Source organism: Lygodium microphyllum, chromosome 2 (assembly GCF_053477565.2).
Source record: "Lygodium microphyllum isolate KBCC chromosome 2, Lygodium_microphyllum_v1.1.10, whole genome shotgun sequence".
NCBI lineage: Eukaryota > Viridiplantae > Streptophyta > Polypodiopsida > Schizaeales > Lygodiaceae > Lygodium > Lygodium microphyllum.
Window position 1 is genome coordinate 98,110,305 of NC_141136.1, and position 144,179 is coordinate 98,254,483.

At 41.7% G+C, this 144,179-nt stretch overlaps 1 protein-coding gene across 3 annotated transcripts; it reads left to right on the forward strand.

Moving 5' to 3' along the window:
• Positions 1 to 15,967: 15,967 nt before the first annotated feature.
• LOC148040066 (uncharacterized) lies at positions 15,968 to 107,933 on the forward strand. Of its 3 annotated transcripts, XM_087696566.1 has the most exons (9): positions 15,968 to 16,432; positions 17,267 to 17,326; positions 76,480 to 76,618; positions 76,735 to 76,773; positions 102,354 to 102,547; positions 103,557 to 103,600; positions 103,707 to 103,743; positions 107,257 to 107,331; positions 107,481 to 107,933. In XM_087696566.1, the coding sequence occupies exons 1-9, from the start codon at positions 16,236 to 16,238 to the stop codon at positions 107,716 to 107,718; spliced, it is 1,023 nt and encodes a 340-aa protein (XP_087552692.1). In that variant the 5' UTR covers positions 15,968 to 16,235; the 3' UTR covers positions 107,719 to 107,933. The 3 variants fall into 3 exon arrangements, with proteins under 3 accessions (XP_087552692.1, XP_087552693.1, XP_087552694.1); XM_087696567.1 differs by lacking the exon at positions 107,257 to 107,331; XM_087696568.1 differs by lacking the exons at positions 107,257 to 107,331; positions 107,481 to 107,933 and adding an exon at positions 103,873 to 106,737.
• The last annotated feature ends 36,246 nt before the right edge of the window (positions 107,934 to 144,179 follow it).

Here is a 144,179-nt window from a genome sequence, read left to right on the forward strand (position 1 = left end):
TAAAAACTACAATTCCAAGCTTCAAAGATAAGTGGAGAGCTCTAGGGATTAGGAAACCCTAAGACAGAAAGACCGATGCTTTTGTACTTGTTGGGAAGAAGTCTAGGTTATCGATCAATGTAAGTGATTAATAGAACTTATGTCTTGTAGAGTGTTTGAAACCTTAACATATGCCTTAGCCGAAAGAAGGGTGTGTTAAGTAAAACTTACATAGAACCACTCCTGATCCCAAGGGAGAGAGCAAATACATGACAGGAAGGTTATCATGACTATTCCTACAATGCTGGAAAACGATATCATTGTTTTGTTGATTGATCTAACATCGTCCTAAATGCTTTTTGCATTAAACTGATTGTTGGGATGTGGTTTGGATGATTATTCCATGTGCTTGTGATTGATGGTAAATTCATGGCAAGGGTCTATGATGACAAGTTGCCATGGAAATAAAGGAATGTTTTCTTGGAAAATGATATTGGATTGAATGCCTTGTTTGTGCTTGATTCTTAAATGAATTAATTAAGGAAAGGATATTTTGCATGGGTGGATCATCACCAAGATTGCACCACGGATTAACCTGAGAGGTGAAAAGGCCAACCACAGAAATTTTGTTTCACTCTTAGGCCACTTGGGGTCAGGTGGAGCTCTAGACACCCCTTGCCAAGTCTAGAACAGAGGTGAAGACTACCATGAGCCCAACGTTTGAGGCATTGAAAGATCCTATTCTAGATAAACGATAGAAATTATGGTGCCATGTAATTTGGACCGGGTACTTATGTTGGACACAGAAGAGATACATAATTTCTCATGTATGGGCAAGAGACAAAGATTAACATGAAGATAAGTTAAGGAATTTGTTTGAACTTGTTTGTCAAAGGATTGCTTGCTCTGTATTCGTGTCCGTGCCATAAATTACATGAACAAATTATGTTCCCTAAAAGGCTTATTTTTGTGTTTATTTTAAATGTCACACATAAATGTGATAGGACCTAATTAGATAACTAAAGAATGCCTACTAAGGGAAGTGGGTGGGCGGAACCCTCGATGGGTCTGTCCTATAGTAGGGTGGTCCCACAGAATTGGGAGGCTTCTCACAAGGTTCTACAGTCGTACGACCTATAGGTACTGTTAGGTTGGAGTTTCGATTTATGCTATTTTAGGGGACCGGAATGGGACTATGCCTTACGAGAAGAGAGGTTGAGTGGCGCATCCCTCTGGTTTCCCATTCGCTTTGAACCAAGTGCGGCATGGGTTTGCTTTGGCTTGGGTATCTCTGCGTAGAGTAGGATGTCCAGGACCCGCCGCTGATGCTAGAATGCTATTAGGAGACCTTGGCCACTAGAAACCCAGATTTCAGGTCGATCCTAGTGGGTTCGGCCACGAACGTTCCATTGCGAGGTGGACTTGGGAAACCCTAGGGGACAAACCCGGGAACATTCTGTGGGAGAGCCAGGCAGTGACACTTAGATTCGTTTCTCGATGGACCGCTAAAACGTGCTTGGATAGCCAATAGGCAGGCATGTTACAGTTGGTATCAGAGAAAGACTTCATAATGCTACATGATTGATTAATGTATGATTCATAGACATATCCTAAATAGAATTACTTGAGCGGTATGACTTGATTTTCAGGCACCTTCTACACCCACGAATGCTGACATGCAAGAGAAGAAATTCCTTCTCAAGCAAATTAAGGCACCCGAGTTTGATGGAGAAGGAATAGACGTCATAGCGGAGGCAGAGATATGGATTGAGTTGATGGATGATTATTTCTCTACTTCAGAAATTGCCTCTACCAATCAAGCAATGATAGCCAAACTGAAGCTAGTTGGCCTAGCTAGAATATGGTGGAAGCAATGGTGCAAAGGCCAAGGTGTTTCTGAAGCCGTTGTCACTTGGGTTTAGTTGAAAGATGTTGTACACGGATGATACCTTTCGCCAACTACCACATTTTGAGGATAAATGAATTCTTCAAGCTCAAGTAGCTAGGATTAACCTTGGAAGCTTACTACTCAAAGTTTGTAGCCCTACTAAAATACGCACCCCCTATGGATATTGCACAACAAGTATCCGAGTTTTCCTATTGCCTGAACACTCCTCTAAACCACTGTCTTGAAGTAATGCATCCAACAGACTTGCAAGATGCGCTACTTCGAGTGACTCCAATCATCCACAAACTTAAATTAACACCATATTGGAGAATATGGTAATTTTCCATAAGTTTGGGACACCTAGTCAAATCTTTGGATTTGTCATAACTTGAACACTATAACTCCAAATCAAGTGCTTTATAGCTCAATAGATTCTATTTTTCAAGTGCTTTCCAATGATAGGTCACATCATATAGTTTTGAGAAACTTATGGGCATGTTATTTGGTTGCCACCTTTTAGAATTCAAAAAATGAAAATTGGGAGATTCCCAAACTCAATATTGAGTTAATCGGGCAATTGTAGCAAAGATGATTCTTGAGATCATGACAAGAGATACCACATGTGCAGAGAGATAGGGCACATCCATAGGAGATCTCCCAACTGCCGAGCAATGAAGCCTTGGGTGAGGGCATCATTGCCAATCCAACTGCGGTACTGTTTGGAAGTAATGTATTCCCAATTTGATAGATGCTTGCTTAATTTCCCGCATATAATACTACGTTAGGTTCCAAACTTTATCACATGAGAATAGTTCATTGAAAAATGTAAACTTTGTCTCGACTATTCGAAGGATTGAGTTTACCAAATGCTTGTTTCAAGAGAAGTTAATTTCATTTAGATGCTATGGGATAAATTCATAAACAACATATAAAGCTTCAAGCATCCTCACAATAATAGGGGCGTTTTCATCGCCTTTAAGGTATTTGCTACAACTTGCACACTTGACGGATGGCATGGCCAGCGATCTAGCCTAAAGGAAATTTATCCCAGAAACTCTAGGCTTTGCCTAAGCTCTTGCTAACAACACGAACTAATAGCTCATGTTTGGTAGATTGGAATCTTGATGTTATGCATAGTTAGCGCAAACAACAATCATAAGGGATAAAACTAAGATTCCTTGGGATCCGTCTAGCAACGACTACCTTCATCAACCCAACTCAGAGATTGGGCTAGGTACAAACTACAATCCCAAGCTTCAAAGGTAAGTGGAGAGCTTTAGGGATTAGGAAACCCTAAGCCAAAGGAAAGACCAACGCTTTTGTACTTATTGGGAAGAAGGCTAGGTTATCGATCAATGTAAGTGATTGATAGACATTATGTCTTGTACAGTGTTTGACACCTTACTTTATGCCTTAGTCGAAAGAAGGGTGCGCTAAGTAAAATTTACATAGAACTGCTCCTGATCCCAAGGGGGAGAGCAAATATGTGACGGAAAGGTTATCGTGACTATTCTTGCAACGTTGGAAAATTATATCATTGTTTTGTTAGTTGATCTAGCATCGTCCTAAATGCTTTTTGCATTGAAGTGATTGTTGGAATGTGGTTTGGATGATTATTCCAAGTGCTTGTGATTGATGGTAAATTCATGGCAGGGGTCTATGATGACAAATTGCCATGGGAATAAGGAATGTTTTCTTGGAAAATGATATTGGGTTGAATGCCTTGTTTGTGCTTGATTCTTAAATGAATTAATTAAGGAAAGGATGTTTTGCACGGGTGGATCATCTCTAAGATTGCATCGCGGATTAACCCGAGAGGGCACTGCTCGATTCACGGGCCGAAGCTTGAGTGGTGAAAAGGCCAACCACGGAAATTTTGTTTCACTCCTAGGCCGCTTGGGATCAGGTGGAGCTCTAGACACCCCTTGCCTAGTCCAGAATGGAGGTGAAGACATTTGAGGCATTGGAAGATCCTATTCTAGATAAACGATGGAAATTATGGTGCCATGTGATTTGGATCGGGTACTTCTGTTGAACACAGAAGGGATACATAATTTCTCATGTATGGGCAGGAGACAAAGATTAACATGAATATAAGTTATTGATTTTTTTTAAACTTGTTTGTCAAAGGATTGCTTGCTCTGTGCCATAAATTACATGAACAAATCATGTTCCCTAAAAGGCTTAATTAATGAAGTTGGTTTTAAATGTCACACATGAATGTGATATGATCTAATTAGAAAACTAAAGAATGCCTACTGAGGGAAGTGGGTGGACAAAACCCCCGACGGGACCTTTAGGCATTGCTAGGTTAGAACTCAATTAATGTTGTTTTAGGGGATCGGAATGGGACCATGCCCTACGGGCAGAGAGTTTGAGAGGCGCATCCCTCCTATTTCCCATTCTCTTTGAACTAAGTGCGGCATGGGTCTACTTTGACTTGGGTATCTTTGCGTAAAGTAGGATGTCTAGGACCCGATGCTAGAATGCTATGAAGAGACCTTGGCCACTAAGAATGCAGATTTTAGGTCGATGTTAGTGGGTTCTTGGCCGTGAATGTTCCATTGCGAGGCAGACTCGAAAAACCCTAGGCGACAAACTCCGGAACATTCCATGGGAGTCTTGGGGACAGCAATGCTTAGATTCATTTCTCGATGGACCACTTCAATTTACCTATGTATGATTCAACCCATTGGGCAAGAGGACACGAAGCAGCCCAAACATCATAGCAATAGCACAGAAGTGGCAGAGATACTTGAGGAATTCAAAGATGTAATGCCAACAGAGCTACCCAAGGGTCTACCACCTAGAAGGAATGTGGATCATAAAATCAAACTAATTCCAGGTTTTGCCCCATCGACCCAAGCACCCTATCGCATGAATCACACCAAAGTCATGGAATTGAAGAAGCAACTACATGAATTAGAGGAACAAGGTTTCATCTGCCCTAGCAAATCCCCCTTTGGTGCCCTAGTGTTGTTTGTTAAGAAGAAGGATGGGGGACTTAGACTGCGTGTAGATTATAGGGCTCTTAACAAAATCACCATAAAAAACAAATACCCCATTCCCCTAGTGGAGGATCTCTTAGATAGACTACAGGGAGCCAAGTACTTTAGCCTCATAGACCTTAGGTCAGGTTACCATCATGTCTGCATAGCAGAAGAAGATATCCCTAAAACAATTTTCTGCGCCCGATATGGTAGCTTTGAATGGTTAGTCTTAGGATTCGGCTTAAGTAATGGGCCAGGCACATTTTGTGGCCTCATGGATGGAGTCTTTATACTCAAAATAGATGTCTTTATCATTATCTACATTGATGATCTACTAGTCTATAGCAAGACCCTAGAAGAACACGAGCAACACTTACGCTTAGTCTTTGAGAAACTGTGGCAACATAAGCTATATGCCAAACTAGAAAAATGTGAGTTTGCAATCAAGGAGTTAGAATTTCTAGGTTTTATTGTAGGAGTAGCTGGTATCAAAGTGAACCCTAAGAAAGTGGAAGCTGTCCAAAAATGGCGTGTATTGAAGATTGTGAGGGAGGTGCGCGAGTTCCTCAGCTTCACAATATTTTGTAGAAGGTTCATCAAGGATCATAGCCTCATCACTGCCCCCCTCTCCCACCTCACCAAAGAAGATAACACTTTTACATGGGGTAGCGCACAATAGGAAGCTTTTGAGCAGATGAAGAAATGCATGAGCCAAACCCCCGTCTTGAAGGTAACTTCACCAAACCTTTTGAGATCTCCATAGATGCATTTGATAATGGTATCGGGGGTATATTGGTGCAAGAAGGCCACCCCATAGCTTATGAATCCAAGAAGTTCATAGATGCTACAACTAGGTGGAGCGCACATGAGAAGGAAATCCTTGCAGTCATCCACTGCCTCAAAAAATGGAAACATTATGTTCAAGACAAGCACACAGTAGTCGTCACCGACAACATTTCCCTCAAATACTTCCAATCCCAACCCAAGCTATTGGCAAAACAGGCTCGCTAGCTAGACTTCCTAGCTGAATTTGACTTGGAGATAAAACACAAGCTCGGCTCCACCAACAAGATAGCAGATGCCTTAAGCCGTAAAGTTGACCTGAAAGCCGTCAGTGTGGTCAATAGCAACTTCATGGAGTTAATGAAGGAGACCTTGGAACAGGACCAAGATATGCATAAAATTATACAAGATGTGGAGGCTGACAAGACCCCGCATGGAATGTACACCCTCAAGGAGGGAATCCTATTTGTAAGAAAGAGATTGTATATCCCCAACAATGTGGAATCGAAGAAACTCATCCTCCATGAAATACATGATGGAAAACTAGGACACAAAGGACAGAGAAAAACCCTAGAGACATTTAGAAAGTAGTTCTTTTGGCCCAACATGAAAGAAGAAGTCATTGACTACATCAAAACATGTCCTACTTGCCAACTTGTAAAAGCATCACACTCAAAGCCAGCAGGATTCCGTACCAAGCCGCCCATGGGATGTAATCAGTATGGATTTCATTGTGGAGCTCCTTGAATCCCATGGTTACACCATCATTTTTGTAGTGGTGGACTATTTCTCTAAGCAAGTCCACTTTATCCCTACCAAACCACCATTGAAAGCCAAGGAGGTAGCCCGCCTCTTCTTCACTCGTGTGTTCAAACTACATGGCCTACCCTTAGCTATAGTGTCAGATAGAGATGGACGATTCATGAGTGGCATGTGGAAGGAACTCTTCAAGACTATGAAAACACAGTTGAGATTCTCATCAACATTCCACCCTGAAACACATGGACAAACAGAACGAATCAACCAAGGCATTGAGGATTACCTCAAGAGAAAAGAAAGATAGTACACATAAATGACATCATCTTTCGTGAAGATCTTATGAATAAGCAACCCAAGAAGACTGAGGAAGTCAAGAGGGTTGTTTTTAGGGAGGATGTACCTTTTAGACAGCCATTTGTGCCTAGTGGACAATAGTGTATACCTACTCTAAATGACCCTCAAAATGTAGGAAATGGTGTTGGAAATGACTAGCAAGGTATTTCCCATGATACACCACAGTTTCAGCTTGAAAACAAGCAGTTAGGACAGCCTGAACTATCAAGACAGCATGCTAGAATTTCAGGACAACAACTTGTACATGTAGAACCGTAGGCCTGTATTTTAGGATAGCAATCTGTACATGTAGAATTACAGGCCTGTATTTAAGAAATATGAGCCCCAAGTTCAATCACCACTACTATGGACTCTACCACATCACCTAAGTGCTGAATGAAGTCACCTACAAACTCGACCTGCCAGGAAACACCATATTAGGGAATATGAAAATTTCCCATAAGTTTGGGACACATGGTCAAATCTTTGGATTTATCATAACTTGAACACTATAACTCCAAATTGAGCACTCTATAGCTCAATAGATTCCATTTTTTCAAGCGCTTTCCAATGAAAACACAGTTGAGATTCTCATCAACATTCCACCCTGAAACACATGGACAAACAGAACGAATCAACCAAGGCATTGAGGATTACCTCAAGAGAAAAGAAAGATAGTACACATAAATGACATCATCTTTCGTGAAGATCTTATGAATAAGCAACCCAAGAAGACTGAGGAAGTCAAGAGGGTTGTTTTTAGGGAGGATGTACCTTTTAGACAGCCATTTGTGCCTAGTGGACAATAGTGTATACCTACTCTAAATGACCCTCAAAATGTAGGAAATGGTGTTGGAAATGACTAGCAAGGTATTTCCCATGATACACCACAGTTTCAGCTTGAAAACAAGCAGTTAGGACAGCCTGAACTATCAAGACAGCATGCTAGAATTTCAGGACAACAACTTGTACATGTAGAACCGTAGGCCTGTATTTTAGGATAGCAATCTGTACATGTAGAATTACAGGCCTGTATTTAAGAAATATGAGCCCCAAGTTCAATCACCACTACTATGGACTCTACCACATCACCTAAGTGCTGAATGAAGTCACCTACAAACTCGACCTGCCAGGAAACACCATATTAGGGAATATGAAAATTTCCCATAAGTTTGGGACACATGGTCAAATCTTTGGATTTATCATAACTTGAACACTATAACTCCAAATTGAGCACTCTATAGCTCAATAGATTCCATTTTTCAAGCGCTTTCCAATGATAGGTCATATCATATGGTTCGGGTGCCATCTTTTTAGTATTCAAAAAATGGGAATTGGGAGATTTCCAAATTCACTAATATTGTGTTAGAATGTGTATGTGTGCATAATTCTTTTCATGCTCGTCTTTTGCACAGGTTCTATTCAGACAACCGATAGGGACAGCACATACCAATGCTCCATTCCAACGGTCCCTTCGAAGTAGAAGCAATCCTCTGACGTCGGGAACAAAAAGGATACCCTAAGTATCTCATCAAGTAGCGTAGGCATCCCCTCAAGAAAGCCACTTGGATTTCGGAAGCAGAGGCATGTGAGCGCGGCAAAGATGCTTTTTCCATCTGGCTTGAGGAGAACCCCACTACTCCTTCCAATGCCCCTTGAACCTCTCCAAATGAATGGTTGATCTCAATCATAGGCCCAGTAACGCCTCCACTCCTCAAATGTACTTGAGTCAAGGGTGGACTCTCATGGTAACCCCAACAACAATAAACTCAAAAAGAGCCCTACCAAGTCTAGATGGGTAGACACTGACCAACTTGCTAGAAAAAACTGTGTTAAGACCCCCAAGTCCTAGTGCGGCAGACACTAACCAGTTTGATAGTATAGACTGTGTTAAGACCTCGCGATTGTCTAAGAGTCCTAAACTGGCCATCTTGTTAGAAAAAGTTGTGTTAAGACCATGGATGAATCAAATAAACACTACCTTTAGATTGCTAAGGATAGCAATCTAGTAAGTGGGGGTGAGTGTAAGGGCTTTATAGCTATACCATGGTGTTATTACCAAAAACACCTATATAGGGAATAGTAGTGACTCTAAGCCCTGCTTGGTTTCCACTCTATGTGTGATTGTCTATACCACTACAAGATATAGACCTTATTGTGATGTTTAAAGCGAGGAAAATACAAACAACAAAATTTGCCCCCATCGTCTCAAAAAGCGTTGTTATTGACGACGCCATAGAATCGTCGCTATATGCGTCGCATTTGCGACACATATAGCGACGGTTACAGAGAATTTGCGACGCTCATTGCGACGCCAATAGCGACGCGAGCAGTAAATTTGCGACGCAAATAGCGACGGTAACAGAGAAAAAAAAATTGTGGAGCACTGTGTGCTGTATGAGAGCCATACAAAATAGTTTATGCACTGTTGCATACAAAACGCTTGCAAACAAAAAGAATGTATACTGAAATCATAAAACTGATACATGAAATAAATACATGATCGCATAAAATGTGATTGGTACAATCATGAAACGATATCACTAATACATAGAAAATGTCTACATAGATCAGGCGACTAAAAACTAAAGGTGTGTGAGCTCTAAGGATCCAAGGGCGAGCTACAAATCCTCGTCTCTCGAAAGCTCTTCCCGCCGCAAATGAGCATCAAAGGGATTTTGCAAAAAAAGAAACAACATATAAATTCACCATACAATAATGCATTCAAATATCTTATAGTAACTATGGACAAGAAAGATGAGTGACTTGCACAGCCGCCGCGTCTATACAATCGGTCGATCAATGCCCTGAGACCGTGCCTCTCTGCATATCGAGTCTCAAGGCCTTGCGGATCGCGATTTGTAATGGAGTGCTGCAAAGAAAACAAAATGCTAACTGTTAGAAACATGATTGTCAGTACAAAGAATATCTCAAAAAAACAAATAAGCAAAACAAAAGAGAAACTTACAAAGTCCTCCAAATATGTCCTGTGGCCGCCACTCCCAAGATGATGCACTGATCCGGCCTCGATTCGTGCCCTCGCCACCTCCCGCTGCCGACTCCAACGTCCTGGCGAATTTGTAGCCTCCTCCCTCAGTCGGCGCCAGTCGTCTGCATCTAACCACTCGGGCTTTGGAGCCCCACTCTTGATTGCCTTGCGTGCGTCGGATCGTCTATGTGACATGTATGCACGCATGCAATCCATCATCCAGCCCGTAGAGAATCTATCTACTGCGGCTAGCACCGTGAACTCCTCGTGCAAGGATGCTACTATGTAGTCCTTGCTCCCCTCCGGTATGTTCCTCCAATGATCCAGGACGTTGTGCTGAAAAACTTGTTGGCACAACTCCCTCATGCAAGCCATCACCCTCCTCCCCTCATTATTCATGATGATGGCTCCTGACCTACTATCCACTAGGTATCCATAATCCCTAGGAGTCTGCCTAAGATGGGCCCTGTCCCATCTCCGTCCACGCTCCTGGGAATATCCAGGAGACCCCTGTACATCCGGTGTACCGACGGGGGTACCCTCTCCCGGAGTGCCACTCAAAGGGGTGCCACCAAAAGGAGTGCCACCAAAAGGCGTGCCATCTGCCGACGACTGCGCAAAAGCCGGAGTAACTGGAGTCGACATCCCCACATGTGTGACAAATCCTGGAGGTGACGCAGCTCCAGCTGAATGACGAGACGGAGACACCGCGTCTGTGTCTCCACAGCAGCACCCCCTGATCCTCCTGCAGTCGCAGTCCCTTCCTCTGGCCCAAGTCGTGAGCGTCGAGATCGTCTGCTCGAAGCTGAAGCAGATCTAGTAGAGCGCCCTAACGAAGAACGAGACAGCACCTGGTCTGCCATCTCTCTGAATCTCGCAAGCTGATCTGGAGACATGCGTGCCATCATGTCCTGAAACTCCTCATCACTCATCCCTCGACTCATCCTGAAAATGTCGATACCTGCACAAATAAAAAATGATGTTAGAATAATCAATTTAAACTATACAAAGCACATTAATATAAATCATTTTTGAAAAATCCCTCTTAAAATGCATATCTTATCTATCTTTATAAGAGATCTAAACAACGAATTGAGTAATACAATTCTCGAAGAATGAAGTATTCTATGGTCCCATGTTAATCTCCTGACACAACTTTGCATATACTGGAAGGTCGATAGACATGTCACCACAAAAGAACGAGTCTGCCTCGTTCTCAAAAAATTCTACGACTTTTGTATTTCCATCATTGTTAGCCGATGCGGGCTCCAAGCTTGCGGTGGCCTCCACCCATTGTAATATCGACCCCTCTATTTGCATATTTTCTTCATCTATGCCTGGAACATCGCTTTGATCATATACTCTCGCACCTCGAGGAGTTGAATGTATAACATACCACCATCGAGGTTGTCGGGGGTTTGAATAGAAGATTACCTATTCACAAACACTTACAAAGCGAGTTCAAACCATTGTGACATAAACCATGTCGTATTACAATTAGCAAGCAAATGACTATTTGCACCTGTTCACAATGGGCCGGCAACACGAAGGTGTCGCGCAAATCCGTCCATTTTTTATCGGAATCTATTTCGAGAAATCCAGATGGACCTCGTCGAACTGTTGCTCCAGCTCCTCCAAGTACCACTTTGAACCACTGCACTTCGAATAGTATCATCGAGAAGCTATGGTAATCCATCATAATAATACTTTGCAAGTTCCCAAAATACTCCATCTCATCCACAACCGTGTTCAGATCCGTTGCTCGTCGCTGGCTCTCTTGCACAAACCTTGCCATGACACCACAGTCCATTGTGAAGCGCATTTTGTCAATACGCTCCACGCGAAAATGCCGTCCGCGCGACCACGCTGCACTATATATTTTGTACTGCACATTTAAAACACTATATATTTTGTACTGCACTATATATTTTGAAACACTATATATTTTGTACTACACATTTTATACGCTCCACGCGAAAATGTCGTCCACGCGAAAATGTTGGCTGGCCGCCGACCATCGCGCTTGCTCATATCTTGCACCGTGACCCCCTCCTCCCACAAAATCTTAAGCTCATCGACTAATGGACGAAGATACACGTCCATATTTTTTACTTTGTAGCGGCCCGGGACGAGCAAGCTAAGGATGAGATGTCCTTTCTTCGTAGAAAGCCATGGAGGGATGTTGTAGTTGACAAGCACTATAGGCCACACACTGTAAGAAGTCGAGTGCAGACCGAATGGGTTCACACCATCCATGGAGAGACTGAGCCAAAGATTCCTTGGCTCTCGCGCAAAGCTTGGGAAGGTAGAGTCAATGTGGCTCCATGCGCGTGAGTTCGCTGATATTCGTTGAACTCCATCCGTGGACCTATTCTGCACATGCCACGTTGTCAAGCTTGCCATGGCAGACGTGCGACTGTGAGCATCACACTTTGGACATGTCTCCATAGTCTCGTATTCATCTCGAAACAATATGCAGTCGTTGATACATACATGGATGTTATTGTAGTCCATGCCAAGCTTCCATAAAACATGTCGTGCATCATCACGAGACTTAGGCATGGTATTTGCAGGTAGCAATATATGATATTTCAATAACTTGAAAAAAATCATAAAACACCTTGAAAAAACACAAATGTTTGCAATAATACTGTTTAAAAAAAATTCAATGAAGCCTGTGTGTAAGGTACCTGAATAACTTAGTCACACTCGTATCGCTCCAACCGTATTTTGCTTGCACACTTAAGAGTGTAAGCAATGTCTTCAACCGAGATACTCGGCACCCATCATATAATGGTATGGATGCTTCCTCTCTAAGCGGGTCAAATGTCTCAACATCCATGGGAATCAATGCATCGATCATTGCCTCCATCTCAAGCTCCAAGATTGTAGGCAGGTCGGGAAGGTTGTCTGTCTCCTCTGGCATTGACGGTATAGATGGGCCTTGCGAGTGGTCGATTGGCTCCTGCAATCCATCCATCGCACGTCCACGAACTTTTCTAATTGGCCGCAAAGGGTGCACTCCCCCTTGGGTCGAGACATCACCCCCCTGGATAGAAAATTTGCCAACAAGACCCAATCTTATTGTGTATGGTTTTCAATTAGCTTGAGAGTACAATGCATGATTAATATTAACTTCAAATTACCGTTTGCTGAAAATCCGCAATCGCCTGATCAATGATCTCAAATTGAAACTCGCCAAATCGTCGTACGTGTTCTATAGACAATCGGCATTTTCGTCTAATTGCCAACTTGCATTGAGAGCAAGGACATGGGACACGCTGATTAAGATACGTCTCGCGGTCTTGAACAATAAAACCTTCTTCGTTTTCCATCTTATCTACATTACAACAAACGAGGCTTAAATGGATAGCTTTATGGAGATGTACGTCAAGTTGCAAGTTGACCATAAATCTTGCATTGTATATAGTAGTTGAGAGATTTTCCGATGTTATATCTCGGCCTTGTATCATGCTCAAGGATTTGTTTGTCCCGGTAGATAATTATTTGTTATATCTCGGCTTTGAGTATAAGTAATCCATTTTAAAATTAATGCATGCCATCTATGAAATTTAATAACTATAGTAATAAAATTTATTTCAATCAATTCTACTCATAGTCATAAGACCTGAGAGAAATTATCCTATACTCAATTTAAGGGTTTCTTTTTCTATAACAATACTTTTGGGTTCATTTTGATGAAGTACCTTAATGACCATTAGCTAGGGTATCATTTTCTTTTAGTCCTTCCGTTGACTAGTTAGCATGATTTCTAATTTGGCATGCCTATAAAGTTAATACAAAAACAATGAATTATGCATATCACAATTAGATCCCCTACTTGGACATTATGAAGGAATTGACCATATTTAAGCCATCTTAAAGAGTTACCAATGTACGTGGCCCATGGCAAAGCACATTGCATACCATTATCAATAAGTCTATTATCTTAAATTTCCTTTCCCTCCCTCTCCCTCTCTTTCTCTCCCTCTCTCTCCCTCTCCCTCTCTTTCTCTCTTTCTCTCACCCTCACCCTCTCCCTCTCGTTCTCTTTCTCTCCCTCTCTCATTTCCTTCCCCTCCCTCTCCCTCTCCCTCTCCCTCTCCTTCTCTTTTTCTTCCTCTCCCTCTCTATCCCTCTTTCTCTCTCATTTCCTAACCAAGCAAAAAATAAAGTGATTTAAACATCCTCCAAGCAAAAGGGAGAGGGAGAGATACAATGCACACACTCTCTCTTTCTCTTTCTATCCCTCTCTCATTTCCTTCCCCTCCCTCTCCCCCTCACTCTCTTTCTCTCTCATTTCCTCTCCTAAACAAGCAAAAAATAAAGTGATTTAAACATTAAACAAGCAAAAGGGAGAGGGAGAGAGAAAATGCACTCTCCCTCCTTCTCCCTCTCTTTCTCTTTCTCTCCCTCTCTCATTTCCTCCCCCTCCCTCTCCCTCTCTTTCTCTTTCTTTCCCTCTCCCTCTCCCTCTCTTTCTCTCTTACTCTCTCATTTCCTTCCCCTCCCTCTCTCTCTCTCCTAAACAAGCAAAAAAGAAAGTGATTCAAACAACAAACAACCAAACCCGTCGTGAGAGAGAGAATGCACACACACACACTCTCTCTCTCCCTCTCCCTCTCGTTCTCTTTCTCTCCCTCTCTCATTTCCTTCCCCTCCCTCTCCCTCTCCCTCTCTCTCTTTTTCTCCCTCTCCCTCTCTTTCTCTCTCATTTCCTAAACAAGCAAAAAAAAAAGTGATTTAAACATCCTCCAAGCAAAAGGGAGAGGGAGAGATACAATGCACTCTCCCTCTCTTTCTCTTTCTATCCCTCTCTCATTTCCTTCCCCTCCCTCTCCCTCTCGCTCTCTTTCTCTCTCATTTCCTCTCCTAAACAAGCAAAAAATAAAGTGATTTAAACATTAAACAAGCAAAAGGGAGAGGGAGAGAGAGAATGCACTCTCCCTCCTTCTCCCTCTCTTTCTCTTTCTCTCCCTCTCTCATTTCCTCCCCCTCCCCCTCCCTCTCTTTCTCTTTTTCTTTCTCTTTCTCTTTCTCTCCCTCTCCCTCTCCCTCTCCCTCTCTTTCTCTCTCGTTTCCTCTCCTAAACAAGCAAAAAGAAAGTGATTTAAACATTAAACAAGCAAAAGGGAGAGAGAGAGAGAATGCACTCTCCCTCTCTCCCTCTCCCTCTCCCTCTCCCTCTCTCTCCCTCTCCCTTTCCTTCTCTTTCATTTCCTCTTCTAAACAAGCAAAAGAGAACGATTTAAACCTTCAACAAGCAAAAGAAAGAGAGAGGGAGACTCACCAATGAGATATGGCGAGTGTGGGACGGCTTCTCTTTGCAATGAGGGCTCCTCCTCTCCTTCGCGAACAACGGCGGCGGCGGCGGTAGCAAGTCTTCTTCCTCTTCTTCTCTCACAAAGCCTTCGCTCTCTCCCTCGCTCTCGCTCTCAAAAGTCGAAGCAAAAGAAATGAAAACGGCGCTCGGGTTTCAGCCACGTTTTTTTCCTGTGGCGTCGCTATATGCGTCGCTATTTGCGTCGCAAGCAAATAGTGACGCCAATAGCGACGCATATAGCGACGCTAATAGCGACGCCGATATCCGCCGTCGCTAATTGCCCAATTCCTTGTAGTGTACCCAGTGGTGAACCCTCTTATGTGTGGCGTCATAAGGGTGTAGTCCTAGGATATGCCTATGTTGTAACATTTCTTTGATTGAATAATACAAGAATATACCTTGCTCTCACATATCATGTTACCTTTCTGTGCCGTGTTGACTGAGTAATGAGTGCAGGTACATCACAAAGGGAGAGGGGAGGTGAAGAAGAAGATTTGTTTTTCAAAAATATTCATAGTAAATTAAAAAGGTTTTTTGGGGATATGCATGGGGGAGATATAGAGGGTTCTTTACACATGGGAAAGAGAGAAAAGGCACACTCCATCAGCCTCCTTGTCTATTGTGACTAGGCTTATACAAAAGAGAGAGAGAGCAAAGCAAACATTTCTTGATTGATTTTGAGAGAGAGAGAGAGAATATCATGATTGAAATACCAAACCTTTCTCTTTTGCCATGTAGGCTCGAGGGCCTTGTCATCGATATAGTATCCCAAAACCAAATCTTTAAATAATATATAGAATAGGTGTGAAGAACCAATGAAAACCTTGCTTATTGACTACCGATGTGGCATTAGTGGGGCTCATGTAATATACCAAAAAGAAAACCTTGCATGGCTTCGTCACGTCAAAGAGTCGTAGGAACAACGAAGTACACCAGTCGATATTCTGATGGAGACGAAGGCTCACACTGTAGCATGAATGGTTCACAGCATCTTACCAGGCACACCCTCTCTGACATCTCATAAATATGTTATTCAGAAGGTGATGGAGACTGGGGAATATCTAAGAGACGGCCCTGTCTCATGACGCCAGCACAGGCTGGCCAGCACCAATATCAGAGAAAGATAAAGCAGAAGACCCATGGCTTGTGCGATGCTTCAGAAGAATACCTCTGTCTCAGCGTCTGGTGTTGATGACGACGAAGATGAAAGACGGCATGAATCAGGCTGCCTTGAAAACCCTGGACTCGTGGCTGGCAAGGGGTTGGAGAGAGGAGGAGCGGCGGTGGCGCGCTCAGAAGGTCCAATGGAGGACTGCGGAGATGGATTTTCGGGCCGAAGAGCGCAGGGTGCATGATCTAGAGAGACAGTTCCTTCTCTCGGAACGAAGGTGTGTTATTTTTGGAGTTGTCCCAACCCCCCCGAAACCATCTTGTAGATCTCTATCCCAGGCCTCGCCACATGGTTATGAGTGGTGATGTCATGTCTCGACCATGGACTGGGGCTTCGCTGTCAGGCTGACCACACAGGCCCTGCACAGTAGACTTCTTTACTACACGAGATTTTAGAGCAATTTCCATGATAATTCCTACATAGTGAATTATGATAAGATCATGAGCTCCTATGAAGGAATGCATACCTGGCTAGGTGCAGTTTAGGGGGCCCAGGGTTGCCGGCCTTGGATGGGGGCTCCTCCCACCACACCTAGCTAGGTATACCATGCCTCCTGAGCAGAAGCTCACGATGTGAAACGCTGTAGGAAAATCAAGAGAAAAGAACTCCTTTTCCCACATGGAAAAATGCTGAAAACGTCTTGTGCTAGTGCCTTGCTGTTGCCATGGGACCACCAAGGGTCGACCTTGTCACAAATTGCATGGCATTAATTGCTGGGATATGCTTGTCTTATCCCAACCAAACACCTCACATTAGGAGCTGGTGACTGCATTTAGTTTCTCTGATTTGGCACAAAATGTTTCTGATTTTTGTGCTTGCATCGTCTTATGGGGCAACTTGATACATTGACCTTTGTTGAAAGAAAAGGAAACACAGGAGGAGCAACCTAGTATCTTGGTCTGCCCATGATGCCCTAAACAGTGAAACTTTTGATCCAATGGGCATTCCTTTATGATTTGGGTCCCAATGTGATCCAACATAATGGGGAGCCAGCTTATGCTTGCAGCCATCGTGCAAATAGTGATGAATGCATATTTTAAACTCTCTGCAGGTATCGACAGGGTTACATGCGACAGCGGAGGCTTGAAAACTCTCGTTACCTTTGGTGCAGGTAAGTTCTCATAAATTTGACATGTTGCTTTTATCATGTTGCATACACCTTGTGATTCTAGCATTGTTGATAAGCAAAATATTTGAAAATGTTTCAAAGCTTGAAACAGTGTCAAAACAGTCTGGATAAAGATATGTTACCTCCAAGGCATCTTATACATGAGCATGGGATATGGCAGTTATATGTCAAATGTCTTGAGGGGTTATACAAGGCAGATATCAGTGTATGTCTAAGATAATATAATGTAATATCACACCCCACCCATTGCCAAAACTTTGAAGACCCCTCATGTCAATTTTTACTAGCACTTTCTCATGCAAACGTTTTCTGTTGATGTTTTTGTAATACCATTTTTCTATACTGTGATTCTGCATTCTTAAATGCTAGTGGCTTTTCATAAATACTAAAAATAATGAAAAAACAAACTATTCGATGTTGATCTAGTTGCTCTAGTTTAATGCGGTCATGAAGAGATTGGCACACATGTATGACCACTTGTATAGAAGGAACAGGGTAACCTGATCATTAGAGGACTTAGGAGCCCTAATGGTTGAAAACTCAGCGAGGAGGCACTGATACTCAGCCAACTTGACTTCCAAGTCATCCTCGTCTGTGATTGTAAAGTTTTGGAGCTCGTGATCCAAATTGATGTGATAGGTCCTATCTCGAGCCACATAGCGGTAAGTCAAGTGTGCCCAACGCTTGGATGCTAAGTCAAAATGCTGAAGTTGAGAGTGAAACTCAGGCAATAAGCTCTGTATAAGCTCGACAATAGCAGAGGTATTACAAGCCTTCCATGAGTAGGTGACCTTGTATGGAACAAGTGAGGGATCAGGTTGGGGTTCCAACCCTTGCACTAAATCCCATGGGTTCTGAGAGTCTAAGGTATGCCTCATTAAGTTTCATCAAGTGGTGTAGTTTGACCCATTGAAACAAGTCTTTTCATTAAAAGCATGCTTGGTGGATGAGGAGCTAGAACCAACAGGTATCTATGAAGGTGGATAGGTGGGGTAGGGTGGAGGATAAGATGGTGGTGGATAAGAAGGAGGAGGGGGTAGTGATGGATAGGTAGAAATAGGTTGCTAATGTCCAATGAGTGCTGATTGATGCGGAGGTATCAAAATTGTTATAGTTCCATATGGTACCGTAGGTGGAGATCAAGGCACTAGCACAATAGCCCTATCCAAATGTTAGCTAGGGCAAAACATAATGATTGGATGGTCCACTAGGTAATGCAAACTATAGTTTTAAATGATCCACAGGCAAGTACGTTTGGAATGCATCCCTAGAGGGATCACTTGAAAGTGTGTGTGTGGGAGGTCGAGCCTTCGTCACACGTACACCTCTCAGAAATGGATATGTAGAGGTCCTAAAGGCTGTGCCTAAATGTGTAGAACCCCCCGATGTGGTGAGTGGTGTTAAATGTGGTGTACTTAATGAAAGAGGAAAGAAAGGTGCAAGAAAATGAGGGAGGGATGGGTGGAAGCCCAAATGGATTAGTGATAGATGTTGTTGTGGGAAACATGGTTGATTTCTTTTGTCCATTAAATGCATTAGATGAAGATGTACCTACTTGAAATTGACCATGAGAAATAAAATGATTTGAAAGAAAAGGAAGGGAAGGAATACTTACAAGTTCTTCTTTCAGCTTCTTATCTAGTTTTGAGTTCATAAAGAAATACATATCTTCCTCATTACTTAGAAACCAAAGGTTATTTTGAAGAGTCCCTTCTTGATGAGTATCCCTCGATCCAATAGAAAATACAGAATCAGTTGGCATAGAATTTGACATAATAGGGTTCATACGTGGCATTGGAGAAAAGAAATACTATGGAAGTGTAGTGTAATCCGAGCTAGGTTCCACTTGTGGATGGCTAGTTCATAGTGGAGATTTCAAAGATCCTGCAAGATCTTTAGTTTTGTGCACTGGATCTAAAGGAGACAACTCAGGCTTACCTTCAATCTCCTGTTGAGCCCTATGCATAAGGATGAGATTATACTCAGTGGTAGAAATTTGATATGGTCTGTGGAATCCATGGTAGTTCGATGATTCTGTGCTCATGTCAGATTGGGTAGTAGCAAGCTGAGAGGCCCACTTCTAATCGTTTCTGTCCATGTTTAGTTGTGGAGACTGAAGCAGTGGCGTGAATGGCTTCAAAGTCATTTGACCCTTCTGTTGTTCCTATATCTTGTGGATGAGCTTTCCAATCAAAGGCCAAGGTTTCTCAAAGAGTACCTAGCTCTAATACCATGTGAAGAAATACTCTAAACACAGAAAACACAAAACCAATCGTACGACAAAGCATAAATTGATAATACAGAACACAGTTACAGTTAGGGTAACTTAGAGAGACAGTAAACACAATGAATAATGAAGTGAATGACTATTGAATATACAATGCTCATGCAACAAACACACTATGTAGTAAATACTAAACCTCGAACTCTTGTATCTTTGGGATTAAGGTAGAGGTTATGAGTTGGAGAGTGTGTCGTACTCCAAATGGATTTCGAAACGCAGCAAGATAGCCTCCGTGTATGGAACACTAGTAAACGGAGCCACACAAGATTGGATCTGATGCTGATAAGCAAAAGGAGAGAGAATATGCAGCAAATGCAAATTTGTAGAGGAGAGAGAGAACCCGACAATAGTTGTAGGAAGCAAACGCAAATAGTCTAATGCGGGCGATAGGGTGCAGAGTGTAGGCAATGGTGAGGATGACCCCATAGATGAGAGAGAAGACCAAAATGCAGACAGTCTGGTCAAGATGAGCACTTGGATGATGGCGATAGCTCTAGAAAGCCACCTTAAACTTGGAAACAATCTCATCCCCAATAAGGGGAAAGGAATACATCAATAGAAATTTAGTGAAGCGAGGGAGGAAAGTGTGTACATCCTCCCCTTGTTTCTACCTAAAGGACTCCCGCTCCTTCCATTGTTGCAATTTGTAGTCTATTAGAGTTAAGTGTTGAAGAATGGTTGGTCACATTGGGGCCCAACTACTCGCTGCATGTGATCTGAGAGGTACAACTTCCACCATAGAGCCACTTGTGGAGAAATACCCTAACACATGAACTCAAACACAGTTGTATGACAATAGCACAAACTAATAAAAGAACATAGTTAGGGTTAGGGTAACTTGGAGACAATGAACAAATTTATTACAGCTAGGTGTCAAGAGCAGTTGGCTTTGATACCATGTGAGTATTTGAACTCCAGAACCATGAGTGAGAACCCTAAAGCTAAAAGGGAGTATATAGATTGTTGAGAAACCCTTGACCCTTCACTTGCAGTTTACTTTTTTGCGTTTCTGCATTTTTCATTTAGGGTTTGCAACCCCTAAAAGGGGCGCCACCCTAGACTGACTGTGGCTATTTACAGGCCACTCTCTCATTCATTCCCTACGACTGATCCTTCAGTCCGTCACTCCCACTCTCTTCGTTAGTCTTCTGACACTCTCTCCTCTCCTATCACTATCTTCACACTCTTCGGGCGCTAGCCTTCATCTCCAGTTGACTGCGTTTATGGTGGTAGTGTGCTCCTCTTCAACGTCCATCCTCCACTGTTGGTGATAGCATCTGTGTGCTTCTACACCTTGCATTTGGAGTCCACACTCTCTTGGCGTCAGCATCCACCTTATCTTGCATCATCTTCCACTCTCTAGGGGCTCCATCTTCTTGCGTTTGGCTGCCAGGGAGATTCTTTACCATCTGGCATCTCTCTCCAGTAGTAGGCGTCCCCTTCATCAGAGGCAGTTGCACCTTGCGTTTGGTTCTTGGCTGCTTCCCACCCTTTTGACGTCACTCTAGTAGTTGGTGTCACCTCATTAGGCTTGTGTTTGCAGACGGAGGCTTCATCGGTTATCTCCCTACTCTAGGCGACACCTCCTCATCCTATGTTTGCAGACTCAGAGGCTTCTTCGGCAGTCTTCTTGCACTCTAGGGCTTCCTTTGTGCTACGAGACACTTGTATCAGATTCACTTCATCAGCATGATTCATCTTTCATAATCTTCAGTGTTTCTTTTCTCGCTTAGTATTTGCCGTACACACACAGTGTTTTCTCTCGCAAACCCTACTGTCTCTTTGGTCACTTAGTCATTTTGACATGGTATCAGAGCCGGAGGTGCTCAGAGAGCCACAAAAATCCTCCTCATTAGAGAAGACAAAGACTGGTGGTGGGTTCGGCATCGACATTTGATTTCTCTATTTTTTCCGCTGCGCATTGGGAGATATTCTTTTTCTCCCTCCCACCCTCCCTTCTCTAGTTTGCCACCCCGGTACCATGGCGTCTCCACCGACAGATTACCCTTATACTGGGTGCTACTACTGCGGCACAAACGGTCATCCCACCGAAGACTGTTGACTTTGACTTTTGCTCCCTACCCCCTCGGAGTATATGCATCTCCCACCTGGCACTTCCTGTACCATCTCTCCTTTTTGGGCCACAGAGATCATTCTACATCGGCTATCGGAGTATTATGCTCAAGGCAATAAGCCATAACCGACGCGCACTAAGTCCTTTCGAGCACACGGAGGCTCTAAGACCTTACGAGGTAATAAGCCCTCCTGGAGACCACTCCATTGTACGGAGGTTTCCCCCATCCACTTCTGGGTACAGTGGCTTCCACGGCCCACATCTCCTCCACAGTCTACTCTCCTAAGAACCTGTGACTGTTCCCCACCCTTGGCTCATCCTGAGCCTCCTTCTTCCACACCCTCTTCCACTCAGGTTCGAGAGGCCACTTCTGGGTGCTTTCTGGCTTCTTCTTCTGAGCCCCAAATACCTTCTTTGGCACGACCAGAGGCACTTCCTTCGTCATCAGATGCTTCGCAGTCTGTGAGTCATGAGTGGTTGGATTTCCTTTCTATCACAGACTGGGCTTCAGAGAGGGATTTTCTTACTTCGCCCTCAAAGGGGGCTTCCAGTTCTTCTTCGACTTTAGAGGGGGACTCCTACTTCTACTCCTTCCGATTCAGAGAGGGATTCTATGTGCCATGAAGGTCTTTACAAACCACCACCTTTCACTTTCGTGGAGTGGCTCTCCTTTGAGCAGTCATTTTCTCTACTCATACCCAGGATCTAGAGTCTCTACATTGATCGGGGCCCTTGGGTCTTTAGCAACAACTTGGTGGCTGGGCCTTCGTATTCCTTCCAGCATGGAGTCACGGAGCTAGTGGCTTCTCTCCCGAGGTTGAGTTTTGGGTTCTACAGCTCATCCAGTCTCCTGACTATCTTCAAAGGTCTCCTTTCAAGTGGTATTCTCAGATTACAGGGTGGATCCCCTTTGTCCCTTGGTCAGCATGTAGCCTACTCTCGAGATGGAGTACGGACATATCCTTATGGTTCTCGGCACTACACAAAGTCTGACATTCCTCCTATGCATTGCATGATTTCATCATCTTTGTACTATGGCACTTGGGCAAGTGAACAATTTCCCCACGAGGAACACTATCCAAGTGGCACTTGCTACATGAGCATTCTTCATCATGTAGCATTGCATCTCCACCTTACTCTTCTCCTGTTCCCCTTTTTGGGCCTGAGAAGGGGTGTTGAGAAACCCTTCACCCTTCACCCCCAGTTTGCATTTTGGGTTTGCAGCCCCAAAAAGGGGCGCCCCCCTAGACTGATTGTGCCTATTTACAGGCCACTCTCATTCATTCCTTACGGCTGATCCTTCAGTCCGTCACTTCCACTCTCTTTGTCAGTCTTTTAATACACTCTCTCTTCTATCATCTCTCTCTCTCCTTAGTGCCTAATTTTAATGCACTTTTTAGTAATCACAAAGGGAACAAATGCAATAAATAATTACATACACAAAATAATCAAAAGGATACAAATTCATTTTTTGTTGTGTTGTGATAAAAAAGAGAGATGACGTAAGATGTATCTTGTGGAATAATGATGTGGCAAACATGTTTTTTTAAAAAGAAAAGAAATTTCTATTAACAACATCTCGGCAAAAAGCCCGAGATAAAATACAAAGTACAAGGAACTCTGTGGAGAGTAACTAAGTACATTACAAATACAATGGTTGTGTGAACAATTGTAATACCAAACTATATGAGTGGCAATATGGTAGATATGCTTGATGATGAGAATTAGAGTGACCTAGCAAAATGCAAGTCGTCTAGTAGTTGTGGTAGCAGTACAAGGGGCTGCATTTGTAGCACGATAGGTCTAGATGTGGTAGTGATGATAAATCAGAAGCATGATAGTTGATACAGAGGTGGAGATAGGGCCAAATCCAAGGAACGGGAATGGGGGGTGGGATCACATATAAAGAATTATAAAATAAAACACAAGTTTATAACTATTAATATATTTTAAGATATTATATAAGAAAGATGTTAATTGTCAGTGGCAAAAAGAGAAGCAGAATTTAAGTGCCTATTTCGAAGTTTCTACTTCCATATGTATTCCAACCTTCTCTTTCTTGCCTTATTCTCTTGCAATGGCAGTGCAAGTTGGAGAAGGCTTCAGAGTGTCTACTCCTAGCTATATTCCAACCTTCTCCTTCTTGTGTCATTCTCTTGCAATGGCAGTGGAAGCTTGGAGGAGACTTAAGGTTTAGATTAAGAGCTTGGATCTTGAGTCAATGACACAAGGATCGTGAGGTCACCTTTGACTATAGATCAAGACTATGGTGGATGAGATTGAGATTTATCTACTATAATCTTGGAGCTATTGGTTTCTTTTGCTTGACAGAGAGAGTAACTAATGGTTTAGGGAAGGAAAGTGAGTAGTTTCTTAAGGAGTTAAAGTTGTTAGGGATAGCAAGAATTGGGACAAGATTGTCTTCACTATTGAGCATCAACAATTATTTGATCTCTGATCAGAGTTTTGGAATGTTGGAGAATTGAAATTTTGCCTCTTGAGCAATCTAGACAAAGTCATAGAGAGTAATAGTATGACCAAAGGGAGTGGAAAATATAGACTTGCTATCTATGTCAAGGCTATGAGCGGGCCAACCCACATGTTATGTTATTTAATCTTCATCTAAAATTTCAAAGTGGAGACCAAAACTAATATTGTTAGCTTTATAGAAGGTGATGAGAAGAAATATTGTCTGGTAGCCCTTATACCCTAGCTAGTTTAGTAGGCCTTGGGCTTAAAGTGTGGGAAGAGAAATATGAACCAAGAAAGAAAACAATAATGGTGTCAAACATGCAACATGACAAGGTAGAACCGAATAATGATGGGCTACTTTTAGTGAAATCTCAAATGAAGAGTTGAAGGTCATGGCTTAAGTCTTTTGCATTGCGTTAACCTAGAAGCTCAACTAATTAGCGAGTAGAATCCCGGAGGGTCTCATGGAGAATATAATATCAAGGGATATCACAAAGTAGAATTTGAATGATATGTGGATTGAAACTATCATGAAGTTGATTACAAGGGCCAAAGCATACTTTGTAGACGATCAAGAAAGCTTACAAACATAGAGGAAAGAGCTAGTGTGATATTGTATGGCTCTACTCTCATCTGAGTCATGTGTTGCCTTGAAAACATCACTTGCTACGTTCTTCACCGCTAGGTACTCAGCAATTGTAAAGTCTAGCATGCTTGAGAATTGTTATTTCTACCATTGCAGCATCTGTTGCTGAGAAAGTATAACAAACCTTTTGTATATCAATTATTACCAAGACATATTGGCTCAATGATTCCTAATCAATTTGATGCTTATGTATTTTGAAAGGCGATCTGTATTATTTAAGTATTTCAATATATGATTAAATGTTCATATTTCTAGTTAAGGGTAGCCAATGGCTAAAACACCCTATGATTATACTTGGGTTGTTATTGACGAGATGTCCAAGAGAAATTAAAAGTTTTAGTTGGGCGGTTAGATTGACCAGAAAGCTCAAATTACTAAGACTTTTACACTCAGATAGTCACATTGACTAGAAGCCTATATAATAAGTGGTTTCAAAAAGTAAAACTAGATGCTCATGTTTGAAGAAACAAACTATGAACTAGTAAACCTATATAACAAAGCTTTTCAAAAGCTAAATTTGGAAACTCCTAAAATTTAGGAGGTTACTATTTTTGAAAGTTGCTCAAATGGAAATTTTGTTTACGTTAAAGGTTGCACAATCTTGCAAGGAACTCTTTTGTTGTCAATAGCTATCTCAAAATTTTAACCATTTGAGAGATTTTTAGAGTAGAAGGTTTGGAAGCTTCTTTATCTAGAAAAGTGACATATGGCATTTAGAAAAGAACATGTGTCATTTTGAAGAGACGAGTGTCCCTACACTTGTCATTTTCAGCAAACACTTGTCATTTGTAGCCTTTACTTTTCACTTTTGAGCATCCAAGCCCCACACCTATATATTGGAGGTCTCTCTCTTCATTTGAAACAAGCTCTCATGGTGAAATTTTAGCTGCATGCTTTGTACTCTCCTATCGATCTCTAATCCAAGAAACACTTTCTACTTAGCTTGATCTAATTCAAGCACTAAAGAAGAGAATCAACTTGTTGCTTGGAGTTTGTAGAAATTAGGATTTCAAAACCCTAGTTTTTAGAATTGCAACAAATCAATCCTTTTGTATATGATTCAGGCACTTGGTGCTCGTGGTTTTGTTTCAACAAATTCTTGAAAAGATGAAGGGGCTGGTTCCCCTCTCCACGTGGTGTCGACTTCTCTCTTTCTCTCTCTCTCTCTCTCTCTCTTCTAATTTTTCATGGTGATAATTTATCAAGTTGGTTAAGTTCAAAGTATTGTCATTCTCACGTTCTTCCCCGCACTTACATTGGTATTAGAGCAAGGACTTCTTCCTTGCAATAACTTTTTTAGGTGACAAGACCTTTGGATCCAATTTTCTCAGCATGTCAATAGGCGAAGAGGAGAATTTTGGTGAACAACTAGAAGGCTCTCAGGACTCTGTATTTGTATGCTTCTCTGATTATGAGACGATACAAAGATACAAGGAGCTGGAAACTGATCTGGAAATTCAAGCTTTGATGGAGAGAAGGGCTAAAGCACGGGCTGAAGCGAAGGTATTTGAAGATTTCCTTACTGAGAAGGCTCTTGAGACAGATGGTATCATGGTTGCAAAGGCATACCTTAGCAGGTATCAATGTTATTGATGCAACTAAGTCTATGAAAGGTAACATATCACCTATCGTTCAAGTATCCACCCAAGTAGTGACTTCAAAGTCTCATCATACACAAGCTGCCTCCTCTTGATCCAAGAATCCCTCCATGGAGAAGAGCATGGAGAAAGTCAAAGAACCGACTATTTCCATGGTAGCTGAATTTCCAAAGATGCTTTTAGCAAAGGAAAACGATGCTAAAAGAGACTTCAAGACTGGAGAGAAGAGTGTCAAGTTTGATGTTTTCTATGGTAAGAGAGATTCTTAGAAAGCTGTCTCTTACTAGACAGTTTGATGTTGCTTTTGGTGGTGAAGATTATACAAAAAAAAAAAAAAGAATGGTTAAAATGCATCTAAATGATGCCGCTTTGAATTGGTGGCTCAAAGTTGTTTAAGAGAAAAAGAAACCCAAGTCTTGGAAATAGATTAAGGAGATGTTCAACATGAAGTTTTTGCCTTTATCCTTTGAAGTTGATGTGCAACAAGAATGGGATGAGCTAAAATAAAGCCATGGAGACAATGTTGAAATATATATCAATAGGTTTGCAGTTGTTTCTCTGAAGTTTATATCTCTTAATGAAGTTCCTTCCAATATAGAGATGAGAAAGTTTATCCATGGATTATATCCGACGGTACGGCGAGCTATCAAGATGACAAAGCCTGATACTTTAAAAGTAGCCTAAGATCTAGCCTTAGAAGGTGAAGGACTGCATATGCCATGGATGCTTGGTGAAGCCCCAAAAGAAGAACCACAAAGGAAGAAGATCAAGATGTTTGACCAAAATAAGGCAGATAAACATGAACCAAAGCATAAGGATGGAGGTAGACCACCTTTGCCATTAAAAAAGAAGCAATGTATCAGCAGTTAGCAAAATATATAAGAGAAGGACGATGTTTCTCTTGTGGAGAAAAAGAACGCATGGCTGGTCAATGCCCTAATAAGGCAAAGAAGAAAAATGAGTCCCAAAAGATACCTCAATCAAATGCTGTACCTAAGGAATCCTTGCAACAGGATGAAACTCCATCAGAGAAAAGGAAGCTTTTTATGGCTTGGGTAAGATTGCTAATCAACTTGTTCTCATTCATTTTGATACAAGGGCTACATATCATTATATCCATCCTCCGATTGTTGAAGCTCTACATCTACCAAAGGAGAGGTTTGGAACACCAGAAATGTTAGGTGCTGCTTTTCAAGGAATGGAGTCTGAAGTTACTCCCATTCTTGGGAAACTACGAATTGAGATAGGAGATTATGTAGATCATGAGAGCTTTGTCATGGGAGATCTTGGTCATTGTGATGTTGTATTAGAAATACCTTGGCGTAGAAGAATAGATCCAACCATTGATTGGAATCAAAATAAGTTTAGATTCCCTTTGAGGGTAAAAATGTATCTTTTAATGTGGGAGTGGAAGAAAACTCTATTCCCATCTTATCCCATGTACAAATTTGTAAAGCAATGAAAAAGTCTTTTTGGTTTTATTTGATTTTTCTTAAAGATCCTAACAAAGAGTCTAAAATTGAAGAATCCATCTCAAATATGAATGAGGACCAAATGAGTTTCTTAAAGGAGTATGAAGATTGTTTTGCAGACACTTTACTTGACTAGTTACCACCAGAGAGGCTAGAAGATCATTACATTGATCTCATTCTTGGGAGCTCACCTCTAAATAGGCCACCCTATCGTGCGAGTCCAACAAAACAGGAGGAGATCATGAAGCAAGTGAATGAGCTCTTGGAGAAGGGTCTAATAAGACCCAGTTCCTCACCTTTTTGCTCTCCAGACCTCTTAGTGCAGAGGAAAGATGAATCTTGGCACATGTGTGTGGACTATAGGGTCCTAACAAAACTACAATTCAGAATAGGTTTCCCATTCCAAGAATTGATGAAATCTTGGATAGATTGAATGGATCCAAAGTATTCAGCTGGATTGACTTGAAGGGTGGCTACCATTAGATAAGGATTGCTCCTCAAGATATTCATAAAATAGTATTTAGGACAACCTTTGGATTGTATGAGTTTCTTGTGCTACCATTCGGTCTCACCAATGCTCCTGTAACCTTTAATAGAATGATGGAAATAATCTTTAGTGCACATCAAAAGTTTACAACAGGTACTTTCTTTGATGATATATTGGTTCATTCAAAAGATGAAGAAGAGCATAAGCAACACTTGAAAATAGTATTTTAAGAACTCCGCAAACAGAAACTTTATTAGATTGGCTTGAATTGACTAGTATTCATGAAGTTCGAAGTTTTTTGGGATTATGCTCTTATTACAGAAGATTCATTAAATGGTTTGTAGTGGTTGCTTGATCATTGCATGCTTTAACCAAGAAAGCACTAGCATCTGATGGACCAAACTAGGGAAGGAAGCTTTTGAAGCTCTAAAGTTCTATATTAGCAAAGGACCTGTTTTGATTATACCTAATTCGTCAAGACCTTTGTTTGTGAAATGTGATGCTTTAGGAGGCTGCATTGGCGTAGTCTTAAACTAGGAAGGGCATGCAATTGCTTATGTAAACAGAAGGTTGCAAAATAAAGAAAGAAATGCGACTACCTATGAAAATGAGTTAATGGCCATTATTCAAGCTTTAAAAGATTGGAGACACTATCTTTTAGGTGGAGAATTTCTCATTAAGACAAACCATACACTTTGAGACATTTTCTTAATCAACCAAAGATTTTTGAAAAGCATATTCGATGGGCCAATTATTTAGCTCAATTTAACTTTCAAATACTGCATATTCTTGGAAAGCAAAATAAGGCAGCTGATGTCCTATCAAGAAGACCTTAGATTCATACAGTGTCCATGATTCATCATACAAATTTCACTAGTACGAGGGACATGTATGCTTCTGATGAAGATTTTAAAATCATTTGGGAGAATTTACAACTTGGTAAAAGCGTAAACTCTTATGTTATTAAAGATGGGTTTCTTATGATAGAGAATAAGTTATGCGTTACTAAAGATTTCAAGCTTAATATAATGGAAGAATGTCGTGCGGTACCTTACATGGCTCATTGTGGTATCTTGGCTTTAACCAAGGCACTTGAAATATATTTCTTTTGGTCAAGTCTTCGATGAGACATTGAGCAATTTATCAAAGAATGTATTGTGTGCCAAAAAATCAAGTTTGATCGCCAAAAGCCTGCATGGCTTTTGCAATCATTATCAATTCCGTGCCAACCTTGGGAAATCATTGCTATTGATTTTATTTTTGGTTTGCTAAAATCAGTAAATGGCAAAGATGACATATGGACTATCATTGACAGGTTTAGCAAACATACTCATTTTATTCCAATCAAGAAGACTATTGAGTCTCAACATATGGCCAGAATATTTATTCAACAAATCTTTAAGTATCATGGATTACCACAATCCATTGTGGGTGATAGAGATTCATGAACCACTAGTCTCTTTTGGTGAGCTCTTTTTGAAAGTTTGGGTACAAAGCTCACTGTTTCTTTTTTTTAATCATCTTTCAACAGATGATCAAAGTGAGATAGCCAATGTTACAATATTGGATATATTGAAGTGCTATTGCTATGAAGCAATCAACAATGGAAAAAGTATTTGTCTTTGGTAGAATATGCCTATAACAACACAGTTTATATTTCTACAAGTAAAGTATCATTTGAGATCATATATGGAAAACCACTCTTATTATCTATTCTCAAGGAGATATTGATGCTGATGAGTTCGTGCATGATATGGATACAACATTCACCCAAGTTAGACAAGCTATTCAAAGATCTCAAGAGAAACAAAAGGAAGCAGCAAATAAGCATTGAAGGCAATTGATTTTACGAAAAGAAGATTTGCTATGGTTGAAATTCTTGACAAAGCTCATCTAAAAAGCTCTAATAAGCCTTCATCTCAAGTCACTAAGCTCGCATCAAGAAATTAGGGGTTATTTTAAGTCACTGAAAAAATTAATGATGTTTGTTTACAGGTTACAACTTCCAGAGCATTAGAGAATTTACAATGTTTCTCATATCCATCTTCTAAAGCCTTATATAGGGCCTTCACCATTGGAACTTGTAATAGAGAATTCACCTAAAGTAGATCAACAGGAGGAGATACTTCAACCAGAGTAAATAGTCTTTTATATGATCAGAAAACAAGGAAAAAATATTTTTAGAAAATTTCATTTGAAATTTAAAAAGTACTCTCATTTAGATTCTAAATGGATGTTAGACGAGTATTTTAAAGACTATCCAAAAATACTTGTAGCTTATGAAGTTGTAGGATAAAAAATACTTCAAGCAATATCTTGAGGATAAGACAGATCTCAAGAGGGAGTGATGTAACGAACCTTTTGTATATCAATTATTACCAAGATATATTGGCTTAATGATTCCAAATCAATTTGATGCTCATTTACTTTGAAAGGTGATTTGTATTATTTAAGTATTTCAAGATATGATTAAATGTTTATCTTTCTAGTTAAGGGTGGCCAATGGCTAGAATGCCCTATAATTATACTTGGGACGTCATTGACAAGATACCCAAGAGAAATTAAAAGTTTTAGTTGGGTGGTTAGATTGATCAGAAAGCTCAGATGATTAAGACTTTTACACTCAGATAGTCACATTGATTAGAAGTCAATATAATGAGTGGCTTTAGAAAGTGAAATCAGATGCTCATGATCGAAGAAACAAACCACGAACCGGTGAATCTATACAATAAAAGTCTCCAAAAGCTAAATTTAACTTCTAAAATTTAGGAGATTACTATTTTTGAAAGTTGTTTAAATGGAAATTTTGTTCTTGTCAAAGGCTCGAATTTTTCAAGGAACAATTTTGTCTTTAGCATCTATCTCAAATTCTTAACCATCTGAGAGATTTTTAGATTAGAAGGTTCGGAAGCTTCTTTTTCTAGAAAAGTGACATATGGCATCTAGAAGAGAATATGTGTCATTTTGAAGAGACGAGTGTCCCTATACTTGTCATTTTCAGCAAACACTTGTCACTTGTAGTCTCTACTTTCCACTTTTGAGCATCCAAGCCCCACACCTATATATTGGAGGTCTCTCTCTTCATTTGAAACAATCTCTCGTGCTGAAATTTCAGCCGCATGCTTTGTACTCTCCTATCTATCTCTAATCTAAGAAACATTTTTTGCTTAGCTTGATCTAATTCAAACACTAAAGAAGAGAATCAACTTGTTGCCCGGAGTTTGCAAAAACTAGGGCTTCAAAACTCTAGTTTTCAGAATTGCAACAAATCAGCTCTTTTGTATATGGTTCAAGCACTCGGTACCCATGGTTTTGTTTCAATAAATTTTTAAAAAGAGGGAGAGGACAGTTTCCCTCTCAATGTGGTGTCGACTCCTCTCTCTCTCTCTCTCTCTCTCTCTCTGTGTATGTGTCTCTTTGTTTCTCTATCTATCTATCTTTTAATTTTTCATGGTGATAATTGATCAAGTTGATTAAGTTCAAAGTATTGTCATTCTCACATTCTTCCTCACACAAGACATGAGAGTGAGACCCAACAAAGCAAGGAACAATTGAGTGAGGTGCAATGGTGTAAGGGAAAAGGGCAACGAAGTAGAAGAATTGAAGGTCTAGATTCGAGATATGGCAGAGGTGCAAAGCAAGGGGAGGAAGCCAAGGTACAACTGGCCAAATGCAGGGTGCAAATGGAACAAGGAAAAGCTAAAGTAGCGACCCTAACAAGGGAGCATACATATATTCAACAAGCTTACACTCAGGTATGAACCGCCTTCACTAACCTATAGGCCACATCAAAGACAAATCTTACAAGAAGAGTAATAAGAACCGAAGAAGCTGAGAACGCTCATGCAACTACACTTCTAGCCAACACCCTCTTCCAAGAGGAGGCACTACAAAGAGTAGATGGCTGTACACAAATATATCATTGCAAGAGAGAGAAAGACTAAAAACGTAGGTGAGTGTTGAGTTAAAATATGCATTACTTGCTGATTAGCCTCTTAAATAGTCCCAAAACACACTAAAAATGATCTTTTAAAGTAAAACCCTAAAATGGGGAGCGATTCGAGAGAGTTCAGTGGAAACCCTAAAACGGGGAGTGGTTGGAGAAAGTTTAGTGGAAACCCTAATTTTTGGGGCGCCCTTCCACATCTATAAATAGACAGGCTACCCCCATTCAGCTATCATCTTTGTTTTGCAGGTTACACCAGCCCACACACCCTCTGCTACTGTCGGCGCCCAGTTTCCAGCCTGCAGCCCGCCTCCATCTGTTGTCCAGCCATCATCGACTGCAGCCACATCATCTTCAGCTTGTCCATTGCTGTAGGCGATAACTCTCAGCTGCTGGTGACTGCTCCAAACTGTCCCAGACTACTGTTCAGCCTGCTGTCCATCATCTCCAGGGTCAACCAACCTGCATTTTCAGCATTACAGGCCCTGACACTCTCAGACACTGTTTCAGCCTGTTGTTTACAGCAGACTGTGCACAGTTTCCAACCCCGATCGGTGGTATACTGTTGTGTTTACCAGTTTCGAGCCTCCAGATTGCTGCGTTTTGGTGACCAGCCTGCTGCCATTCACTATTGAACACTCCTACACTCCGACTGGTGGTCATAAACTTGGGATCCATCTACGATGGACGTCACACTCTGACATTGCTCTGCTGTTGAGCACAATGTACACTCTTACATTCATTTACAACATTCATTCACTTCAGAGTTGTGTTCTCTCTCTCCCTTCTTCTGTTTGTGTTTGAGTTTTTGTGTTTGAGTTTTGAGTTTTGCGTTTAGGGTTTGATTTTTGCCCTCTGTGCCTGTGTCTGTGTCTTTGTGTTTTTGTCGTGGTCGTACACTTTGTGTGTCCTCAGTGCAAACCCTAGCAGCCTTCTTAATATGGTATCAAAGCCGATGCTCTTGTAAAGAGTATCCTGCGGATATTGTTGAGAGCTAGTCTTTGTGCAAGGCACACAATATGACTCGTAACCGAATCACAATGTCCCAGACACCTTCTCCAGTTCCTATGATGTCTTATCAATCTTCTCCATCATTGGAGGCCCGGAGACGGCATTATGGACTCGGTGAGGAGGACAACACTCCCCCTTCACCAGATTTCACTAACATGACAAAGGAGGACTTTGAGGAGTACTATTGCAACAAGGACGGTGATGTCTACACCCCTTCTACCAGTTTTGCTACCACATTCGGACCGATTGGTGTGGTTGGCCACCTCTCCGATCATGGAGGACATACGGCATTTGGAACGTCTGGCGATCCATCTTCATCATCTCAGCCAGGTCCAATGTCAGGTTTGTATAATTCTTTTGTGTTGCATGAATCAAAACCCTCGCCTGTTTCTTCTTTTGAGGTACAGGATCCGGATGGCTTTGCGTATGTGAACTTCAATAGAGGGGGCTCACGAAGCAGATGGAATACAGGTACATCTACAGCTTCTGTTTTATTTGAGCATATCACACACACTTCTTACTTCCCTCCCATTCCACCCTCTTCTATATCACACCTTGATCATCTCTCATCATCTTTCCAAAATCTTGGATTACACTCCACATCTGCTTCACACACCCTAGGGGTTGGATCTTCCATCTCCGCTCCTAGCACCTTTTCCTTCTCCACTCCATTCTCTATCTCTTTGCACCATGGTACTTTGTTAGGGAGAATGCCACCCTTTAGTACTTCCCGCTCGCGTCAGAGCGTTGGAGTCACCTTCTCGACTGCTACGCGGCTCGTGATCATACTCGGCGCATCAATCTCGACTTTGAGCTTCAAGAGTTCTCTCTTAAGGAAAGGGATGATCTGAAAGTCAAGCTGGTTGACTATAGGCGGTTACTTGCCGTGTTTGCCACTATTGGCTCTCCAAAGTCAGATGATGATCAGGTTACATTCTTCTTGAATAAGTTGCCCGCAAAATACTTCGATTTCATTCAACACATCATCTCCCAACCTCGATTGCCAACCTTCTACGAGTTTGAGTGCCAGTTCTTGCGTTACGCCAAGGCTGCATGATCAAATCCACAAGAAATCCTCATCACAGCCTTATTCAGAGCAGAGGGGGTTGGTTGCTTCTTCTTCGGGAGGGAAAACCACCAGTGGCAAGAACTCGCTAGATGCAAAGGCAAGCCAATCAAAGGGTGACTTCTCTTCCTTCGATGGAACCAAAGAATCAAGACCTATTTAGCAGCAACTCCCTAAGAAAAACTGGTTTTGCACACACTGTCAAAGAGCAGGCCATGTGGATGAGGAGTGTCGCTCCAAGGCCCAAGGTTTTCCACCTAAAAAGCCTCAGTAGATGACTGCGACTTCACAGTCCAGTGGGGCTACACCTTCCGCTGCTGCCCCATTTGCTCCTCCAGCCCCCACAGCGACTGTTGGACATGTGGCACTCGGACAGCCTCAGTGGCCATCCTTCTCTACTCCTGAAGGATTGGTTGATTGGTCTGCAGGTTCCGATCCCGTTGCACTTCATGCATCTATCTCACATTCCTCCCCACCTTATCAGGCATTCCCTTGGCAGAGCCCTGCTACTGGCCGTACGCGATGGTGGCCACCTTCTTAGACTAGCATGTCTCTAGGTCCTTTCGGATACCCTAGGTCAGTCTAGCATTCATTTTCGCACTCTTAGAGTTGGGCCCATAGGATTTTTGTGTCTACATTTTAAGTCTTCCACTGCATTTACTCACACACACATGCACATTTGTATCTTTGCACTTGTTCCTTTAGTTAGCTTTTCATTTTAGTTTTGTTTAGTTTTTGGAGCCTCTCACTACTAACCTCTGTGATTCCAGACTTTGATCTCCTTTGCAGGTTTTGTTTTCAGTGTAGGGTTAACATGTAGGTTTGCCCAGTCCTACCTGGGCTAGAGACTTGGGATGCGCACCGTTCCTTCATGGTTTCATCATCCTTGGAGTTTTGCTCGTCTACCAGCATGGAGGCTTCCCCTCCCGAGGCGGATCGTGCAGCATCTCTCTTGATACTATCATGGCGGTGACTTCTACCTAGCTCTTTCAGCTGGGATGCTTTCTTCTCCTCTTCATTCCTTATGGTTCTCGGCACCACACGAAGACCGACATCAGGCTCCTCTTCCTTCTTCGGCATCTACATCCAGGTTGAGAGGGGGTTCCTACCCTTCTTGGTATTCTACAGGCTTCAGCACTTTGTCTTCGACATTGGCTTCTCCCCCCTGTTGTACCTTACCCTTTGCATTGCATGATTTCATCATCTTTGTACTAGGGCGCTTGGGCAAGTGAACAATTTTCCCATGAGGGACATTGTCCAAGTGGCACCTGCTGCATGAGCATTCTTCAGCATGTAGCATACTTTGCATCTCATTGTGCAGAGCACCACTGCACGGATCCTAAGCTGTTTCCACCGGCGGCTGTTATTACCACACCACCATCCTTCTTCATCACATGGATACCTCATCACCCACTTTTCCTCGTCATCGACACCCTCAGTGGATGGGTTAGCTTGTACTGTTTTGTGATGTGTTGGGTATACCCTCCCTACTCCCGTCTTCTGGGTCACTATTCCTTAATCGGCCGCATCCCATAAAATTTATCACACTTATTCAAAAAAAAAAAACCACACAAAGTTCAATGTGGTTCCATCTGCCTTTGTAGGACTTGGTAGGCCACTGGGCAGCCGACGTGCACCCTTTTTCCGATGCCCTGTCCTCTCTGGGGTGACTACTTGGATTCCCTTGGTAAGATAACCATTGCCTCTGTAGTTTTGGTAGGCCACTAGGCAGCCCTTTTAGAGTAAAACCCTAAAACGGGGAGCGATTCGAGAGAGTTCAGTGGAAACCCTAAAACGGGGAGCGGTTCGAGAAAGTTTAGTGGAAACCCTAAGTTTTGGGGCGCCCTTCCACATCTATAAATAGATAGGCTACCCCCATTCAACTATCATCTTTGTTTTGCAGGTTACACCAGCCCACACACCCTCTGCTACTGTCGGCGCCCAGTTTCCAGCCTGCAGCCCGCCTCCATCTGCTGTCCAGCCATCATCGATTGCAGCCACATCATCTTCAGCCTGTCCATTGCTGTAGGTGACAGCTCTCAGCTGTTGGTGACTGCTCCAAACTGTCCTAGACTGCTGTTCAGCCTGCTGTCCATCATCTCCAGGGTCAGCCAGCCTGCGTTTTCAGCATTGCAGGCCCTAACACTCTCAGATACTATTTCAGTCTGCTGTTTACAGCAGATTGTGCACAGTTTCCAGCCCCCGATCGGCGGTACACTGCTGCGTTTACCAGTTTCCAGCCTCCAGATTGCTGCGTTTTGGTGACCAGCCTGCTGCCATTCACTATTCAGTACTCCTACACTCCGACTGGTGGTCACAAACTTGGGATCCCTCTTCGGTGGATGTCACACTTCGACATTGCTCTGTCCTTGAGCACACTGTACACTCTTACATTCATTTACAGCATTCATTCACTTCAGAGTTGTGTTCTCTCTCTCCCTTCTTCTGTTTGTGTTTGAGTTTTGAGTTTTGCGTTTAGGGTTTGAGTTTTGAGTTTTGCGTTTAGGGTTTGAGTTTTGCCCTCTATGTGTGTGTTTGTGTCTTTGTGTTTCTGTCGTGGTCGTACACTCTGTGTGTCCTCAGTGCAAACCCTAGCAGTCTTCTTGACAGTGAGGAGAGAGAAAGACTTAAAAACGCAGGTTGCAGGAGGGAGCAAACAACAAACGCAGGGTGTAGGAAAGAGAAAGACTAAAAACGCGGGAAAAACCAGTAGCAAGAGTTAGCGTGCTGAAATCAGCTCCGAACAGTGTGTGGTAGGTTGGAAACAGGTGCTAGACTATTGTAGATTGCAATGGCTAGCTTGGACCGCGATGTCATCTGCATTTGGATATAGGCAGCAAGTTGAAATACCTAAAATCTGCAAAAACGAGATTAAGGTAAATTCTTCCTTAGTTAAGCATGTTTTGGGGCTGTTTAAGTGAAGCTAATGCATTTTTAGCTCAACACCTCTTAGGCCCAAAAATTAAGCTAGAAAGGAAGGCAAACCCAAATTTTTGAGTGTTTTTATTTTTACCCCAAGGCGTCCCATCCCAAAGTAGCCAGGGCATTAGACAAAGGTGCACGGTGGTTACCTAGTGGCCTACCAAGATTACAGATGTGATGGTTATCTTACCAAGGGAGTCCAAGTGGTCGCCCCAGAGAGGCAAGGGTAAGACCCAAAGGCTTTCACAAAAAGAAGTAAAGCTATCCCTACTACTACTGGGTGTTGATGACAAAGAAACAGGCTAAGGGTGAAGCAAGTATGAGGAGTATTTTGAGAGGCAAAGAAGTGTGCAGAAAGTAAGCTAGTGAAGCTAAGCAAGCAAGAGAGACTACCTTGGAGAGTGCCATATGCAATGCCATGAATATGGTGGATCCAGAGTTAACCACTTCAAAAGAACAAAAAAGGATAAATATGCATTGATACATGTTTACAAGAACAGAATGCCAATGCACTAGAGTTATGCAAGAGGCAATGAGGTGTGATCATGCTCATGCAAAATTCTATACAATGAAACCACTTGGATAGTGCCCTTGTAGGGAAATTGTTCACTTGCCCAAGCGCCCCTTTTACAATCATATCATCTTGATGATATGGATAAAGATACAAAGTATAATATACATAATATCTTTAAAAAAACTATAAACAATATATTGTCACCATTAAGAAAAGAAAGCCGCCCCCTCTCAAATTAGAAGGGAAAGCTAGAGGGAATCACCCTCTCCCCATCAATCTGAAGTAGGGAAGGAAGTATCCAAGCCAATTTTGGATATCAAATACTGAAGTACTGGCCAATTGATCACCTTGGCTAATATGTTTGTAAAATTGTTTGATGAAGGCACAAACTCTAGGTGAATGGTGCCCAGCTCAACCTACTCTCTAGTGAAGTGGAAGTGGATTCCCACATGCCATGTGTGGGATGTAATTATTGGATTGCTCGCAAGGACAATGATACTCTGGTTGTTGTAACATGTAATGATAGGAGAGTTGTATGGAAACTAAAGTGCTGCTAGTAAGCTTTCCAAGTAGATATCCTCTATGATACCATCAAAGACAACCTTATACTCAGCCTCGGCCGTGGAAGCTGCCATCGTCTCTTGCTTACGGCAGATCCAAGAGATGTGTGTTGTGCCCAAAGTAAAAAGGTAGCCACTTGTATGCATTTAGGGTAGGAAAAAACAAAGAAAAAGAAGCAAACAGTAGGGTTTTTTGTTGCTATATAATAGGCTAAAACAGGGAAATAGGGGCACAGATCCTTGGAGTGCCGTTTGATTCGAGCACCACAGTGATTCCAGGCATGTCTGCCATTTCCTTGTAGTGTTTTGCACCTATCTAGAAGGCGCTGGATGATTCGGTGGAGTAGACGTTGACCTAGAGGCATCGCGCGTAACTCGCGGGCCATCGTCTGCGCCATCGGACCAGGCCGTTCGAGTCTCAGAATCGGACCTCTTCGAAAATCGGACCACTTTTCTGATCCGATTCCGAGAATCGGACCAGTCCCAGTACGGTACCGAATGTACGCAAAAAAATGTCGAATAAAATCCGGTGTTTTATATGGTCATTAAACAATACATAGAAAATTAAGAAATAGTATAGTAAATATTACTTATTTTAACATGAGAGTGTTAGTTTTAACCTTTAAAAATCACAAACGCATATGAGAGTCAAGTCTCAAGTTTCAACAATACTTCATGAACATAACAAGTGATTGAGATAAAATCTATACTCTTGTTGCATTTATAAGTCTAAAGACATGTACAACAGGTCCCAAAAAAAGTCTTAGACAAGTAACAAGTGACAAGTATCATATGCAAGACTCATGTATAAAAAAACAGAAGATACAAATGTCAAGACTCAAGAAGTATCTAGATAGTACAGACTGCTAGGGGTAGTACTCAAGATGAATCTTGAGATCCATTACTCAAATGAGACTCTTGACCACCTCTAGATGAGTCTCTGACAAGTGTGGAACAAAATTTCCATCACTAAGAAGATTGCCGTGCTCATCAAACTTGGACTCTTGAACAAGAGCATCCTCTGAAATACGAGCAAAGGAGCAGAAGAGTTTCTAGAACCATGCCTCATAGGTTCTGATTGTAACCTATGTGCTGCCACCAACTACAATGCCTTGAGGAGTGGCCCGCCTTCTCCTACGAGTACGTGACAGTTGATGGTCAATCTTCTCTAGCTCCATGTAGAGCTCTCTGAAGATGATGTGCTGCTCTGTCTCTCTATTCACACTTTTAAGTGTGGCCTTTGTTAACTTAAACTTATCTACATTTACTTGAAAATTAAAGTTGAGATATATAAATAATAAGATGAATTAAGAATTTACATTTATGAAATTTAGAATAAGTATGGACTCAAGTTCAAAATTACCTCTCGTGCCATCAGCATCTCACGCATGTCCCTAAACATATGCAAGTTAGAACGATAATAGATAAGCCATTTTAACAGCTTGGTGCTAAGTTTGTTTTGGATCTTGGTGTGAATAAGAGAATAGACTAACCAATTTCCCTCACATGCACCAAATGAACAATACTATTCAAGTTAACAAAATGACATCAACTCATTAAAATTGAAAATTTATAAGAAAAAAAGAACATTTACTAGGAATATAATGATAAGATTTAAATTTTAATTACTTGAGCTAACACTCTTAAAGCAATCTTCTATATGTTTCGTAGTAGCTGATACCTAAACAACTTCCACCAAAATAGTCGCTTGATCAAAGAGGTCATTTTTTAGCACACAGTGCTAGCAAAAGCCATTCTCCTTTGGTCTCCATAGTTGATTAGCTCTTGGAGAAATGGACTATGCATATCCTCATGCAAAGCCTTCGGGAGATAAGTATCCCTATCTGAGGCTAGCTCCTGGTCCATGAAAAGAGAGGAACTTTTGTAAGCCGGATGCAAGGGAGTTGCTAGGCGGTGGATAGGCCTCTTTATCCATTTTCATCTCTTTTTAACAAGGTAGAGGATGTCATTCCTTCATAGGGTATCATCCAAAATATCATTGTGTCACTATTTATGAAAAAATCGAATAGGTACTAAAATTAGTGAGATTCATTTTGCATTTAAAAAAATTTGAATTTGCATTAAAAAAATCTAATTAAAAAAATTATTGCCATAAAATCCTAGTATCAAGAATGGTGGAAGCTCTAATCTCCTCTATATTCTTTCTCATATGAAATGAGTGAGAAAGCCTATAGTGGCGTTCTCTATATCCATCATGCGAAGAACCCTATACAAGGGTGTGATCACAATCACCACAGCTTGTACCTTAGTCCAAAATGATTCTTTTAGGCAAAGCCATTTCAATGGCTTTGCCCTCCTCCATGCTTGTTCAATGGCTTTACCCTCTTCCATGCTTGTTATAGGCTCTTCATCCATCATGCTTTACATTCTTCGAAGACCATACACTTCTGCAACTTTTATTGCACGTTATAGAATCGCTCAAGGAGCAACCATGTGATGGCACAGTGAGTTTTTGATGGCTTTTTTATTTCCACATCACAATACATGTGAAAAATAGCAAGTATTTTTATATTTTTTGTGATGAAATTGATGATTGCGTTTGCACCTGTCATGATTTTTTTCACCCACTCCAAATTACCTATATCCTCTATGAGGAGGTCAAGGCAACGTGTGGCATAATGTGACCTATTGGTATGATTCATGGCTTTCTCAAGGTGTGAGATGTGAAGAGAAAAGGCTTCATGAAGGGCTTTAGGCATGGTGAAGAGATGGAGGTGGTAAGAGAGGTCAAGGTGTAGATAGAGGAGGTGGTATGAGAGGTTGAAGAGGATGTGATAAGAGAAGGTGGTATGGAGTACCTTGGAAGTGGTAATGGAGAAAGAGGAAGAGGAAGAGGAAGATGGAACTTGGAAGTTGGAAGGAAGAGAAGGAGGAGAGAGATGGAACTTGGAAGTTGAAAAAAAGAGGAAGGGAAAGAGAAGGTGGTAACCTGGAATTTAGTAGAAAGGAAGAGGAAGAGATGAAGATGACTTGTGAGCTTGAGGAAGAGGCTTGAGCAATGAGGCTTGAGTGGAGAAGGCAACAAACTTGAAAGTTGAGGATGAAGATTGAAGTGGGAGGGGTGTCAAAAGATGATGTACTAGCAAGACAGTAGGGTTTGCGGGGAGGAACACGGAGTGAACTCGGTAAACATGGAGAAGAGAAGAAAAGAGAGGAAAAAAACTCTGATGAATGAAATGATGAAGTTTTGAATCATGGGGTGAATGTGATACAAGGGAACAAGGGTGCCATAGCACAAGGAAGATGATGAAGACAGCCACGAACCACGAACCGCAATGTCCTCCTGAAGGGGTGTGAGGGTAGTGGAGAGGCTGGAAAGAAGAGGTGACGGACTGAATGAATCAGCCGTAGTGAATGAATGAGAGAGTGGCCTATAAAAAGGCACAGTCAATCTAGGATGGCGTCCCTCTTTGGGGCTGCAAACCCTAAACGCAAAACGCAAAAACGCAAAAACATAAACTGGGGGTGAAGAGTGAAGGGTTTCTCAACACCCCCTCTCAAGCCCAAAAAAGGGGAACAAGAGAAGAGTGAGGTGGAGATGCAATGCTACATGCTGAAGAATGCTCATGCAGCAGGTGTCACTTGGAGAGTGTTCCTTGTGGGGAAATTATTCACTTGCCCAACCACCCTAGTATATAGATGAGGAAAACATGCAATGCATAGGAGGAATGTCAGACTTTGTGTGGTGCCGAGAACCATAAGGATATGCATGTACTCAATCTCGGGAGGTGGCTCCATTTTGACCAAGTGACCAAGGCAAGAAGAGAAGAGGAGGAAGAAGATGTAGAGGATTCCTCAGATCCAAGAGTTCCACCTGAAAGGTAACCTGCAATAAAGAACAGTAGACAGAGTGAACTGGAGAACGCGAAACCGAACCTTGGGAGAGAAGCCACGAGCTCCATGCATCCATGTTGGAAGAAATACGAAGGCCTCATCACTAAGAACCTCCGAGGTCCCGATCAAGGTAGTACCTGAAGATCCTGGGTATCAGTAGAAGAGATGACTGGTCGAAGATAGCCACCCCAAGAAAGTAGAGGATGAGTGAAGAACTTCATGTGGAGTAGGTTCCCCCTCTGAGGTGGGAGGTGGAGGGGCCCCTAATGAAGTCGAAGAAGAAGTAGATGCCCCCTCTGAGGGCAAAGAAATAACATCCTCCTCAGAATCCCCCTCTGAAGTAGAGAGGGAATCCAAAAACTCATGGATCATGGACTCCGAAATGTCTAATGACAAAGGAAGTGCTGCCGGTCGTGCTGAAGAAGGTATTTGGGGTGGCGAAGAGCTCCCAGAGGTAGTCTCTCGAACCTGAGTAGTTGAGGGTGTTGAGAAACCCTTCACCCTTCACCTGCAATTTGCGTTTTTGCGTTTATGCATTTTGCGTTTAGGGTTTGCAGCCCCAAAAAGGGGGGCCATCCTAGACTGACTGTGCCTATTTGTAGGCCACTCTCTCATTCATTCACTATGGCTGATTCATTCAGTCCGTCACCTCTTCTCTCTAGCCTCTCCACTACCCTCACACCCCTTTAAGACATTGTGGTTTGTGGTTCGTGACTGTCATCATCATCTTCCTTGTGCTACGGCACTCTTGGTCCCTTGTATCACATTCACTCCATGATTTAGAACTTCATCCTTCCATTCATCAGAGTTTCTTCTCTCTTTTCTTCTCTTCTCCATGTTTGCCGAGTTTACTCCGTGTTCCTCCCTGCAAACCCTACTGTCTTGTTGGTACGTCATTTTCTGACATGGTATCAGAGGTGGATCTGCTCACCTAGCAGCGAAGATCCTCCACTCCAATGAAGGCAAAGACTGGTGGTGGGATCGGCATCCACTTCTCTTCTTTTTCCGCTGCATCAAAATCTCGTTTTTGTAGATTTCAGGTGTTTCAGCTTACTGCCTATACCTTGTTCGCAGAGGACATCTTAGCTGAAGCTGTCCATTACTGTCTCCATAAGTTGGTGCCTGATTTCCAGCCCTCTTCATGCAGTTTGGAGCTGATTCTAGCCAGGCGACTGTTATTCTTGTGCAGACCTATTGCCATACAGCCTGCCACGTCATCACAGTTGTGGTGCCTGTGTTTTTAGTCATTCTCTCTCCTGCAAGCTGTCCTGCCTGCGTTTTTAGTATTTCTCTCTCCTGCTGCCTACGTTTTCAGTATTTCTCTCTCTTGCAGGTTGTCCTGCTTGCGTTTTTAGTCTTTCTCTCTCTTGCAAGCTGTCCTGCCTACGTTTTTAGTCTTTCTCTCACCTATTGCTTGCGTTTTGTCTTTCTCTCTCCTCACCTGCATTTTTCTACTGGTTGCAACCTCTTACTGCTGGTCGCATCCTCCTTTCATTGGAAGCTCACTTCCAGCCCTTCCACTATCCTTCCATCCCTTGAGGCAAACATTGCGGTTCATGCTTCACAGTGCCCTCACACTCCTTGAGGCAAACATTGTGGTTCGTGGTTCATGGTGGCTGACCTCTTCCTTCTTCAGCAAGGCACACTAGTATCCATGGCTTCTTTACCAATAGATGTCCAGACTACTTGCTGCTCCTACTGCGGCATCACCGGACACACCAACAATGCTTGCCGACTTCGATCTTTCCTCCCCATCCCCTCGGAGTATATGCGTCTTTCACCAGGCACTCCTTGTGCCACCTCTCCTTTTTGGGCCACAGAGATTATTCTGCATCGGCTATCAGAGTACTACGCTTGAGGCAATAAGACGCATCCGATGCGCACTAAGTCCTTTTGAGCACATGGAGGACCGATCGGCGCTACAACCTCCTAGAGATTGTCGCAATGCTAGCGGCAGTCTTCTCCCACTTATTTTCTGGTACAGTGGCTTCCATGATCTATGGCTTTGCAGTCCGCTCCATTGAGAGACAGTGATTGTTTAATACCGTCTCCTCATCGGTCCGCTCTTTCGAGAGACAGTGGTTGCTCGACTCCTTTCTCTTCTTCGGCTACCCAGTCCGCTCCACTGAGAGGTAGCGATTGTTGCTCACCTTTTGCTCATTCTGAGCACCATCCTTCCCCACCCTTGACTACTCAGGTTCGAGAGGCTACCTTTGGGAGCTCTTCGGCACCCTAAATACCTTCTTCAACATGACTGGCGGCATTTCCTTCGTCATCAGACATTTCGGAGTCCGTGATCCATGAGTTTTTGGTTTCTCTCTCTACTTCAGAGGGGGATTTTGAGGGGGATATTATTTCTTTGCCCTCAGAGGGGGCATCTACTTCTTCGACTTCAGCGGGGACCCCTCCACCTCCCACCTCAGAGGGGGAACCTACTCCACATGAAGTTCTTCACCCATCCTCTACTTTCTTGGGGTGGCTGTCTTAGACCAGTCATCTCTTCTATTGATACTGAGGATCTTCAGGTAGCACCTAGATTGGGACCTCAGAGGTTCAGCCGTGACTTGGTGACGAGCCTTCGTATTCCTTTCAACATGGATGCACGGAGCTAGTGGCTTCTCTCCCAAGGAACGGTTTCGCGTTCTCTAGTTCACTTTGTCTACTGTTCTTTACTGTAGGTTACCTTTCAGGTGGAACTCTTGGATCCGAGGAATCCTCTACATCTTCTTCCTCCTCTTCTCTTCTTGCCTTGGTCACTTGGTCAAAATGGAGCCACCTCCCGAGATCGAGTACAGGCATATCCTTATGGTTCTCGGCACCACACAAAGTCTGACATTCCTCCTATGCATTGCATGTTTTCCTCATCTATATACTAGGGCGGTTGGGCAAGTGAATAATTTCCCCACAAGGAACACTCTCCAAGTGGCACCTACTGCACGAGCATTCTTCAGCATGTAGCATTGCATCTCCACCTCACTCTTCTCTTGTTCCCCTTTTTTGGGCCCAAGAGGGGGTGTTGAGAAACCCTTCACTCTTCACCCGCAGTTTGTGTTTTTGCGTTTTTGCGTTTTGCGTTTAGGGTTTGCAGCCCCAAAAAGGGATGCCATCCTAGATTGACTGTGCCTTTTTATAGGCCACTCTCTCATGCATTCACTACGGCTGATTCATTCAGTCCGTCACCTCTTCTCTCCAGCCTCTCCACTACCCTCACACCCCTTCAGGAGGACATTGCGGTTCATGGTTCGTGGGCTGTCATTATCTTCCTTGCGCTATGGCACCCTTGGTCCCTTGTATCCCATTCATTCCATGATTTAGAACTTCATCCTTCCATTCATCAGAGTTTCTTCTCTCTTCTCTTCTCTTCTTCATGTTTGTCGAGTTCACTCCATGTTCCTCCTTGCAAACCCTACTGTCTCGTTGGTACGTCATCTTTTGATAGAGGGTGGGGAAAGGTGGCACAAGGAGTGCCTGGTGGAAGATGCATATACTCCGGGGGGGGGGGGGGGGGGAGTAAAGGTCGAAATCAGCAAGCATCATTGGTGTGTTCGGTGATGCCACAGTAGGAGCATCCAGTAGTCTAGACATCTATTGGTAAAGAAGCCATGGATACCAGAGTGCCTTGCTGAAGAAGGAAGAGGTGAGCCACCATAAACCATGAACTGCAATGTCCGCCTCAAGGGGTGTGAGGGCACTGTGAAACACAAACCGCAATGTCCGCCTCAAGGGGTATGAGGGCATTGTGAAACATAAACCGCAATGTCCGCCTCAAGGGGTGGGAGGGCAGTGGAAGGGCTGGAAGTGAGGTGCCAGTGGGAGGAGGATGCGACCAGCAATAAGAGGTTGCAACCAGTAGAAAAACGCAGGTAAGGAGAGAGAAAGACTAAAAACGTAGGCAGCAGGTGAGAGAAAGACTAAAAACGCAAGTAGGACAGCGTGCAGGAGAGAGAAAGACTAAAAACGTAGGCAGTAGGTGAGAGAAAGACTAAAAACGCAGGCATGATAGCCTGTAGGAGAGAGAGAGAGACTAAAAACGTTGACAGCAGGACTGTGATGATGTGGTAGGTTGTACGGCAGCAGGACTGCACATGAATAGTAGTTGCTTGACTAAAATCAGCTCCAAACTGCGTGAAGAGGGCTGGAAATCAAGTGCCAATTGATGGAGACAGCAATGGACAGCTTCGGCTGAGATGTCCTTTGCGAATGGGGTGTGGGCAGCAAGTTGAAACACGTGAAATCTGCAAAAACGAGATGTTGATGCAGTGGAAGAAGAAGAGAAGTGGATGCCAAACCCGCCACGGTCTTTGCCTTCACTGGAGTGGAGGATCTTTGCCGTTGTTTGAGCAGATCCATCTCTGATACCATGTCAAAAGATGACGTACCAGCGAGACAGTAGGGTTTGCGGGGAGGAATACGGAGTGAACTCGTCAAACATGGAGAAGAGAAGAGAAGAGAGAAAAAAAACTTTGATGAATTTTTTTGCAAGTAAAATGTGACTGATTATATTACTCAAAAAGCTAATTACAACAGAGTGCTCATGCTCAATAGACTAGCTGGAGCTGATGCAAAGTCACTAATACATCATGTATACAAGCCTCTCAAGGTGGTCTGGGGGGGATGAGGGCAAGAAGCCATGGGGGGGGGGGGGGGGGAGTATATCGCCAACTGGGGTTGTCTGCTTGCATCACGAAGAAAAGACCCTGGCCGCCCCAAGTGCGCATGAAGTGATCTCGGAGCTCCTGACGAGCCTTGGACTCGCCCTGCACCTGGTCCCATCGGCTGCGGAGGGAGTGGATAATGGAGGTCCAGAGCTCTGCTAAGGTCGCATGTGCTGAAAGTCTCTCTTCGTCGAAGGCCTCCTAACACCGCGCCTTCCAGATATGCCATCCAGTAAGACTACATATGATTTCCCATATCTCCGAGCGGTCTGCTGTGGGTTCCAGTACCTGGCGGATGGGTAGAGCCTCCAAACCGACCACTGCGCACGACCCTACCTCGATAATGAATATCGTGTCCTGCATCCTGGCCTTATACAAAAGGTGACGGCCCTGGTTGATTGCTTGGCAACAAAAAGCTCCCCATGAGATATATCTAAGGCTGGGTGCTATACGGTGAAAGGATGCGGCATGCTCCTCTCCACACGAGCTGTGCCTCCTCACATGACCAAAGGCAGTGCTTTGGGGTTTCCAGGGTTGTGTGCAATGCTTACAATCTCCCTCCTGCATGTGGGCAAGCCAACTTCCCACTGCCAAGCCTCCATGTGCCACCAGCCATAAGAAGTACGACACCCTCCTCGGCCTCCAGCTATCCCATAGGCGGCTCCAGAAGGTTCGTCGGAAGGGCTCCGTGATGTTGTGCTCCGCCCATTGTCTGCTACGTGACGGCGCCCAATCCATCTCCTCTTGCATCAGTACATGTCTGCCTATCCTAGGAGTGTACTCTAGGAACTTGGGTGGCTTCTTGGTGACCGCAGAGGCCGGCCGCCATAGCCACTCTCCTAGATCCCACTCTAGCTCATCAAGTGGTCTACCCTCCCAGATCCAAAGGCTCCACTCCCCGAGCTCCTTCCAAAAAACATAGGGGTCCAGTCGCCATGTCTTTCCCTGAAGGCCCACCACTCGAATCCTCCTCCATGAAAGGGCGGCAATCCCCTTATCCTGCTGCCCTTTATCAAGGGCCAGATGTCCCCCCTCCTGAACGATGAAGAAAGTCCCTTGCGGGGCGCCGCCTACTCTACCTGCCACCTGAAGGGGGATGCCTGTTGGCGAAAATCTAGCTGTCCATAACTCCCCGGGTTCTATTGGCTCACGTATCGGGGGAGCAAGCCACTCGGGAGGTATTGCTGTGTCTATCTCCCTTCCCTCACCTCCACTCCTCTTTGGCAACCTGAAGAAAGTCCCTTGCGGGGCGCCACCCACTCTACCTGCCACCTGAAGGGGGATTCCTATGCTGGCGAAAACCTAGCTGCCCATACCTCCCCGGGTTCTATTGGCTCACGTATCGGGGGAGCAAGCCACTTCGGAGTTATTGCTGTGTTTATCTCCCTTCCCCTCACCTCCACTCCTCTTTGGCAACCTGATACTCACTGCAACACCTCCTTGTCCGCCATCCTGTACACCTTCCGCCATGTCCTGATGGTACAGGACGGGCCGGTCTTCCACCCAGCCCATTGGATGTGGGGGCGTTCACCTATTTGTGCCCCTTCCCGATCTTTGACCTGGGGGTTCCAGATTACCGGCTGACGGTCTATTTTCTCTTGGTAGCTTGGGGGCCTTTGGATTAGGGCCTTTCAGAGGCCCTGCCACACACAGAGTAAGCTGCGAAGAAAAGGTGATCTGGGGGGGGGGGTGATCTAGGCAGACGTGAAGATCCATCTCAGGGACGGCCTCCACTCCCCACCAAGCCTCGGTCTACAATCTTGAAGGCCTTCCTGCAATAGGACCTTCCAGGTCTGCCCTCTTTGTGTGAGACCGTGGACAACTAGCTTGCCCAAGAGGGCCATACTCTGATACACTGGGTCGATGATCCCAAGCCCTCCCTTTGACCTATGTCGTATGATGGTCGACTACGCCACCTTGGCCTTAGAATCCTTGGAGCCATCAGATCCTGACCAAAGGAAGTTCCGCACTAGGCAGCGAAGCTGCACTACACACGATGAGGAAAAGCACCAACGCGAAGCAATGTACTAGGCCGTCGCTAGGAGGACTTGGTTAACCACCAAGGCTTTTCCGTCTAGTGAGAGGTGAACCGTGCTCCAGTAGGTCAGTTTCCTACCAATAGAATCTAGGATAGGAAGAAACTGCTGGGCATGAGTGATGTCGAGTCCCACTTGGAACCCTAGGTATTGGACAGTCTGCCCTTTGCTCACCCATTTGAATCCCAAGTGGACGCCCCACTCCGTGCTGGAGTCCGGGTCTCTGAGGAAACCAACTAACTTTTGCTAGTTGATTTTCGCTCCTGCTACAGAGCAGAACACATCAAGAGCCAGCCTCACTCTCTCTAGCATCAACTCATCGTCCTCTATGTAGAGGGCTGTATCATTTGCGTACTCTGAGTCTAGCAACTCAGTCTCCTCTCTCACTGGAAGTCAGAGGCCGCGTAATCCACTCACATGTGACCTGAGGAAGTGAGACATCGCCTCTGTGAAGAGTAGAAACAAGTATGGGGCCAGGGGGCAGCCCTGTTGAACTGATCTCTCCAGCCAAAACTTCTCCCCTCATCTTCCGCCTATGAGCATCCTGCTCGTGGCCGATCTGTACAGGGCGGAGACCCCACGAATCCAATCCTGGGGGAATCCCAACCTCACCATGGTGCCCTCTAGGAAATCCCAGTCCACTTTGTCATAAGCTTTCTCGAAATCCAAGAGTAGTACGGCCAGTCTCTGCCCACTGTGCTGAGCCCACTTTGTCACCTCAAAGAAGGTAAATACATTGTCGAGGATGCTCCTATCCTGGACAAAGCCTGTCTGTGTGTAATGGATGATATTTGGAAGCACGGGGTGTAATCGTCTGCCAATCATCTTTGTCAGTGCCTTATAGGGCACTGGCAATAAGGTGATCGGCCTCCACTGGGAGAGCTCCAACCGGTCTCCCCCTTTGGGGAGAAGACTGATGAGGCCTGCCGAGAGACTCTCAGGCATCTGTCCTGAAGTGAAAATCTCTTGGAAGGCCCTCAGTAGGGGTTCCTTTACCACTTCCCAGTAGGTAGTGAAGAAGGCCTTAGAGAGGCCATCTTCCCCTGGGCATTTTTGCCCATCCAGTGTATGGAAAGCCTCCTCTAATTCCCTCTCTGTGAAGGGGGCTAGGAGGGAGTGTCCTATCTCCTCTGTGACGAGGGACGGGATGTGATCCCATACTTGCTGTCTACATCTCTGCTCTCTAGCTGAAACTGTCTCTTGCTGGAAAAGGCGCATGTAGTGGTTGGTGGCAATCTCCATCACCTCATCTGGGCTAGAACGGGTCCTCCCATACTGATCTTGAAGGTTGCATATCTGCTCTCCTGCGGTGCGGGGCTGGTGCACCTGGAAGAACTCCCTACACATCGTGTCCCCCTTCCGCGCCCAAAAGGTTGCTGAGGTTCAGAATGAGAACTCAGAGCACCTGTCTTCTAGGCCAGCAATGGCTGCTCATGCATGCACCTCCTGCACGTGGAGGGTAGGATCCCTTGGTGCCTCTTGCCATAATCTCTGTGTGGCTGCAAGGTCCCGCTGGAGTGCTCTCTCCTCCTCCCAACACTGCTACCTGGTCTGTATGGCTGTCTCTTGGCAGAATCTGCTCGACTTGGCTAGGACCTCTGCAACCTCCTCTGCTATCCAGTCCCTCTTGTCCCACTCTCTGGTCCAAAACTGCTCTTTCTGTCTCATCATCTCCTCCCTCCTGTAGATCCACTCAGGGATCCGATAGGATCGTGTGTCTAGGGCGGATGCTCAGGGGTCAAGCGTCAAGAGAACCGGACAATGATCGGACAACATGATGCTTGCCAACTAGTCAATTTGGTCTCCACGAGAGCCACCCCACTCTCCCACATAAAACCTATCCAGCCGCTCCAGCAAGACTCCACCTAGCCGTCTGTATCCCCAAGAGAAGTCCAACGACCTCTCCCTCTTGTGGAAGGTAGGATCTCTCCACGCATCACGTGCTCCGACTATAATCAAAAAGACCTCCCATGCCTCCTACTCTTCCCCAGCCATGCCCTGGTAGTTTCTACCTCTACCATGTTGGTTCTCCAAAGCCTCCAGGTTGTTGAAAACTCCTCCAACGATCCAGGAGTCCACCTCTAGGAGTCCATCTGCGATCTCCACCGAGAACCTGCTGCATGCCCTAACCTCCGTAGGGGCATTGACATTGAGGACTCCAATGCACGAGTCCCCAATATCCAATCTAATCCATAGAACCCTTTCTGCCACTATCGTCCCGTGGTTTCATACACAGGCGATGAGACTCGGGCCAATAGAGGTGCATACGTCTCCACTCCTGCTGTGGGCACCTATGGCGTGCTCCCAGTAAGTGTGCGAGCTGTCCGGAAGTACCTTCCTAACCCGCTGAGCCTGGGTGAGGGTGAGCTTGTGCTCCTACAGAAGCAAGATGTCAATCTGTCTGGCAAGGGCACTCTACAACTCTTGCCGAACAATCAACTTCCTGGAACCATGTGCCCCACTGTAGTGGAGAATATTCACATTCCAGGATGCAAGATGTAAGCTCATGGGGAAACCTGTGACTGACCGAACAGGTATCTGTTCGGTGTGGATGCTGTTCTGATGAGGAGGAGAGGCTGTGAGGCATGCAAGTGCGCTTTGCCGGCAGTCTGGATGGTGAACTCCAGTCCCCCATGGTGGCCCTTGGCTAGACCATAGGGGTGATAGATGCTCCAGGTGGTACTATCAATGCATCTATCAGCCATGCTGAAAATCACGACTCTGTACACTGGTAGAAACGGGCCGCCTATGCCGGGGGCCACTCGATCACGTCCCTTGGAGCTCTCCACTATGGGGGGGCTGTAAAAATGATGCTCAAGTGTGGGACCTCGGCACTAACCCACCAATTAATGTCCATCATGCAACAAGGCCACTGTTGTGCAAACAGTGCTAATCCTTCATCTCCCATCCACCGGGAGATGTGATCGGCCACCTGACTCTTCAACTCCTCCTCAATCTCTGTGGTCATCCATTCCCTTGAGTGAGAGGCCTAAAGAAAAAGGCGTAGTTTGGTCCATCCGGTGGTGCTAGTAGGTGGACCTTGCCCCTCAACTTACGAACCAAGAAGATTCCCACCTCTAGAGGTAATGGGAACTCTCTGCGCTCTGCTACTTTCAAGTAGGACCATGGGCCATTGCAGAAGAACTTCTATGGCAACAACTGTGCTTGTCTCGGGAAAGTATGGTGAGTGGCAGGGGCGGATGAGCTGGTGGCTGTGTGGGAGAGGGAAGATTGCTGGTTTGCGGAGGAGGTAGGTGTGTGTGGCTCATCACCCCTTGTGGAAGGAGGGGGGTCCCCTGAGCCGAATGCAGATCAGGGGGGGTGCTCAGTAGGGGGGGCGGTTGGGGGAAAGAGGATCGAGGGATGGTGGGATGGACGGAGATGCATGGAAGGTGTGGAGGGGAGTGGTGGCCCTAGAGAGGGGGGGTGTGGGCCAAAGTTAGTGGGGGGGGGGGTGAGGGGATTGTGGAGACTTACGTGGGGCGGTTTGTGGTGCTAAGTGGCTAGCCTTCTGACAATGTTCACAATACCGATTTTTCTTCAGTAAAATCTACCACCTAGGTTTGAAAGATGACATGGAGTTTGCTTGGGTCTCATTAGATTGATTTTGATTTTGTGTTTGATTTAAATTGAAATTTTGATTTTGTTTATCCTTCCCTTGCTTTCTCTTTTGAGAAGAAGCATTGAGAGTCTCCTTTGTAGAGGTCAAACTATAAATCTGATTGAATAGTTGAGTGTAACGCAGTAGGTGGCACTCAAATTCATAGAATGTGGGCATAATGGGCTGTGAGATCACCTGTTGCACAAAATGGAAGTATTTCCTCGGCAGCTTGTTTAGAAGCAATGTAACCTGATCATTCGAGGACTTAGGAGCCCCTGTGGTAGAAAAATTTGTGATGAGAAGGCGCTGCTATTTAGCCAACTTGACTTTCAAGTCATATTGGTTAGCGATTTTAAAATTTTGGAGCTCTTCATCCAATTTGATGTGATGGGTCCTATCGTGAGCCACATAGTGGAAGTCAATTGTGCCCAACGCTCGGATGCTTAGTCAAAATTCTGAAGTTGTGAATGAAATTTAGGTAATAGACCTTGCATCTACTTGACAATGGCAAAGGCATTTCTAGCCATCATAAGCGAACAACCTCGTATGGAACAAATGCGGGATCAGGTTGGGGTTCTAACATTTGCACAAGATCCCATTGGTTCTATGAGTCAAGGACATTTCTCATGAGATTTGACCAAGTAGTGAAGTTCGACCTGTTAAAATGAGTCTTTTCATTAAAGGTATGTTTGACTACTGAGGAGGAAGAACCATGAGGTGTCGGGTAAGTGGAATAAAATGGATAAGAAGAATTTGATGGAGGGGGATAAATAGAAGGTGGATAGATAGAAATAGGCTGAAAATGTCCAATGGATGCAGAGACACTAGAACACGAATGTTTTCATAAAGTGCGGGTGGAGGTGGAGGCACCAAGATACATAAACATTGTCCAATGGTTGGTTGGGTCATAGTATAATGACCAGAAGGCCCACTAGGTAATGCCATGTAGGAAAATTGTGGTAGCAATTGAGCCACACTCGAGGGTGGCATTTCCAAGCTGTGAAAAATCCAAAAGTGTGTGGATGGGAGGATAAACCTTCATCATGGAGACACCACCCGGTTAAGGAAAAGAGGTCTTAAAGGGTGTACCTAAGGGTGAAGGATCCCCCTAGTGTGCTTTGTGAAGACATGAAATGTGCTCTTAATGGAGGGTAAAAGGAAGATACATCGGAACTAGTGGGTGGGATGGATAGGAGATTAAATGGATTTGTCATTTATGTAGTAGTGGAAAATGATTTAGGTTCCTTTTGTCAAATAAATGCAAATGAAGAAAAAGATGATTCACCAGAATCAAATTGACCATGACATGCAAAAGTTGAAGGACAAAATGAAGGAGTACTCACAAAGGTTCTTGTAACTTTTTCTTACCTTTCCTTGAGTTGAAATGGAAAAATCTATCCTCTTTAGGGCTTATGAACCAATACTTGGTATGAAGAGTTCCTTCATCTTGAACATCACCAAAAGCTTGTGGAAAAGAGGAAGTAAATTCAATAGATTGAGAAATATTGATATGCGTACTTGACATAGGAGTGAATGAAGATGGAGAAGTGCATGGAAAACATGAGAGGAAAATGATGTCTCCTTCATGCGAGTTTCCACATTAGGGTGATCAGTCCTTTGTGGAGCTTCCGTCCTTTTTGCAAAATCATTAGACCGGCACCGAATCTAAAGGGAAAAACTCAAATTTATCTTCAATCTATTGTTGAGCTCAATGCATGAGGATGAGATTGTGTTCGGCTCATGAGATCTCATATCTCTATGGACTCCATGGTAGTCTAAAGGCTTGCCGGCCATGTCGGAAGGAGGAGCAAGCTATGAAGCAATCTATGAAGCCCACTCCGTCTCATGTGTTGATATGCTAGGCTTGGGAGCATCATGATGTGGTGAAGATGTGTTTGAAGTCATTTGGCCCTCATGTTGTTATTGCTTCTTGTGAAGTTTTTTCAGATCAAAGGCTGAGATTTTGTGAAATACCTTGTGAAGAAATACCCTAATGCAAAAACATAAATGGAAGTGTATGACAAAGCATAAACTTAAGAGAACATAGCTAGGATTTGGGTAACTCATAGACAATGAACAGAGTGAAAATTTGAATGAATGATTGAATGCTGAATGTACAATGCTCATGCAGTAAACAAACTGTGCAGGGAATGAAAACTGTACCCCGAACTCTCATGTCTTGAGGACTGAGGCAAAGGTGACGAGTGGGAGAGTGTGTCGTACTCTTAATGGATCGCGAAATGTAGCAAGGCAGCCTCCAAGATGTTTGACTATAGCAAACACAGCAAGGGTGATGCCAGATCATTGTCGGCTTGGACGCGCAAAGGATAGAGAAAATTGTAAACGCAGCAGGTTGATGATGATGTGGTAGGATGACGGCAACAAAAACATAGGTATGATAACGTGGGAGGCTGATGGCAGTAAAAATGCATGTACGATGACATGGTAGTTCACACAGGAGCCGGCCTAGATGACAAATGCAGCAGCTCAGCAGGTCACTAGCTGTAGATGATGCACCTTATCAGCAAACACAACAGAAATCAATGTAAACTGTGTGATGGAGGTTGGAAATAAGTGCCAGATGGATGGAGACAATGTCGGGCAGCCACGGTTGGGATGTCCTCCATGAATGGGGTGTGGGTAGTGAAGCTAGAGCGCTTAAAACTTGCAAAAACGAGATTGAGCTGAATGAAGGGAAGCCTACCTATTTATTGAAAGTTTTAGGACCTTGTACGATGAACTGCTTAAAACTCTCTTGAACCGCACACCATTTTAGGTTTTTCATTAATGAAACATTTTTGGGGCTGTTTAAGAGGCTAACTGTGCATGTAATGCTTATTTTTACTCAATAGTGGAGCCCTCAAATCACAATGCATGCCCAAAAGGAACCATGAAGGAAGCCTTAGATATGCAGGAGGCCACTGAAATCACACGAGAGAGCAATGGGAGGGCTATGAAAGAATGCTTAAGATCTCAAGGGCCTAGACATATAAGCTAATAGACATCCACTAGACATGCTAGTGTTGCTTGAAGAGCAAGAAGAACATCCCAATGAAACACTACACCAATATCAAGAAAGGGGTAGATATTTATGTCATCATCGACTTTCATGTCTATGAAGAGCCTAGCTTTAGGAAACCTCTACCCTTCCAAACAATGTAGGCACTTGTTAAGTTTGAGGCAAGCATCTCAAGGAAATGGCTCAATCAACAAGACACAGAGGCCTTCTACAAAGCTTGTTAGGTTCAAGGTAGTCATAATAGTTGCCTTAAATAGGAACCTAGAAACGCATGGCTAGGGCAACTCTAGTGGAAATACTCCATTCTAGAGTATGATGAACAACCTTGGTCCACTTTCTATTATTCATCTCCCAATGAACGAGCCAACCTTCTACATTGCCTATATCCCAGAAGGCATAACAATGGCTATAAGGAGTAGGAACATGGGAGGTACAACTTCCCAACACATGGGCAAGCGAGGTTGATAAAATTTACTTGGTCCAGCCTTGAGACTTAGTTCCATAATTCAATAGCTTTGTACAAAGGTTTAGTAATTGCTTCAATCCCACATTCATTACCACATGCAACTATTTGCGATTGTTGATAGAACTCCTAGAGCAGCCACATACAACATATGAAGATGGGCTTTTGCCTCTTCTTTGACATGGATGTAGCCATTGATTGTGTGGCCATGGTGCAGCTCCACCTTGGGGTGTTGCACTTGCTATCATATTGCACAGCTATATTAATATGGTGGATGTAAGTTTTCCATGTGCACACACCCCTTCTTTTGAGAGTTCTCCATTAGGTTACAGGAGTCGGTGTGAGCACTATACCATTTATACACCCACATACCAATTGAATCCTCTAGTGTGAGACAATAGTGTAGGTGTCCGACCCATCTCTTGATTGCACTAGCATGCACATAGTTTAGTGCACCAATTGTATCCTCAAGTGTGGGACAATACTCTGAGCTTGTCTAACTTCTCTTTTTTGCACTAGTATACATATAGTTTAGTGCACAGATAGGTAGTCATATCGCCAAGGAGCGACGAACAAACTTGTAGGTACTTGAAGATCTCCACAAAAACCTTTAATATTGTTGGCCCATGCATCATCCCTGTATCTCAAGACGACATAATCGGATCTAATCTCTTGGCGCAATACAAGGGCTTTCCACTCTCCATTGGACTATGACCACTACCACTTCTACTATAAGTAATAGCATTTCCGACCATCCCACAACTAACCTTCACTCGAGTGCCAAGGGATTGGTACTCAACTAGGAGGGGGGTAATGTTAATCGCTAATGGAAAAAGGAGAAGCAGACTTCAAAGTCCCTATTTCAAGGTTGCTACTCCTAGATGTATTCCAACCTTATAAAATTTTCATGTACGAGAAAACAATCTATATATTTGCAATATAATGGAGAGAGAGCCAAACTCACTCTCGTTTAAGTTTTAAGATCTCTTGATATTCAATATAGCACCGACTAGGCTACCCAGATTCACTTTCCTTTGTAGAGAGCATGTGTAAGGTCCTCGCCATGCTAGGAGGAGATTGATCTATTGGCTTGTCCTCTAGAACCCTTAGGTTTGAGACCATGACATGTTACAACTAAGAGAGTGCACTTGCATCCGGTGGGCTGGTTGGGAGGATGGCCTTGCTTGCACTATCAAGGTGTGGGAAGAGGTTTAGAAGTTGGTGGATCGTGTGTTCTATAGCATGTATTAGGATGTTAGAAGGGGTAGAGGCCGGGAGGAGAGAGATTGATGCAATGATCCTGTAGGAGTTGGCTAGATCGTCCCATCAAAGAGCTTGTGCAGCTTGGAGATTTGTGGGATTCTCAGTTCTTGTTGATGGGTGTCCCCATGTAGGTGGCAAGCAGATTGGGTGGTGCCCCGCCCAATAAGCTTTTTTGCAATTTAGGCGGGCGGTCAGCTAGTTGATAGAAGACAACAACATGAGGAGCTACCAGCCATCACTTGGAGGAGGATCCATGTTATTGACCTCCAAGGTAAGACCTAGTGGCTCGACCTGTACGTATCGTGGGCTGAGATCAGGGAGTGGCGCGTGTGGATTTGGGAGAGTCAGCCTTTGGATAAGTTAGAGTGGGACACTGGAGAGTGGCTTTGGTTGGCCAAGATAGTCACCAAGAAACTGTAGTGCTTCTGGGCCTACATATCTAGGATTAGTAGACATGTTTTGATGCAAGAGGAGATGTATGGGTACCCTCACATGGTAGGCATTGGACGGAGCATGACATCACTTATGCTTTTAGCTAGACCATTGGGGGATGTTTACAAGTAACAAGTGGGTATAGAGGGTGTGTTACTTCATTTGGCTTCTCACACACAGGGGCTTGGTAGTAGGGAGATGGTTGCCCCAGATGTAGCAGGATAGAGTCTGCAAGTGTTGCCAATAGCAATGCATGGAAATTCAAAGCATTGCCTTTGGTTGTGCCAGGCAGCCTAGTTGGTGTGGAGAGGTGTTTGCTGCTGTCTCCATTGAGTGGCACCTAGTCTAGGGTGTATATCTTGGGGGCCCTTGAAACCAACCTTGTTGGAATGGGTGATAGATGACCTGATTCACTACAAATTACAGCAAGCAATAAATAAACAAATCTGTAAATGCAAACTTTACAACTTAATTTTGGCCAGTTGGCACTTGGCCCCAACAACTAGTAGTACCCCTTGCGGTATTTCTTTATCTTATATTACTAGATGGTTGAAGTACACTGAGATGCGGGCTGATCTCCTTCAATATTCAATACAATTGCTATCGAGAATGATCAGCACTTCATAAAATCAATTTGCCCCTTGATTGTGTCACAATCTGGGCACAATTGGGTCTTCGATCTCTCACATGTGGGCCACAATGAATTGAGAATGGACCATCTCTCAGATCAGCTGCAAATTTCTTGCCTTCAGCTGCTACACCAAGTACAAGGTCTTTAGTAATTTTGCACAGATCTTGAGGTGGCTGTGGAAACCCTCATATGCTGCTGCAAATCAGGGTTTCAGAAGCAATTTCTTCAATTGTTCTTTACCTGAAGCTGGAAAAGACAGAATTGTTGAGGGATTGTCAGGGATGAGAGAGGAAGCTGATGAGAGAGATTGCTGATTTCTGTTGGAGAAAGTGCCTAGATTAGCTGCTGCATGCTGTCCAGGACCTGAACTAGTAGTCACCTGCTGGTTTTTGCTGCCCAGATCAGGGTTGCCAGCAGCCCAAACCCTTGTAGGTGCTGTCACCACCGACCTGGCCAGTTCCAGCAGCTATGATCGGCTACTGGTTTGTTCCCTCCTCACTAGAAATGGCTTCTTCCTCCTGGGGCTTGCAGTCTACAGCCTCTCGTCTGTCTCTCTCAACCCCTGAATGGATGGAACCCCCAGCACAATCGAGTAATTTTGACAAGTGTCAGCGTTCTAATTGTTATTTCCAGCATTAATTAATTAACTTTCAAAATTTAACTTTTGAAGATTAATTAATTATTCCTTTGTCCTCGCCCAAGAATTGGCTAGTCTCCATTCACCATCAATGTGCTAACCCCAGTGGGACATTTAATGGCCTTGGATTAGCATTAATTTATTAATGCATAGTCCCCCGATGTCACCATTGGACATTCACTGGCCCAATTAATGGCTTGGACCCAAACTGATACTAGGCACCCACAAGTAGCTGTCCAACATAACTTTGTACAACTTTTGCCAATGTCACCGCTGATCATTTGAGGTACTTAGGTTATCAATGCAACTTAACTCACTTACCCTTCACATGTGCACAACTTAATAATGCCAAAGCTAAGCATTAAAATACATGTCCTCGTGTTAGACCTTCCCCTTGAAATCCTTGCAATTCCCCCGATGCCTACACATTCCTGTGATAGACTTTACCCTTGAAACCCTTGCAATCTCCCGATGCCTCAATGGCACTACAATGTGACAAAAGCAAAGCAATACTAAAGTGGAAAAAGCATAGGAATCATAGTCAAGGAACATTGGCCGTTGTTGTTCATACTATGCTATTGCCAAACACATGCTAAAATTTTCAGCCAACATACTAAATTGTAATTGACTAAAAGTGAATCATAATTGTTGTTAGAATCACATGGGATGCATCCATTAACTCCCATAAACCATGGTTGAACTATTAATGGCATCCAAAAAGACTTTGCTATTCACAAAAATGAGATGAATACCACTGATAATTAATGATCATCCATTGAAAACCAGCAACTAATAAATTAAATTTTGATGATCATAATCTGATGCAGATGCAAAATTTCAGAGTTACAATGAAAACCATACCCATTTGCATACCAACTATAGTGATGAGTACATTGAATAGTGACCTCATGGCAAGCATATTATTAGTAAATAGTACCTTGGATGCATGCTGAATATATCCAAGATCTATTATATACATGAGCTATCCATCACTAAGTGAGTGGAAATGCTATCTCTCCCTTGAGCATTAGGTTGTGCACTCAACCTCCCGTTTTTTTGAACTTAAAAGAGCATGGTCTAAAGTTGTCTCTAGTTGAAATACCTCTAGGTGGTTGCAACAATTGAAAGTAGTCTTCCTCTTTTTTGCACCCTCACAAGGATAAAGGTTCAAGCCTCAAGTGGGAGCTCCTACCAACGCACCGTTGCTCTCTCGCCCCTGACATCAAACCAATGCGCCCCCCGTTGTCCCATCGTGTGCGCCTCTGCGCCGCTAGTTCCCCGCCATCCCCCCCCCCCCCCCCCCATTGCGCTCGTGCTTGACGCCACGCATTTCGATCCTTGCACGCCTCGCCTCCCCTGCCTCAATCATGCCATTGATCGCCTCCACTTGAACCTGTGCCGTGTTCTCTTACCTGAGGATCTGGTTCCCCGCCCCTCCGCCCTGACTCCCCCGTCTCCATTGCCCTCCCCCCCCCCTCCCCGCGCCGTTTCCTGTATTGTGGCCCGCGGCTTTGTCCGATAAGCCTAATACACTCATTCGCCTTGCTGCAAACAACTGGACTGCAGCGGTGTCCAACACCTCCCCCACCGTGTAAACAAGCATTCCCCCCCCCTTCCTTGCCATCGGCCCTTCTCTCCTCAAGTTGCTCCCTGCCCCTGTAGCAACATTCCTCCCCCTCCGATAGTGCAACATCGTGATTGGTAGACATGTACTAATGCAGAAAGACATGGATTGGGTGCCTTCGCGCATCAGATACTGGGCAGAGCATAGCATCACGGATGCCTTCCGTTGGACATTTTGGCATCGCCTGTGGGATAGGTGGATGCCGAGGAGGGTGTCGTATTTCCTTTGGCTTTTGGCACATGAGGGTCTAGCTGGTGGGAGTTGGTTGGCCTAAATGCCGAGGAGGGTGTCGTATTTCCTTTGGCTTTTGGCACATGGGGGTCTAGCTAGTGGGAGTTGGTTGGCCTAAATGCAGCAGGATGGAGGTTGTAAGCACTGCCCACAGCAGCATTTGGAAACTCCAAAGCAGTGCCTATGGTCTTGCGAGGCGGCACAAATCGTGTAGAGAGGAGCCTGTCGTATTCTTCGCCTTGTGGCGACCAGCCTTGGATATATCTCGTGAAGGGATTTTTGCTGGCACGCAATTAGCTAGGGCCGTCACCTTTTGTATGAGGCTGAGATGCAGGACATAATTTTTCTCATCGAGGTTGGGTCTTGTGCAATGGTCGGCTTGGAGGCTTTACCCATCCGCCAAGTATTGGAGCCCACAGCAGAGCGCTCAGAGGTATGGGAGATCATAGGAAGTCTTACACGATGGCACATTTGGAAGCCATGCTGTCAGATGGTTTTTGGCAGGGAGTGCTTTTCAATATATGTGACTTTGGTAGAGCTTTGGACCTCCATCATCCACTCCCTCTGCGGCCGGTGGGACTAGGTGCAAGGCGAATCTGGAGTCCCGTCAGGAACTCCGTCTTCACTTTCTGCGCACTTGGGGCAGTCATGACCTGTTCTTCATAATGCAGGTGGGCAGCCCCAGAAGGCGATACACCTCCCTCCATGGCTTCTTGCCCCCATCCCCCCCAAACTGCCTTGAGAGGCTTGTATACATGATGGATTTGTGATTTGCATCAGCTCCAGCTAGTCTATTGAGCATGTGCACTTCGTTGTATTCAGCCTTCTGAGTAATATAATTAGCCACATTTTACTTGTAAAAAAAAATCACTTGGGGTACTTAGGTTGTCAATGTGACTTGACTTAACTGATTTGCTTTTCACATGTGCGCAACTTAATAATGCCAAAGCTTAGCATTAAAAATACTCATCCCCATGATAGGTCTTTCGTTGGGAGTTATTTAGCTAGGTCCACCATCTATTGGATGAGGCTGAGACACATGGTATGATCTTTACAATAGAGGTAGGTTCGTAGGCTATTGGATGAGGCCAAGATGCTTGACACGATCTTTATCATTGAGAAACATTCTTGAGCTATGGTCAAAGGCATTGCCTAGCTATTAGGTATTAGAGCCCCATAATGTCACGTTCAAAGGTGTGGGAGATTATTAGGAGGCCACAGGGTGGCACATCTAGAAGGCACAAGATCAATTGATTTTTAATGGTGATAGCCTCTCCATATATGGAACCTTGGCAGAGCTTTGGACATCCATCATCCACTCACTTTGCAAATGCTAGCACAAGGTGGAGGGTGACTCTTGGCTCCCTAGCTATTAGGTATTAGAGCCCCATAATGTCACGTTCAAAGGTGTGGGAGATTATTAGGAGGCCACAGGGTGGCACATCTAGAAGGCACAAGATCAACTGATTTTTAGTGGTGATAGCCTCTCCATATATGGAACCTTGGCAGAGCTTTGGACATCCATCATCCACTCACTTTGCAAATGCTAGCACAAGGTGGAGGGTGACTCTTGGCTCCATGAGGAGCTCCAATAACATTTCTTGCTTAGTTAGGGTGGCGAGGATTTGTTTTTCTTGATAAAGGCGGGTAGCCCTAGGTGGTGTATACTTCTCTTTCATGGCTTCTATGCTACATACCCTCCAAACGTCCTTGAGAGACTTGTACATATGAGTGTTTTGTGACTTTGGGTTAGCTCTAACTAGACTGTTGAGCAAAAGTACTTTGTAAAATTCTTTTGAGTAAAATTATAAATATAATCAGACACTTTTTTATTGCGAAAAAAGGTCTTCCCTTTAGCATTACCTTACCTTTCTTTTAGACATAGACTTTCCCTTTGCATTCTTGTAAGTGGGAATACAAGTGAAAATTTTGATGAGGGTGCTACTCATGTGAAAATACATTGCATTGCATCCCTCAATTTGCACGTCCTTTGCGTTGGCTTCACTCTTCAAGATCTTTTCAAATATGTCATATGTATCCCTACTATTCTTGGTGTCTACCATCTTTCTTTCAGCCCTTGCACACTTGGACTACCTCTCCAAGTGTTTTGACCCTTGGGCTCTTTCCTCTACTTCAAGCCTTCATCCTTGGCTTGTCTTTTGCAATTGGCTTTGGCCCTATGACTCTTTATTTATTCATTGTATTTCTTGCCTTGTTTATCTAGAGGATCTTGTATTACCCTTTCATTTTGATTGATGAGCAATCGTTTTTTATTCATGTTGTTATATTCTCTATGCTCTCTTTCAACCATTGTTTAGCCTTCTCGTTCACACATAAGGTGTCAAGCCCTCACATCCTAGGGGACATAAAGTAAGGGTTGGGCTATTTTGGGTGGATATGGCTTTTTGCATAAGCCTTGTTTATGAGTGGATCTTGGCTTTATTTGATCATTTTTCTTTGTGATAAGGTTATGAGAGTGCGCAATGAAAGAAAAACATAAACACAGAGAGAGAAGGGAAGCGAGAGAGTGATATAAATGGAGATGAGAGAAGAAAGGAACTGCACTGATATGAATAGAATGTTAAATACTAGGTGGACCAATCGGTCCTTGCATATAGCCCAAAGCATCAATGAGGGCACTAGATGAGACTGATCATAGAGATTATATTGAATGATGGAGTGCTACTGAATGACCGAGAGTGAATCTCAACAAACCCCCTTGGAGTGAAAAGTGATCTGTATACAAGGAACATCCACCAAAGGAGATCAAATTTAAAGCATTGCAAAATGCTTCAGTTTTTTCACGTGGAAGAGCTTTGGTGAAGATGTTTGCCACATTGTTGTTGGTGGGACAGTTGACAAGGCTGATATTCCCTACATGCAGCTTCTCTCTAACAAAGTGATAATGTATTTCTATGCGTTTCGTGCATGCATGAAACACTGGGTTCCGTGCCACTGCAATGGCACTCTGGTTGTCAGTAAACAAAGGAGTAGGCTCCATGACAAATACATCAAGATCAGCCAACAAACGTCTTAGCCATACACATTCAATTGTAGTAGTGAAAGCTGCTTTCTATTCAGCTTCACAAGATGATGTGGTAGCATTGGATTGTTTCTTGCTAAGCCAAGAATTGCAAGATGAGCCAAGAAAGAAACAGTTTTCACTAGTAGAGTGATGTGAATCAAAATCACTAGCCCAATGTGAATCACTGTAAGCATGTAAGTGCAGTGGTCCCCCCTTGGCATAAAGCAATCCAAGAGTCCTAGTACCTTGCAAGTAATGAAAAACATGCTTCACAGCTTGCCAATGTGACATGCATGGGCTGTGCATATATCTGCTCAGGGCTGAAACTGCAAACTAAATATCTCACCTTGTGCTACATAAATAAATGAGACATCCAACTAATGGAGCATATATACGAATGTCAAATAAATCATTGTCATTGTGCAAAGACAACTTGCATTTAGTCTCCATTGGTGTGCTAACTGGCTTGCAATCCTGGAAGCCAAATCTCTAAAGGAGTTTACCAATATATCTGGACTATGACAATCCAATGCTTCTAGCATCATGAATAAAATGAATGTCCGAATAGTAATGCAAAGGCTCTAAATCCAACATTTTCAAAGTTTTTTGCAATTTTTACTTGAATGCTGAAATCTGATCATCATATGTCACAGTGAGTAGAAAATCATCTATATAAAACAAATGACCAACAAGGATCTGTTGAGAAGCATAGATCTAGAGCATGACTATGGCGGATGGAAGATGTAAACAAGACTCATGAAGACATTGACATGACAATTGATTATTACACAAGTGAATTGGGTTCCAAGATTGAAGCTTGGACTCATAAAGATAATCTTGTGTATGTAGACAATGACACAGACACTTGAGTGAAAGAACAAAAGTACTATGACATTACTATCAAATGATAAACAAGCACAATGCTTTATAGTTTTAGGATAGGTAGCACTTTCTACCACTGTGCTTATGGGATTGAGCAAGCCTGCATATCCTTAGTCCAATTGCTCCATACAAAGGGGCTACACTAGGTGTGATTGCCTAATTCTCAATACTGCTCCTTAATCACAACCAAAAAGGCACAAAGTGTGTAGAGGCTTTAGTGAGCAACCTCTTGCAAAGTGTGGACACACCACAAACATGGTAATCATCCAGAGGCTGTTGCAAATAAAGCTAAGTGTGGGTACCAAAAACGTGGTGGATATCCAGCGGAGGCTGTAACAGGGGCTTCACAAAGTGTACAGATGTTGTAGTGCCAAGTTACATGAGGAGTTTACAAAGCTTATGACAAAAGCATTAGGGCAAGGTTATACAAGCCTTCAAAAGTCTATTAGAAAACTGGGAATAGGACTGGTGAGGCTTCTTCTTCTGCTCGTAATGGTCTTCTTCTTCTTCTTCTTCTTTTGCTCCATGGTCTTCTTTTTCTTTTACTGCTGCAAGATAGGCCTTCTGAGACCTCTTTCTGGCATGACAGAACCTCTGAGTGTGTCCAGTCCTTTTGCAGAAGTCACACATTAGTTGGTCCTTTTTGCCTTTGTTCCTATTACTGATATACAACAGTTGTTCATCTTTTGCAGTTTCTTCTTTACCTTTAATCTTCTTTTCTTTTTCCAACAGAGAGGCCTTAATGTCAATCAATTTAGGGTTTGGCATGTTGATTAAAGTGGTTGAGATATTATCATAATTTGGAGGTAAACTTTTTAACAAAACACCAATATATATATCTTCATCCATTTTTGGATTTATTCTTGCAAGTTGGATTGGAAGACTTTTCATGTAGTTCAGATGAGATGCCAGGGATGTATTAGCCTAAGTGTCATGGGATGTATCATAAGCATCCACATGATGAATATAACTGTCATCCAACTCAAGCTTTATGATGGCTTGAGCCTTGTCATTGTTTTTCTACGAGATTGTTGCAAGGGCAGCATCCCACGGCTTCTTCTCTTGTCCATTAGTGATGGCCCATAGATCCTTCTTCATTAGGATAAGCTTTATGCGTGTTTGCCAGGTATGAAACTGGACTTCTTTGAAGTGACATGTCGGAGAGTCTTATGCCCCTGTTGAGTGACTGGAACAATAGCAAATCAATACCAAAAATTCAAATCAGATCAGCAAATGAACTGATTGTGTCAAAGGACACAAGTGGCAATAGTCACTAGATGAGTGTCAATAGACACTATGCTTTAATCTTCTTGGGTCTTCCAAATCTTCCAAGATCTCCCCTCCTTGCTGGTTTGATGGGCAAGTCTTGCTGGAAACTTTAGTGCTTAGTCAGATTAGAGTGATAGGATCTCCAGTGTGTTGGGAGGAGTTAGAAAATGGAGTGAAAAAGAGCTTGAAGCAAAATGTCTATGGAGTTTTTAGGGTTTCTGATAGACCCGACTGGTTTTTTTGATGCAGCAGCTCAATGAATTGATTATCAGGAAAAATATTTGGTGTGGAGAAGGCTTGAGTGGTGAGCTTTCAAAGCCCTAAGGTTGCAGGACAAATGGTGGCCCATAGGAGGAGAACGAGCTGTACGATTGGGATTAGGTGCAGAATTACAGCAACCAGGAATCTTGCCAATGCTGAGCTCTAGATGGCCTATTGTTAGGGAGTGATGTGACAAGAAGTTGCATAGAGAGTTCAACAAGAGATCTCTAGAAGAGAGCTAGCTGAGATTTGAACTGTGGAGAGAGATATGAATGCTCCAAGTAGACAGGGTCCTGCAGGCTATGGCTGCCATGAAGGGTAAGGTGAAGATAGAAGCGGAGGATGAGACCTTCAGCTGGACTTGAGCTGAGCAATGATAAAGAGGAGCTGGAAGAGCAGAGAAGAGTAGACTCTGATGGGCTGCTAATCAACCCTTGGCTGAGTAAAAAGGCATCAATTTTTGTATACCAAGCTTGTGGAGCTTGATTCAAACCATACAAAACCTTTTTCAGCTTGCATACCAAGTGTTCGTATCCTTCAACTGCAAAACCCATGGGCTGTTGAACATACACTTCTTCTTGAAGTTCCCCATGTAAAAATGCAGTTTTAATGTTAGCTGGTGCACAATCCAACCATAATGAGCAACCAAAGCAACCATACACCTAATGCTGGTCATATGAGATGTAGGAGCAAATATCTCCTCATAATCAATGCCCTTTTGTTGCGCATAGCCTTTTGCCACAAGCTTGGCTTTGTACTTATCAATGGATCCATCCGCTTTTCTTTTCAGCTTGTAGACTCATTTAGTACTAATGGATTTCTTTCCAATAGGCAATGTAACTAAATCCCATGTTTGATTCTTCATGGTAGAATCAAATTCAGCTTGCATTGCTGCCATCCAATGCACACTCTGTTGTGCATCCTCAAAACAATCTGGCTCCTCACCATCAAGTGTGTGTGTGTTGCCATAACAAACTCCATTATATTAGCATGATCCTGCAGATGTGCTTGTCTCCTAGTACGACCAGCAAGAGGAGCATTCAAATGATTGTCTTTTAAAGTCTGCAAGTACCATCTAGGCATTTGTCTAGCCTCCTGATTATGTACATGCTCCTAATAAACCTCAAGTTCAGCATCTTGCTGAATATGCAGATCAGCCATTGGCTGAATTTCTGCATTGTTTAATGGAGCAACTAGCTGAATATTTTGTTCATTTAATGAGGCTCCAATTGTATCATCAAAAGAAATAGGCAGCAACCCTTCAAACACATCATTTGCAGCCTGATATGTGTCAAAACTAGCAAGAGACAATTCTGATTTTCATCAAAAATCACATCTCTATTGACGAAGACTTTCTTGGAAACAAGATGATACAGTCTGTACCTTTTTCTCTCACTGCTGCACCCCATAAAAATGCACTTGACAGCCTTGTTGTTCCAACTTTTTTCTCAATACTTTGGGAATATGAGCATATGCAAGACACCCAAACGTACGATTGTTCCAAGCCTCACAAGGGGTGACATTTTTCAATGCCTTGGTAGGGCACCTTTTCAAAACGTGACAATCACACATGACTGCTTCCATCCAAAAGCCATGTGGCAGATTTTAAGCTTTCGGTATACATCTGGCTATCTCCATGAGTGACCGATTCTTCCTTTTTGCAACCCCATTCTACTCTGGAGTATATAGTAGTATACTGGTAAGCAATGCCTTTTTGCTTCAAAAATTTATTTGGCAAAGAAGACATATTATCCCCTCCCCCCTTGGTTAGCCGAATGGAGAGCCTTAATTCAACATAAGCCAAATTGTTTTTTCACAAGTGCAATAAAAGCCAAAGATGCATTATACACCTGTTAACTTTTTTACCAATGAATAGACCTCCAATAAAAGCAAGTAAAGTTATCAATGAAGGTGACAAAATAATAACATCTACCCAATGACTTTGTTTGCATAGATTCACATACATTCGAATGAACAATCTACAAGCTGGTGTAAAGAAATACTCTAACACAAAAACACAAATAACAATCATACGACAAAGCACAGACTGATAAAAGAACACAGTTAGGGTAAGGGTAACTCAGAGACACTAAATTTAGAAAACACACTATGTAGTGAATGAATATTGAACCTCGAAATTCTGTATCTCAAGGATCAGGGCATGGGTAATTGAGCTGGAGAGTGTGTCGTACTTTGAATAGATCTCGAATTGCAACAAGGCAGCCTCCCGATGTCGAATACCAGCAACGCAGCAGTGAGAAGTTGGATCTGATGCAGACAGCAGTGAGGAGAGAGAAAGACTAAAAATGCAGATTGCAAGAGAGAGAAAGAATAAAAATGCAAGCAAGACAGCCTACAGGAGAGAGAAAGAAAAAAAACACAGTCTGTAGGAGGAGAGAGAAAGACTAAAAACGCAGGCAATAGGAGAGAGAAATACTAAAAGCACGGGTAGGACAGCCAGTAGGAGAGAAAACTGCCAAACGCAAGCACAACAGCCTGGCGATAGCCTGCAGGAGCTGGCAACTGTTGGAGGAGAGAGAAAACTGCCAGTCAACACTTGCAGCAGTTGGGCGACAGCTTGCAGGAAGAAGCAAACGCAGGGATGTGATGATGTGGTAGGCTGTGGCAGCAGGTCTATGCAGGAACAGCAGTTGCCTAGCTGGAATCAGCTCCAAACTACGTGAAGAGGGCTGAAAATTAGGTGCCAACTGATGAAGATAGCAATGAACAGCTTCGGCTGAGATGTCCTCTGCAAACGGGGTGTGGGCAATAAGCTGAAACACCTGAAATTTGCAAAAACGAGATTGTTTCTTCAATGGAGGGCAGCATACGTATTTACAGAAAGTTTGGGCCCTCTTAAGTGGGTTTGCGCTTATGGGACACAGAAACTCTCTAGGATCGCATTTCTTTTAAATAAACTGAGTTTCTTCATTAATTAAGCAAGTTTTGGGGCTGTTTAAGTAAAGCTAATGCATTTTTAGCTCAACACCCCCTCGCAGGCCCAACAACGGTGCTACGAGAAAGATCTTTTACCCCAAGGCGTCCCACCCCATCTCCATGTTTGTCGAGTTCACTCCGTGTTCCTCCCCGCAAACCCTACTGTCTCGCTGGTACGTCATCTTTTGACATGGTATTAGAGCTGGATCTACTCACCTAGCAGTGAAGATCCTCCACTCCAGTGAAGGCAAAGACTGGTGGCGGGTTCGGCATCCACTTCTCTTCTTCTGCTGTATCAAAATCTTGTTTTTGCAGATTTCAGGTGTTTCAACTTGCTGCCCACACCCCATTCGCGGAGGACATCTCAATCGAAGCTGTCCATTGCTGTTTCCATAAGTTGGTGCTTGATTTTCAGCCCTCTTCACCCAGTTTGGAGATGATTCCAGCCATGCGACTGTTGTTCCTGTGCAGACCTGCTGCCGTACAACTTGCCACATCATCACAGTCCTGTTGCCGTACAGCCTGCCACGTCACAGTCCTGCTGCGTGCCTTTTAATCTTTCTCTCTCTTGCAAGCTGTCTTGTTTGCGTTTTTAGTCTTTCTCTCACCTGCTGCCTACTTTTTTAGTCTTTCTCTCTTGCAGGCTATCCTGCCTGCGTTTTTAGTCTTTCTCTCTCCTCACCTGCGTTTTTCTATTGGTTGCAATCTCTTACTGTTGGTCGCATCCTCCTCCCACTGGCAGCTTACTTCTAGCCCTTCCACTGCTCTCCCACCCCTTGAGACGGACATTGCGGTTCGTGCTTCACACTGTCCTCACACCCCTTGAGGCGGACATTGTGGTTAGTGGTTCATGGTGGTTGATCTCTTCCTTCTTCAACAAGGCACATTGGTATCCATGGCTTCTTTACCAATAGATGACCAGACTACTCGGTGCTCCTACTGTGGCATCACCGAATACACCACCGATGCTTGTCGACTTCGACCTTTGCTTCCTACCCCCCCGGAGTATATGCGTCCTCCACCAAGCACTCCTTGTGTCACCTCTCCTTTTTGGGCCACAGAGATTGTTTTGCATCGGCTATCAGGGTACTATACTCAAGGCAATAAGATGCATCCGATGCGCTCTAAGTCCTTTCGAGCACATGGAGGATCGATTGGCGCTATGACCTCTTGGAGATCGTCGCAATGCCAGCAGCAGTCTTCTCCCACTTATTTTCAGGTACAGTGGCTATGATTGTTTGATACCGTCTCCTCGTCAGTCCGCTCCTTCGAGAGACAGTGGCTACTCGACTCCTTCCTCTTCTTCGGCTACCCAGTCCGCTCCACTGAGAGATGACTGTTGCCCACCTCTTGCTCATTCTGAGCCCAACCCTTCCCCACCCTCGACTACTCAGGTTCGAGAGGCTACCTCTAGGAGCTCTTCGGCACCCCAGATACCTTCTTCAGCACGACCGGCGGTACTTCCTTCGTTATCAGATATTTCGGAGTCCGTGATCCATGCGTTTTTGGATTCCCTATCTACTTCGGAGGGGGATTTAGAGGGGGATGTTATTTCTTTGCCCTCAAAGGGGGCATCTACTTCTTCTTCGACTTCAGCGGGGGCCCCTCCATCTCTCACCTTAGAGGGGGAACCTACTCCACATGAAGTTCTTCACCCATCCTCTACTTTCTTGGGGTGGTTGTCTTCAACCAGTCATCTCTTCTACTGATACCCAGGATCTTCAGTTACCACCTAGATTGGGACTTCGGAGGTTCAGCCGCGAGTTGGTGAGGAGGCCTTCGTATTCCTTCCAGCATGGATGCGCGGAGCTAGTGGGTTCTCTCCCGAGGTTGTGTTTCGGGCTCTCCAGTTCACTTTGTCTACTGGTCTTTATTGCAGGTTCCCTTTTCGGTGGAAATCTTGGATCTTAGGGATCCTGTATATCTTCTTTCTCCTCTTCTCTTCTTGCCTTGGTCAGTTGGTTAGCATGGAGCCACCTCCCTAGATCAAGTACAGGCATATCGTTATGGTTCTTGACACCACACAAAGTTCGACATTCCTCCTATGCATTGCATGTTTTCATCATCTTTGTACTAGGGCGCTTGGGCAAGTGAATAATTTTCCCACGAGGGACACTGTCCAAGTGGCACCTGCTGCATAAGCATTGCATCTCCACCTCTCTCTTCTCTTGTTCCCCTTTTTGGGCTTGAGAGGGGGTGTTGAGAAACCCTTCACCCTTCACCTGCAGTTTGCGTTTTTGTGTTTTTGCGTTTTGCATTTAGGGTTTGCAGCCCCAAAAAGGGGCGCCATCCTAGACTGACTGTGCCTATTTATAGGCCACTCTCTCATTCTTTCTTTGCGACTGATTCATTCAGTCCGTCACCTCTTCTCTCAAGCCTCTCCACTACCCTCACACCCCTTCAGGAGGACATTGCGGTTCGTGGTTCGTGGCTGTCTTCATTATCTTCCTTGTGCTATGGCACCCTTGTTCCCTTGTATCACATTCACTCCATTCATCAGAGTTTCTTCTCTCTTCTCTTCTCTTCTCCATGTTTGTTGAGTTCACTCCGTGTTCCTCCCCGCAAACCCTACTGTCTCGCTGGTATGTCATCTTTTGACAGGCAACAGCCTGCAGGAAGCAAACATAGGGTTGTGATGACGTGGGAGGTTGTATGGTAGAAGGTCTGTGCAAGAACAGCAGTCACCTGGCTGGAATTAGCTCCAAATTGCGTGAAGAGGGCTGGAAATCAGGTGCCAACTGATGAAGACAGCAATGGACAGCTTCAACTGAGATGTCCTCCGCAAACGGGGTGTGGGCAGCAAGTTGAAACACCTGAAATCTGCAAAAATGAGATTGTTTCTTGAATGGAGGGTAGCATACGTATTTATAGAAAGTTTCGGCCCTCCCAAGTGGGTTTGTGCTTATGGGACATAGAAACTCTCTAGGATCGTGTTTCTTTTAACTAAACTAGGTTTCTTCATTAATTAAGCAAGTTTTAGGGCTGTTTAAGTAAAGCTAATGCATTTTTAGCTCAATACTTGGCTGTTACCTTAAAAACAACATTACGAGAAAAGAGAACCAATGCATTTTTTCCAAAATGCATCCCTCATAAATATGCTCAAGAGGTCTCTCCAAGAGGTATACCATCTAACATGTGAGTATGCTGCATAAGCATCAAACTACCATAGCTAACATGCCCCATGCGAGCATTCCATAACTCTACTTGTAACATAGCAGGAGTAATAGTAGATGCCAAATAGACTGATTGATCAATTGAATAAGCATCTAACTCATAGAGTCCATGACATAATGTGCCAATCAATACCAAAGTCAAGAATTCCTTATCCCTGACCATGCATTTGTTATCATCAAATGTAACTTGCATTCCACACTTTGCTAAAGAAAAAATGGATGACAAATTCTTCTTTATTCTTGGCACATGTAATGCATCCTACAAATGGAGAGTAGAGCCATCAATGGCTTTCAAGACAACCACTATAACATCTCTAATAGGATAAGATGCATTGTTGGCACATTGCATAGATTTGCTAAGAGGAGCTGTAATAATAAAGGTAAATAGATCCCTACGGGATGTAATGTGCTTAGAAGCACCACTATCAAAGAACCAAGTGCTAGCATCCTCTGTAGAGCTAAATGCTCTATCTGCCCAAGAAGAATCATAGCTGCAAGTGTAAAAATAGTAGTCATGGTCAACAACAAAAGATGCAGACTTTGTAGCAGTAGAAGGTGCATTCCTTATTAACAAACATCCCAAATTCTGTCTTCTCCTTGGAAACGCGTTTCTTGCATTCTGTGATGTAGGACGTGGCTTTTTACAATAATGGCACTTGACCTTCTTGGCTTGCATGCTTCCCTGCTTCTTGTTGCTCTGTGAAGTACCTGAACTTCTGGAACTTTGCAAAGCATTACTAGACTGATTGACCTTGGTCTTTTGTCTTGCCATAAAAGCTTGTTCAAGGGCTACAACATCCACCCCATTGTTCTTCCTTGTTTGCTCTTCTTCTAGTAGTAAACTAACCAACTGAAGAAAGATAAGTGGTTGCCTAGAAGTTCTCATGGTGAGATTTAAGGCCATGTGAAAGGCCAAATAAGAGGGTGCAAGGAATTTAAAGTAGTAGAGACCATCTGTGCATCAGAATAATACTCATCTACATTCATCAATTGCTCATGCAAGTACTGAGTTCTGTTAAGATTACTGTGCATGGCATCACCTTCATCCATCTTCACATTTTTAGGCTCCTTTTTCAAGAAAGAAATGTGTGTCTCATTTTTCCATCAAACATTTACTAAAGTGTGAGCCATGCATGCTACTTGTGAAGAAATAGCAGATCGAATATGTGGAATTATGGACCGCTGAATTGCTAGTGACAATGCTTGGGCATCCTGAGTGTCCCAAGCCTTTTGTGCAGCTTTTCTTTGGGGAAATGGCTGAGCTGGACGTGGCCTTTGACCACATCCTCCTTGGGGAGGAGTTGCAGGAGCCACAACTCCAAGACGGACTTCTTCACCACTAACACACTCCCAAAGCTTTTTAGCAATTAGCACATTCTTCATCATGAATGACCATAGAGAATACTTATTGCCATCCAATCTATCCTCCTTAGATACATAGGTGAATACATCACTCTGTCCTTGATTGGCCATGATAAATGTCACTGTTTCAAAAAGCACTAGAGCAAGAACCAAAGCTGGAACAACTTGGAAATCTGCAAATTTCCAAAAATTACAGCATACACCAAGGTGTAATTAGCAAAATTGTGTCACACTTGATCACAACTGTCCAATGTGCTGAAATTCCCACAAATTTCCGCGAATAGCACGCTGTCCAATGCACAAACAGTGCTCAGCAGCACAAAGAATACAAAAGCCCCAAAATTTAGCTGTCCAAAATGCACAATTTCAGACCGAATCTTTAGTACATGTGCCAATGTCTACCAAACATCCAAAAGCCCCAAATTTCCTGACCCAAATTCCAAGAAATTTCTGCAATGTGTACCCAAAAGTACTTCCTGGAGCAGAAATGCACCTCTCTAGCAAAAGCCCCTTGCTATAGCTCTGATCTCTGTGAGAACAGGAAAGGATCAAAGCTCAGCTGAGAGTGGAGTAGACAGTGTAGAGTGTGAGAGCACGACACCCAATGCAATAATCTAAAATGTACCCTTAAACCTGAGGGTTGTAGGAGGGTGTTCACACCCGAAGTGTGTGACACACGATAAGTGCCCAAAACTGTGTAACATAGGTGCATAAAATAAAGGGAATAAATCTGGGGGAAAAAACCTCTCGTACGGAGAGTAAAAAGTGCCCCAAGTGTCCTACTGAGGATCATCGACACTCCTCTGTGAGCGTAGGCACGAGTGAAACCCAACAATCTCTGAATAAAACAATAAAAATTTACCTATTACCAAGTTGAGTCGGGTGAATGCCCGAACTGGTGGCAGCTGCCTCTTGGAGCTGAAGCACCTGGCTGAGGTGGCGAGCAGGGTTGTAGGAGCTGGAGGAGTCGCTTGCAGAACTGGTGGAGGTGGCATGTGGACAGGGCAAAGGAGGTGCTGGTGGTGCCGACTACTGGCGGTACCGCCTACAGGAGGACCAGGCAGAGCTCGGGCGAAGTTAGCGCAGGTGACTGCTGCACAGGCAGCGCTGTGCTGGCGGCACTGCTGGTAGACCAGGGGACGGCACTGTAAATAGGCAGTCAGCCCCAAATTTGGCCAACCTAGTACAAAGGCATGTACTGAAACTGTCCAATGCTAGTTGGCTGCAGGAAGCTGGCCACCTGGTGCATTCAATGCAGCCAAACCAGATCATCAGAAGTCCTAGTGTGAACACAAGTGTAGGCAGCCTAGAGTCGTAATGCACCTGGCTGGAAATAATGCACAGCCAGTGTGAAGACACTCCTAGATAGTTGAAAACTGTAACATAGTCAAATACAAGGCTGGAAAGAATGGGAGCTCATTCGTCTCTATCAAACTTTGACAGAGCTCACAGCCAGGGGATGACAACATGAAATAATATAGGCTAACTCCCCCTCTGAGCCATAGTCACAAGTGACACAAAACGAAATTGGGATGGGGGATGAGGGATAGGGAGGAATTGCCGTCACTTGTGAATATATAGTCACATGGAATGGGAAATGAGATATCAGGTTATATTTTGGGCTTTGTGGGCCATTTGGGCCCAGAGAAATCACGCTTTATTGCAAGATACCTTCTTTTCATGCACATGCCTTCTTTCAATTCTCATTGTGGCAATCCTGATATGATAGCTGGTATGCTGGACATTTAAGTATTTCCTGCACAGATGTGTTTTATTGCTGTTTTTTGACTTTTCTGAATAGGCTTTGCTATCAAGCCTGTTCTGCACGCATAGTTAATGTGTTGATGACATATGAATAGTGGTTTCACCTAAAGAAAAAGTGTGTTTTTGTGTGCTTTGATGATGAGATGAATAGTGGTTTCACCTAAAGAAAAAGTGTGTTTTTGTGTGCTTTGATGATAGAAGGAATAGTGGTTTCACAAAAAAAAGTGTGTGTGTGTTGTGTGGTGGTGCATGAGTGTGAGTTTTGATTACTACTATGCATGAGAAAGCATTTAGTTTTTGAAAGGGATTGTTCAAACATTTGCGAACATATCTGGGCTCATCACATGTATGTGGGCCATGCCTATAAGTTGTCTACAAATTTATACATTTGTAGGCCATGCCCACAACTTGTCTGCAGACTCGTAAGTTTGTAGGATATGCTTACAGGATGCCTGCAAGCTGTAGGCTTGCCCTGAGGCTTAAAAGCTTGACCCCTGTGATTGGACATTATGGCATTAAACAATTTTCAAGCTGAAGTTTCATGCTCATAAACCATGCCTACAAGGATGGCACATCCCACATGTGAGCATGTCATAGGCTCACTGGATGCTTGTAATGCAAGCCGTAGGCTTACATGGCTAGAAGCCATAAGCTTGGGCTATGGTTTAAAGCCTTGACAATCAGATTGGGAGTCAGAGCCTTCAACAATCCAAAAGCCATAGGGTTACACACATGCTCATCGGCCAAACCTACAAGTTGTCTGCAAGCTATAGCCTTGCCCTATGGCTTGGCTGAGACTTTCAATCGACCCTTTCCCCTTTGTGGGAGGTCTGGCAGTTTCTATTTACAGTCGAGGGAAAACAGGATGGATATTTCACTAGCTATACAAATGCTTCCTACAATAAATCAGTTCACTTGTTTAAAAAATGAAAAACCCATGCTTCAAACAATTTTCTGAAAAAGATTTGCAGAACTCAACCGGCGCGATGTGGAAGAGAAATCTGAACAGTTAAGATCACTTAGTTGGCTCACAGCTTTGATTGCCAGTTTCACACTTACATCACCTGTGGAATTCAGTTATGGACCTGGATATATCCCCACTGTAAGTCCACAAAAAAACAAGATATTTTGGGGTGAATTAAATCATTTTAAGTGATTGGCTTATTGAGTGGTTATTGAATTAGTCCTAGTTTTTCATGGATCGCAACATTGTTTCAGGCTCGATTGACAGCATATGCAATTTGTGCTGCAATTACGGTATGCTTGATTTTTATTTCTTATGCTTTTCTTTGTTCTATGTCAATGTATAGGTCAGTTCAATAAAAAGTTTTTAACATTTTTTGGATTTAACAAGTCTATTGTTTATTGATCCTAACAGTCAAATTACGTTAAAGGATAATGACTCGGGCTACTGACAAGTCTTTTGTTTATTGATCCTATCAGTCAAATTATGTTAAAGTATAATGACTCAGGCTACTATAAACTGTTAAATTGTGACTTGTGGAACTAAAAGAGCTGTGTTTTCAGAGAGAAAAATTCTTGAATGCTTAGGTTTTATACTTTCCTTTTTGCAATGAGAAAAGTGTGCCTTAGCCTACTTCAATTCAAAGCATTTGTTTGTCTAATTTTGAAACGACAGTAGTTTTCACAACAATGAGCCATAATACTCTTTCCATCTTTAAAAATCTGCTTGGAAGTATGCAATCAGTTCAAGCCACTGCTGCTCCAGTTATTTATGTTTTGACATGTCCACTTACAAGGGTCCTAAACATTTACCAGTGTACCGAATGGAAATACCAATTTAATGTGCTAACAAGGCCAACCTGAGATGCAATGCAAAGCAGAGGCAGTGATGAGAAAGTAGTCTTACTAACAAGAGGTGAATGTCAGTTAACAGGAAGGCAAGTAAATCAGGCCTATCCCTTCTTCCTTTTGCTTCTCAGCTACAAATTGAGGAATAAGTTGGCTCTTTCAGAACATCTGTTTATCAATCTGTGAAGAAATTACAATGAAGAAAGTATCCTTTTCTCATTGAGGCTCTCTTACCTCCTTCCTCCTCCATCTCCACTTGTGCATAGCTTCCTATGTTATCCACTTGTATGAGAGGCCTCTAGCTTGTTTTATTGTATAGCACATTCTCTTGTTTTAGCCTATATAGAGGCATCTCCACCTCTCACTCACTATACACATACTATTTGATGATGCAATTTTAATCATTTTGCTTATCACTTGTGTCCAGTCTTTCATTTATGCTAACCTAGTTCATTACCATTATTCTCATGGTTTTAAGGATGCATCCACCATAGTCATTTACACATGCACACTTCCACTATGTGTTAGCACTCCTTATCTCTTCCAATCTATTCAGATGGTAGCTTTGAGCTAGTTTAGGCATCCCCCCTAATCTCCTCTCTTCCAAAAACTCTGGATCATGAGCTTTAGAGTCAGAGGCTGATATAAGACACTACATCCTAATTGCATAACTCCACTGAAATATAAGAGAACCAAAAAGATGGAAGAGATCCTCAAATCTTATAGTAACGGTAGTTAAATATGAGATTACAAGGAATGGCTCTGACAATCTTCACCTTTGTCTCAATCTGCCTCAAACAATCTTCACTATGATCAAGCCACAAACACTTGAGCTCTCATCGATCTCATAAACATTCCAGTTTGCTGATCATGATCCCTAGGAGATGTCCCCTCACTATTCTGCAACTAGGCATGCTTCCTAGAAGAAGAAGATGGTGAAAGATGATCATGATTTCCACAATCTCATGAATGCCCTTTGCAGCCGGTCTAACAATTGTCTTTATGCTGTCCTTTTAAATGTGCAGCCCAAGACCTTGAAAATAAAAGAATCAGTCTCCTTTTTCAATCTAGAAAACTGCTGACTCAAAAGTTTCACCATATCAGCACATTAATAGTCTGACTGAAGAAAGTGTCGAACAGCCCAAAATCCCCCACAAACTGCTTCCCATGTGTCCCTTTTGGCTTGCATGCAAACTTGCTGCCATCAGCATGATGTGCTGGCTGCACACACAATCCTACTGCTCGCCTGACATCCTACAACAGAAAATAAATCCATTTATTTTGGGTAATTTGGCATCATTGCCTTTTGGGGATGTTTTGAGACTGAATTGGGGATTAATGCACACAATTTTTTTTGAATGCAAACCGTAGTATTAGTGACTCAGCAAACTGCCAGAGGTACATGGGAGCAAGTTGAGACATTAGGAGGTTCAATTTGGTTTGGATGCGTGGGGTTTTCAAGTTGGAAATGAAGTCTTGAACCTCACTTGTTTCACAGAATCACATGTCAACTAAATGCAACATCTAATGACAATGTACTGGCATTTTTGTAAAGGTAGATGAAGATATTCTCTAGTTGTTGTCCTAAAGTCATTGCCTTTTGAGTATGACATCATAACTACTCTCATCAACAATGATCAGATTTGAGGATGCACAAGCTTAATTTTTAAAATAAGAAAATAAGTTGTAAGTCCAAAGAAAAATAAAAAGCCATACCAAGAGATAATGATGCCAACAAGAAGAACAAAATAAGTTCAAAACATAATACTAAAGATAACTTGGAAGGAAAATTGTTTTGTGATATTCATTATAGGACAAGTCTTGGGAAGAAGGATTTCCATGCCAAGAAAAGATCTCATTTAATGTCTGTCCAAAGAATATGAAGAAGACAATGAAAACCTTGAGGATCTTGAAGAATACCACCACCATAATCAAAAGGGTACCAACAAGGCCCTTAGTTCTACTCTCTACAAGAATGATCACATTTGATATTGCCATAAATAAATGGCCCTAAAATTTTATAACTCAACTAACCTGCCCAATTGAGAGAATTATTGTTAAGCTAAAAATGAGTATTTCACATTATACATTAATTAGCTCATTCAAACAGCCCCAGAACTCAAAATTAATGCTAAAATGAGATTTTGTGTCCCACAAGTAAACTCCCACAATTTAATTGGTCCCCTATTTATAAATAGATGGTGTGCTCGGTCACTTAGCATCCCTGTTCCATCCTAGCCTTCAGCCCTCACCAGCATGTGGCTGTCCATCCTCTTCGAGGACAGCCACCTCTATAACTAGACACCTTGATACTAGTTGCTGCCCATCCTTCTAGAGGATCCACATGGCTGCTTTCATAGTCCCAAGTGACATGAAATGTGACAAGGATAGGGGATGCGGGATGGGGAGGATGTGCTGTCACTTGTGGTTTTATAGCCACGTGGAATGAGAGGTGAGATGGAAAAAAGCTAGTGTCCCCCCAATACTGAAGTTCAAAAATGACCATTACTTGTGACTATTGCAGGGTGCTTTTGCTGTTATTTGCAAACATCAGCATCCTGCGCCTCATCTGGACCAGCTCTCCTACGTTTTTGTCATCCTCAGCCAAGTGACAAGCTGCCATCCACCACATAAGCTGCAGCCCCTGTTCTGGCGTTCCCAATGTACTGATCAGATTTGGTGCTGTAATTGCTGTGTTTTCGGTCCATGTGGGTCATATTGCTGCCCTACTCCTAGAGGTCTTCGTCAGCCAGACACACACTTCTACACACTACGTTTTCCTACCTGCGTGCTACGACTGGTGATTACAACACTTAGGATCCATCTCCAGTGGATGTCACACTCTTAACTATTCCTTCAACCTACTGCTACAAGAGTCATCAGCTGTTGAAATACTTTGTCTTTGAGCATCTCGTACATGAATTCATTCATTTACTTTTATCTTTCTTCTCTATTTTCATGTTTGTGTTTTTGTTTGAGTTCTTGAGTTTTAGTCATGTTTGTACATTTTGTGTTTTCTTAGTGCAAAACCTAGCGTATCTTCACATGGTATCAAAGCCAATGTTGGATGGCCACCTTTCCACTCATGGAGGACATACTATATTTCAAATGAGTAGTGACCCATCTTCCTCATCATTGCTAGTCCTACTATTAGGTTTGTATGACCCCTTTGAGTCATATGAAACGAAGCCCTTCCTTGTTTAATGACCAGTTTGAGCATGTTAACTTCAATAGAGGAGGGTCTAGAAGATGTATGTCCACATTTATACCTAACATTGTACCTTGTGTTTCATATGATCATGGACTTAGTGTTAATCAATAGAGATTTCCTCTCTTTGGTCCTATTGTGAAGATTCTCTTTTTTTTTGCATTTAGTAGCGTTCTGCATCAGTGCCTAACACAATACAATTGGGATCTTTTGTCTCTATTTCTAGCATTTCTTCTTTTTCAATTTTACACATGAATATCACTTTGCACCACGGTATTTCTTTATGAGTAATATCACCTATAAATACCATACCTTACACCCACCCGCAAGTGAGTATATATTTTTCCCATGGATGGCTATGTTGGGTATCCCCCTCACTCCCCCAGACATGCACCACACATTCCATCGACTACTTAGATGTAGGCTATCCACCCTTTGCTTATGATTCACCACTATGTAGTCCATGTGCCACCATGGGGATGACGAAAAAGCAAGGAGCGGGAAGGCCGAAGTGTGGGAGGCACCAGACACAATGTTCATGTATTGTTATAAAACGCCTTGGTCCAAGGAGGATCTCCTATGCTTTAAGAAGGCCCTCCACAAATTCAAAACCTTCATGAAGGATGCTTAGGGAGCAGATAATCTCACACACTATATAGTAAGAAACATCATATTTGGTTTCTATACTTGAACTTACTGCTTAGCTCTTAACGAACCCCATCTTCCATTGCTTATGAATAGCATATTATTTATACTCACGATCCCTGGTTTGTGTGGTAGTATGGGAGTTTGTCGATTTGGTCCACCCAAAGAATGGAGAAGTCCCATTACCAAGCAAGGACCATGTACTTCAGACATATAAGACACTATAGGATATCCATCCTCTACCTATACCATGTGCCTATCCACCCTCCTTGGACTACTCATGAAGCTACCATGCTTGCCTCCACCTATGGTCAGTGACTTGCACACATCTTGCTTACATGATGAGCACTCTAGGGTTGATTATCGAGTATACTCTAATCTCCCACCCTACGCACCCTACCAACCCTACTCCTCACTCAACACTCATGGCTAAGAGTGCCTTTATGGGTAAGACTCATTTTAATGGGTCTAATTTTGTAACTTGGTTTAACCTTATGCAACAAATGCTTGGGTCTTATGGTCTTTGAAACCTAGTAGTTGGTTTAGAGCTTATGTTGGCCATCTATTGGGTTTCATTCATGCCTACACTCACAGAGGAGTGTTAGCGATCTATAATAGGACATTGGGACACTTTTTACTCTCCATATGAGAGGTTTTTTCCCCCCAGCTACATTATTCTCTATTTTGTGTGTTTATGTTACACAGTTCGGTCACTTACCGTACTTAACACCTTTTGGGTGTGAACACACCTTAACAACCTTGAGGTCTAAGCGTTGTACTTTGTACTTTCACTTACACACTTGGGAATCACATACAGTGTCGTGATGTGTCTTCACTCTCACTCTCTCCATTGTTCACTACTTTCAGCTGAGAGCTGCCATCTCCTATCTTACATTTGGTATTAGAGCTTAGGTTCAGTTCAGTCCAACTTGCCTCCCCAAGCTCGTTAGCACTTGCACCTCATCCATGGCTGCCCCCAACTGCAACACTGCCACCTTGGCAAGCAACTTGCTATAGGCCCGCCGCCCTGTAGGCTCGCCCGCCTGCTACCCCTTGTCTAGAGCCGCCTTTGCCACTGGCAACTCTCCTGCAGTAGTGACCGGCAGCACCAGTGCTGCCAGCATTTAGCCAATGCCACTAGCGTTGTTCCTACGGCCTCTAGTCTTTCGCCAGGCCGCCAGCGCCGTGGCCACCTTGTCATTGCCCGGCTAGTGACCACCCCCCACCACCTCTGTTGAGGCACTGAGCTCCTCCAACTGTTGCCTCAGCTCCGTGCACCTTGACCATGCCGCCACCACATTCTGGTTAGTTTAGGCATCCTCCCGGCTCGACCTTGGCTCACATTTCAAAGGTAACAAGTACATTTAATTATTTTTATTTAGAAATCCGAGCTACAACGCTTTTGCCTAAGGAGTGCATTTCTGCTCTTGGAAGTACTTTTAGGATGCACATTGCAGAAATTTCTTGGGATTCGGGTTAGAAAATTTGGAGCTTTTGGATGTTTGGCAGACATTGGCACATGTATTGAAGATTCAGTCTGAAATTGACTAAAATTGTGCATTTTGGATAGCTAAATTTTGGGACTTTTGCATTTTTTGTGCTGCCTGAGCACTGTTTGTGCATTGGAGAGTATGTTATTTGCTGAAATTTGTGGAAAATTTAGCACATTGGACAATTGTGATCAAGCATGACACAGTTTTGCTAATTACAAGTTGGTGCATGCTGTGATTTCTGGAAATTTGCAAATTTTCAGATTGTTCCACCTTTGGTTCTTGCTCTTGTGTTTTTTGAAACAATGACATTTATCATGGCCAATCAAGGACTGAGTGATTTATTCACCTATGTATCCAAAGAGGGTAGATTGGATGGCAACAACTATTATCTATGGTCCATGATGAAGAATGAAGATATGTACTCATTTCTAAAAATCTTTGGGAGTATGTTAGTGATGAAGAAGTCCGTCCTAGAGTTGTGGCTCCTACAACTCCTCCCCAAGGAGGATGGATGTTTGTTCTTGATGCGCCTTCTATTGCTACAGAGTCTTCATCTTTTCTTGTTGACCGTGACTACTATTTTTATACTTGCAGTTATGATTCTTCTTGGGCAGATAGAGCATTCAGCTCTATAAAGGATGCTACCACTTGGTTTTTTAATAGTGGTGCTTCTAAGTACATTATATCTTGCATGAATTTGTTTACCTCTGTTATTGCAGTTCCTGTTGGCAAATCTTTGCAATGTGCCAACAATGCATCTTACTTTGTTAAAGGTGTTGGGAAGATTGTCCTAAAAGCCATTGATGGCTCTACTTTCCATTTGCAGGATGCATTATATGTGCCAGGGATAAAGAAGAATTTGTTATCTATTTCTTCTTTAGCATAGTGTCGTATGCAAGTCACATTTGATGATGAAAAATGCATAGTCAGGGATAATGAATTCTTGACTTTGGTATTGATTGGCACAATATGTCATGGACTCTATGAGTTAGATGCTTATTCAATTGATTATTCAGTCTATTTGGCATCTACTATTACTCTTGCTATGTCACAGGTAGAGTTATGGCATGCTCACATGGAGCATGTTAACTATGGCAATTTGCTTATGCATCGTACTCAAATTTGAGATGGTTTACCTCTCTTGGAGAGACCTCTTGAGCATGTTTGTCAGGGATGCATTTTGGAAAAAATGCATCGATTTCCTTTCCCTCGTGATGTTGCTTTAAGGCAATATCCATATTACAGGTTGTACATTTGGATGTATGTGGACCTATGGAGACAAAGTCATTGGGTGGAATTTATTATTTCATCACCTTCATTGATGACTTAACTCGCTTTTGTTGGGTCTATTCATTGGTAAAATAGTAAGAGGTGTATGATCTATTTTTGGCTTTTATTGCACTTGTAGAAAATCAATCTGATTGTTGGGTTAAGACTCTCCATTTGGACCAAGGGGGGGAATATATGTCTTCTTTGTTGAATAATTTTTTGAAGCAGAAATGCATTGCCCATTAGTATACTACTGTATATGCTCCATAGCAGAACGGGGTTGCAAAAAGGAAGAATTGGTCACTCATGGAGACGGCTAGTGGTATGTTGAAAGCTAAGAATCTGCCACATGGCTTTTGGATGGAAGCAGTTAAGTGTGCTTGCCACGTTTTGAATAGGTGCTGTACCAAGGCATTGAAAAATGTCACTCATGGAGATGGCCAGTGGTATGCTGAAAGCTAAGAATGTGCCACATGGCTTTTGGATGGAAGTAGTTATGTGTGCTTGTCACTTTTTGAATAGGTGCCCTACCAAGGCATTGAAAAATGTCACTTCTTTTTAGGCTTGGAATAGTGGGAAACCTTCAGTTGGCCACATTTGTACTTTTGGGTGTCTTGCATATATGCTCATATTCCCAAAGTATTGAGAAAGAAGTTGGACAACAAGGCTATCAAGTGTATTTTTATAGATTACAACAGTGAGAGCAAAGCATACAGACTATATGATCCCGTTTCCAAGAGAGTCTTTGTGAGTAGGGATGTGATTTTTTATGAAAAATTAGAATTATCTCTTATTGGTTTTGACACATCAGGCTACAAATGATATGTTTGAAGGGTTGTTGCCCATTTCTTTTGATGATATAGCTAGAGTTTCAGTTAATGAACAAAATCTCAAGCCAGCTGCTCCATTAAGCAATGCAGAAATTCAGCCTATGGCTAATCTGAATATTCAGAAAAATGCTGAAGTTGAGGTTCATTAGGAGCATATACATAATCAAGAGGCTAGGCAAATGCCTAGATGGTACTTGCAGACTTTAAAAGACAGTCATTTGGATGCTCCTATTGTTGGTCGTACTAGAAGACATGCACGTCTGCATGATCATGCTAATACAATAGAGTTTGTTATGGCAGCACACACACTTGATGATGAGGAGCATGATTGTTTTGAGGATGCACAATAGAGTGTGCATTGGATGGCAGCAATGAAAGCTGAATTTGATTCTACCATGAAGAATCAAACATGGGATTTAGTTACATCGCCTGTTGGAAAGAAAGCCATTAGTACTAAATGGGTCTACAAGTTGAAAAGAAAAGCGGATGGATCCATTGATAAGTACAAAGCTAGGCTTGTGGCAAAAGGCATATCAACCCAAGAATAAATCAAGACTTCAATTCAACCAAAAGAATTGCATTAGGTATTTAAAACTTGTACAGGTACTTGCATGTATTTCTACTACTTTTGGAGTGGTACTACAAGTCATACAGGTACCTACAACTGCAATTCAATGTTATCAAGGGTTGGACATACAAAAAACCACTTACAAGTTGACTTACAAGTATTAACACAATTTAGACAGGTGCTTGAATAGTTCTAGATAGACAATTGACTATAGTTTTAGGATCATTATAAGTGATTCTAATGGAAATCAATGATCATAGGTGGATACGAGACTTTGCTATCAAGGTCTCAAGGTAGAAATCTTCTTGTTTAGATAGTCCAATCAAAAGTTATTATAGTTTTTGCGACTACTGATCATTGTAGACATATTTGTATTCAAGATTGCCTAGAAAAACCAAAAAGGCAGTATCTTGGAAATAATTAATGAGCATGTCAAGATCTACCAAGCTGAGCATAATTGATCTAATCTTGGACTAAATCAACACCAAGAAGATGATGATGGTATAAGCGCATGCACAAAAGAAGGGCATTGATTATAAGGAGAGATTTGCTCCTACATCTCATATGACCACCATTAGGTGTATGGTTGTTTTGGCTGCCCATTATGGTTGGATTGTGCACCAGCTTGACATTAAAACTGCATTTTTACATGGGGAACTTTAGGAAGAAGTGTATGTTCAGTAGCCCGTGGGTTTTGCAGTTGAAGGATCCGAACACTTGGTATGCAAGCTGAAAAAGGTTTTGTATGGTTTGAAGCAAACTCCACGAGCTTGGTATGCAAAAATCGATGCCTTTTTACTTAGCCAAGGGTTCATTAACAGCCCATTAGAGTCTACTCTTCACATATGCAAAGAGGAAAGATCCTTGCTGGTCATTTGTCTTTATGTAGATGATCTTCTGCTCACTAGGACGCATGTTGATCAGATTTTAGCATTCAAGAAAAATTTGCAGCAAAACTTTTGAAATGTTAGATTTGCCACCTTTGCATTACTATTCGGACATTCACTTTATTCATGATGCTAGAGGCATTGGATTGTCACAATCGAGATATATTGGTAAACTCCTTGAGAGATTTGGCTTCCTGGATTGCAAGCTAGTTAGCATACCAATGGAGAGTGGACTCAAGCTGTCTTTGCATGATGATAGTGATTTGTTTGACATTCATACATATGTTGCAATAGTTGGATGTCTCATTTATTTATGCAACACAAGGCTAGATATTCAGTTTGCAATTTCAGCCCTAAGCAGATATATGCGCAGCCCATGCATGTCACATTGGTGTGCTGTGAAGTATGTTTTTCGTTACTTGCAAGGTACAAGGGCTCTTGGATTGCTTTATGTTACTTGCAAGGTACAAGGGCTCTTGGATTGCTTTATGCCAAGGAGAGACACCTACAATTACATGCTTAAAATGATTCGGATTGGCTTGGTGATTTTGATTCACGTTACTCTACAAAAGGAAATTGTTTCTTTCTTGGCTCTTCTTGCATTTCTTGGCTTAGCAAGAAACAATCCATTGTTGCCACATCGTCTTGTGAAGCTGAATACAAGGCAACCTTCACTACTTTAGTTGAATGTGTATGGCTGAGATGTTTGTTGATTGATCTTGATGTATTTGTCACGGAGTCTACTCTTTTGTTTATTGACAGTGAGAGTACCATTATAGTGGCACAGAACCCAATGTTTCATGCACACACAAAACACATAGAGATCCACTATTAGTTTGTTAGAGAGAGGCTATATGAAGGAGATATTGGCCTTGCCTACTATCCTACAAACAACAATGTGGCAGACATCTTCACCAAAGCTCTTCCTCACGACAAATTTGAAGCATTTCGCAATGCTTTGAATTTGATCTCCTTTGATAGATGATCCTTATATGCTAATCACTTTTCACTCCGGGGGGGTTTGTTGGGTTTCACTCACACCTATGCTCAAAGAGGAGTGTCGGTGATCTGCAGTACGACACTATGGCACTTTTTACTCTCCATACAAGAGGTTTTTTTCCCCATTTACATTATTCTCTATTTTGTCTGTTTATGTTAAATAGTTCGATCACTTACCATACTTTACACCTTTCGAGTGTGAATGCACCTTAACAACCCTAAGGTCTAAGGGTTGTACTTGTACTTTCACTTACACACTTGGGAATTGCATAGTGTCATGTTGTGTCTTCACTCTCACTCTCTCTATTGTTTACTACTTTCAATTGAGAGCTGCCATCTCCTGTCTCACACCACCTTGACCATATTCATCAATGGAGAGTTTGTAATGCTACAACATATGTTGAGTTAATGCAAGGGTTACTTTCTGAGTCTCACTCATAGTTACAACACTTTTGTCAAGCTTCTCATCATTGGAGTCCTCTTCTTGACCAGTATTTGACAGGAGATCGTACTTGATGTATCAATCTTGATTATGAGTTGCAAGAATTTTCTATTCCAGAGACGAATTGAAAGTCGAGTTGGTGGAGTATAGGTGATTACTCACCTCGTTTGCTATTACTAGCTCATTTATTATTTTTGTTACTTGGGTTGCCAACCTTCTACGAGTTTGTATGTTATCTCTTGCATCACATAAGGGTGCATGATCAAGTCTACAAAAATACCTCTTCTCCATTCTCACTTTCAGAGGGGACTCTAGTATCCTCTTTTTTGAAGTGAAAATGTAGAAGTGGCAAGAGCTCCCAAGAGAAAAGGCAATTGAAAACTAGGCAAACACCTCTTCCTCAAATGAAGACACTAATAACTTAATCCATCTAGCATTAAGTCCCTAAAAAGAATAGGTTTTGCACACATTGCTAGCACTTGGGCCATGCAGATTACCAATATCATCAAGGCCCATGGACTTTCCACTAAAAATCAGGAGTAGGCTATGACTGCATCCACGAGTAGTACTGCCTCTAGATAGTCAAGTTGGGATCCTCCTCCAGCTATTGCACCCACTACTCCCACTCGTAGTATACAAACACCTTAGTGGTACATCATTGGACATGTGGCATATGGATAGTTCCCTTTGGCTCCACCTCATAGGACTCTTGAAGATTTATGGGTGATTAGCCAACTAACCTGACTACATTAGATTTCTCACTTCAAGCACTTTTAGCTACCATTCTAGGATCTCCTAATGCAACCACCATTTAGGACCACTTTCCCACCTTGCCATGAGTTTCATTGCCAGAGACTTGCTAATGGACATGTGCGATGGTGGAGATAACCTTAGGATAGCATTGTCTAGGTCCCTTGGAGTATTGTAGACTAGTCTAGCATTCCTTAGCACTCTTAGTTCATTAGGCTAATGAGTCGGGTCTGAAGGCTAATTTTGTCCCTTAGGCTACTCAATTTTAGGATTCTTTCATTTGTCTTCCACTCCACCCACACATTTCTCGACTCTCTCTCTTATTAATCTTAGCTTTTATTTTGTTTCACGTTGAAGCATCTCACTATGAAACACTAGTATGCAAGTTTTAGTTTCCTTGTTACTTATATGCTAGGGTTTTCATTTCAGTTAGGGCTAATGTATAGGTTTGTATTGGTTCTTCTTGGGCTCGACACATGGGTTGCTTGCTATTCCTTTCTGGTTCCATCTTACTTGGAGAATTGCTATTCTACTAGCATAGAAGCTTCCCCTCCTGAGGTAGTTCTTTCTGCATCTCTTGATGCTACCACGGTGGTTGCTTCTCCCTAGCACTTCTAGTTGGGATCATCTATATCCTTCTTCGTGATTCTTGGCAGAAAGACCCACATCAAATCTCTCTCTCCTTGGAATCGGTATCCACGGTTGAGAGGGGGACTCCCATCCTTCACTTGGTACCTACAAGTTACAGCATTGTCTTTGACATTGGCCTTCCTTCCCTACATCCTGACCCTTTGCATCACATGATCATTATCATATTTGTACACAAGTTCTTGGGCAAGCAAACAAATTTCCCCATGAGGGACATTTTTCAAGAGGCATCTTGTTGTATGTGCATTCTCATTATGCAACATTCATCTATGCATCTCATTTTGCAGAGCACCCTTGAGCACATTGTTTGCAATGGATCCTAAGCTATCTCCATCGGTAATACATGCCTCTTCACTCCTTTACTTCATCATTGACACCCTTGTGGGTGGCTAAGTACGTACTATCTGTTTTGTGGTTTGTGAGCCAACTATTCCTTTATTTCCCCATGGGTACAATTGTTTCAAAAACAAAAAGAGAAAAGTCAAAGGGGCTTTATATTGCCTTTGTAGGTCCTTGTAGCCCACTAGGCAGCCCATGCGCACCCTTTATGTGATGCATTGGCCTTCCTAGCGTGGCCCTTTGGACTTTGGATGTAAGATAACCATTGTGTCTGTAGTTTTGATAGGTTCTTGGGAAGCTGACATGCACCCATGGACTAATGCCTTGATTGCTTTGTGGTGGGATGTCTTGGGTATATAAAACCAACCTTCCTCCTCAGATAGGGTGGTATATAACATGATTAAGCACTAATTACAACAAGCATAAAATTCCCATAAATTTAAAATGCATACTTTATCTCTTTAATCTTGGACATTGGAGACCTAGTGGGCCCCAAAACTGGCGCCTCTTATGGTATTTCTTTATCTTATATTGCAAATGGAATGAGTACAATAGAGATCCTCTGATCTTCTCTACTAATCCAAGTGCCTCTTGGTGTCAAAATTGACTAGCAAGCCTCCAAACCAATTTGCCCCTTGGTTTGCTTGGGGATTGGCCTTCACCCTGCTCCTTGAAATATAAATTCAATTCCAAATCTGATATTGGTTGGCTGGCCTTTTGAATCTCCTTGAAATTCCTCAATTCAATTGCCGGAATTTTAAGTCCTAGACTCTCAATTTCGAGCACGCATCCTGAGGCGGTTCTCAAAACCCTAGTTTTTATTGTAAATTAGGATCTACAGTAGAGATTGATTGAAATCTCTTCCTTTGATGGCTCAAGTTATTGGAATTTGTAGAGATAACTTGAGAGATGGCTGGGGGATGAGAGAGAATGCTGTGGAGAGAGAAACTTCAGAGTTTCATCACTAGAAACGCTTAAAAACTGTTGTTGTGCTGCTCAAACAACCATGGAAGCTGTTAGCTATAGGTTAGGACCACCAAAAAGACTTGTCTCGTATCCTATACATTGTCATCTGCACCAAAAGGACCTTGGGATGCTGCCACCTCCTCTTGGAGGGCTCCAAACTACTGTCACATGCTGTAGGACTGATCTTTTGGTAGTTGCAAATCACATTAGCAGTCCTCCTTGCTCTCTAACAGCCTTCTTTTCTCTTACAATGGTTGGAATAGACTTCCACCAGTCCCTAAAAACGTTTTACCCACTTGCATGGGCAAGTTTTGCCAAGTAGTAGCCTTCTAATCTCATTTTCCAGCATTAATCAGCTTATTAAATTAATTTTTAGAATATTAATTCTGAAAATAAATTTAATAATTATTCTAGTGCTCAAAAAATTAATTTCACTTGCCAATAATTAAATTGACTGGGCCAATTTGTCTTCCCAGTATCCGTGAGTAGTTATTAGCCCTTAGACCAACATTAATTAATTAATTAATGCCTAGTCTCTAATGTCACCACCAATATTAGTGGCCAATAAATTGGTCTAGACCAAAATTTGACACCAAAGTTACCACCTAGTACTTGTTAGGTAACTTATTACAACTTTTTCCTTTGGCACCAACTAGATCCTTGAGGTCCTTGGCTTGTTACTATGAAATAACTGTCATGTGCATCACATGTATTAAACAACCTTGCACATTTGATTAATAATTGAATCAAATGTTATCAACAAGATTAAAGCATCTCAAAATTTCATGTCCCCGTGATAGTATATATGGAGTGAGCTATGCTTATAGGCCTTTTTTGTTTCCTATTTTGGGGTTGAGAGGGGGTATTAAGCTAAAATGGAGCATTTACATTAACCCTTAATTAGCTCATTCAAACAGCCCAAAAACTCAAAAAGAATGCTGAAAAGAGTTTTTGTGTCCCATAAGCAAACTCCCACAGTTTGGTTGGTTCCTCATCTATAAATAGATGGTGCATAGTCACTTAGCATCCTTGTTCCATTCTAGCCATCAGCCTCATGAGCACTTTGCTGTCCAACCTCTCCAAGTGCTACCACCGCCTCTGCTGCCAGATGCCCTGATACCAGCTGCTGCCCCACCCTCTGGAAGTTCCACACTATCATGTTTTGCTATCATTTGTAGATGTCAGCATCCTGCATCTCATCTGGACTAGCTGTACATGTGTTTTCGTTATCATCAGCTAGGGGCTGTTGTCCATTCTGCACTGCTCCAAACAAACTCCACATCAGCCGCAGCCCCTGTTTTGGCCTTTCCAAATGCCACCTTGATCAGATCTGGTACTGGAACTGCTGTGTTTTTGTCTAGCCAGTGATATCGCTGCCGCCCTGCTGTGGAGGTCTCCATCAGCCCAAGACACACTCCTACACATTGCATTTTGTTCCTTGCTTGCTTTGATTTGTGGCTGTAAAATTTGGGATCAGTCTCCGGTGGACATCACACTCCTACTACTCCCTCATCTTGCTCCCATGAGAGTCATTGACTATTGGACAGCTTTGCCTCTGAGTATCTTGTACATGCATTCATTCTTTTACTTGAGAGTTATCTTCCTTCTTCTTTTTCTTCTTGCAATCAACTCCCATCTATGGCTGTGTCCCTGACTCCACTGTGCCTATGAGTAATCTAGAGTGAGAATCTTGCTCAGATTTTGTCCAATGATAAGAAAAGAGTAGCTCTCTTGAACATCCTCATAGCCACATGTTGTGGGCCTCTATCTATGACCCATTCTACAGTCCCCCTAGGTGGCCACCATGGTCTTTGTTCTGCCATGAAATACAATCCTGAGGGCTCTCCTCCAAACCTCATGGGATCTAGGGCAGTCCCATAGGCAGTGTATATGTGTCTCACTAGATGGCCACATCTCACGCATGCTACTGAGTCCTTGCTGTATCCAAGCCATGTGCCAACTACTAGGATCCTATGAGCTACAAGCCATAGGAAGAGAGATATCTTCCTAGGATTGAAGCTATCATGTAGCCTCCTCCAAAAGTCATATAGGAACTCCTCTGTGACTCCCTCTCTATGCGAATGGGGGGGGGGAGGCTACTGGCTGTGCTTCGATCCTGCTCATCTGTATTCTCCTCTCCAACTTACTAGTGTAGTCAAAGAAGGGTACATTGTAAGGTCTATCAAGGAATAGATCCCTCCACACCCACTCTTTTGGATTCCATTGTAATCTTTGTAGAGGTCTCCTTTGGTAAGCCCAATATCTCCATCCATCAACTAGATAGGTGATTGGGTCTGGGTCAATGTGCCACCTCCTCTTGAAGTGAGCCACTACTCTGAACTTGTGTCTGGAGTATCCAATGGATGCTGCTTGGTCGAGGTCCTCTTATTGGGGAGATGGCCATCCTTCTCAACCATAAAAGTACATGTCATGTCTGTGCTAGCCGCAAAGACTACTAGAAGAATGTCCCCTTTGGAGAAGAGACCAATCCACTTCTAAGAGGTGCCCGTATGTGTCCACCAATTTGTTGGAACTCCCTCCATCACGGCCTCAATCATAACTCTAGCTCCCCTAAGCCCCTGTAGTCTATGACTCTAAGCCTCCACATGGACGCTCGTGGAATGCAAACCAATCTCCCACTGATACAACAACCTGGAAAGAGAATCTCCCCCATGAAAAGTATGTTCTTTGTCCAAGAGTGTGGTCGGAGTCTAATCTCAAAAGGTGATTGAAGAGAAGAGGCTACTTTCTCTTTTCTTCGGCTATAGCGGGGGGGTAGTTCTTCAAGCCCTAGTAGTATAGATCCCTAGGCTCTGATAATACTTGCTGCGAATTTGACCTCAAAGCTCCTTGAGTCGTTGGTCATAATGTCCTAAAAAATTCAGTCAATGCTAGGTAGCAACCTTTGCCCTGTCCGGGGTTCTAGTCTCCTCTGGACCTAATGAAGTTCCTAATAAGGTGCTTTACCTAGCCAATGTACGACTTAGAGAATGCCCAACTGGAAGTGATAGACCACATAGTTGCAAGAAGGAGCTAGTTTCGCGACCACTACTCTCCCTGCTAGTGAGAGTCTCATTGAGCTCTAATAAAGAAGTTTCTATCTTATGCTCAAGAGAAGAGGTAATGTAAATCCCCACATGGCATCCAAGTTATCTCATTGTGGCCCTCTAGGGAACCCATGTTAAATCCTCATGCGGTTGCCACTTTGGCTGTTTGGTGTCGCATACCTAAAATATCTTTGTGGCCGATACACTTGTTGTTCTACAAAATATCTCCATGGCCTACAAAGGCCCTAAAGTTTCTCTCATTCCTATCTAGATAGACTGTTGTATCATCTGCAAACTCCACATCTAGAAGCTCCTCAAACTCAAGGAGGGGTAACCTGATGCCTTTGATACCTATAGATCTGTCTCAAGAAGAGGAGCTCATGGCCTCTATTACAAACAAAAAGAAGAAGGGGGACTAGTGGGCAGCCCTATCTAATTGATCTCTGAATGCTCAATCCGTCTCTTTGTGCCCCACTAGGGTTACGAGCTGAGGAGTAAAGAGCCAATATTCCCTTGACCCACTACTTTGGAAATCCCATCCTTAGTGTCGTACCCCTCTAAGAAATCTCAATCGATGTGGTTATCCTCTAAGAACTCCCAATCGATGTGGTTGTATGCCTTCTCAAAGTTGAGAAGTAGCACAATAAGATCTTGATTCCTAGATCGAGCCAAAGATGTGGATTCCTAGAAAGTGAAGATGTTGCAAAAACATACTTGTGTGGGGTGGATAATATGTGGCATCAATGGGGCTAATCTGAGATTGATCACCTTTTCAAGGATCTCATAAGCAGTTCCAAGTAAAGTAATCAGTCTCCGCTATGTGATCTCCAATCTATCTTCACTTCCTTTGGTAATGAGGTGAATCAATCCCTTGGAAAGTCTCTCTGGCATGACCTCTGATGCCATGCTCTCCTAGAAAGCTGAGATGAGGCCTACATTGATGAGATCCCAATAGCTAAAAAAGGACCTACACAGTCCATCTTCTCCTGAACACTTGTCTGAGGGTAGAGTGGTCCGAGAGGGTTGTGCCACATATGATGCCCATTAGGCCGCCCTTGTCATAGGCCCAATCGTCCACATAAAATCAGTCAATTCTAGAGAAAGTTCTAGCTCCCACTGCCCTACCTCTCCTAGAGAATTGGAGTAAGCTTGTGGACATGCCAAAATCTGCTGTGAACCATGGTGCCTGGCCTCTAATCTGAAATAGTAACTCCCCCCAGGCAGCCTGCTCTCCTCCTCTAATAGTTTCCATGTATCTTCTTCTCATGTCCTCAAGAGCCTCCACCATATTAAAGTTGTTCCCTACTATCCAATGATCCACATGTGGACTAAGGGTAGTCCAAAACTATCTCTGATCTCGTTAGCCATTCGGGGCATAGTGACCAACTGACCAATAAGTGACTCCTCCACTCTCACTGAGACCCGTAGAGCCCTCCTTGGAATCACAATACCCTATTCCTGTACAGATTGGATCCACTGTGCTGCTCCCCAAACATATGCAAATGCCAGCTTGCATATTTGCACCTCCCACAGTTGCTTCCTAATAAGTGTGACTTTGGCTTGGCAATAGCTTCCCACAGCAATGTGATATTCTCTCTACTGCGAAGTGGTGCTCCTGCAACATGAGAAAATCAACTGTTCCTACTAATGCTCTGTGCAAGAGGTTTGGCCCTGCCTGAAGTGTCGTCCTCCGAAGCCTCATACATTCCAGAGTATCTTCATGGAGTACATCTTAGCCTCTCAGACCCGCATGGCTCTAAACACTCTAGACAGGGTGCTCGGAGACTCAAGAGAGCTGATGGATCCATTGCACAGGGCCCTCTAGAGGTGAGACAGGTGGCCACGCAATACTATACATCCCTACTAGGATCCACCACTAGACCCCTTGGATTTGAGAGAGATAGAGAAGCAGTTTGGCAGAGCATGCAGAGAGTGGTTACAAACAGGATGAGCAGAAATCTGATGGCCCATTTTACAGAGGAGTTAGAGGAGGCACTTCGGGCACTACCCTCACGCAAGTGTCTAGGGGAAGATGGACTAGATAAATCCTTCTTTGTGAGCTACTGAGATCTTATAAAAAAAAGCCTTCACTCACAGGGATGATGGCATTAGGGACTATGCCAGAGAGACTCTCTGAGGGGGTGATTCATCTTATCTCGAAAGGAAGTGGAGATAGATTGGAGATCACACAGTGGAGACCGATCACCTTGCTTGGAACTACCTATAAGATCCTCGCAAAGGCGATTAGTCTCAGGCTGGCACCATTGATGTCAGATATTATACACCCCACTTAGACAGGATTTGTCCGAGAGCGCAGCATCTTGGACAACATCTTCACCTTTTGGGAGACCACAGCTTTGGCTAGATCCAAGAGGCAAGACCTTATTGTGCTCCTTCTCGACTTTGAGAAGGCATATGATCGCGTGGATTGGGAGTTCTTGGAGGGCACAATGCTGAGGATGGGCTTTCCAGAGCAGTGGGTCAAGGGTGTAGCGGCTCTCTATTTTTCAGCACATAGCCAGGTCATGACTGCAGGGGCAAGAGGAGATAGATTCAGCATCCATAGATCAGTAAGACACGGATGTCCACTTGCTTCATTCTTGTTTCTATTTTTAGCAAAGGCCATGAGTTCCTTCTTGAGAGAGATCTCTACAAGTATTAGAGGCATCAGGCTATCCATCCTTGAAATTGAGGAGCTTCTTGATGTGGAGTTTGCTGATGATACAATAGTTTACTTGGATGGGAATGAGGGCAACTTTAGAGCCTTTCTAACAGCCATGGAGACATTTTGCAGAGCATCAGGGGCTCTAATTAACTGGCACAAATCCTATGGATTTTGGGTATGCGACACTAGACAGCGAGAGTGGCGACCACATGAGGATTTCACATGGGTTCCCCACGGGACCGCTGTGAGATCTCGAATGCCATGTGGGGATTGACATTACCTCAAAGCAGCAGCTAACAGCCCTCCTTTTGAGCATCAGATAGAAGCTTTTGTATTGGAGCTTGGCGAGACTCTCGTTGGCAGGAAGAGCAGTGGTTGCCAACCAAGTTCTTCTTGCGACCATGTGGTACATCACTTCTTGTTGGGCATTCTCTAGGTCGTGTATTGGCCAGGTGAAACGCCTCATCAAGAACTTCATTTGGTCAGGAGGAGATGGGAGTCCATCCAAAGCAAAGGTTGCTTGTGGGGGCGCTCATCAATTTGTGCCCCTTCCCGGTCCCTGACCGGGGGGTTCCAAATCATCGGCTGATGGTCTATCTCCTCCTAGCAGCCTGCGGGGCTATAGATTAGGGCCTTACAGAGGCCCTACCACACGCGGAGTAAGCTGTGTAGGAAGGGTGATCTGGGGGGGTGTGATCTCGGCTGACGTGGAGATCCATCTCAGGGATGGCCTCCACTCACCGCCAAGCCTCGGTCTACAATCCCGAAGACCCTCCTACAATAGGACCTTCCAGGTCTGCCCTCTTGTTGTGAGGCCGCGTACAACTAGCTTGCCCAGGAGGGCCATACTCTGATACTTTGGGTCTATGATCCCAAGCCCTCCATCTGACCAATGTTGTATGATGGTCACCCACGTCACCTTGGCCCTTGAATCCTTGGAGCCGTCTGACCCGGACCAGAGGAAATTCCGCACTAGGCGGCGAAGCTGCATTACGCAGGAGGAGGAGAAGCACCAACACGAGGCGATGTACAAGGCCGTCGCTAGGAGGACCTGGTTAACCACCAGGGCTCGGCCGGCTAGTGAGAGACGAGTCGTGCTCAAGTAGGTCAGCTTCCTTCGAATAGAATCGAGGACTGGATGAAACTGCTGGGTGGGAGTGATGTCGAGTTCCACTTGTAACCCTAAGTACCGGACGGTCAGTTCTCTGCTCACCCATCTAAATCCCAAGTGGACGCCCCACTCCGTGCTAGAGTCCGGGTCTGTGAGGAAGCCAACCAACTTTCGCTAGTTGATTTTGCTCTCGCTGCAGAACAAGACACCTCAAGAGCCAACCTCACTCTCTCCAGCATCAACTCATCATCTTCTATGTAGAGCGTTGTATCATCTGCATACTGTGAGTCTAACAACTCAGTCTCCTCTCTTACTGGAAGTCGGAGTTCACGTAATCCGCTCACACGTGACCTGAGGAAGTGAGACATCGCCTCTGCAAAGAGAAGGAATAGGTACGGGGCCAGGGGGCAGCCCTATTGGACCGATCTCTCCAGCCGAAACTCCTCCCCTCGCCTTCCTCGTATGAGAACCCTGCTCGTGGCCGATCTGTAATGTGCGGAGACCCCAAAAATCCAAGCCTGGGAGAAACCCAACCTCACCATGGTGCCCTCTAGTAAATCCCAATCCACTCTGTCATAGGCTTTCTCAAAATCCAAGAGTAGTATGGCCAGTTTTTGCCCACTGTGTTGGGCCCACTCTGTCGCCTCAAAGAAGGTGAATACATTGTCTAGGATGCTCCTATCGTGGACAAAGCTTGTCTGTGGATGATGTTTGGAAGCAAGGGGCGTAGTCGCCTACCAATCATCTTTGCCAGCTCCTTATAGGCCATTGACAACAAGGTGATCGGTCTCCACTGGGAAAGCTCCAACCGGTCTCCCCCTTTGGGGAGAAGACTGATAAGGCCTGCCGAAAGACTCCCTGGCATCTGTCCTGAAGTGAAAATCTCTTGAAAGGCCATCAGTAGGGGGGTCTTTCACCACTTCCCAGAAGGTAGTGAAGAAAGCCTTAGAGAGTCCATCCTCTCCCGGGCATTTCTACCCGTCCTGTGTATGGAAAGCCTCCTCTAGTTCCTTCTTTGTGAAGGGGGCTAGGAGGGAGCATCCCATCTCCTCTGTGACGAGGGACAGGATGTTATTCCAGACCTGCTGTCTACATCGCTGTCCTCAAGCTGAGGCTATCTTCTACTGGAACAGGTGAGTATAGTAGTCGGTGGCAATCTCCATCACCTCGTCTGGGCTAGAACAGGTCCTCCCATACTGATTTCGGAGACTGTGTATCTGCTCTCCTGAGGTGTGAGGCTGCTACACCTGGAAAAACTCCCTGCACATCTTGTCCCCCTTCCACGCCGAAAAGGTTACTGAGGTGTGGAAAGAGAACTCTGAGCACTTGTCCTCTAGCCCAGCAATGCTTGCTTGCGCACGCACCTCTTGTGCGTGGAGAGTGGGATTCCCCGGTGCCTCCTGTAATAATCTTTGCATGGCTGCAAGGTCCCGCCAGAGTGCTCTCTCCTCCTCCCAACAGTGCTGCCTGGCCTGTATGGCTGCCTCTTGGTAGATTCTGCTCGACTCAGCTAGGACCTCAGCAACCTCCTCTATGATTTGGCCCCTCTTGCCCCACTCTCTGGTCCAAATCTGCTCTATCTGTCTCGTCATCTCCTCCCTCTTGTAGATTGAGTCAGGGATCTGACAAGATCGTGTATCTAGGGTAGATGCTGGGGGATCTAGTGTCAGGAGAATCGGGCAATGATCGGACAATGCGGTGCCTACCAACTGCCCAATATGGCCTCCTCGAGAGCTTCCCCACTCTCCCACATAAAACCTGTCCAACCGCTCCAGCAGGACTCCACCTAGCCGCCTGTATCCCCAAGAGAAGTCTAGTGACCTCTCCCTCCTGTGGAAGCTAGGGTCTTTCCAAGCATCGCGTGCTCCTACTACCATTAGAAAGACCTCCCATGCCTCCTGCTCCTCCTCGACCATGCCCTGGTAGTTTCTCCCTCTGCCCTGCTGGTCCTCCAAAGCCTCCAGGTTGTTGAAGTTTCCTCCAACAATCCAGGAGTCCACCTCTGGGACCGCGATCTCCACCTAGAACCTATTGCTTGCCCTAATCTCGGTAGGGACATAGATATTAAGGACTCCAAGGCACGAGTCCCCAATATCCAATGTGATCCATAGCACCCTCCCTGCCACTATCGTCCCATGGTCTCGTACACAAGCGGTAAGACTCGGACCAATAGAGTTGCATACACCTCCACTCTTGCTGTGGGCACCTATGGTGTGCTCCCAGTAAGTGTGCAAGCTGCCTGGGAGTACCTTCCCTACCCAATGGGCCTGGGTGGGGTTGAGCTTGTGCTCTTGTAGAAGTAAGATGTCAATCCGTCCGGCAAGAACAGGCTGCAACTCCTGCCGAACAATCAATTTCCTTGAACCACGTGTCCCATTGTAGTGGAGGCTGTTCACATTTGAGGATGCAAGGTGTAAGCTCATGGGTAAACCTGTGACTAAACCTGTGACTGATCGAACATGCATCTGTTGGATATGGAGGCTGCTGATGAAGAGGAGCTATGAGGCATGCAGGTACGCTTTGCCGCCGGTCTAGACGGCGAACTCCAATCCCCCATGGTGGCCCTCGGATAGACCATAGGGGTGATAGAAGTTCCAGGTGGTACTATCAATGCATCTATCAGCCATGCTGAGAGTCAAGACTCTGTGCACTGGTACAAACGGGCCGCCTGTGCTAGGGGCCAGTTGATCACATCCCTCAGAGCTCTCCATTGTAGAGGGGCTCGAAAGATAATGCTTAGGTGAGGGACCTCGGCACCAGCCCACCAGTTAATATCCATCATGTAACCAGGCCACTGCTCTGCAAACAATGCTAGTCCTTCTCCCATCCACTAGGTGTGGTCCGCCGCTTGACTCTTCAACTCTTCCTCTATCTGTGTCGTCATCCACTCCCCTGAGTGAGAGGACTGAAGAAAAAAGGCGTAGTTTGGTCCATCCGGTAGTGCTAGTAGATGGACCTTGCCCCTCCTTGACTTACGAACCACGAAGATCCCCATCTCTAGAGGTTGTGGGAACTCTCCGCGCTCCGCAACCCTCAAGTAGGACCATGGGCCACTGCGGAAGAACTCATGTGGCAACAGGTGTGCCTGTCTCAGGAAAGTGTGACGGGCGGCAGGGGTGGATGAGTTGGTGACTGTATGGGAGGGGGAGACTATTGGTGCGAAGAGGATGTAGGCGTGTGTGGCTCATCACCTCCTGTGGGAGGAGGAGGGGTGGGTATGGGGGGGATCGCCTGAACCAGGTGCGGATCAGGGGGGATGCTCGGTACTGGGGGTGGTGGGGGGGAGGATGATCGAGGGATCGTGGGATGGATGGAGGTACATGGCGGGTGTGGGGGGGGGGGGGGGATGGTGGCCCTGGAAATGGGGGGCTGTGGACCAGGGTCAGTGGGGGGGGCATGGGATGTGGAGGGAGGTGGGTATGGGGGCTGTGGGGACTCAGGAGAGGTAGTCTGTGGCGCAGGTGGTGGATGTGGGGGGCTACGGTCCTGTTGGGTGGCGCGGATAGGGGGGTCTGTGAACTGCTCTGCTGCGGGGGCGTCGCACCCCCACCTACTCCTTGCTGCCAAGGTTGGGTCTAAGATGCTGGCTGCGCTCCCCCTGCCGTCTCCCTCTCTGTCGTCTCTGGACCTGTATGAAGCCCTCAGCATCCACCTGCAGGCCTGTTGGTGGAGCCACCTTGGATCTGAAACGCGTGCAACTTGCTGCCTGATGCTCAAAGTCGTGGTAGCGCAGGCACTGCCCTGGCTGCCCCATCTCAATGACCTACTACCTAAAGGAGTGCTCGCCTGCCTCAATCTCTAGGAACTGTGGGATATTCTTGAGCTCTTTCACTGCCACTCGTACCTTTGGGACTCCTGCAGTTGTCATTGCATCCGCGAAGGATGCGGGAAGGATAGTGCCGAAGAGCCGTCCAAAGTCTTCCACCAACTGGCGATACTCTATTGCCAGGCCAAGAAAAAGAAGGGTGACCGGGTGCCGAAGAAACCTGTTTTGGAGTGCAAATGCCTCTATAGCAAAGCCACTGTACCAAGGGACCATGTATATGACCCCCTTCGTGGACGCATATGGTAAACTGGCAAGGAACTCGCGAGCTGTGTTTGCCAAGCTGAGCTTGACCATGAAAATCCCTTGGCCCATTAGGATCGCCTCCATGATCTGCGCTGTGTCGACGTGCAGCGTGGAGTAAAGCCAGTCCTGAAGGTGGGCCCTAGCGGGAAATGTCCTACTACCTGACCATAAATCATTGTTTTCTTTAGCTCCAGCTCCTTAGCGTAGACGGCTAAGAGTTGCTCCTTAGAGAGGACTACGCGCAAGGTGTTTGACTGGGGGGGACTCACTGAGTGCACCGGAGTCTTACCATAGGTTTCCATTGCGTGTCCCTTCTGGGAGAACCTACCTATCACGCTGCTGTGCTACTGGATGGGGGAGTTGCTGCAGGGGGAGGGAGGAACTGGAGAGGGGGGGGTGTCGATGGCAAAGGTTGGGGGGGGGGGGGAGGAAATTGTTGTTTTTGATGCCGGTGGTGTGACAGTCTTCCAAGGGGCCAAGCCTCAAGGCAGGGCAGCGCGCGGGGGGTGGGGGGAGGAAAAGACAGGCGGTGGCGGCGGCCAGGGGAGAAGAAAACAGGGCTGGGGTGGGCGGGACAGGTGTAGGGGGCCAGGGCGGGGGCAGGTTTGGGGGGGGGCAGGGCGGGTGCAAGGGGGGTAGGGCAGGCGCAGGCGGCGCGGAAGCGCATGGCTTTCTGTTGCCAAGTAGTCAGCCAGGGCCGTCACCTTTTGTATGAGGCCGGGATGCAGGACACGATATTCATGATCGAGGCAGGGTCATGTGCAGTGGTCGGTTTGGAGGCTCTACCTACTCCACGTGCATCGGCTGAAGCACAAGCATCTGCAGAAGCACGTGCATCTGCAGAAGCTCGTGCATCCAGTAGCTCCAGCTAGTCTGTTGAGCATGAGCACTCTGTTGTAATCAGTTTTTTGAGTAATATAATCAGCCACATTTTACTTGCAAAAAAAAAAGTGCCAGGGGCATTAGCTACTGTTATTATGCCATATCTATATATCCAGTAAGATGGAAGAGGTTAGTTGTTTTGAGATATACTTCATGTTTTTTTTGGATTTTGAGGCATGCACTTGTGTTTTCTTGGTTTGGATGCAGCCATCGTTGATGACTATATCCAGCATCTTGAGCATCTACCTGCTTGGAAGTATTCTCAAAATGGGAAAATGGTTTGTCTCGGAATTCGCTGAAGAAGAATTCATAGCAGAATGCCGTGAGTATGCTGAAGACAGAGAGGAAAATGGAGCACCTCCAGCACCCCGGCAAACTTTTGAACGGTTTTGGGATTGCAGGTAATAATGGTTACACAGGCTCAATGTCTTGAGCTGCTTGTACAGAAGAATTTAGGCTGTCCCATAAAGCAAAATGAGATTATGCAGTTAATGATGCTTGTTCTTACTTTGACAACTTTACAGCTAAAGTGTCTGTAGGACCATGACTTATATATGTTCAAGTGCATTAATTCAATGAGTTCCTTGAACCATGTGACAAGCATGGGCACCCAATGTAGCATTTTGAAAGATGAATCTATGAGCAATATGGCTAGTTTGCCTTGGTCATTGGAAGTCTACTAATATCTGTGCACAATAGTATGTACACTTTGCTTAACAACTCGAAACACATCCAAAGGCACACTTAAGCCAGCATTGAAGCCTAAAATGCACTATAGTTAGTAGTTGCCAGTTTCTAGATTGTGACTGTAAAACCAAAAACCTCTTCATGGTCCTACTCTTTCACACATTTTTAATGTCTACATAGATAATGGATTGGATATAAGTAATTTTCTTTTCATACCTGTCTAGTTGTGATCCTTGCAATGATCTCTTTGGATGTGTCTACTTTGCCCCAAGGTCTAGTGACATGGATGATACATGGGTTGAACATCTGTAGCAATTGGCCAATCCATATGTACACGCCACCTAAAAGTGTCTCAATAATCCTTGCTAGCTTTGAAGCTCCAACTTCTGATATTTAAGTACTGAGCTTCAATTTCTGATATGTAAGTCTTATTTAATATAAGCACAACTTCCAATATTTAAATTATTGCTAGCTTCAGAGCTCCAGATTCTAATATAAAAGTACTAATCCAAGCAATCAACCTATCTTTGCCAAAAAATGTACTTCTAATCAAGTAAAATGTACAAAAACAGAGAGAGTGTACAAAACATGTGCAGGCCTAAATTTGATTACTCTATGGGTTGCATATTAAATCTGTTAGTGCAATTTACTCATAGTGGGAAGAAGTTTCAGTTAAGCTATTTTGTTTGGTCTTGTAACTTGCTCTTTCCTTACTATCAACAGGTGTGAAGCTGATTGGAAAGTATCATTTTGGCTTTTTATTGGTGGTTAGTCCAGTCTTCTTCTTGTTAGTTGAACTGATTTCATATCTTGGATCAATTATTTATTCTTGTATGACTGATTCTTTTTTTATCCCTTTTTTTTGACTATTAGGTGTTGCATCCTTTCTCGTGCTTCTTTGCACTATGGCGTAAGTTGTACCTCCTTTATCAAATTGAGAATTCTTACATTCCTTCTTGTGATAAAAAGTATAGAAAAAAAGAAATAAGGGCTCATCAATGTCATGATTTCTTATTCTACATGTCATTTGTGATGTTAGAGCTTAATAGCATCTTGCAACATGAAGACCAGGCTGTACATGTCCCTTATGGCTCTTGTTGATGTCACAAATTGCATGCAATTGATTCCAACATCTTCTAAGCATGCAAATAAGGAACTATATAAGGGAGCTACAATGTTGATCATATGGCACAATTATATTTGCAGCATGTATTTAAGTATCATGGCACCCTAGAGTAGATCATTACACAGATGACTAGTTTGATTTGGGAGGATTGTTTGAGAATATAGGTATCACGCTGAAATTTTCTTCATTAATCCATCCACAAACAAATGGTTTGTTTGAGCAAGCAAACTTCACGGTTATAGATCTCTTGAAGTGCTATGTGTCAAAGCATAAGTCATAGTGGAAGCAATACTTGCCTTTGGTAGAGTTTGCATATAATAATACGGTGCATAGTTCCACTGGTAAGGCTCCATTTGAAGTTGAGGGTGGCAAGAAAGTGCCCTTTATTTTACACATGAAGAATGAGATCTTTGAGGCTAATTGTTATGTGGGAGAACATGGAGGTAGCCTATGAGAAGGTTAAGTATGCAGTTTGGAGATTACAAGAAAAATAAAAGAGGGAAGTTGATTACCAAAGACAAGCTTTGCAGTTTGCAGAGGGCGATTATATTGCTGTATTTTGAAAATGCAAGAATAAAAAAGATGAAAGGTAGATAGAGATTGTATTCAAGGCTGAGTATGCATTATTATGGGCCCTTCCAAGTATTGGAGAAGATTAGTTATGTTGCTTATAGGTTGAAATTGTCTCCATACTAGCAAATACGTAATACTTTTCATTTTAGTTTATTAACACATTTTCATGGTGATGTGTCAGAGGATGTATCTGTTAAAATTCAACCAAAGGTTGAGGAGCTCGATCAAATCTGGTACTCTAGCAAATTTTGGTATATAAAGAGAGAGAGATTAGAGGTAAAGTTTTCAGGAGACACTTGGTGGAGTTTTAGAATTACTAACCAATGGATGCTAGATGGATAGAAAAGAATGACTTGGCAAGCCCATTCTCTGTTGTTGTAGCTTTATCTTGATGCTTTTTTAGTTAGAGCCAACTTACAGGATCAATCAAGTTTAGTAGAGTAGGGGTTCAAAGTATTTTCTGATGTTCAAGGGGAGGGGGGATAGCACTTCCATTCTTCTACTAAGGGACATCTCTAATATATAGTTGATCTCGGATGTATTCAACATGCATACAATATGTTTGCCACCATATCACTATTCAATTTACTAGTCACTGTAAACCAGTATATTAGCTCGTTAAAGTTTGTATTAACTAGATAACCTTAGGTTATCATGCATGTCATCTGTGTGGGCCATAGTTAGACTCCTAAAAATCACAGACCATGAAGAAGATGGTATGTTAGGGACACGACTTTCTTGCTTGAGGATGATGAACTGGGGGAAGGTTTCCTTGGATGATCTCTAGCACAAATGAATGTCCAAAGTTGGTACAAGTTGGAAATAGTCCACAAGGAGGAAAGGTTTTCTATGAGTTGCATTCATTAACTCTTTAAAAAAAAATTCTAATCAAATAGCTAGAGTACACTATAAACTAAGCATAAACCATGGTTAAACTATCAATGGCATCCAATAACACTTTGTTGTCCATAAAATCAACTAAATATCACTAATTATCGATAATCATTCATTGAAAACCAACAATTAATAATCAATCTCTAAGAATCATAATCCATGTAAATGTATAGTTTCAAAGCAATGGTAAAAACTATATCTATAGTTATAGTTTATTTTTGGTAAATTATGACTACAGTAGATGTTCATTTTTATTGATGTGATTCTATCTATATCACACATAAGAGCAAATCCATTTGGGGCCTTCATAAAAGCATGAAATGGTGAAAATCAATAATGACGGTGGAATGGCTCAACAAAAGCCTCCTTAAATATAGTATTTATTAAAGTGAATATTGGTGGATGGTCTTTCTTTTACTTCTACACTTTCTAGATGCAATATCTTCAATGATTTGTGCTTTTTCTATACTACAAGCAGAGAGATATATCATCATTAGTTTATCTCCTATTCGGTAGCAAGAAAATTAGGTCTCTTTTATCTAAGATCATTGTGTGGTTGGATCTACCATGTGTAGTTGTGATAGAGTATTTGGCAAGGCTAAGTTTTGTGATCCTATGCAACCTCAAATCAAGATTATGTTTAATTTCCTACGCCTTTGAGGTTGCTAACATTATATACAAGGCTAAGTAAAACCAACCTCCTAAAGAGTGGAAAAAGTACCCTAATAGTCTTTAAGTGTGTTCACCCATATCACTACCAAAATATAGTAACAAATCCCCCCTTGGGAGTGATGCAGTGAATGAAAGAGTGAACTAGATCAATCCATAAAGAGAAATAAGTCCAAAGCTTTGTGGAAAGCTTCAAACTTCTCATGTGGTAAAAGCCTTTATGAAAATATTTGTAAGGTTATCTTGTCTTTGCACAAGGGGAGGGCAACACAAAAGGTAACAAGGAGACGAAGTGTTGGAAAGGGTGATTGGAAACACAGTGACTTAAAACATTAGCTAACTACCTATTTAGAGTTGACAACCCCACTAATGATTGTGCTAAGTGAACACTCTAAATGTGGAATCTTGCTAATTTTAAACTAATTGTTTGACGGTCTATGGGGGTTGGGCTAAGACCAAACTAACTAGTTGGAGTATGATAATGGTCCTTAATTGTCTGAGAGAGAGAGAGAGAGAGAGAGAGAGAGAGAGAGAGAGAGAGAGAGAGAGAGAGAGAGAGAGAGAGAGAGAGAGAGAGAGAGAGTGAGTGAGTGAGTGTGAGTGTGTGTGTGTGTGTGATATTTTGTGTGAATGTGTTACAAAGGCCAAAATGACATGAGACCAAGAGTTACAATAATCCATATGGTGATACAATTGTTTGGAAAAAATATTGAATGTCAATGAAAGGCAAATAAAATAAAATCCCTAGTTGATATGATCATAAGTGATGAGGCTATGCACATGGAATTAGTCCAATGATATCATGAAGATACATGGGCCTAGCTCTAGCATGAGAGAGAGAGAGAGAGAGAGAGAGAGATCAAAGTCCAATGTGGCCTATGTGAGCCGACAATACATAAAATGAAGTGTATCTATTATCGAAAAAGGTAAAAGACTAAGAAACTAGATGTTAATAAAATACTCTACGTAAGAGTATATAAAAGAGAAGTGTAAATGATACTACTAAAAGACAATAAAAAATAAATAAATACCCTTTTCATCAATGAAGTATCTCCCCTAGGTAGAAATGTAAATATGTGTGATTGAGATGCAAAGTTGTGGATTTGAAGAAGAATGAGTGTTGTTTTATAATTATAGTAATTCCTATTCTATGCTATGTAGGTTTATAAAATTCAACTTCAACAATACCATTGCTATTCTATACTCGGGCATCATAACTATCTTCTTTTTCTTATGGTAATGTTACCCACTCGATCATATGGATGACTTTACAAGTTATGTAGCCTATGCAAACTTTAAGTGCATTGCCCTACACTTGTTAATAGCATATAGATTTATCATGTTATATATATTTGAAAGTAAACAAAGTGTAAATGGCATTGTAGGTTGAGTGCACAAGTGACTTGGGGAACCTATCTTCAAAAAGCGCAAGCGGAGTGTATGTCATTTCGTCTTTTAGAACATCCTTTGTTATCGTCTACCTCAAGAAACCCTTTCAAGTGGCATATCTGTCCAATATCAAGATCTTCAGTCACTTCAACCCTTAACCTTGTAGAACTTGGAGGTATTGAAACCATATTATTAGTTGATGAAAATATAGAGACATGTTTGTTAGAGAATTAGCCTTATACTCTTTTTCCCATACTGAAACCGTGTAAATAGAAACTTTCCAAAAATTGAAGAAATATGAAATCTCTCCACCATGTGGAACATTAATATGCGAGGTTATATTGTTAGTTGATGATAGGAGGAGGACATGCGTATCATTTCCATGTCGAATTTATTTAGTAGAAGCTTTTCAAATATCAAAGAACAAAATGAAAAGTTAGATGACTTATTGATGGATGTTTGATTAAAACTATATTTTCATCTTTGGTCTCTTATTGAGGTGCATTTGAATTTTCCTTCTTTGCTTTAGTAGTCCAATTTTTTCATGTACTACCACAATAATGAAACAAAGATTATTAGACTCACTTGGACTTGGAAGATTGGCTTATATGGAATATTAAAACTGAGAAAACTAAACATAGTAACACTAATGTTGGAAACAACTTATATTCATCACATATGATCATGCAAAATTTGACTTCTTATGAAGGATCAAAATCAAGAGTCTCAATTTTTACACACACACATCTGCATGCATACACATACACATGTATGTATGTATATCAAGGTTTTAATACCTGACCCTAGGTAAGTCAACGCTTAGCTCTATCTAAATTTTCCTAATTAATGTTTCGTTCAATCTCTTGAGGGAAGCTCCCAGCTTTCCGCGACCACCCATCTGTAAGATGGATTCGTCAGGGATCTCGCCCACCTACTTTCCATAAATGGTTTTTTTTAATTTTCTAATTACCTATCACATTAAGTTATGACGTATGAAAGCAACTTTATTAATTAATCTGTTATCACATGTTTCTTCACATAATTTTACAGCACAACACAAGGACAGAAAAAACAGTCTTTTGGCAAAAACATATTTCACAAAGTGGTTGTGCTTGTTGCTCTTGTTCCTCAAATCCCAGGTTGCTCTTGTTCCTCAAATCCCAGTAGGTCAAGCTCTTGCCTAGACAAGCTTGCCTTGATCAAATGTGTCCTTTGCTCTTCCATACTTAGGCTAGTGTTAGCTCTGGGTGTCTTTTCATGGAGACCATGTCATAATGCTCTCCTTGTGAGTTCTAATTTCCTTTTGAGCCCATCAATTATTTATTCTCCTTCCACCTAAGTGATATTCAATGCACAGTGTTTGAGAAAGCCTAATGTGCTAGTATCCTTGTCTCCATTGCTTCCACTTTTTCTTCAGCCATTATGCACTCACTTTTTGATAGTGTTAGGCACTCTACTATGCATGCATGCATATGTAGAGAGAGAGAAGGGGAAGGGGGGGGGGGGGGGGGGGGGGCGAGTTCCATTGATGTCCTTTTAGACACCTCAAAGATGTATAGGAAAAAGAGATACACATAATAGTTTTAGTTATAATCTACTTTGGGATACCATTCATACAAAAAGTAACCAACCTTAGGGTGCATTAGCTCAAAAATGAAAACAACTACTAAAGTTATTAAAGTTACTAAATACATCATGATGTGAAGTAATGTATGTGAACATACTTAGGACCATCTCAAGACACTTCTTTTCCTCCTTAAGAGGTTTTCTACCCTTAGCCTTGTATACATGTGCTTTAGGGCATACTAAGTCTTGTAAATATTCTCTATTAATACTACCTAATAATTCTTATGTTGTGTTTCCTCAAGCTTATTTTTCTCCAAGATGTTTGTGCACATTCTTGCAACCCTAAATCCAACAATTAGTGTCATAGTGTGTTTCAATCTCTTGGGTAGAATCAGTACCCTCCATTTGAGTTCCTCAGATGTTGGAATGAGATTTGATGAGCATTCGTAGGTTGACAAATAAGAAACATGTTAGATCTTGGCATCATCACAATTTCACTTTCAATTCATTCAATCTCCATTTTCACTATTGCCAATATTTTTGGGGATATTTCATCCTTTTGTGCAAGATTTTTGACAATAGTCCATCCTGTAGATAATAGCCTTTAGTGTTCCCTTTGTATTGTGCTACATAGTATAGGTTGGTTTCATGCATATTTCCCTATATATAGAGAACTTTTTCATCAACTGCAATCAATGGCTATGGATGGTAATAATGATATATATTGTATGTTGAGTGTTGAGGACAAGATGGATAGAACCAACTACCTTCCTTTGGCTTATATGATGCATCATGTACTAGTTGCAAAGAGACTTTAGAACATTATACATGGAATTGAAAAATGTATTGATAGTGTTTTGAAAGTTGCATTTGTAATAGAAATAAGTGTTCATGATACTGCAAGTTCGAATTCTGTTTTAATTGTTACTAGAGCACCACCACCACCTACACTTTAATAGATTTATTAGGATAGTAGGGATGTAGATGCTCATACCTTGACTAGATTATATATTAAGTATACCACAATCACACATGTTTACTCATTTATGTAAGATAGCTAAAGATGCTTGGGATATACTTGACATTTGTATTAAGGAAGACATAAGGGTTGCGTTGCTTACTTGCATAAGTAATTAGACAATGAATATATGGATGAATGTGAATCCATGGATATGTTTTTTAAAGGATAAATTTGTTTAAAGAAGCAGTTGATTATTGGAGATAAGATTTTGCTAAATAGTTCATTGTGTAGACTGCTTAAATGGTCTCTCAAATTCTTATCAAGGTTTTGCATCTACTCTCCATTTAGTAATGGAATGAGATTCAAATAATTTATTATTTGATGAGATAGTTTCTATCTTGCTATTGTAAGAAAAACAATCTCAACAAAAAATGTCTATTGTGCATGCCACAAATTAAGCTTTCACAGTTAGTTAGAAAAGTAAAGGAAAATTTGTCTTTTTGTTAGTAAGTTGAAATCTACAAATGTATTTTGTTAGTATAGCAATATAAAAAATCATGTTATTGCTAAATTAAATGTGAAAGAGGCTAAGGAAAAAGAGGCCAGTATAGCTTTGGAGATGTCTCTCCTTCTTAGGGGGTTCATTATAGATAAACCCTCCATATCACATGCATTCAAGGTCTATTTATTAAATACTCTTATATGTGAACTTCCTCAAAATAAAACACATCCCTTTTCTATTCAATTTGTAAATGAAACCTTTATATGGAATCCTTTTGTATGTAAAATATCCGTCAAAAAAGTGCTTTAAAAATCTCTTTTTTTGGATCCACGTGATATCTTTATATATTTATGAGTAACCCCTCCCAATAAAGCTCTCCGTTTATATTAGAATCTACAAAAGTTGTGTAAGATACAAAATTTGCATTTTCTGTATAATACAACTATGATCCTTATTTGCATGATTCTATTATGTCTATTGTAGATTCAAGTGTATGGTATTTTGTTAGTGGTGCCACTAAACACATTACTTCTCAAGATAGTTTGTTCACTTCTCTTTTTTTCTTTTCTAGAGAATAGAAAAAGTTTCAATAATTAGACTCCTTGAAAAAATTATCCTAAGGAAAAATGTAAAATACAATGAAGTCCTATAAGGGGATTCCATCTCAAAAAATTTACGAGATAAGGGAAAGTCTATTACAAAGCGGGAGGTCTATAATACTATAACATGTGAGTCTGGAAAAGGAAGTGCATGCTAGAATTTCATGTCTTGAGAAAATTCTCTCTCCTTCTCATAGTCTTCAAACTAACATATTCTGCCATCTCCCATGGTGAGTATACCTAATCTCTATTCGAATCTTGGAGAGAGTTTCTAGTAGATATGTCCAAAAACTTGATGACTTGGCTATGTCTAGTTTTCCATATGTACCAAAGGTATAAAACTAGCTATGAGCTCTCGTCTACATTGTTTGTGAGAAATCTAGCATGATAGTTAAGCAGTGGCCACCTCAACTTCTCTTCAATAGTGATTAGGTTAATTTGGTGAAGACTTGCAAATATTGATCTTCATGTCCGTATAATAAATGCAACAAATTTGACCTCAAAGTTGTTTCTCTCTTCCATGGCTTTTTGTCAAGAAGAATACCCTTTACTATGAGCTTTATCCTCAATGCTTTGCTCTAATTGTTTGGGTCAATAATCCCCAAACTACCCTTAGATCTAGGCTAAATTATAACATCCCAAGGTTATCTCAACCATTGAAGGCCTACTATCTAAACCTGGTCAAATGAAATTATTGATGTGTCACTTCTCCTAGCCAATGCATGATCCTAAGAAAGCTCGATGAGAAGTAATGTATCATATAATGGCTAATAGCACCTGGTTGGCCACTACTACCCTCCTTGATAGTGAGAATCTCATAGTGGGTCAATGTAATAGCTTCTGCCTTATGCTAAGTACTAGGGGTGCCAATTACTATGAATAAATATCAATGCCTATATGTTAGCCTAAGTATTTTACTAAAGTGCCATGGGGAACCCAAGTGAAATTCTCATGTGGCTTCCAATGTAATTACTAAGTGTCACAAGCCAAATTTCTCATGACACACTGGGATGGGATGTTCGATGTCGTGAATTCCTATAGCTCTTGTTCTCAAGAGCTCATGGCCTCTATGACAAATATAAACATAAGAGATACTAGGGGACATTTATGTCTCGCTAGCCTTTGTATGCTAAATTTGGTACCTCTAGTTTCCCACCAATAAGGACCTGGCTATGGGTTGATGTGTAAAAAGGTGATACCTCTCTAATCCATTGCTCTAGAAAAATCATCCTTAACATAGTACCTTCTAGAAATCCCCAATCCGCTTTGTCATAAGCCTTCATGAAATCAAGAAACAAAACAATTAAGTGTTGTCTCCTCAGTTGTCTAAGAGCAGTGGGCTCTCAAAAGGTGAAAATATTGTCTAGGATGTTGTACTCTTCGACAAAACTAGTTTGGTAGGGTCAATGATATCTAGCATCAAGAGAAAGAGTATGAAGGTAATTAGTTTAGCCAAGATTTTATACCTTGTTCCATTAAAGGTGACCTATCTCCACTAATTGATCTTCAATCTGTCTTCATTGCCTTTTGGAATGAGGTGAATCAATCCCTCATGCCACCTCTTTGGTATACCTCCGAATGCCATTAGGAAAAATATGGACTAGAAAAGGACCTCGTAAGAAAGTGATTAGGAATCTTTTATCTTGGATCACAGTCTCTCTTCCATGTCATCATTATATGTTTTTTGACTCGTGACCCCCCCAACATTCGTAGGCTCCACCTAGAAAGGAGGGGGTCTCATTTTCTTTTTACCCTAGTAACTAGCTTTTTTCATCCTTCAACCACTCTTCCAAAAGTACCACATACTACATTGGATTTTTTTTATTTAAAAAAAAGACATTTTTAAATTTCTCATAGAAAATAAGTTTTTTCCCTCAAAAGGTGCTCTATCATACTACAAGTTGAAATACTCATTTTTAATTATACATTTTTGTATTAAATAGCCTCCAAATTAGTTTATACTTTTTTATACCCTCAAAAGTGGTTTTAAGACCTTGTAGAGGTAGTTACATGCCCTCTTTATGCCCCAATACTTCTCCTAAGTGCCACATCAACAAGACAAATTAATCATGACCCCACAAAGTGACATTTTCTCTCTCCTCCCAAAAAATAGTGTATTGTCCACCTCTAATGGTGCCTAACAATGTTATATACACATCTAAGCATTTTTCATGCATTCTTTTGCTATGTAATCCTTATAAATCATTATTATTGTGACAAACTTACTCTACTCCATTTTCTCACTTAGATTTCCTAAGGGAACTACTTAACGAACATAAGTAATCGTAAGAGAAAAGTGGATTTGCATATTCGAGTGGATAAAGAGTATGCTCTTATAAATAAACCCTTATAAAGAAAGCATGGCCTAGATGCAACAACTACTTCTCGATATTATTTATAACGAAAGAAAAATATCCATCTTTGGGTAGAAAATTCATTATATCTTAACGATCCTAGTGCTAGGCTAAATCCACCTTTTAGTTCCACCTTTTTGTTACTCACTTTCGTTGATGGGAAACAAGATCTACTAGGTTATTACAAATGCTTGGGTGCCAATCTTCAATTGCATCATTATTATCAATCAATGTTATATAACACACACTTGCCAATCTTTGTTACAATCCCAGGGTTCTCTAAATGTGTTGCAAATAGCACTTCAAGATTAGAAAAATAAAGTGCAAAAACTTGAAGAAGAATTGAAGTAATGGAGAACACACAACAAAATTGAAGAAGAATGATTCATTGAAATCACATTTGGAACAAATGAAGAAGGATAAGAACATTATAAAAGTGAAGTTGCAAAGGTGTAAGCAAACTCCCTAGGGTTACAAGGAAAGAAAACGTTGACTACTACCAATGTTGTCTCTATCCATTTTAATGGTGGGGTGTGGAAAAGTTTTGTGCAAGCATTAAGGTTCGTGATCTTCTATTGACAGAAATTCAATTTATAAATAACTATATTTCTTAATAATGTATGCTATTCTAAAGAAACTTTTTTTATGATATCGGAGGCCAAGGTGAGAGCTAGCAGTTGGTGATTCTAAAGGTGTTCTTAAAACACAAGCATTTGATTGCAATCTTGAGAGGCCCTCGACATCGAGTCAACCTTGTTGCTTTGAATAAAATTCTTAAGGATGTTCTTAATAGTTTATCGGCGGAAGAATTTCAAATCACATGTGATATAGTCGGGGTTAACCAACAAGGTTACAATGTCATATACATGATAGCAAGTGCACTGGCTTGCAACAAGATAAAATATATGGTCTTGCCTCATCCATTTAGACTTAGATCCATGCGATGAATATGAAATGCATCAATTGGAAAGTTAATAGTACAATACTTTTTTTATCATGGAGTGGATGGAAGTAGAAGGCAACAAGCTCGAAAAAATTATTTCCTCCGAGTATGATGAGCTCAACAAAATTTTATTGACCTAATTAAGTTGTAGTGCACAAATGGCTCATTTTTACAAGGTGCAAGGCACATAAGGTATTGACTTGTAATATAATATTAATAATACAATCCAATACACTTATATTGTAATATGCTTATGATTTAGTATGTTTATCAAACAATGGTTCTCAGACAATGTTTCAACTTTGGAGTTCATTGTGAAGCTAGACAAATGCCAAATTGTAAAGAGATGCAAGTTGGAAAGAGTAGACCTCATGCTTATGAACTATGCAATGGCCTATGCTAAAGATGAAATACTTGTTTCTCCCTTTAGTGTGCAATTGGAAAAGGAAAATTGGTAGCTAGTAGTAGTTGAGGTCCTTAATGAGTTACACAATGTATTATCATGGATTTTTTGACAAACCCCTTATCTCGACATAACTGCTAGCAAACAAATGGTGAGAAGATTTGTGTGACGGCATTGGAGAATTTAATGCTAACTGGTACTTGAGTGATGATCTCAAGACACTCAAGTGTATGTTGGATTGTGACACTAAGACAATGGCATCATTACCATGTCCATACTGCATGAAAACAAACAATTGTCCTAAGTCCTCGGAACATGTCATGTGGAATGATGGAGCACTAGCATACAACAAAAAGGCAGTGCCCAATAGGTCACACTTGGATAAGAATTGGAAATCCATTTTTTCTCTTGACATTAATAATATTCATTTTTGTACTTTACATTGCTTGTGCACATATTTAATAGGTTCTTAAAGTTGCACATAAATTATGTGTACACAATGAAACCTCCACCCATGCGCCAAGAAACTATGGAGAAAATTGAGGAGTTACTGAACTCTATAGATGTGCATGGAGGCAAGGTTAAGATCCAAAAGAACTGGAAAGGCATCAAGACTAACTCATGACGTAGCCCAGAAGATATCTATGAGCGAGACAGAGGCCAAAAGATTCCTAAGTAACATGATCAGCAAGTCATTAACATTGAAGTGGGAGCTTTGGAAATATCTATGTTAGTGTAGTGCAGACTTAGAAAGAAATCCCAACATTAGGAATGCTCTAGCATTTCATTGATAAGATTGTATCCATCATGTTAAAAAACTCAACAAATACTTCAACATGATCAAAATTCCATCAAGGAGTTGATGATTTCACAAAATCTATTGTCAATGCATGTGGGGAAATAAACATCACCCAACCATTACATGGTACCAAATTGACTTCCCTAGTTGTACTTTATTTTGTTACTATAATTTGGTGTTGTAAATCTAATGTTAATAGCCCATATTTTTGCAAGATATGTACAGCCATGAATCATACTATTTAGACAAGTATGGATCCTTGAAAATGTGGAGCACACAAGAAATGGATGTCACATTACCATGCTCGTGGCACCTATTTTAAGAATACTTGCAATGGAGAGGAGGTCACCAGAAAACTAGCTAGCTTATTAAAATGGTCAACCGATTCTATAGATGCACATTTGATTGTTCAATCACATTAGAAAATGCAAGGGCCAATGCTTTAGCAAAATCTATTAGAAATGAAATATGAGGTGGACTAGTAATACAACAAATACACATGCCACATGGTGTAGTAGAAGTCAATGCAATGGCTCTAAATGGGCTTGTCCCTAAACCCCACGTATTACCATCCCTGCCCCTCCTCCCAATGTAAACCACCCCTCCCCTAACTAATTACTCCTTTAAATAGAGAGTACAAAGTTCATTCTAATGCTTTCCTCTTGTTCACATGTAGGCCTCTTAACTTCCTTTCTTCGCAGGAATGGCTCGTACAAAGTAAACCACGTGACACCATCTACTTTATAGGCAAAACCAAAAGCTACCATCGTGGCACAAATGAGAATTTCTAAACTTTTTATGCCAAGAAGACTTATCTTCACCTTCTGATGCCAGGAGGTATATTCCACGGTGGATTCCGTAAGGTTTTGCGGTGGATTCCGTAAAATTTTATTACCAGGGCTCATATACAAGGTGGATTCTTTGTGCGAAAAGTTGATGGGGACGCCTTTCGTTTTCGGGCGTTTTGTTAATTTAATGTGTAAGTGGGTGATTCCATAGCGGGTGATTCCGCAAAATACATATTTAAATTAATAAACGTTTATGAGTTTAGAGTGTGCACTCGTAATAAATTAAGGTTAGGATTGAGTTCTAACCAATTTATTAATGTAGATGAAGACTGCTAGGTATTCACTTTTGTCGGTTTAATTGTATTATTTTTCTAACAATTGTGAATGCTTCAGTTGATGTGTAGAGCAAGCAGCGGTGGCATTGGGAAGCATTGGAGCATAGCGTGTATTCAAATTATAATCAATTTTTTATGGGCGCGTATCTTAGGCATGGCGTCCATATTTTGACGTGCTTATTTATCAAAGCGCTTGATATTTATTTATTATTTTTGTATGTACATGGGCGCACGATTTAAATATTTATATTGGACATTGTATTTGGGTACCGCCTGACTCCTTGGGCGCCCAATAGCTTTAATTCTTTAGTGGCACAAAAGCAAATACAAAAGCTAAAGCGTGCTAATTGTAAATTGGGCTATTTCTTGAGCTTGAAGATGAATAATATATAAAATACATGCTTTGTGGAGCGCTCACACAAGGCATGGGGGGAGATTGCACCCAATTAGTCTCTTGCTTCATGTCGTGCAAGCTTTCTTCATTGTTTTTTGTGCAAAAAGTAGAGTTCTTTTGTTCTTGGGGACCTTTTGACGCTCACTACACGCGCATACGTCGTCCGATCTGTGCACCAATGGTATCAGAGCGAAGCTGAGATCGATAGCTTTCAATCACTTACCATCTCGCGCGAAAGCGGAGCTCCTGGAACATCGAGCTCTATGCCAGTCTCGTGGCAAATAGTCGATACCAGCGTGTTTTTGGCAGTCAAGAATCCCCTGCTGTACACTCAGATCGCGAGAGACCGGCCTCTGCAGGCGAAGGACCATGCGGGAAGATCCTTCAAGAAGTCGTTTGTTTTTTCTTTCACAGATAAGAAATTCCTTACCATAGCTTTTCAAGCTTTAGGGATAAGCTACAAGGCTTCAAAAGAAGCTTAATAAAAAGCTTTAATCCTCAAATTCAATCCTCGGCGGTGGCAATATGTACTGCCCGTTGCCGAATCTGATGAAAACGTCCTGAAGTCCTCCAAATTCACGCTTAGTCACCAAAGTCACTAGTCACTAAGGTCCTAAGTTCAATCTTCAACAACTATCATAAAGGCAGTTCGTATTCAGTTGCACACGACCCAGTTTGCTACCCTCTGAAAGCCCCTGTTCACACCTGTGAACTGACAGAAGTAGATTACAGCAAACAATCATCAACACTCAGTCTATACGCAAAACTATTTTCTTGGAAGACGGTTGTGGCATCGAATTTCCAATCGTAAAGGAGAAGTACTACAAAAGCCAAACTTTAAAAAAAAAATACAAGTCTTGTAAACCTGCCTTTGAGCTACGCTCATCCCGCTAACAAGGTTTCGAGTGTGTGAGATCTTTTGGAATTTTGTAGGATGACTGATCAAACCATCGAAGATTTTATGGCTGAAGGTGATCTACCCGAACCAACAATGGAGCAAAAGTTGGATTTGATTATGATCCAGCTGCTGCAAGAGGAACGAAGAGCACGACAAGCTTTGCAAGCTCAATTGGCCAATCTGCAACGATCTAGCACTGACCAAGATGGATCGCAACCTGAAGATCTTATACGACGTACCATCGATGCAACACTTGAAGCCCAATCTATTCGGAAAGAAACAAAGATAAGTAAAAGAAACTTCAAATTTCGTACTTTCAATGGATCACGCGATGGAAAGACTGTCCTTGCTTTTATTAGTCAATTTGATGATTATTTCCATGAAGGAACATATGCTGAGAAAGACAAAATTAAATGTGCCACTAACCATTTAGTTGACTGAGCATCCTTATGGTGGACTGTGGTCCGCAAAATCGTTGATCGTCCCACTACTTGGGAGACTTTCCAAAAGAAATTTTTGCAGAATTTCCTTCCTTCCCAATTCCACGAAAAAGCTATCAAACAATGGGATCTTCTACAACAAAGGGATCACAAACCTATTTCACAATATACTGAACGTTTCTGGAATGCTCTATTGCAACTATGTATGCTCGAAGATGTACCTGAAGCAACTCATAAACACAAGTTTATGTCTGGCCTACTTGGACATTTTTATGCGGAGGTCAATATGTTCAAGTCAATAATCCTTGAAGATGCAATTTCCTTGGCCCATGATACTGAAGACAAAATTCGCGGACGAGACAAGCGACCACAACAATTCCCAACTAATGGTAGCTTTGGTTTCAAACAATTCAATTCAAATTTTTGAAGATTCAATCAAAGTCATTTTCTTCCATCTTCATTCCATAAATCTTGGACACGACCACCTGCCTTGCCATCAAACACAAATCCAAACCCTAAGCCATCCCTACAGGCCAATCCCAGCATTCTTAAACTTCCTGCCATTACTAATAATGTATCCAAAGCAAAACCCATAGTTTGTTATAAATAACATCAACTTGGACATCTAGCAGTCAATTGTCAATCCAAAAAGCCATTTGTTCATATCAATTATCTGGGAGCAATAGAAGATGAAGAACGTGAAGAGATGCTAGACTTTACGGAAGAAGATGACGACATTGGTACTACTTCTGATACTTTACCAAGTATGCTAACTCCCCATTTCTTATTAACAATGAAATGCTTTGTGTATGGTAAAGAAAAGACTATTTTACATGATGATGAGAGCACACATGACTTTATTTCTGTAAAATTAATCAAAGAATTGAATTTACATACTGTTTCTACACATTATCGCATCAAGGCTGCATTCCTAGGTACGAGATATAATGAAACACAAGAGGTGCATAATTTAGAAATTAAAATTGATGATTATATTGAATGAAGAAATTTCTTAGTTGTACCTTTACAGTTTAGTGACATTATCTTAGGAATGCCCTGGCGTCATCAATACAATCCTGATATAGATTATTCTACGCATTCAATTAAAATTTATTTTCAAGGAAAACAAATCACACTACATGGTATGCACGCTTCCAATAATTTTCCATTGCTTACTCATACTCAGGCTAAACGCGCATTACGTAAAAGTAGCAAATCCTATTTAATATGGGTGAATGAAATTCAAGCTAAAGAAAAATAGATGCATCCTAGGCATGCACGATTTCTTTCCCAATTTCAAGATTGTTTTGCTGTTGATTTACCACCTGGATTACCACATTCACGTCCTGAAGATCATGAGATAGATTTAATTCCCGGAACACAACCACCTTCAAAACCAAATAGACGAATTGCTTAACAGAGGATTAATTAGACCTAGTAGTTCTCCATTTGGTGCACTTGTCTTATTAGTCAAAAAGAAAAATAATACCTATCGCATGTGCATTGATTATCGTGCCCTAAATAAAATTATTGTTAAGAATAGATACTTGATTCCTAGGGTAGATGATCTTATGGATAAGCTACAAGGATATGTCATATTCGGTTTCACTAATGCACCAGCCACATTCAATCGTATGATGAATCGCGTATTTCTAAAACACCAACATTGTGTCATTATTTTCTTTGATGACATATTAGTTTTCAGTAAAAATGAGAATGAGCATTATGAATATTTGTCTTTAATTTTTAAGTTATTAAAAGACAATCAATTATATGCTAATCCAGAAAAGAGTGAATTCTTCCAAACAGAAATTGAATATCTAGGACATATTATTTTATCAGAAGGTATTAAAGTCGACCCTAAAAAGATAGAAGCAATTTTAAATTGGTCGATATCCAAAAATGTGCATGAATTACGTTCTTTTCTAGATCTTGCTAGCTTTTACAAAAAAATTGTGAGGAATTTCTCATTACTTGCATTACCTTTGATAAAACTCTTAAAGAAGGGTATTGTGTATAATTGGTCTGACAATCAACAAAAGTCCTTTGATTTGCTAAAACATGCTTTAGCTCATGCTCCTGTATTACAATTACATGACTTCAATAGACCATTCTTCTTAGTAGTTACTAACGCAAGTGGATCTGGAATAGGAGCAATCCTTATGCAAGATTCTCACCCCATAGCTTACTTTAGCTGCAAACTCAAACCATCTGAACTTAAATATTCTACCTATGACAAGGAATTGCTAGCCGTAGTACAAGCCTTACGTCAATGGAAACATTATTTAATGGGATTTGAATTCTTGATCAAAACTGACCAACAAAGCATTAGACATCTCCTTAGTCAACCATAAATATCTGACCGACACATTAAATGGGCTGCTTTTATTTAAAGCTTTCATTCTCTTATATAATATCAACTTGGAAAAGAGAATGTTGTTCTAATGCTTTGAGTAGAATACCAACAATTTAAAATATTTATGTAATATCATTTGATTTCCTCATTCCTATGAAAGATACTTATTACCAAGATTCTACTTTTTAAGCTGATTGAAATAAACTAGTTGCAAATAATTGGATTCCTATTGATTCATTGTCTTACACTAATGGATTTATGTTTTATGAAAAAAGATTATGTATGATTGTTCCATTTCGATCATTTGTTTTGCATGAAATTCATTGTCCCCCATATCAAGGTCATAGAGGAATTATATCTACTTTGCGTACATTGATTGAAGATTTTTATTGGCCACATATGGATACTGATATATCTAATTTTGTATCTGAATGCCTAATTTGTCAACGAGTTAAAAGACACCACGGTAAACAATATGGTTTACTAATGCCATTATCCATTCCATCACGACCATGGGAACAGATTTCAATGGATTTTATCACTGGTCTACCTAACACTAAAGTTAATCATGATATGATTTGAACTGTTGTAGACAAGTTCAGCAAACAAGGATATTTTATTCTATGCAAGAAAACCTTAACTACATCTTAAGTTGCTCAATTGTTTTTTAAAACTGTTTTTACTAACCATGGTTTACCAAAAGTAATTATTTTTTATCATGATTCTAGATTCTGCAATAATTTTTGGATTACTTTGTTTGCTAACTTAGGAACAAAGATTGATTTTTCATCATCATTTCATCCTGAAACAAATGGTCAAACAGAAGCTACTAACAGTACTATGTTAGATCATTTGCGTGCCTACACAATTTCAAAACCACACACATAAAATATATATCTACATTTACTTCAATTTGCATATAATAACACACCACATACAGCTACAAAGAAAGCACCATTTGAAATTATTTATGGATATCGATTGTCTACACTTGTTACATCGTTATCAAACAAAATTCAAATTACTGATGATTTTGCTAATATGCATGCTACTATTTTTGATGAAGTTAAAGATATGATTGCCAAAGCCCAGCAATCATACACAAAACAAGCAAACAAGAAAAGACAGGCTATGAATTTTAAAGTTAATGATTATGTTTAGTTACGAATTGAAAAACGAAGCTTAGAAAGTGTAGATAAACACCCCGTTGTCAAATTAGCACCTAGATTTTATGGCCCATTCAAGATCATACAAAAAATCAACGATAATGCATTTAAACTAGAATTACCACAACATTGAAAAATTCACAACACCTTCCATATCAGTTTATTACGACCTTTTAGAGGACAACTACATGTACACCCTATCTATGAAAACTCTCATTTGCTAAATGAAGAAACCGAAATCCTTGAGTCTGAAACTATTATAGATACTGACTTTATGACCACTAGAACTAGCCGTAGATATTCTAGATATTTGGTCAAGTTTAAAAATCATCTTGTTAAAGAGGCCCAATGGATGCATGCTAGAGACCTAAGTGCTTTCCGCACATTGTTAGCTCCACATTGAGCTAATAGCAATTTATCCCACCCCGGGGGTATGATGCCAGGAGGCATATTCCACGGTGGATTCCGTGAGATTTTGCGGTGGATTTCGTAAAATTTTATTACCGGGGCTCATACACAAGGTGGATTCTTTGTGCGAAAAGTCGATGGGGATGCCTATCCTTTTCGGACGTTTTGTTAATTTAATGTGTAAGTGGGTGATTCCAGCCGATGATTCCGTAAAATACATATTTAAATTAATATATGTTTATGATTTTAGAGTGCGCACTCGTAATAAATTAAGGTTAGGATTGAGTTCTAACCAATTTATTAATGTAGCTGAAGAATGCTAGGTATTCACTTTTGTCGGTTTAATTGTATTATTTTTCTAACAATTGTGAATGCTTCAGTTGATGTGTAGAGCAAGCAGCGGTGGCATTGGAAAGCATTGGAGGATAGCATGTATTCAAATTATCATCAATTTTTTATGGGCACGTATCTTAGGCATGGTGTCCATATTTTGACGCGCTTATTTATCAAAATGCTTGATATTTATTTATTATTTTTGTATGCGCATGGACGCACGATTTAAATATTTGTATTGGACATTGTATTTGGGTACCACCTGACTCCTTGGGCGCCCAATAGCTTTAATTTTTTAGTGGCACAAAAGCAAACACAAAAGCTAAAGCGTGCTAATTGTAAATTGGGCTATTTCTTGAGCTTGAAGATGAATAATATATAAAATACATGCTTTGTGGAGCGCTCACACAAGGCATGGGGGGAGATTGCACCCAATTAGTCTCTTGCTTCATGTCATGCAAGCTTTTTTCATTATTTTTTGTGCCAAAAGTAGAGTTCTTTTGTTCTTGGGGGACCTTCTGACGCTCACTACGCACGCATACGGCATCCGATCTGTGCACCACCTTGTAGGCAAAGTCACGCAACAATATCATAAGGAAGATGTTTCTTGAAAAGTGCAAGGGAAAAAGGCCACGAGAGGATGACAACGATGACATCTCCACAAAGGATGATGCTGAGAGATCGTGCAATGCTATATTGGATGAGTCCTCCACAAAGGATGATGTTGAGAGGTAGTGATTGTAGTTGTGCAATGATATATTGGATGGGTGAAAAGATAAAAAGTAACACCTTGCTTAAGAGATTGTGTTAAGAATGTAAGCTCAATATTTGTGGATGTTTGTGTATGTGCGTAACAATACCTTGAAGATACAAGGTGACTAGATAAGTATTGACTATGGGAAAGTCAAGATAAGGATGCTACTTGAGACTATGGAAAAGTCAAGATAAGGATGCTACCTAAGATGGCCACATGTATGAGTGAAAGGGAAAAATGCTAGCTTAATAGATATATTGTAGCATTATGGTGTGGAATATGACTTATCATTATTGAGTGTGCAATCAGCTTATAGCCATATCTTTCTCGGTCTATTTTGATCCTCCTTGATTAACTATGTGCTATCTATCTAGCACACCATGGTTAATCTCACATTGGGATTACTAACATTGTATCAAAGCCATGGTTAGGGCTCTTGGGATGGTATTGTTATGTTCTTTGATTCAATTCATGCTTAGTTTGTCTTATTCATCCTTGCTTTAAAAACATCTTGCACACTCATTATCATTATGATTACATTTGAGAGAGTTGAAATCTTGTGAGGACTTTGGGGATACCACTCATCATCAAGTGTAAGTGTTGGCAATGTCATTACAATGAAGTTGTCAAAATGAAGTTTTCAACAAGTATCCAAGCTAAATGCTATATATATATGTATATATATATGTATATATATATATGTTTGCGTTGTATCCAAGCTAAGTGCTTGAAATTAAAAATTTGTATTTCACCCATGATATACGAGTCCTGTACTTGAGCACACCTAGAGGGTCAAAATGAATGTATGTATTGCATGTGTGTCTCAATAGAGTGTGCTCAAGACAAGGCTGCATAAGATTTATCTTGTGTGAGTTCTATACCTAAGATTGAGATCTCAAAAGGACTTTTTGAGTGTGTGGTGTAAGAGCGTGCATATGTTAGATGTACAAGTGGGTTTGTCATATCTTTTCCAAATATTTGGGGTTGTTCAAAAAGGTGTAGAAATTACATGACATAGCGGACATAATCTGAGCAAGGAGTAGAGAACACATAACAAATATGAGAAGAATAGAGATTACTTTAGTTTCAAATGAACTGATACAAAGATGTCTCTATCCACTTGTGCGCTTCCACTTTGAAGCTTACATGGCAATCCAAATAGATGATAAGCAAAGAGCTTAGGATAGTTGGAAAAACTCTTACTGGGTGAAAAATGGATTGACAATGACGTTAGAGGGGTCTTCCTTTGATAGCGTAGGAATGTAGTCTGATCAGCAAGTTTGACCATATTATGAACCTTCCCTAGTCAACCAATAAATATTCCAAGAAATATTCCCTTTATTGTTGGGTGGGTTGGGGACGCAACCCTCAGACCCTTGTCAAGGGGGCTGCTAGCCCCCCTGAGACCCCCTAGCCTGCCAAGGCATGGTTCCATGGCCCTCGAACCCCACAATAGGGATCCCTAATAACTCCCACACCCCGAAACTCGATGCATTGTGCCTAGAGTTACTGCCAGCAAAACTACTCTATCTAACCCAAAGGCTAGGTCCACAAAGGTCACCTTTTTGCCATCCGATCACATAGGCCTCATGTGGCATACAAGTCAGGATCCACCCAATATCCATGTTCACATGTGGCTTCTCCTCATAATGGGGGCTTTACAACTTAGAGCACCATGGATCATTTGTGGCACCGTACAAGGGCAGGGCAATGAGCATATCTAACAAAATGATGGGGTAGGTTCACCTGAGTAATTGATGCTCAAACAAACATTGTACATGCATAAGAAACATGCATGTAGTGGACTAGATGTGTCTACTCATGTGTAGCACTCCAATATAGCATTTAGGAGGAGTGATGAGAGGGAGCAACTCTGGCTATGTAATGCTACATTGGATGGGTGAAAGGATAAAAGGTAACATTCCCATAAGAGGGTGTGTTGAGAATGTAAGCTTAATATTTGTGGGTATATGTGTATGTGTGTGACAACACCCTAAAGGTGCAAGGTGAGTGGATAAGTATTGACTATGAAAAATTCAAGATAAGGATGCCACCTAAGATAGCCACTTGTATGAGTGAAAGGATAAAGGGTTATCTATAAAAGAAGTCTTATACTATAGCATTATGGTATGGAATATGACTTATCATTGTTGAGTGTGCAATCAATTTGTAGCCATGTCTTTCTTGGTCTATTTTCATCTTCCTAGATTATCTATGTGCTATTCATCTAACACACCATGGTTAACCCCACATTAGGATTGTTAACAAATGAAACATACAAGTCATTTGATGAGAGTGGAGATGAGGAGTATGAAGATCAATAAGAATAAGATTATAAGCATGAAGATGAGTAGCAACAACAAGATCAAGAGGAGGGTTCCATGAGTGAGGAGACACACACTAATCAAGAGCAAGGAGATGAGCAGTTGTACCATGGCCATGGTAAAAGTCTTATGGAAGGAATCCTCAGTGGTGAAGGCCTTGCTCCTATGTAGGAACCTATAAGACTTTCCACACCACAATAGCAACTCCTCATTAACAACTAGCCCTAATGGCTCCACCAAGGCTACCACCTCCCCAAGGATTCCAAAGAAGACCTCTAGCAATATGAGTGCCAGAGAAATGGAGGAGAAGGAAAAACTACCACATGAAGGTGTTTAACCCAAGGGGTCCACCTTTAAGACATCATCTATATAATGTGCATTCAAAGGAAATGCCCTCGTTTTACATGCTATAAGGCCTTAAAATGACCCCTTTTACTTATACTAATCGTATATATATATATTTAAATTATAATTAAAAAATCTATTTTATAAATATAATCCTGTAAATTTTACTAAATATAATACCATTTCTTTTAAACTCATGTGGTATCTTACATGTTCTATAATGTGGATCCCCTGGGACTAAACAAGCCAATAAGAAGCTCAAAGCAGTCCTATTCACTAAGGAGACACAGTCCTTATTAGTTCCAAGCATATGTCCTTGCCAAAGAATATGAGCCCCAAGTTCAACCATGGATACTATGGACCATACCACATCACACAAGTTCTAAATGAGGTCACCTATAAGTTGGGGACCTGACAGAGAGTATCTATGTATACAATGCATTCCATATATGCCTTCTGTACAAGTTCTACCCTAATACCCAATGGGGGCGTCACGATTCACTGCTTCATTCCAATGGCCCCTTTGAAGTAGAAGCAATCCTTCGGTTCCAAGAGCACAAGTGTTACCTTGAGTATCTCGCCAAAGTGCAAAGAGCGCCCTCTCAAAGAAGCCACTTGGATTTCAGAAGTGAAGGCTTGTGAATGCGACAAAGAGATTTTCATTACCTAGCTTAAAGAGAACACCAACAATACTTCCAATGTACCTTGAGTCATTCCTTAGATAATTCATAGGACTTTGAAGCCTCCATTCCTCAAATGTAATTGATTTGAGGGTGGATGTAACCTAAAACCAATAAAAACACAGAGTCTAGTGGATAGACATTGGCTAGCTTTATAGAAAATGTTGTGCTGGAAAAAGTTGTATTAAGACTCCCAAGTCATAGTGCGATAGACATTGACCAACTTAATAGAAAAGGTTGTGTTAAGACCTCGCTAATGAGTTCAAGCCTAGACCGATAGACATTGACCAGCTTGCTAGCATGAACTGTATTAAGGCCCTAGTATGAGTCAATAAACACCACCCTTAGATTGCTAAGGAGACAACAATCCATTGTGTAGGGTTGAGTGCAAGGGCTTCAGAGCTATACCATGGCATTGCAATACCTATATAGGGAGTAGTAGTAACTCTATTGGTTTCCACTCTATGTGTGATTTTTTATACCTCGTGGCAAATCCTCATATGTGTTGCATCATGAGGGTGTTATTCTAAAATGTGCCTATGTTGTACCGTTTCTTTCATTCAACGATACAAGAGTATATCTTGCTCTCACATATCATGTTACCTTTCTGTGTCATGTCAAGTGAGTGATTGAGTGCAAGTGTAGTACAAGGGGGAGGGATAGGGAAGGTGGCTTGTTGGCAACTTGTAGGTGCCTCTCTCCCTTTGTTCTTTTCTTTTTATCTTCTTTCTCCTATCTCATTAGGGTTTTTTAAAAAACCTTATTACTTAGCACTTATTTCTATGTGCTTTGCATTATTTGCTCTCATCCTCATCCACATGCTTTGTATACATTGTCTTGTGCTCATAGCTTTTTATTTGTGTGTAATATGTAGTAATCCTCATGCAATGGAATGGTATTGATGAGCCTAAAATTGTTTGAGGTAATTTGATAATTCATGATAGATAGGTGTCATTGGAATTTTTTTATCATATCATGCCTGATATGAATCATGTAGGAAGGAAATATATTTCTTTGTGGATTATGGAAATATTGCATTCTATAAACCCATTTTGATGTGGCATACACCTACATGTGAATTGTTGCTTTATACCATGAGAACTTAGAAAATTAGGGAACTCATTATAGGTATTCTCTCCCTTTTGACCTTAAATACTTAAATTTCAAGCATGTCTCTATTTTAGAAAATAACCTTGCAAGTTTTGAAGTGTTAAAACACTTTACTTTTTCCTTCATGATATACACCCATAAGTTTCTAGATCAATCATTAATGGATATAACAAAATATCTATTGTTGCCAAAAGATACATTCTACATAGGTTCCCAATCATTTGCATGCATAACCTAAAGCATAATCATGCTTATATTTCTATCATGTGAGAAAGGTTGTCTCACACTTGCTTCCTAATGACATGCTTAATAGACCTTATGTAATTCTATAATTCTAAATGTAGGCAAACACCCTTTGAATTGCATTTATCTCAATATTTTCACATTTGCATGTCCAATATATTTTTACCATATTTTAATATCTACAATCACACATTTGTCTTTAGTATATATAGCAACATTTATAATAGAAAATCTAGCATCCAAAGTAAACATGTGGTCAACTCAACTTTTTTTTGTAGCTAATGTACACGTCATTGAAATCCTCCAAAAAATAGCCCTTCATATTAAATCTATTGTACATTATTTGCTTTATCATCTGACCAATAGACACCAAATTCTTTGTGATGTGGATGCACGTGTAATATATCTAACAAATACATTGTCTAATCATTATGCAATGACAAATGGATATATTTTCAATGTGTAAAATTGGGTAGTACAAATCATCATCTATATTTATGTAACTTAGACTCCATAAATTCTGCATCTCTCTAAACCATTCAATATAATTGGTCATATGATTAGATGCACCTAAATCAACATACCATACATTATCACTTGTCCTCTTTACTATAACAGTATTTGTTATACGTTGCATAATGCTCATTTTTATAATTAATGTGTCTTAAAGACAATGCATATTCCTTGCTACAATTTGCCATTGCAAATAGCATCCTTCTTACCATAATAATAATATGACCTATTTTTCCATATTAAAATGATGGCAATGCCCAAATTACCAGAACCTATACTCTACCATCCACCTCTTCCTCTAGAGCTCTCCCTAGGTTTCAAAGTTACCAAGGCTCTTGAAACCTATATATCACCTAACTATTGACTTAATTTGTTTTGTTGGCTATCACCAACACATCCCATTCTAGGACCTCTTGAAGAGAACTTGCCATGTCCCCTTTCTAAACTTAAGTAGAATGCTTAAACATATTTACCACTTCTTTCTAAAGATTTGCATATTGATCTCTTCAATAATCATAAGAGATGCTAACTCATTAAAATTTGAAAATGGCTTTTGTACATATACAAAAGTAACAAAAGATTTTTTGGCATTTTCATTATTAATGCCACCCAAAGTAGACGAAACCAAATTATCACATTTGAGAATTGTATTAATAGTTGCCAAAATGTTTGCAATGCTCCTCACCTTTAAACCATATTCATTTATAGGCATCTTCCCTTTCTTTGAAGTACTGAGAACATATTTTTGAAGGTGGTCAAAGCTAGATGTGAACTCTTAGCATTTTATATATATTCTAACATTGTGTTGTGAATGACTATAAATAACCAATACATCAAAATTTTATCATTTGCATCCCATTCTATCCACATCTTTAATTCTTTTGCAAGCAATTAGAGGATCGCATAGATGTGGTTCCTTTTCTTCACTTGAAAGAAACTCATATATACAATTTTTCATAATGAAGTTTGCCACATAGAACTTCCATGATGGATAGTTGTTATTGTCTAACTTCTCAATAATAGGGCTTTCACTTTTCTCCGCCATTAAAAGAAACTTAATTATCAAATAAAAAGAAAGTCTTTTGTGATCATTTTTATAAGAAGTGCATAGTAATAAAATAGGTAGTTTGTTTCATTGACTACTCAATAATATATATACAATTTGTAACATTTTTGTAGATAAACCTTGTGTTTGCTTCTTAGTAAACACCTTAGAACTTATAGGTTTAAACTTTGAAACTTGTATACCTAAGAATAATCGACATAGCCAAAATTGCAAAGTACATTGAAATTGCTATCTACAACCTTATGGTGCTAAAATGGGGCCCAAAATAGCCATATATGGCCAAAAAATCAATTATGGACTTATTTAATGTATATATAATACTAATTGTATACCAAATCTCATTGCCTAGGCATCTCAAATAAATCATTCTATCCTCTTCTTATTATTTAAGGGTGTGACAACTTTAATACACAAAAGAGCTTAAGCGTGAGCAAGAGGAATGAGCTAAAGTAGCCTATGCTAGCATGGGGTGCTTTAGGGCTTCATGAAAGGTTTCAAATTCTCGACTCATTGAGTCTTGAAGGTGCTCATTTCTTACTTGACTGATCTCTTGCCTAAATTTCTTCATATTAACACAAAATTTTACAACCACCACCAATTGCTAGGAAATTTCCCCTTCTCTTGCATTCCTTTGTAGAGCTTGGGGGAAACTTTAGGTTGCCCATCTTCAGCATATCCTATTATCAAAGATGCCCAAGAATAAAAATTCTTTATGAGCTAGCCCATTGAATATCTATTGCACATCACATACACTTCCACATTCAATGAATATCAAAATGAGATAGCTCCCAAGTGTTGGATGTGTATCAATCTTCATACTTTGAAGTCTTCTTGCACTTGTGCAAAGTTTGAATAAATTCTTGGATCAAAGCCATGTACAAATAGATAATGCCTCATTTGAGTATAGTCAAAATTATTATTTCGCTCTAAGTCCCCAACATCACATGCCCTATGTGTGCATTGCAACAAGTATGCACATCTTCTCCACTATCGTTATGATTATAGTCAAAAACTTACTTGGCTAAATTCCCTAGCATGGCACTTGCTCCTCCACCATCATCAGTCTTCTATATAAGTCTACTAGAGTGTCATTTTACTTAGACTAATTTTTGTAAAGGGCCTATAGTTACCTAATTTCATTGGATTGTCAATTAGGCAAGTTCTTTCTGCATCAAAGTTTCCAAATTTTCCCTAGTTTTGATTTTGATTTTGATTTCTTGCCCAACAAATGTTTGTGTGGGAACCATGGATTTCATTGCTATGCATCATGTTGCTAGGCAGCTAACATTCAAGATGCCTACATGTTAGTGTTTCAAAAGTATTCTAATCTACTAGCATATTGTTCAAATGACTCGATATAGTAAGATTATAGAGCAAAACCACTTTGAAGAGCTTTACTTGTATATGGATAGAGCTCATTTACACTATCAAGCTAGATGGATGATGGGAATCAACATCCATCCCTATGAATTCAATTTGATGAAATATTGGTACCAAAGTCGCAAAATTTCTATACATAATAATAAAGATATAAAGGGAAGGTTCAACTAGAAAGGCTATTAGTATACAGTCCAAAGTACAAGAAGGTGTATGACTCCCAAGTATATAAAGGAAAGCCCTAAGTAAAAGAAGGTGCATGACTCCCAAGTATATACAAGGGCCCCTCACATCTTGTTCATACCATTTCAATCCCTTTGTGGCAATGACTCCCCTTCTACATTGTCCTCCTCTTCAACATGAGCTATGTTTGATAGATCTTGATTTTCCCATCTTATTTGCTCCTCCTTAAGGATTCATTGTGCTTTTATTAGGATCTAGATCAATAGGTTGCACATTAGCTACTACTATAGATTATTTAACTTTAGCCATAATCTAACAAAAAAAACAGTAGTAGTAAAATCATCAATTCGATTTAATAATATCTTTTTAAAAATAAAAATTATTTGATATTAAATATGATCGAACATAACACAAGAAGTTGGTCTCTTGCTCAAATGCTTGGTCTAACTATGACGATTGTCAAGCTACTAAGGTGTAGTGAAGAAATGACTACTTTGAGGTGTGGTGATTGGAAAAAGTGACAATAATATTGCCAAGAACAAAAATGTATAGGTCTATCATTTATATTGTGAGTGTGAGCATAAGCCTCTAGCACAACACAATAAGCATCATAGTCTAGATTCATTTTTGGAGTGTGAGATAAGCCTGCAACACATGCAAAAATAAATGCTTTATTGGTTGGACTTACTATTGCAATGCAAGAGTAAGTCTTGAGCACTAGTAATAGCAAATCCAAGCAATCTTTTATTTGTGCTATAAGTGTAAGTGCAAGCCTCCAACACAACATAGCACAAATGATTAATCCTAATATCTCAATTCTAGAGTGTGAGACAAGCATTTGACACATGTTAAAAAAGTGACCAAATTAAAAATTACTTTTGAAGTGTGAGGTAATCCTCCAACACAACAAAGCTATCTAAAAATAATATATAAGAGAAAAATTTTAAAAATACTTATGAGGTAAATTTCTAACACAATAAATTTTTTATAAAATAACAAATAAGATTTAAAAATTAAAGAATACTCTTACAATATGAGATAATCCTCTAACACAAAAAAAATATTGAAAAGCTAAATAAGATTTAAACTTAAAAAGGATCAAATGAAAAATTACCTATCAATTTTGTAGTTGCAAAATTAAAAAAAGACAATTAAAAGTCCATGTGCTTTGCAAGTAAGAAAGAGAATGAAAATCAAGGTGGCAGGACTGTTTTTATCTCTATGAGTTTTCAATCGAAAGTCATTTCGTTTGAAAGCTCTTTCATAAAAAATATAAAACATTTTAATTCATTTATTCATCCAATTTTTTAACAAACATTGAGTAATGGGGTAAAATATGTATAAGAACCATTATTCTGGTTGAATAATACTACCTAAGTAATAGCTATTGCATTGTGTTTGAATTTTTAGTGTTTTCTTTGAGAAATGTTACTAACATTTGGAAATTCATGTTGACAATTCTTATAGTGATTGCTTGGTTATGGTGCATCATATTTCAAGGAATGCCAAGAAATAGAAACCATGATCATCAAGGAAAGGATCCAAATGATAGGGGGAATACCAACCAATGAGGAAGGAGGATGATGACTTCATCTCAAGTGATTCAGACCCTCCAATATTAGTCAGACTTTTTTTTCTTATTTTTTTGTGGACTTAAGATTATGTATGCATTCATGTGGCCAAAAAGACTAGCACTTTTGTTTTTCTTATCAAACACATGCATGATTTTTTGTCATCTACTAGTGGTCATTGTTTCTTTGCCATTGTGGGTTCCTATATTTTCATTAGGAGGGACTTTGCATGTGAGATGAAGAACCTTATGTACGCACACATTCTAAGCACTTCAAGACTTAATTTTCCTAAAGACAGAGAGTATTATCATAATGGGAAACTTGTGGATTGTGGATATTATTTTTTTGGTTCTTCCATTTGGTGGTACATTTATGGATCCACATCATGTCCATGGTGGGACAAACTCTTGGAGGATCATGTTCGTTATGGCATATCTATGGCTATAGTCTCATCATTCGACTATGGATGGTCATTGGTTATATTGTTTGCCACAAGTGTTGTGTTTTCTCTCAAAAAATCTTTGTGAGATACTTGAAGATAAATGTGTTCATTTGTTGCCTTGTTTTTTGGTCCTTCTATGGGATGGATAGAGAGATATGCATGCACGTCTAGTATGGAAATATGACATCATGCTCTGATGTAGGATCATTCACCTTATGGTTATGTGGAGTTAACATGTGCTATGGTGGAGATGAGTCATTCTTTCAAAGTGTATGATATTGACAATTTCTAGCATTTGACAATGGTATATTGATTCTCTTGTTGAAATGCAATGCTCTACTTTTTTTTTTGCTGGAGGTATAGATGTAAGCCCCCCTTGTATTTGGATGCTAGTTTGAGGCACTTTGACTCAAACCCTTGGGCATTATTGTTGAGATGTCAAGCTCAACAGAATAGAAGCTAACACACACATACCTAGATGACCATTTCTGCATTCATATCACTGACATAGTTGGTACCTGCATCAACATATCGTTTTAGTGATACTTTATAGTTGTGGACATTAGTCCACTTATCTGATTTACGGGATATATATCTAGTTATCTTTCTACTTAATGTGTTCCCACCATGGACTACTTGTATATTATGTATGTTGCACTTTCTCTTATTCAAGGTGTCATATAGTAAATGAAATAGAAGAAGAAGAAAGACTAGGGTTTTAGCTTTCTAGCTTGTGTGCATTCTCTCTCATGTTTTGTGTCTTGTAAGAGCTGAAGCTCTCTCTCTTCCCCCCATCTTTTCATGGTATCAGAGTGGTGTTCAAGCAAGAAACTGCGAGTCGCAAGCATAAGAGTCTATAAGAAAACCCTATTGTGGAGTACACCTATGGAGATCTCTCTCATACAATCTCTTATTAACAAGCCATCTTCTTGAATTTGAAGTGCTTGAGGGATTGTTGCAGACCTCTGATCTATGCATATATAGTTGGATTTGCATTTTGGGCATGTTTTAGCCTCCATTCGAAAGTTTGAGGCTATTCTTATGTGAATCTAGTAAGATTCATGAAGTCTGCAAACCTTATTAATTACAAACAAATTGTAGGTATTGGGTATGACAAACAATGGCTAGATATTGTCAAATATTGCAGGTGTTGCTTAGGGTATGCTTATGTATAATTTTACTATGGGTGACAATCATGTTTGGAAGTTCATACTGACCAATTTCCTTATGGGTAAAGGTTATTAGGACCACATTGAAGGAGATAATGCTAAGGCTCCAGAGTTATGAGAGGAAAATGCTACACTTAAATGGGCCAAGGCATTTAAGGAATGGAACTAGGGTGCTCAACGGAAAGTTACGTACTAGCTTCCCATCAACGTTTTAGATAATATAGTTGGGTGTATACAAGATGCAAATAGTCTTGCACAAGCATGGAATAACCTAGTCAAACTCTTTGGTACAAATACCAAACTTAGAAAGTTGCAGTTGAAGTCTGAGTTAAACAATCTCAAGTGTGGCAATCTATTTATTAATGACTATGCATTGAAGTTTAAGAGCATTGTTGAAGCTCTTGGATCTATTAAAAAGCAAGTTGATGATGACGATATAGTGGCTACGTGTTTGGATGGCTTACAAGTAGTTTTAAACCTCCATTAACACAAGAGACACCATCCCCAATTTTGCAGATCTAATATATATGTTGATACTAGAAGGGAAAAAATTTGGGTCTTATTGCATCATCACAAACCAAGAATATTTCCAAATAGATGCTCTACTCTGACACAAGTAGAGGTAGAGGTCGTGGTGGTAGAGGCCATGGTGATGGCCATTATAGGAAAAATCAAGGATAGTCTCATGACTCACAAGAGCATTCACATATAGGTAATAGAGGCCAATCTCAAGGTAGGGGGAGCCATAGAGGATGTGGCAAATAGAATGCAAGTTATGATAACAAAGAATGCTATAAATGTGGTTAGAAAGGTTATATTTCATGTGACTGTATAGAAAAGACAAGATATGGAAACAACAGGAATGGGAGAAGACAATATAACAATTATGCATCTACTAGTAATTAGGTTGATAATGAGAAGTTGTCTGTTACGCATCAATAGTAATGACTGGCGATTTATGGTATGTGGATTCAAGTGTCTCTAACCATATGATATCTCATGGAGAATGGTTTGGAGAAATGAAAAATCTTGAAATGCCAAGTTGTCGAAACATGTGACAATACAATGCATCCTATGGCTCATGTTGGGAGAGTATTCCATTATCTATGTAGAATAGAAAAATTAAGTCTCTTATTAATGTACCACATGCGCCTAATGTCACAAAGAACTCAATTTATATTGGGAAAATGGTTGAGCAGGGATTGCAAGCAAAGTTCAATTAGAATGGCTACTTTGTAGAAGATATCATAAATGGATATAAATTGGTTGCAAAAGGTAAGTGTGTGGGAAGAATGTTTACCTTGGATATAAATGTACCTTAGCTAAAGGCTACTATGTTTGATAAGGTGCAGGAGTTGTGGTTGATATTGATATTTAGCATAAATGTATTGGCCATGTAAATAGCCATAGTAATTGAAAAATATGTAGTCACATGAAATTGTGATAGGCTTAAGTGACTAATATGTAGAAAGTGTGTGAAACATGCCAATTTGAAAAACATGCAAGGTATGCATTTTCTCATGATAAACATACAATCAAGCATTTACTTGATACTGTACATTTAGATGTATGGGGTTCTACAAATACTACATCAACGGGTTGGATGTAAGTATTATGTAATCTTTATTGATGATCATAGAATGAAGGTATGGATGTACTTTATGACAAAGAAAAGTGAGGTGTTCTCTCACTTTTATGATTTTAAAAATTTGGTTGGTTAACAAACGAGTGTGCAGATTAAAAGCCTAAGGTCAAGCCTAAGGTAAAATGGAGGGGAAGAGTATCTCTCCAATTAGTTTCGTAATTTTTTGAAACAACATGAAATTTAGAGGCAAATTATATACAAATACACTCCACAACAAAATGGTTTTGTTGAAAGGAAAATCAGGCATATTGTAGAGATTGCAGTAGTCTTGATGAGGCTAAAAAGAGCGCGCCTCATTATTATTGGGCTAAAGTTGTCTCTAGAACTCTGTATATTATGAACAAGACTCCCACTGCTATAGTGCATGATGTGACACCAAAGGAGAAGTTTACCAGCAAGAAACTAGATTTGTTACATGTTAAGGTATTATGATGCATTGCACATGTACATGTTCCTAATGAGCTAAGAAAGAAGTTGGATCCAAGACAAAGATGTTGTATTTAATGAGATGAGTAGTTGGTATACTATTGTAAAATAGGTTGTTGTAGATCATACAAAAGAAAAGGTGATTGTAAAAAATGTGGGTCCACAGTCATAGACATTGAGTGGGCCAGAAGAGCCCTCTTCTAGCATGTCTATTAAGAGACTATGGAGTGGTAGGTTGTGTATGAATAGTAGTCCTACAAGTGCAATAAATGTATCGTGCAATGGAAATGAAAAGGTAGTTGAGTCACTTGGTATGCCATATGTTTCTACATGCTATTCACATATAGTTGGTGAGATCAAAGTATGGATGAGGATATTGCTATTCCAGTTGTTTGTATACCTGGTGTAAGGAAAACCAAGGTTGATGCAAAAGGATCACAAAGTGCTCCACAAGTGTGGAGGTCAATGAGAGTAAGATATCCTAGAAAGAGATTGATATATGATGGTTATATTGCTCACCATTTTGTGTATATGGTGAAGGTTATAAAATTATTTACCCCCACTTATTTTTTAGAAAGCTATTGATCTGTGCATTGGGAGAAAGCTATGGATGAAGAAATGGCTATATTGGACGTATATCAGACTTGGATTTGGTGCCACTGCTTGAGGGGAAGAAAGCTATAGAGACTGCAAGTGGATTTACAAAGTAAACTATGATTAGATGGTTGTGTGAGTAGATATAAGGCAATATTGATTTCCAAAGGTTATGCAAAAGCTTATGGGATTGATTATAAGGAGACATTTACTCCTGTGGCAAAGATGGAAACTACAAGAGCTATCATTGCAATGACTATAGAAGAAGGTTTGGTTTTGCATCAAATGGATGTAAAGAATGCATTCTTGCATGGTGAGTTGCAAGAAGAAGTTTACATGGAGTAGCCATAGGGTTATGAGAGCATGGTTCACCACCCCAATTATGTGTGTAGGCTACATAATGCCTTGTATAGACTGAAACAAGCACCAAGAGCATGGCGTGACAAGGTAGCACAAAATCAGTGTTTTCCATCCCTTATAAAATTTGCTGACTGAAACGGGCTTGCATTGTGCTAGGTTCAAAGAGAACGGGAGATGAAGGGGAGTGTGGCACTACCCATGGTTCTAAAGTGATGCAAGTCAGGCTTTCTGATCTCTAATGGTCCATAAAAATGGTGATTTTTATTCCTTCTTAGGAAGGCTCTCGGCTTATCGAGACCACCCAACCATAGGTTTGGATCCATCGGGAGTCCATCCTCTTACTTCCCTTGAGAGAGTATTTTTAATTACCTAATTACCTACCACCTTAGTTTCAACATATAAAAACAACTTCTTTGAATTATCTCCTGATACAAATTCGTTACATGCCTTTAATTCACAACACAAAAATAGAGTAAAGCAAGGTCTTCTCAATAGTTTCTTTAAGAAAAATAACTTTTTACAATGTTTTCTATTCTAACTAGAATGATGTCAACCCTAACGTATTATTCTCTCCAAGTTCAATTTTTAAACTAGTATTGGAACTTCCAAGATACTATCTAGAATTTGAAGGGTAGTTGGAAGTTTGTAAGAGCCTAAGGAGTTTATGACCAGAGCCTTGTGGTATCCTCACCTCCTCCTACCGACTAGAGTTCCCTACGACAAGACCTTTCATGTCATGATTGGTTTATACTCACTAATGCAAAACAGAGAAGAAAACCCCTTGGAGTAGGTTTTATTCAAGCTGGTCTTGGGGAGGTCTAGCACCATCAAGAACACTACCTCAGTCGGTGTTCTATGTTTATCGAAATACTGCCTCAGTCGATGATTTGTACCCAATCATCCATCTTTTAGCCTGATGATTTTCGGAAAGATTAGTACCTAACTTACAATCACAAACATCTTATTTTGAATGCATTATGCGTAAACATTTAACAAATTTATTTCAAAGATAAATATTTTCTTTCCAAAAATAATAATATCAAGGCAAAACTTAGCGTAAGTGGCAATATCTTCCAATAGTCTTCTCGGATTTTCCCTTCCTCGGGATCTAGTTTGCACTGAATCTAAACAAGAATTCTATTTTGAGAATAACTCCCTTGGTGGACTTTTCTCGAGTTTCGTGGGTCCTTGCCTGCGATTTTTAAAAAATGATCTTGGTTAGTTTTATTACGAAAAATATTCTTTTGACAATTCCATCTCAATGTCTTTTATATACCGAGAATTAGCGTTTATGTTCATCCATCAGAGGTTTTGTTAGATCAATACAAATAAAAAATATTAAGTCTTTTAGGGACACAATACCTTCCTTGTACTCTCCTTGGTACATCTTGTACAAACCCAAATTACCCCTTAGAATTTGCGGTTAAGAATTCCTTTAAAAGATTATATGCAGGAGATAAATAAAATCCTATTTTATGAATGTAGCTTTTTATTGTCAATTCATGGGATGATAGCCTGCTAGCTGCCTTTGCTATCAAAATATAGTACCCGAGGATCCATGACGAGTACTTGGTTGATGGTATTTGCAGCTTCGTTTGTAATTCCAGTACTTGTCATTCCATTTGTAGTGGTCGTATCCGCAATGTTATTGGCAGCTCCTGCCTCCGCGACCTTATAACTTTCTTATTCAGGGCCATGGTCTTTAATCACGGGATCGTAGAGGGGATTTTTGGCAAGAGAGCTTGGGGTTGTCACAATTGGATTGATGGGGGATGGCAATCACTAGGAATTTAGAAAAATCGAGAAGAGTCTTGATTCCACAGGGAAGTGGGGTAGAAGGGATAGAGGATTCGATTTCAAGGGCTTGCGGAGTATCCTCATTGTCTTCGTGGCAGAAACTATCATCCTTGTACTTCTCTTGCCTCACTCCCTCTTGCTCTATACTCTTGAGAGGAGCCTCTCCTCTCTTGCTCAGGCTACCCTCCAATAGCTCCTCATGCCTTATATTTATAGCTAGATTGAAGAAGAAGGATTGTGGCCAAGAAGAGGAGCTCTTTATGGAGGATATCTTGGCAAATCAACAATCTGAAAGCTTTCAATATACAATTTGATGCTTGCGATTTGATCTTTGAGGTCCAGAGAGGCTACCAAGATGCCATAACTGATTCGCCTAGCTCTTAGATGATCTCGCTTCAAATCTAAGCCTCTCGTCAAATTGAGAAGAGAGGGAGATTGTTGGAGTTTTTTACTGTGATTGAGGAGAAGAGTTCAAGATTTTTATCATACAAGCAGGATCTCCAAATTTAGGAGAATTTTTGCACCAATTTTTTGTCAAAAAAATTGCGGGGGGCGGGGAGGGGGGAGGGAGCGATGGCCTATTTGTCATCATCTTCCTCTTAATCTTCTTCTTTTCTTCATAAAGCTTTAAGCTTTAAAGCTTAAAGATTTTAACCTTGCCTTGATTTGTTAAGTTTTAAATGGTTTGGTCAATTATGACTTATGGTTCATGACTTGCGTTCGTGTGGTGACTTCCGTGAAGGATAGCTATAGTCCCTATCAACCTAGAAAAGTGTTGGGTTACAAACTTTAGACTATTTTTGTTTGGGACTTCCTCTATTTAATGATGTAGAATTCTTCAAATCTGATTGCGAGAAGTCAGGAAGATTGAAAATAAAGTCAGAATATCACATCCTTTTCCCCTTAGAGGAATCGAGATGTCCTCATCTCAAACGAAATTGGGGATATTGGTTACATAGTGATTTTTGGTCAAGCCAAGTGGCATCCTCTTTAGGGTATTCTTTCCACTAGACGACATACTCTCTAAGGGTTTTGCTTCTTAGAGTGTTTTGTTGCATGTAATGTATCATATTTGGTTGAAGTTTGAGGACTCCTTGACTTGGCATCACAATTTGTTGGTCCATTAAGTACATGGTCTGGGTTAGATACATACACTTTCAATAGATTGACATGAAATACATTATGTACTTCAAGTTATTAGGGAGTTCCAGCTTGTAGGCATTTGGTCCTAGACACTTTAGCACCTTATATGGCCCACAATACCTGGGACTTAGCTTCTTGAATTCCCCCAAAGATAATGAACTTTTCTTTGCATGATCTCGTATGAAAACCATGTCACCTTATTTGAGAATGCATTCTTGCATTTGTTGATCGGCATATGCCTTATGTCGATCCTTGGTGGCTTGAATAACTTGCCTTATAGTCTTCACTTTTTTGTTGATTCATTTCTTCTAGCATTTGTCTAGATGCTTCTACCCATAGGGTAGGATCGGAAAAAATTAATGTTGTAAGACAATCTTGTCGAGAATCGTGTGGTGGGGGGACTTGCTCAAGATGCTGCGCCGAACATACATAGAATGCACAAGGAGAAGCTTACTCAAGAGACAAGAAGAGAGATGGAGGCCAAAGCGTTTTCTTACTGGTTTCTTCTTCTTCTTCCACACACTTTACAATGTACAAAAAGTATAGATAAGATATAACATAAAGGAAAGTGGCATACTAAGTCAAACAATGCATAATCGACTATACTAGTCGATTGGCGCAATAACTATGCCAGTTGTAAATAGGTGTAACAACTGAATATAATAAGTAATGAGTCAGTGGCCATGTGAGAGTCATAATGACCACCGATATGCTAAGTGTAGATGTGTGGACCCATCTAACCAGGCGGTCCATCATTAATGTTCGCATGTGTTGAGCATGTCATCTCAACACTCCCCCTCAAGCTCAACTGCATCTCTGCAACTCCAAGTAAGCTTCGAAACTTTTGAAGCTTCTCTGTACCCAATGCCTTCGTGAAGATGTCAGCTATCTGATCATGTGTGTTGACATATACCAAGTCAATCTCACGTGCTAGTACCTTCTCTCTCACAAAGTGGTAGTGTACCTCAATATGTTTTGTCCTGGCATGGAACACAGGGTTCCTAGCCAACTGTATACTGCTTATGTTGTCACAATAAATGACAACTGGACCTTCCACCTGCACATCTAAATCAGCCAATAACTTTTGCAGTCATACTACCTCACATGCTGCAATAGTAGCACCTCTATACTCAACCTCTGTACTCGACAAAGCAATTGTAGATTGCTTTTTGCTGCTCCAAGTAACTGCTGCACTACCAAGAGAGAACATGTATCCACTGGTAGATCTTCTATCAGACATACTACCAGCCCAATCTGCATCTGTGTATCCAAACACCTGTACATATGTACCTGCCTCATAGAAAAGTCCATAATGTAATGTGGACTTCACATATCTCAATATGCGTCTGATTGCATCCAAATGTGGCTTTCTAGGTACTTGCATAAATTGACTCACAAGGCCAACAACGTAGCTCAAGTCTGGCCTTGTAATGGTCGTGTAGATCAAACTCCCCACTATCCTCCTGAACATAGTAGGGTCTTCTATCTCATCCCCAACATCAGCACTCAACTTTATATTCTGCTCCAATGGGACTGAAAGTGGTTTTCATGGTGTCATACCATACTTGGACAACATATCCAAGCCATACTGTCTTTGGGACAGCCATATATCATCATCACATCTGATCACTTCAATGCCAAGGAAGTACCTTAGCTCACCTAAATCCTTCATCTCAAACTTCTTCTTCAAAAAGTCCTTGACTTCACCAATCCCACTATCACTATCACCTGTAATAATGAAGTCATCCACATAGATGACTATGATGACCAAACCTGCATCTCCCTTTCTCACATAAAGTGAGTGATCAGCATCAGAAACATAAAAGGCAATATTGAAAAGATACTCTTTGATCTTGTCAGACCATGCTCTAGGTACTTGCTTGAGCCCATAGAGCGCCTTCTTCAACCTGCACACATACGTGGGATGCTCTAAATCTTCATAACCTGCTGGTTGATCCATATACACTTCTTCCTGCAAATCACCTACAAGAAGGCATTCTTCACATCCATTTGCTGCAACCTCCAACCTTTGGCTGCTGCCAAAGCAATCACACATTTGACAGTTTCCATCCTAGCAATTGGACTGAAGGTTTCTTCATAATCTATGCCATATGTCTGGGCATAGCCTTTTGCAACTAGCCTAGCTTTGTACCTACTAATAGAACCATCTGCATTGTGCTTAATCTTATAAATCCACTTACATCAAATAGCTTTCTTGCCCTTTGGCAATGATAATAGATCCCAAGTCTTATTGGCCTCCAATGCAACCATCTCCTCATCCATTGCTATGTCCCAATGAGTATGACCAACAGCATCCTCAAAGCAAGTGGGCTCAACATCCTCAACTAGTTTCACCATATAAGCATAATGGTGAGCTGTATAACCTTCAAAACCAAATCTTTTAACAAGGTATCTCACCTTGCTAGACCTGCGTACCACTAGATCACTCAATGGAGTCTTTGCATTGACGTGTGCTCTCTGCACACCTGGAGTCCTCAATAAAGGAATGCCAAGCTCATCATCCAAGCTCTCTGAGCCACTAGAGTCTTCATCAAGAACTGCATCAATGCCATCTGACACTTTATTCTTTCCTTTATCTTTACCTATAGTGCTACTAGATGCACCTGAAGATGTAGAGCTACGTCTTAGTCTCCTAGACCAAGGACTACCAGATGATGTCTCTGGTCCACTAAGAATCTGTGATTCTTGCTTTTCAGCCTGCACATGAGTGCCATGATCATCATCATCATCCAATGTATCACCACTAGATGCATACCAACTGCTCATTTCATCAAAGATGACATCCCTGCGCACTCTGAACTTACATGCGACAGGGTTATAACAACGATACCCTTTCTGCTCTAAAGAGTATCCAATAAAGACACATCTTTCTGCCTTTGGATCAAGCTTCTTCTGTAGCTCATCTGGCACATGAACATATGCAACACAGCCAAATACCTTCAAGTGTGATACATCAGGCTTCTTGCCAGTAAAGCATTCTTTAGCAGTCATCCCATGAACTACAACTGTGGGAGTTCTATTCATAATATAAACAGCCTCAGACAAAAAATGTTTAGGCATATTCTTTTCAGACATCAAGGTGTGTGCTACTTCTGCAATATGCCTGTTTTTCCTTTCTGCAATCCCATTTTACTGTGGGATATACCTGTATGTGAACTGTCTCTTTATCTCGTGAGACCTCAGAAAATCACTGAACTCATTTGAGAGATACTCTCCCCCTCCATTTGGCCTCAAGCACTTTACTTTCAAGCTTGTTTCTCTTTCAACTGCAGCCTTGAAAGTTCTAAAGTGCTCAAACGCTTCACTCTTTTCCTTCATAAAATATACCCACAGCTTTCTAGAACAATCATCAATGAATGTGACAAAGTATGAACTGCCTCCAAGAGATACATTTTGTGTAGCCCCCCAAATATCTGTATGCACAACATCAAGGATATTTCTGCTTACATCTCTGTCATGTGAAAAGGGTTGTCTTGCCTGCTTACCAAACTGACATGCTTCGCATACCTTATGAAATTCTGCAACTCTAAATGTAGGCAGACCTGTAACCAACCTTTTGGACTGCATTAATTTCAGCCTTTGTACATTTGCATGTCCAATGCGTTTGTGCCAAATTTCAATATCTGCAACAACACCTTTTCCTTTAGCATACATAGCAGCATTCATAGTAGGAATTTCAGCATCCAG

Bases quoted from the DNA above. Each gene is read 5' to 3' on its own strand.
- LOC148040066 (XM_087696566.1), top strand. From the start codon at position 16,236: ATGACGACGAAGATGAAAGACGGCATGAATCAGGCTGCCTTGAAAACC. The intron at 103,744-107,256 runs GTAAGTTGTACC...TATGCTATGTAG, and splicing joins GTGCTTCTTTGCACTATGGC to GTTTATAAAATTCAACTTCA. The intron at 107,332-107,480 runs GTAATGTTACCC...ATGGCATTGTAG, and splicing joins ACTATCTTCTTTTTCTTATG to GTTGAGTGCACAAGTGACTT.